General features: G+C 44.9%; 4 protein-coding genes across 8 annotated transcripts; 1 reads left to right on the top strand and 3 right to left on the bottom strand.

The window, feature by feature from the left end:
• Window positions 1-1,791: 1,791 nt before the first annotated feature.
• pigk (phosphatidylinositol glycan anchor biosynthesis, class K) lies at window positions 1,792-25,269 on the bottom strand. Its single transcript, XM_035635081.2, has 11 exons — window positions 25,117-25,269; window positions 24,857-24,910; window positions 24,680-24,771; window positions 23,418-23,553; window positions 21,830-21,941; window positions 21,609-21,705; window positions 19,998-20,115; window positions 19,454-19,564; window positions 17,768-17,940; window positions 12,375-12,450; window positions 1,792-3,051 (listed from the first exon to the last, which is right to left on the bottom strand). Exons 1-11 carry the CDS (start codon window positions 25,180-25,182, stop codon window positions 2,935-2,937), a joined length of 1,152 nt encoding a protein of 383 aa, XP_035490974.1. The 5' UTR covers window positions 25,183-25,269; the 3' UTR covers window positions 1,792-2,934.
• A 3,213-nt stretch (window positions 25,270-28,482) lies between these two features.
• On the top strand, window positions 28,483-73,630 carry ak5 (adenylate kinase 5). 2 transcript variants are annotated; one of them, XM_035632996.2, is made up of 15 exons: window positions 28,483-28,793; window positions 29,180-29,196; window positions 30,261-30,447; window positions 32,005-32,172; window positions 34,489-34,661; window positions 36,710-36,823; window positions 45,327-45,518; window positions 51,465-51,555; window positions 55,935-56,008; window positions 59,354-59,426; window positions 60,407-60,451; window positions 67,414-67,577; window positions 70,399-70,515; window positions 70,893-71,090; window positions 72,828-73,630. In XM_035632996.2, exons 3-15 carry the CDS (start codon window positions 30,279-30,281, stop codon window positions 72,900-72,902), a joined length of 1,653 nt encoding a protein of 550 aa, XP_035488889.2. In that variant the 5' UTR covers window positions 28,483-28,793; window positions 29,180-29,196; window positions 30,261-30,278; the 3' UTR covers window positions 72,903-73,630. The 2 variants fall into 2 exon arrangements, with proteins under 2 accessions (XP_035488889.2, XP_035488888.2); XM_035632995.2 differs by lacking the exon at window positions 29,180-29,196 and having other exon boundaries at window positions 28,486-28,793.
• Window positions 73,631-75,362: 1,732 nt separating this feature from the next.
• On the bottom strand, window positions 75,363-95,191 carry zzz3 (zinc finger, ZZ-type containing 3). Of its 3 annotated transcripts, XM_047332275.1 has the most exons (13): window positions 95,037-95,191; window positions 87,890-88,188; window positions 86,337-87,841; window positions 83,468-83,606; window positions 82,659-82,806; window positions 82,331-82,443; window positions 81,695-81,766; window positions 81,090-81,191; window positions 80,656-80,751; window positions 79,829-79,978; window positions 77,959-78,093; window positions 77,389-77,489; window positions 75,363-77,031 (listed from the first exon to the last, which is right to left on the bottom strand). In XM_047332275.1, the coding sequence occupies exons 2-13, from the start codon at window positions 88,121-88,123 to the stop codon at window positions 76,887-76,889; spliced, it is 2,940 nt and encodes a 979-aa protein (XP_047188231.1). In that variant the 5' UTR covers window positions 88,124-88,188; window positions 95,037-95,191; the 3' UTR covers window positions 75,363-76,886. The 3 variants fall into 3 exon arrangements, with proteins under 3 accessions (XP_047188231.1, XP_035488883.2, XP_035488884.2); XM_035632990.2 differs by having other exon boundaries at window positions 86,337-88,188; XM_035632991.2 differs by lacking the exon at window positions 95,037-95,191 and adding an exon at window positions 93,851-93,995 and having other exon boundaries at window positions 86,337-88,188.
• A 248-nt stretch (window positions 95,192-95,439) lies between these two features.
• On the bottom strand, window positions 95,440-115,198 carry usp33 (ubiquitin specific peptidase 33). Of its 2 annotated transcripts, none has more exons than XM_035632994.2 (24): window positions 114,994-115,198; window positions 111,744-111,842; window positions 111,496-111,549; window positions 111,328-111,390; window positions 108,169-108,318; window positions 107,701-107,809; window positions 105,697-105,766; window positions 104,397-104,510; window positions 104,131-104,209; window positions 102,296-102,740; window positions 102,055-102,195; window positions 101,761-101,873; window positions 101,342-101,514; window positions 100,822-100,892; window positions 100,700-100,733; window positions 100,554-100,599; window positions 100,271-100,451; window positions 99,976-100,102; window positions 99,685-99,854; window positions 98,439-98,520; window positions 98,214-98,322; window positions 97,598-97,700; window positions 96,807-96,875; window positions 95,440-96,697 (listed from the first exon to the last, which is right to left on the bottom strand). In XM_035632994.2, exons 2-24 carry the CDS (start codon window positions 111,825-111,827, stop codon window positions 96,540-96,542), a joined length of 2,745 nt encoding a protein of 914 aa, XP_035488887.1. In that variant the 5' UTR covers window positions 111,828-111,842; window positions 114,994-115,198; the 3' UTR covers window positions 95,440-96,539. The 2 variants fall into 2 exon arrangements, with proteins under 2 accessions (XP_035488887.1, XP_035488885.1); XM_035632992.2 differs by having other exon boundaries at window positions 101,761-101,876; window positions 114,994-115,197.
• Between the last annotated feature and the right edge of the window lie 971 nt (window positions 115,199-116,169).

Here is a 116,169-nt window from a genome sequence, read left to right as displayed (position 1 = left end):
CTCCCCACAGACACATCACCAATAACATTTACTGTCTGAGTCAAGCAAGATAAAACACTTAAACTAAAGACTTTCTAATACACTCTAAAGTTGTTCTTTTTCTTCCTATAAGCTACTTGAAAACATCTTGTTCGGACTGAAAGTTGATTCTTGACCTTGAAGGCAGCAGCTTACACAAAGATCAACTATCACTCAAACGCAAAAGAACTTAAAGAACTCAAATCTCATCTCGAGTATTTGTCAGAGGATCTAACATAAATAATCTTTTCCAATACGAATGTCATTCAGCGGTCCTTCCCTTGACGCCTCCTTAGTTTACACTCGACTTCATATTAATGATTGGATGAATCTCAAACAAAGTGATCTGATCAGAGACGAGAGGGTTGTTCATATTTATTTCGGGGCTTTGTGCCTATGGAACCGTTAAAGAGTGTGAGCTCCGCCTTTATTTCTTTTCTCACTCAAGGTTAGAGAAAAACGTCGCACTTTGAATTTAAAAAAAAAAATATTTAAAAACCCGCGTAGAAGACCTTGTTGAGCGTGATTTATGCCAGAGCTTGTGTTGCAAGAGGAGAAAGAAAATCTGTGACTGCTAAAATTACTGTCATCATTCCAGGGAATGATTGACATTAGAAAAAGGCCCCACCGACAGGAGGCAGTGGGAAGTTTCCATGGAAATTGGACGACCTGTCGAACCAGCGTGTGTGTTCTTGTTTGTGGGTATATCATTAAATTTAGCAAGCTGCCCAAATGTCCATGTTCCACTTCTGTCTGTCTGTGTCTGTGTGTGTGTTTGTGTGTGTGTGTGCGTGTGTCTGTGTGTGTGTGTGTGTGTGTGTGTGTGTGTGTGTGTCTGTCTGTGTCTGTGTGTGTGTCTGTGTGTGTGTTTGTGTGTGTGTGTGTGTCTGTGTCTGTGTGTGTGTGTGTGTGTTTGTGTGTGTGTGTGTGTTTGTGTGTGTGTGTGCGTGTGTGTGTGTGTGTGTGTGTGTGTGTGTCTGTCTGTGTCTGTGTGTGTGTGTGTGTGTTTGTGTGTGTCTGTGTGCGTGTCTGTGTGTGTGTGTGTGTGTGTGTGTGTGTGTGTGTGCCTGTATTCACCGGAGACGAGCGACAACCTGTGTGTGACACACTCACGACTCTTCAGCCTCCTCAGTCTTTCTCCTCCTCTCTGGAGATGGCAGCTCTCATATTGTCCCGTCACTGGGGTTTTCTTCTCTTTCCCAGCAGGTCAGGTGCGAAGGATGACAGACGCTGATCTGCATTAGCATAAAAGAAGGAAGCCACACGCGACGGAGGAGAGTGTACCACCACACTGAGCGGGGGCCGAGTGTGTTCAATTCCATCTGCGGCTGCTGAAGTGGAAATGAGAGGCTCAGAGGAGATGGAGTCGAGTTTGATGTGGGTTGAGGAACAAACAAAAACCATCTGCGGCAACATCCGCATCACTGTAAAGGACAGGCTGTCTTTTAATTTCTATTGCGTCCAAGGCATCAACCTGGTACACACCGATTGTTTACGGAGCCTTAGAATCATTGGCTGCTCTGTCTATTTTGAAATATAAGACTAGAAAAAGAAAGGAAACTGCTTTTGAAAAATCTCCCTGGACTGTTTGAAATGTTTCCAGTAAGACAACAAATGAATAAAAATAAAGTAAGATCAGATCCGCCAGGCAAACCTTCAAGGATGCAACAGTAAAGGCTGATCTTACCTTTAAACAGCACAACAGAGTAATTAAAGGAGTTGATTATATCAGTAAAGGAAAAGGGAAACAACACATTGAAGGCAAATGCGTTCCACGTTTTTTTTTTTTAATCTTTAATCCGAGCATGAAAGAAGAGAATAAAATGTTCTTACAGTTTCTGAGAGCAGAGCAGGAGAAAAGAAACCAGCACCGGTTCGATCCATACGCTTTGAGCATCGGTCTGATGCCGTGGTTACACATGGAGAGAAAAGGCAGGGGAGGGAGGGGGGGGGGGGGATAAACAAAAAAAAAAGAAAAAGAAGGAAAACATGTCCAGGCATAGAGGAGATTCATTTGGGACGACCGGCGGGCTTTACTAGGTTATCACTCACTTATCGCCGCTGTAGTGCGAGGCACAGAATGGCCGGGGAAATAGCCGTCCATTACCCGGAATACAATCAGCGGAGTGCGAGGCCGGGGCGGCTAATGGATGTTTCCACGGGGAGGGCAATTTGGTGAATGGGGGGGGGGGGGGGGGGGGGGGGGGAGTGGACGGGTCCCATCGCGCGAGATGGGATTACGTGCGATTGTTATCCTTCACGTACGTGATATGACCGTCAAGGGGTGTAATGTATATGGACAGGGGAGACGTTCAAGTGTAATCCGTCATCAGCCCACTCGCAGCCAATCGCCCCCCCCCCCCCCTCGTCCCGCCCTCCTCCTCGTTCCCAACATTTTCCTTTTTCTGACCAAGCAGACGCTCTGAGTAGCACTTAGACAAAAAGGCAGGAGCCGCCACTGATGTATGCAGAGCGGCGCACTCTTGAAAATAAATTAAATTCTTATCTGCAGACTCAATTCAGTGCATTAATAACCAAATCAATGCAATTATAGAACGGCTTAACAAAATATAAATAAGTTAGCAAGTCCTTTTTTTTTCCCGTAAACAGACATGGTGGTGTGCACATGCACAGCAGGATTTTCACATTTTTGATGCACCACTTTTAATTATTTCTCTTCTTCTTCTTCAAATCTGAAATAATATAAAAAAAACTTATTGCATGTATATTTACATCAGTAGAGAGCAATCATCCACCAGTAGCGTCACACAGCACAGGTTGTGGTGTTCGTTCATCTTCTCTTTCCATTTTTCTGGGGGAAGAACAAGCCCCGTCACAAAACTGCACCTTCCCCCTCCAACAGCCCCCTCGGCAGCAGCTCCACGTCGCCTTCGGGTGTCCAGCAGCGCCGGCGCCTCAGAAGATGTGTTTGAGGTGTTTGATGCCGTACGTCTTGAAGAACACCAGGAGGATTAGAGTCCACAGGCCCAGGATGAAGCCATCAGGAGGATGCCAGTCTTTCTGCTTTGGCTTCTAAAGGGGTAGGGGGTGAGGTGAGGTGAGCAGAGGTGGCAGGTTAGTAATAGTGTGTATATTTCTCCTGTTGAGGCCGGCGCTGATTGTTCTGTCGTTCACGCAGGCAGGCAGGCAGGCGCAGAATCTCACACACACGCCACAACGTTATCTCCACAAACACTTTATGCACACTATCGGTTGTCGCACACAAAGGTTCCCACACAACGCGGGGGGCCGAGCTCATCAGTACACCTCCCCCGTCTCGTGTTTGTCCCGTTCACTGCCACATCATCACTTTGTGTACGATTATACTTTTAAATCTCGCCCGTATTAAACATGCATCTCGCAAGGAAGCGCATTTATATGCTAATGCGGCTGCAGTATTCTGCGGAGAGATGAGATTTAACCTCTAAGAAAATCTTTCCCAACTCCGCGGCTTGGGCGACAGGAGCCGTGGGTAGGTTGTGAGGACGCACTTAAGAGATTTCTGTTATCCCCTTCGCAATACAAGCCGTCATTATCCAGTCGGGGAAATCACCAGACAAGACAAGAGGCATCTCCCCCCTAAAGCCAAAAACCACAGGCTTTGGCGGAGGGGATGAACACAGAGCACACACGCCAAATCTGCCAGAGTCACAAACTAATACACACAACGGGAGGAAGACGTACGGAACAGTGAAGCTGCCGCACAAGTGCCTGAGTGATCGGTCTCTCTCCAGCTCTCTCTACAGCGCCCAATGTACATTTACTCCATCTCAAGTACACACACACACACACACACACACACACACACACACACACACACACACACACACACACACACACACACACACACACACACACACACACACACACACACACACACACACACACACACACACACACACACACACACACACACACACACACACACACACTGCAGTAGGAGCTGGAGTGGACTGACAGGCCCTGGAGGTTGAATCTGGTGTCCTAGTAGTCGAGTGTCAAAGTCTCACTACGACCAAAATACAAGATACAATGTTACCTGCATTATCTATTATCTCTATCAATTATGGTTTATTCATTTGTATCAGTAATTGTGAACGGAGAAGGCTTCCTGCAGAATTAACAACATACAGTACTGACGTCAGACGCACGGCCGTCTACACACCAATCAAGCTGATAGCTGATGAACACAGTTGTTTTTCCATAAGTTGGCCGAGAACCGAACAAAGCTAAAGGATATGGACAGACAATATTTATTGGTTTGAAATTTATCAGTTTCAAATTGAAATCCCGAATTTCTATTAACATTTAAGCGCAGCTATTTACATTTAGACAAACGTTCTTATAGAAAAACGTGTTGATATTCCTCACAACACAGGAATTTCCATCACCCCAGGGTGCACAGAAATACTATATAATATTTATAATATTATCAACTAGAAAATCAGAGGTCAGGAGAGTCAGTTGTGCGTCTGTTGGCCAGTTTCAGTCTCTGGTTTAACAACCCAAGCACATGGTCTAAATTGCACAGAGCAAATCCATTTAAGCATGTGTCCAAATCCATCTTTTGCAAGTTGAACGGCAGAAAGAAAAGGTCACTGCCCCCGGCACATGGTTCTTAATCGCTTAATTAATCATGCGTGAATTTCTGGTGCCATCTCCCATTACCTGGAGAAGCCAGGTGCGCTCGCACATCGGCAGACGGCCGATATAACGGAGGATTTGGCCAAGTAGCAAAGACAGAGCACTCTGAAAACATTCAATACCAGTCTGATCCCTTTATTGGGTCGGACACTCTCAAGCTGACACCTGTGTGTGTGTGTGTGTGTGTGTGTGTGTGTGTGTGTGTGTGTGTGTGTGTGTGTGTGTGTGTGTGTGTGTGTGTGTGTGTGTGTGTGTGTGTGTGTATTAGAGCCCGACCGATATGGATATTAGGGAGTACAAGATTTCTACTGATATACAGTATATTTATATATATATATTGGAATTATAAACACTTTTCAATAACCAAGGAATGTACCTTTTAGTGGTGTTCACTGCGGTGCAGGTAGAGTAATTTTCATCTAATCCTCATGACTCGTGGCATTTCAGGTCTAATTGCCAAAGTGTCTGATTCATTTATAATACGCCTAGTAATTTAAAGATAAAATTGATTAGTACAGCTCAAGCCGACATCTAATATTTTGCTGGATTTCCCTTTTAGAGGGTGATAACTGCAGAAATGTCTAACACATTTGCTTTAGAAGAGAAGTGTCTTCCGCTAAAGCTCTCTACTGGTCGACACAGAGCCACTTAAACACCTCGGTAATAGTCCCAGCGTTCTCTCTGTCCTGCAGCCAATCAAAGCAAAGCAAAACAATGGCTCTTTCTCACTAAGTGTTTTCACTGCAACACTATCCTGAGAGTCTCAAAATAACACACTGCACCAATTCATGAACCGGCACGATTACATGATGTCCCTTAGAATAATGAATATTAATCGTACAAATAAATCCTGTTATTTGTCATTAGTTCAACTGCTGTTGGTAACCGAGGCAAAGTTAATTTCAGGGACTGTGTGTGTCTGTGCACTCACACAACCTCTGTGCGGAGGTTACATTCCTCTCAATCCAAACTCCAGGTCACTTGACGTCGCTGCCAATTTTCTAATGCAGGAAGACTGAGGAGAGCGACTAGAATCGGTTAACGTCTTACTCTGAATGTATTTAACAGCTCAATCAAGTCAAATCAATAGCGCACCGTTGCCGCTCAGAATGCTAAAGCAGAGACGGCCGACATCGGCCCCGAGCACCGGGCTGGGCACAGAGTGAGACCTGAAGGGGCCACGGCAAAGAGCGTAGATTGAAGTTTCTTTTTTTTATTGGCTAACAAATTCAGACAATTACAACAGCATAGAGAATGAAACAGTGAAACTGACTTAAACAAAAACACTGTCAAGTTCAAAAAGCACATTCTGCATTTCGTGGCTGCAGGTTGGCTTTCAGGCTCTTGATTTTGTATTTTTTTTGCTGACGGTGCGAAGAGAATCCCCTCGTGGTTTCAAACACTTAGTCAATTTTGAACTGGTCCGTTCCTGTGTGCTGTTGAAACAGAAGTTTCGCCCCCAAATCCCAAATTAAATTTGCGCGGCACGCTCAAGTTGTCGTCCTCCATGCTTTCCAGTCAAACGGCCACAGAGCTGTGACAACAGAAATCCGTCCCATCGGAGACGCTGACATAATCGCATGAATACAGATCCGAGAGCCGGGGGCAGCCGTGACACGGCCGCTGATTTTTCAAACTGCACACAAATGTGGTCCAAATCATTCAAATTCAGTGTTTGTTCTTCTCGCTCCCACTACTAACTCAACGTCCCTCAGATCTGTGGTACATAATAAAATCTGGGCAGTTGGGGACACTTTCAGCTGAGGCCACGGTGATGAAGTGGCCCACAGGAAGAGGAAATGAGAGGAGCAGAGGGTGAAACACTTGGAGGTCGAGGCGGAGCACTGGGGCGGGGATGTTCATAAGAGGCAACTGTGAGCGTGAGGCCATCAGGGGCATTTGACCTCTGTGACAATGGCAGGCAGAGGTGTGCGTGACTGGGACGTGTGTGTGTGTGTGTGTGTTTGTGTGTGTGTGTGTGTGTTCGTGTGTGTGTGTGTGTGTGTGTGTGTGTGTTCGTGTGTGTGTGTGTGTGTGTGCGTGCGTGTGTAAATACAAGCCCCCTGGGTAAGAAAGAGCTGAGGGAGATGGATCGACTGTGACAGGGAGCCACATCAGCACAGCTGGCAGAGAGAGGAGATAAAGTCAGGAGGGAAGAGAAACAGACGCAGGCGGCACAAAGTCAGAGAAAACCGGCGCCGTTTTCAGACATGAACTTCGGAAAAAACGTCGGGGAAACCGGGTCCGGACATTCTCCGGGGTTTGAATAATACTTTGATTTTGTAAAATGCACCCGGACTGATGCCATTCTTTCGGTTTGGTGGAAATCTGTTGTTTTTGCGCAACTCCCAAAATGTCCACCGAATTGCGTCCAGACATTCTCCAGGAGACTGTGCGAGTCAGCGGCGTTCACGACAGCAAGATAATCATAAAAATGTGCTGCATTTGTGGCGTACCTCCCGTCACCGGTAGAGGCGCTGATTTAGGAAACGGTGGATTAGGTCGTAATTCTGCAGATACGACATAGTTCGTCGTATCAGCTGGAGGACTTGCTGGACGATTCATGTATTTTTTTTTAACCTCTGGACTGCAGACTCTGTTCCACTGTTTAGCATTTCTGTGGCATTTCTTGTCAAAATAAATACAAGTACTGTGTATGATTCGTTCCTCTGGATCTATTTAGCTCAAGGCTGCTCGACCAAGAGTCACATTTCACCAATGAGCCATTATCAGCTTGTGTAGTCTAAAACAGTGTGAAATATGCAAAGGGCATGTTTCACTTCAAAGGCACTGCTTGTTTTGTCCGACCAACAATCCAATCACATGAAATAGAGAAAAGCACATTTCAGAAGCTGGAGCATGCAAATGTTTGAAATGTTCTGTTTGATAAATGACGTCGGAGATCAATATCATAATTGTTGAAAATGTATTCTGTTATCAACTTACTGATTATGTGGTCCACAATTTAACCACATTGATACTTTGAACATAAAGCTTGAAAAGGCTTGGACAGGAATCAAATCGAGGCCACAACATTTTTTTTTAACCTGCAGGAAATGTCTGCTTCAAACATGAAAGTTTTTGATTTCTCAAAGAGAAAAAAAGACATGGGGGAGGAAGAGGGAGATAAAAAAACATATTAGGCACAGAAATGAGTGAGATGGGAGAGACAGCTGAGGGAGTGGAGTAGGAAAGAGGCGAGCGATTGCCGACCTTCGCTGACGGAACCGTTCGCATGCCACAGCCAAGGACACGGACCCGCAGACTCGAGCAGCCTGCCTCCATTACACACGCTTTGTGTTGCGTATTCAATTCCCCCAGTATAATCGATTAACGGCCAACCCATCTAATTGATCGGAGCTAATTAACATGCCCATGCAGGATGCTAATGGTCGTTGAGGGAGGTTCTGAAACGCCCTGGCAAACACTCATACTCCCAAGGTCAAAACTGCAGAAAGAAAAAATGATGTTGTGCAGAGCCACATGACAGAAGAGCGGCCGCTGTACGTGCCAGGACACTCGCCTGTTCTCCTCTTCACATTCTAGCCCATTGGCGAGCGCGGGACGCCGCTCTCTCATAACGTACGTTTTGCTTTTCTGGAGGATATTATTTGTAATTATTGAGCGGCAACGCAAATTCTAATTTGACATTTGATTAAACGGAGGGAGGCTGCAGAAGTCAGTGAGGGGAAGGGGAAGGGGGGGGGGTTGGCAAACGGGTGGGAGGAAGGCAGCAAAGCATTCATTTTCCCACTGTTTCCATTTTCAATTCTCTGGAGTCGTGCGGTGTGGCGTCAAGCTGGCTAAAGAACAAATAATAATTTGACGCCAGGAGACCAGGACTCACAGCAGCGATGGAGGGGGGAAAGAAAGAAGACACAAAGATAGTTAGAAGAAAGAGAGAGAGAGAGAGAGAGAGAGAGAGAGAGAGAGAGAGAGAGAGAGCGCTCCTCCAAGTTACTACCATAACTGAACATATTGTGATTAGGCGACGTGGAGAGACATGTGAGGTTGAGGAGAGAAGGTGGCGGGAAGAAGGGGACTCGCCCTGTCACCACTCACAAGACGACTGCTAACGGTGACGGGGCATTAATCAACTGTTCACAGACACACATCCACATGCACAATGAGGGGGAATCTGTGTACACACACCGCAGAGCACTGCCTTATATACCCACTGTCAGACACTCTGATGACGTTTCTTTTCTTTTTTATTTTGCAATGCGTCGCCTGGTCTTCCAGCAAATGGAGAAATCGTTTTTTTCTTGAAGATTTGTTTTCCGTCAGTGGCACAACTGAAATCAGCTCCGTGGCCACTTGGGAGCGAATATTCTCAGACATCACAATGTTATGAGATATGAATCACATCTTGTTCTTGAAGATGAGTGTATCTGATCCGCGACAACAAAAGGAAGGGGTTGCCAATACAGACCAAAAGAAATCTCAGGCAGCCATGCACTCCAATATGACAGCTAATCAAAAGGAAGCAGGACAGCCGTCAATAGGCTTGATGGACATTGGTCATTCTGCTGCAGTGCAGATGGACTATGGAGAGGAGGGGGCGAGGTGACTCAGTCCATCAGGACTCCCATCTTCAGCCCAGCAGGAGTGCGATCCGATAATCGAAATCTCTGGCAGGGGTCGTCGGGTTGACGAGTGTGTTTGTGCGTGGTACGTGCGGGTGCATTTAGGGAAAAAAAAAAGGAAAAAAGAGGGGAGAGAAATACAAGGAAGGAAGAAAAAAAAAAGGATGTATAAAAGATGAGCTGACAGAGAGGGAAAGGAGAGACAGTATATGAAGCCAAGTAGCAGACTGCAAGACGCCGTAATGGTGTTTGTGGCGAGCGAGTGTCGGGAGCTTCCAGTCTTCTCGTGTGATTCGCTTCTACACATTGAGGATTACGGACACAGTTTTACGCGGAGCGCTCTCGTGTGGCAACAGATCTGAAATTGGGCCTGTGTTGTTGTAGTAGTAGCCGGGGCTTTTTGAGGCTAGTCCTCAGCTAATTTCCCAGAGTGCCGCTGGGTGCGGGGGGGACCCCTCCTGTTTCCCATCACGATTACTCAATAAGCATCTGACATGGTTCAGACCCGCGGTCAGCTTCATTTCTCCGGGCCAAATGACTGCGACGCCTTTCTTCACACCCAAGTCGATATCAGCCCGTGATGTTTCCAGCAACGGGGCCAAAGGATTTTTCTCTCTCTTTTTTGTTGTTGTTGTTTTTGTTTTGCTGTCATTTCATTTTTTTTTTACCACTTACTCAGTTCAGCGGGACCTGAACTTTGCTTATCAACACAAATAGTTCAGTGTCCAATGACAGAGGAGACAAACGTCCTCTCCAGTCTACTGTAGTCACTATAATGAGCCTTTCTAACGGATTTGAACAAATAACCGACTCTTGGTTTTTGTTTTTGGCAGGTTCATTTGATGCCTCTGTGTTTGCTTACTAATCAGAAACAGCAAAGGAATTACTTTACCTTTGAGGGAGGTGTTGTGGGATTGTTCTGGAAATCCCAGGAAGCAGCTCTTTGATCCTCTGCTTTGGCTTCAAATTTGAAAGGCCAGACTTGACTCTTTGCATTAGTTCTGCTACTGGAATTACTTGGCATCTGTTTCAGCAATACAGAGTGAGACAACTGCCAAATTGTCACATTTTCCTCGGCAAAAATATCATATTAAATATTCCGCCCTCGTTTTTTTTTAAATTTGCAAATGTGCGGTTAAGACCAATAAACTGTATGAATAACGTTTGAATGTCCAATGTTCTTTTGATCTACAGTACAGTACGATGGAATCAGCTCTGTAGTTTCCTTTTCTAAACTGGCTTAAAAACAGTAAAACATTTGAAATCAAATCGCCACATTTACTACTACTGACGTGTTATCATGGGTTAGAAAGTTGATTGTGTGAATGTTATTTAAACATTCAGCTATGATGGAGCATATCTATCATAACTACTTGGCATCGCTGGGGCTGCAGAAAGGAAAGCCATAAACAGTCCACCGTGGAGTTAGCGAGGATCGTCACTTGATATGTCCCAGCAAAAACTGACTACGGTAAGCTTCACACACATGGTAGTAATTGCAGGGATAATGGATACTACTGTGTCGATTTTCATATTAACGTGCCCCCTCTCTGTATTTTTAAGTATAGATTTCTTGGGGGCTTCTGATACCGAAATGTAAAAAGGAGTAATGTCTGCTCTTGCCTGTGGCAAAGATAAAAGTGACTTTGTCACATTCCTGAGGCACAAGGAGAAGTGGGAGTACAGAAATGGTGGGGGTTTTTTTATAGGCTTATAATAGAAAATCTCAGAAGGAATGATACAGGTACGGAGACCAGCTATTCTGAATGCGGAGCACAGAGTTGCATAGGTGGAATGAGGAAGAATGGGTGTTCATTTGTGAAGGTCGGCCGACTGAAAGCCACAATCCATTCGAGAATGAGGTGAATGCACAATTCCTTCGCCACAATGCTGCCGATCCATTCTGCTGAATTTCACAGTGGCCCCTCCACGCCCAGACCAGGAGGCACTTGCATTTCACACCTAGAGCCGTCGCCATGGCAACGGCACAAAGACATCTGTTGGTGGCTGTCGTACATAACTTTCTGTTCCGGGTCCAAATTAAGGGGGGCGAGCCCGGACACATTTCAAATAGTAGTGAAAAGAATCTGAAGGGTGATGCATACCTCGCATATGCACAGTTCATACCCCAATCAGGCAATGTTAACTATTTTATATTGTAATAATCCCATTTCATAATGACATCATCATGATGGCATTTATTCCAATATGATGACAAATGATTGGTTAATCTAAATAAGATGTAGATTCTGTCTCTGATCTTAATTTGCTAAAATGAATGCATTACTTAACTAAGTGAGATCATTTTCTGACTTCACAGTAATACGACTCTTTGTCATTGTAGATATACAACCAATTTTTTTTTTAAATATAAGCGATGAGGTTAGGGTCCTACAAAATTATCAGACATTTTTCATTTCAATTCATTTGATTAAATCTATATGAGCTTTAGGCCGTGTCTATATTCCTTAAGGATTGTGAGTTACCTCGGAAAATTCATTTTTGAACTGTGACATAATTTTTGGTCTTCTTTGTCACTTCTTCATGACGTCACTTATTGTATCTATTTTCTGGTCAATACAAGCTTCAGATTGTCTTGTTTTTGGGCCATATTTTTGTTGACCTTGACCTTTGACCTATCAGCTCCAGAAGTTTATCATCTGGAGAACCCTCCCGAGTAATATATTCCGATCCCATCGAGTTCGGTGAAAATTCGTCCATGTGTTGTTGAGTAATCTCACACACACACACACACACACACACACACACACACACACACACACACACACACACACACACACACACACACACACACACACACACACACACACACACACACACACACACACACACACACACACACACACACACACACACACACACACACACACACACACACACACAGATACACAGATACAGGTGAAATCAATACCCTGCTCGTGCAGCTAAGCCGCCATGCGCGGTGAGAAAGCGCCGGAGCCCCATTACAGCTGCCAACACACGACATAAAACATGACAAAAAATAAAACTCAATGTTCTACAGTGAATCTAAATTGTCTGGATCATATCAATCGGGGTCCGTTTGTCCTCGACTGACTCTTCTCTTTGTTTTTATGGCCCTCTCACCTGATGGATGATCTCCGACACCGGCAGCTGGTCGGAGTACGAGTACGTCTCTTTCCGCGGCTCTCCGTCCGCAGCACTGAAAGATTAAAGACACACAAAAACAGCAGGCTTTTAGCATTAATCTGACTAAAGTGAATTGCACTTTGGAAACGTTAGGCCTTTTGTTATGTGGAGACACTGTTACTCAGTGATGAAGAAAAGCTGTCAGGCAGAGGAACAGACTCCGGTGTCTGTGTTGGCAGCGTGTGTGTGTAGCAGAGGTGTGTCTGATTGTCAGGTCATTTCAGAGGCCCAGTCCATGATGTGCAGTGCAAATTGATGTAAATGAACCCATTTTTCCTCTTAATGAAGGAAAAAAAAAGAAAATCCTCTGCAGTGCATCACTACAGGACATAACAGATGACAAAAAAAGAAAACATCCGAAACACCATTTTTAAGTAATCCACTGCCTACAATCTATTTTTCTGAAAGGCTCACCTAAAAGCTTTCTTCATTTTTTTAAATTTTAGAGGTGTTAGGAGAACTCCAAACTCGCCGGCTTCCTGCACTGCCAACGGTGCACTCAATTTTGGTTCGTTTTTCTAAAAACCAGAGTGAGCGAGCATCAATGCAGCAATCACTGAAAGCTAGAAGGGGTTTTGGAGTCAACTTCAACACCCATACGAGGCCGGCGTTACGTTTCTTGTGCGGACAAACATCCTCTAATAAAGCTAAAGTTTGCCGTTGATGCTACATCAACTCTCCCACTTGCAGCTGCTTTCTATATACATGCTTAAGTCTCTCATGAAAGTATATATTTCCAGAGGGCAACAGACAGTCTGGGTTTTATTGGGTTTCATTGACAACAACACATTATCATGTATTGCCAGCCCTTTCCCCTTAAAGCCATATTGGCAATGTTTTTCCTCATCAGCATAAATCACAATTGAAAAATACAATAAAGAAACATTTCGCAGTTCTGGCCTCTACAGGCGGATTTACTTTCTGGTGTCAGCTTCTGGTGTTTGCCACTAAGTGATGAATTAAAACTTAACGACAACACAGGGAAATACTAGAATCGACTTCAGTGCAGCATTAACTCAACGTCTTACCGCTCATTCTACCTCGAAGGAATCAGATTTGCTCTGAAGGACAAAACGGGAGGATTTTAGGAAAACGTGGTCCCAGTTCTGGATCAAGTATATTCCAGGTAGATTTTTGGTTTATGCATTTTTCCTTAAATGTTTTATTTGTTTGTCAGATTGCGCTTCAACCGAAATACATGACCAAAAGACAAAGGATGACGGTAGAGTTCAAACACAGCTTCTGAAGCCCATTTACAGCTGTTTGGAACCACCACCTTGCCACAAATGCCATGGGCACTTTTGAAATGCTTGTGTGCTTCCCATGGTGTATATCTTTTTTTCTTCTTTCTGAAAAAAAGTGTGTCTTCAACATCACAGTCTGATTCGGAATTCAGAGGAAGACTCTCAGCTAAAGGTCACAGTCGAGCGGAGGCTGTTTTTGGATAATCAAAGTTCAGGTCAGACAGCTGCCGACAAAGTGGGCCACGTCCCCCAGTGAGTCTCCCCCCAGCCACTTGTTAGGTAAAGCAACGGTTCGTCCTTTTTCTTTTTTGTCTTTTTCTTCTCTCTCAAGTTACTTTTGCTAAACACTCACTCTCGCTGGATTTTGCTCTTTTGCTCTCCTTTCTTTAGTTTCTCGTTGCTCTGACCGACAGAAACACAGACTAAGGAAACAGGCTGGGCTAGTAATCGACTACTAAATCAATCCCCCAATATTTTGATAATCGATTAATCGGTTCTAGCAGTTTTTATTTGAGAAAAAAAGTCAAGATTCTCTGATTTCAGCTTCTAAAATGTGAATATTTGCTGGTCTCTTTGCTCCTCTATGACAGTAAACTAAATATCCTTGGTGTGTGGACGAAACAAAACCTCTTTTTGGGGGTTTGGGAAACGCGGTCGACAACTAATCGGTTAATCGAGAAAATGAACGAGAGATTAATTGATAAAGAAAACAATCATTAGTTGCAGCCCTGCTCTTGCTGAGCCCCTCATGCTCTTACTAAGGGCACCAACACGTCTCAACACCCCCCCCCCCTCCCCCGTCTTCTCACTTAGCACAACAGATGAGCACTAATAGAATTCAAACCACTTTACACATTATTTTTCATGAAGAGATTTTTGGAGAGGATTTTTCAGTCCACTTCCCCACTTCCACTGGTACCGCTGCCGTCTCCAGCTGTCATCTTTAGGTCAAACAATTTCCTTTTCACATTCTAGCACTACTAATGGCTAAAGTAGTTTTTTGGAGACTCCATCCTGCCCTCCAGGACGCAAATTAGATTACTATGTCTTAATAAGCAACTGGCTCTGAACTCGGCGTGAATTTGGTACTTGTAATTATCCCGGGAGTCGCGTGACCCGCAGGGAGATGTGTTTTGGTCAATAACCACCTAATGCTGCAAGTATGTAACTGCACAATGCCATTACACCGTTAAGCCCATGTATAATGAAGAGGATTGAGGGGGTCCATTAAAATGTCCTCTCCATCAAGTGCAATCCACTTAATGGAGAAGCCTTTTTCGGTAGAAAAACGGCCATTTAGAAATGGGTGAGTGGAGAAGAGAGAAAAACGAGAGGAATTAGTACAAAAGAGGACGGAGGACCAGAGAATCAAGAGACGCTCGCACACAAATGTACCTATCTCCTCTAAATAATGCATCCTCCAGCACTTGTCTAGGTGGCTGAATAAACAAGGAAAAGTGGGATTAAGCAGCCCTTTATTTAATAAACGCTTGTTTCAGAGGACATCTGTGATCTCTTCCCTGTGGGAACACAAAGCTCACTACAACCCACTTTCAGCTGTTATGAAATGCTATTATTTAACTTTGTGAGTGTCAACCAAGCAGAGGTTTCTGCCGTCTCTCAGCCATTGTTTTTCCGAGATGCTCCAGATGGACTGGCAAGGGGATTAGCCGAGATCAGTCTTGATTTTGTAGACAAAAGCTAAAGCTTTTGTCCTCTTATGCTTAAAAGAAATTAGGCAGCAACAATTATTATTTCATGGAATAATCTGCTGAATATTTTAATGATTTTTTTTCTTCTTCAAAATGTAAAAAAAAAAACTTGAAATCAGCAGATAGAAAGGAACAAACCAGTTTCATTCAATTCTTGTGTCATACTTACTTAACCATTAGTGAAATAATAGGAAAGACAAGCAAATGTGCCACACAAAAAAACAGAAGGTAATTGGGGCTGTAATAATTACTTCCAGAGGGCCAGAGAGACACTTTGCTTTTAAATAAATGTATCTCTGTGATCTTGTACAAAAAGTCGAATTTTCTGTTGCTGAATTTCATCAGAGTAAAGAAGATGCTACATTGTTGACAACATTAAAATCTATTTTAATTTGTCACGGATAATCTGTCATTGTACAGTTTCAACTACTGTGACGGTGTTGCGCTGTAAAGCTGCAACAATATTGCCTTGCAAACACCAGTTCTTACATTCAGAAACAGCAGTTTGAGTAATTTGCAATCAAATTACCAATTCATTTTTAAATAATGCTAATTTGAATTAAACAATAATGATATCATTTGATTGGACTAGTAATGTTTTAGGTTATTGCTTTTCCTCCAGAATATTCTCGCATACCACACGTCGCAATTTGCCCGTGGTTAACAAGTCGACCTTAACTATGAACAGCACATTAGTTCAATCTGAATGGGGCTAAAGAAAACACCAGCGTCACATAAAATATGATAGAATGTGTCATTAGTCCCCCTAATGCTTTTGAACTTTCAAAATAGCTTTTTTTTTTTAAATCATTCTTAAAAGAAGAGAGGTCCTACTACTGCTTTGCTCCATCGCTAAACTTAGCCGCCATTAAACATCAGATGAATTAAGGGGATTGCTGGTCACTTGCATCAGAATTGGGAGATAAAACGTGCGTCTCTCTCTAGGACTTAAATGGGGCAACGTGCAACTCGATAAGTCTAGTGCTGTGTTTTTGTGTTGCATACAGGATCAGCGAGCCTAATGTGTTGGCCCTAATCAATAATAAAGTAATAGGGGAAGTTGTGTGCAATGACTGCAACTAGCCCGAGGCCAAAACAGCCGGTGACTAAAATCGGTGTGGCAATTGCCTCTAATTACTAATTAGCAGCCGAGCACATTAGATTCTTTTGACTGTAATACCTCCCAGTGGTTCAATTAAAGCCGATCTTAATGAAATTAACAAGAGTGAAGGGAGGGTAATCGTGAATAAAGTTTAAATTTCTACCACATCTGTTTATGGAGCGCTTCAATCTATTCCTAGAGGTTGTATTTATAATATTCTCTACCACTAGGTGTCACAATAGCTAGCAACAGCATCTCGGGCCATAACAAATGTTTCGTCGGCGACACCTCTAGGCCACGATTCCCCTCGCCCTTCCTGTTCTCAGCGAGGTGCTGCAAAGACAAATGAAAGCAGCCCCATGAAAACACAACCAGACGCACAACTGAATGAAGTTACCCCATGTACAGACATACAACAAAATACAACAATTCAGCTAGCCGCTATGCAAACTGGTAAAAAGCGACCCGTCGCTTCAAAATGTGGTCAGTAAATGTGTGTTTTTAAAATCCTTTATCTGGCCTCCCCTCGTTCTTATCATTGGGCCTGCATGGCAGCTTAACAGTCTTCATTATGTGTCAATGTGTCTTTCTAAGAAAGCAGACAGTATGTCAGCAGGCAAAGAGGATGTGCAGAAGTCGACAAAGAGTTTGATGCTACAACCATCTAGTGGTCGAGTCCACTCATCACACAAGAGATGAAAAAAACCCATGGATGCAATGTTGTCCTGTTCGTCACAAGGTGGCGCCAGAGATACTCAACCAGAAACACTGAAGACTGAACGAATTATAGCCTCACACTGGTACAGATTGTAGATCTCAGTAAACACAATCTGAATGCGCTGTATTATCACATCGAACAGTAATTCCACCCACTAAGTCGCCATGGTGACATGCACTGGAGAGTTTCCTCATTGGGTAAAAAGGTCACTCAAGACATCATTAGTCCCAAAAAAATCTATATCACTGACGTGACCTCAATTAGGGCTTTTACCTCAGAGTTTTCCCCAATCCGACTAACAAATTATTTAGAGTTAAAGGTACCACAGGTTTTCCCCTTCCTCTCAGATATAGAATATTCTGTATTTGAACATTTAAAAATATCAAAATAGTTAAAACCCTTTCAAAAGGAAGATATTTTTTACTTAAACCTGGCGGCAGATTGTTGCAGACGGCTGTACCTGACAACATTGGTCTCCCTTAAAATTTCTAAGACGTTTGACTGAGTGAAGTTGGGTGAGATTCTGCAAATTAAAAACCCCCCATTCAACATACCTCTCCTCCCATTGCTTGATATGACCTGTCAAGTTGATGGTTTCCATGGTGAGCTCCACTTTGCGAACGCTACCGAAGAAATCGGTGACGAGGACACTTCCTGGGTCCCTCAGGAACAGGTCAGTGCGGTGGCCCGGAGTGGACACACAGTGACTCTTGGGACACACTTTGAACTGGAAGAGCAAAAAAAAACACAATGGTGCATTAGGAACATGCAGCTTATTGGAATCAATTATTTACGGGCTCCATTCTCATTAGAACTAGCCATGTAAATACAATATTTGTATTATATGCAATACTGAAGGTATTGTTGACATTAGCAGACTCCATTTCTAAGCTAACGTTAGCCCATGTTGTACACCGTTAGTGCTGTAGGGAAGCGGCAGAGCGGCACCGAGACGAGACGCGTGGATGCAAGAATGAAGGTCACATCCTTTGGATTATCCCGGAAAATGAGTGCTTTACGTAGAAATCAGTCTTCAGGGAGGAAGGATTTACGTCAATTTTTATAAACAGCTATATTACTTTCCTACTCTTACATGTAGTACCTTTAATCACAGTGTTTACCACTCAGACAGTAGTAAAGAGTTTGTGTCTCCTGCTCCTCATATCACTGACCGACTTGAGCCGTGACCTGTGGCCAGCTGCATCCAACTGTGGAGCTGCAGCGGGGGCGCGTCCAAATAGGTGACAGTGCGAGGAGAAGATTGTGCATGTCATCATCAATTACAAATTTTGATGCCTGCTGCGTCACCACTTGTGGGTTAATCCTCTCTAAGTGTGTGATTCATCAGTGTTTTGTCCGACTGGGTTCTAAATCTGAAGAGAGAAATTAAATCGTTAAACTGAGGTGAACATTATCTTTATCATCAGCCGAACAGACTTGGGTGAAAAAACACACGGTTGCTAGAGGATTTTGTAGGGAAGGTCAATTTCTGTTTCATCAAACGACGGCTCTGCAGACAGAGAAGGCTCTGGTCCTTAATATGACAAAATCCAGTAGAACAAAGAGTGCACCTTCAGAAACAGGAAAATAAGAAAGAATAATATGTTTTAATAATAATAATAATAATAATAAATATCATTTATATCCATGCACATTGATTGAAGTTGGACTCCCTGAGTGCCTGACTGAGGATTTGAGGTGTTTTGATTTTAAGTCCTTGTGAGGTAAGGCGGGGTGGGGGGGAGGGGATGACGAGCACCTCCCCCCGGGGGCCGGTGGATCTCTGCAGGAGTGTAAAAGATTAAAAGGGAGGTGCTGCGGAGATCGAGCCTTGGCCCGGAGCAGTGTGTGCACTCAACATCTCTGCCATCATGTGTCACTGGCAGAACAACCTCAACACAGTATCATCAGACATTCTGTTTTAAGTGCAGAGTCCTGTGTGACTTTCATCTGGTCCCTTTGGCACCAAAAACCTTACAATACGAAGAGGGACAGTGCAGTGCAGGACACATAATGTCTCGCTTCTGTTGACATCAAACCCAAATTGACTGCTTTATGTAACAAATTTTCATTGCACACACACAAACACACACACGATCAATACATAAATAGATGTAGATGGGTGGTGAAAAGGGATATTTGTGAATTTCTTCATCTGTTTATTTATGGATTCCTACGTGTTTATTCAATTGTATATCGCCGAGTTATTTTTTCCTTAATTCTGACAGTTTCATGCTCACCAGGTCATTCATGTTGGTCTTGCTCGCAGGATGGATGTCTTCCAGGAACTCCAGCAGGTAGAAGGTGTAACGGTCCATCAGGTGGACTCCGATTGCCAAATCTGGCTGATGCTACAAAGAGACAGGGTTAATAAAAAAAAAATTTTAATAACAATATTAAATATATAACATATTAGATATAGATTGGTGTCGCTTGAGTGTAAACGTCTTGAAAAAAAATAAAGAGAAGGTTGAGAAACCACTGTTCATTCCGGATTGCAAAAAAATATGACACTTGATGCTTGGAGATACAGTTTGTCTGAGGGCGGCATGTGCTGTATGAGCATAGAATGTTCTTAAATGAAGTGCGATTTAAAACCACACTTGCTGGAGGGACTACAAATACCATCTGGCCTTAAACGCCTCGGGATCCCCCAGGGTCTGGGGGCTTAGCCGGCTGCCTCCGCGACCCGATTCCGGATACGCAGAAGAAGACGGACGGACGGAGACAAAGTGATGGGTGATTTTTCATTTCATCTCGTTCATGTGAGGACGGGTAACTCACCGACAGGGAGTCTTCTCCGACTTGACTGCTGGCCAAAGCCATGAGGTTTGGGGAGTAGAACCTCTCGTACATGGAGGCCCCCTGACAAGTGTCGATGATGAAGAGAAGCTCGTTGTACCTGGAGACACGCACACAAACAGGATCATACACATTCTCAAACAAGGCTGACGAGAGGGCACACAGCTGGCATTACATTTGTCCATTTGTTCCAATAAATTCACACAAACCTTCACACCATCTTTCATGCTGCGGTTGCCATGGCGACCGAGAAAAAACCAACAGCTCCATTCAGTCCCTCTCACGCACGCACCCACGCAGGCACCACCATTCCTTCCACTATTAAAGAGAATTTTCACTACAAACTTATTTCACCGTCTTAACCAAACATAATAAGACTTTTATATCCAGTTGACTGAATCAAGGTGGTTGGGGAACGACGAGGGGAGGTCGCAAAGGCTCTAAGGTGGCTGTAATTTGACAGATCAAGCTGGCAATTATCTCATCAGCATCGAGGCGGGCGTCGATAAGCGTTAAGCCAGCAGCCCGGGGCCCGACTGTAACTACAGACACTCCACTGATGATGTTTGAGAGGTGTACACAGTAGCTGGTAGCAGAGAGCTGCTTTAGCTCACACAGAGTCTTTCAGTTCACACTGCAGCACCATGAAAAGCAACATGATTCAGTTTACAAAACTTCCAACGGCTTCTCTTTCGTAAGAGGATGTGTTTATACTGTATATGTATAATAGTCAATCCCTAACGGTTATAGGAGGTACATGATGTCAAATTTAACACCGACAGCGTTTATAATTCTCAGATTCAGATGCAGACAACTTTATTGATCCCAAGAAGAACACACAAACAACATCCAAAATTTCAGACAAACAGAGGTCAGTGTAGGACAATAATACAATAATAATAAATTGGCATTGTAACATGCTTCTCGTGTAAAAGAGCTGTTGTTAGGGATCCTATTTCAAGTCACTACTGTCTGGATTTAATAACCTGACAGCAGAAGGAATAAAAAGATTTGTTATTAGCACCATTTTTATTTACCAATAGATCAAATAAAACGGAGTAATTTAAAAGGGCTCACTCGTAGTAATGAGCCGCCAGAGAATCATCACTAGACTCTATCGCTTCCCTAAGCTCTGCGGAGCTTCTCAGGTACTTTCAGCTCACTGCGTTGTTTCACAGGCTGCAGCTGAACTGTTATGGTTCACTGTTTCTCTCACGCCGCTTCCATCAGCTGCATTTCAAGCCATGTCGTTCGCATTTAACACTACTTTTTGCTATTTACTGCAAAAATCCACTGTCAAGGCCAAATAGGGCCCAGTGAGTGAGTGAGTGAGTTACCCTGTGTGGAATCACTGTTGGGAGTGCACACACATCTGATCACATCCAACCACACTCCTCAGAGATGCTGGATGTTTAGAGATGCAACACACTTCCCCACAGTGAAACTCCAGTTTTCAGTGTGGTGACAAATTGCTTCTTGAGCAGCCCCGAATACAGAATAATCAGTCTGCACTCATATTATTATATTTGTTGTTTGTGTTACTTTGTGAAGCCTTTTCCTTCCTTCACGTTAAGTTCCAGTGTTTTTATTTACCTTCTTTTCTGCCACATCTGCTCAAAAGCATCGGCCAGTTCCACATTACTAATCTCCTCAGAGTCCTGGAACTTCAGAAATCCATTCCCGCCGTGGCCTGATGAACAAACACATTATTTACGATTAACTCTTCTCGTCAGCAGCCAGATGCACTTTATGTAAGAAACAACAGTATAAGAGTGTAATGGGAGAATCCAACAGTGGATTTGTTCATTAATTACCTGTCAAGTATATTAGGATGTTGCTGCGGTCATCAGAGAGCAGGCGCTTGGAGCGCGGAGTGCTGGGTGGAAGTCTTCCAGTTAAAACTCGCAGGAAGTTCTCCACTGTTACCTGAAGCCACAGGGAGGAAACAAAATGCCAGTGATTTTAATAACCCAGCAGGGATGGGAAGTGATCATTTGTGAAATACACATCTTCTAATTCAATTTGATTACTTTGATTACAAAAAGATAATACATCATTTAACTTTTCATCTGCAGCAGATGGAGTCACTATAGGATTAACAGACAGATACCTTTGTTCTGCTTCACTTATCTTTTAATCGAACTGTGAAAATCAGACACAAATCTTTTTTTTTTTTCATTTTTCCTCTCTCTCTCGTCTTAATCAGCTTTTCTTGCCAACGATGACCGTGCGACGGCAAACACAGAATAGAAAAAGCAGTCTGTGTTTATTCGTTTTTAAACAAGCAGCACAAAGAGGGTAAATAATCAGAAACACGCTGTGATGAAAAGAGGAGAAGGCAGCGTGGCTCTGTCTTGGTCCATAACAAACAGAACACCTCAGGATTAATATGATAACAAGTAATTTCCTGGTCAACAGACAGAGCAAACACTGGACACACAGTGTTGACCACAAACCCCATCCGATTCCATGCAACACCTGCATATGATGTCTATCTCTGGGAGTTATGTACGTTTTTATAAAGAATTTGAAACTACAGTATATATTGCTACAGTATACAGTTACACATTTCAGATTTAAACTAAAACAGGTCCACACTCCTTTATGAACTATAATTCAGACATGCAAACAATTGAACACATTTCTGTACTAGAATATTGTAAATGAGAAGTGCTGGGTCCCTCTCTTGCCAATGGTGAATTAATTTATCAACATTCTATCTGACGTTCCTTTCGAAGATTATTGAAACAGCAAGGCCTTTGTTTTGTTGAAAACATTTGAGTTTAAATTCAAAAGACGAATTTGAAAAAAGAGTTTAAAATGTCAGCTTTCATTTCCTGCTGTTTAAGCCTAGATGTGTTAAACAACTTTAGAAATACCATCATACTTTTTTATTTCAATGAAACAAGCAACTTCTTTCAGTCTTCAAGATACAGACACTAAGAATTTTTTTTATATTTATTTAAACCAGGGGAGAAGACAAAGAGGAAAAAGAATAAAGGTTTCTCATTAAATAAGAACTGATTGTAATTGGGACTGAACAGTTAATCAGAGTGTTATCAAAATTGTGACATGGCCAGGTGCAATTTTCAAACTGCAGAAGCTTTAAAAAAAGGTCAAATGTGTCACAATACGCATATAATTAATAATTTATTAATTGTTGTGCAACAGTGACAACCCAGTCTACAAATAATCCTCCAGAAATAAAGGAACATGCTTGTTTGGTACAGCAACCAGCAAAAATCAGATCTTTTTCTCAGAGAAAATGAAATGCAGTAATTACTATCCCCACCCTGACCAATTGAAATCGCAATATCTGTCAAAAATAAATCTGGCATATCGAACTGACTAACCACCACGAACATGGACAGTTTTTCAGAATGAGTGTAAAGAGATACCGACCTCGTATCCTCGGTAGTCCACCTCCACGTCGTCTCCATACACATTCAGCTCCATGTTCTTGTGGCTAAAAACTGTGGCGGGTTTGGGATTTCTGTGGTTACAAGCCATGTCATCAGCCAGCATCAGAACTATGTGGCTGAGGAAAAAAACAAGTCAGAAAACAAGTTTAAGTTATGGAGCGGTGTATAATTAGCCTGATAAGTTACATTACGTTACAATGACTTGACAGACTTGACAGAGCCACCACACCCATACTGTACATACTCCTCCTGAGCTACAGCCGCTGTCAATGTGACACTGTGTAACTTTGCAGAAATATGATTAATATAATGAAGCTTCTTGATGATTATGAGTCATCTAACCGTAACATAAATAAAGCTGTAACGTCATAATGGAGTTTTTGGGGGTGCACTCTTCTGAACATTAATTAACAATGTTGACACTACAGGACAGTTTCATTAGACACAATAAAAAGTATTGGCGTCTGGCTTTGAAAGCAATAACAACTGCAATATTTCCCATGAGAAGCTCCTGATCGTGCCATTTCAACAGTAATATTGCCAGGGGCACCCGTAGCACAATTAAGTCCAATATAAGACAATAAAGTTTACCACTATAAATCTGTTTGTTTTTTTTGTGATGACAGCCACTGGAGACACATGAACCCACCGCAATTTAACTCACTCCATGGCAGGAGAAACTTTATTTTAAGTTATATTAGGGCCTTCGATGAAGACAGAAAAGACAAACGGAGGCATCATAGAGGCACAACAGTTTGAGGTGCATATTGTAAACTAGTTCATAGCAGCACAGCTGGAAACCTTAGGTATATATATATGTACATACATAATCAATTTTTAATTTACTCCAAATGTTTCCTTCAGATAGTGCTGTCTTCAAATGTCTTGTGTTGTTCAACCAATATCTAAAATGCCCCCAAAAATATGTAGTTTACAGTGACGATGACAAAGAAAACAGTAAATCCTTGCAACTAGGAGAATATCTGTTATTGTTTCATGATTTCTGCTTGATAAAATGACAATAATAATAAAATAGTTATGGATTAATCATTTCTGCTTTAGTCTACTGTCAAAAACAGTCAGATAACTAGTTACTTATCAAACTGTGTACTGTGTGTACACACTGATGTTTACCAGCCTCCAACACATCAGCAACATATATCAATATACTAAACATAAACACCTGATAAATAAAGACTATTAAACACATAATCTAATAAAAAAGGGTTTGATCCCAGTTACCTGTCAGGGATGCCCAGCCGCTTAACGCTTCTGTACACAGACAGAGTGTTGGCCACATGGCGGTAGTTGAACCAGAATCTGGACGTACACACCTGAGAATGAAACACAGAGGGAAAACAATGAATTATTTTAATAATTAGCATGTCTCGCAACGATGTAACATCCATTAATATTCACCAGAACAGCCCAGTTGTTAGTGTGACCGCTGCTGAAGAATTGTCCAGCGTTCTCCTGAGAAAAGAGAAAGAAGATTAATACATTTGCATGTTTTATTGTGGTTTTTCGACTTGGAATTAGCAAACAGGGCTCATCACCAAAACAGACACCTGCTAGCATAGAATGCTAACAGGGGCAACGGCATTTCCGGTGAAATCCAACGTAAAACGCAGGATTTTTTAGGATATTCAGAGCTGCGTGAACGATCAGCATACACTCACCTCGATGTTAATGCTGCTCGCTAACAGGTACGTGGAAAATAAGCAGAGTAACGTGAGCATTTCCATTGTGGTAGCAGTGCTACCGAGACACGACCAGGAAGTGCGAGACCGGTGGCTCCGCCCAGGAAGCGCTTCCGGTAACCGACATTTCAAAATAAAGGTTTCGTCGGCGTGGAGAATAAAAGATGAGAGATTCATTCATTTTAGACTGAAGGGAAAAGGGTGGGGTCTTGTCATGACCTCACAAGGCTGCTCCTCCTCAGGGTCACACGCAAAGACATTTTAAGGACGATTCAGTAAATCATGCCTATTCAAAGATATTAGGTGTATGAATCATAAAACACACAGCCAGTCCTCTGTCTCTGACTTATGACAAAATGGCTCAGTAGAATATTTGGTCTACTTGTAGTTATACCAATGATAAAGTGCCCATACATGATTTAAGTCTGCTCCAACCTTGAGCAAGTGAAATAAAACCCACAGATTCCCATACATGATATGCAAAACACAATTACATACATACATTATAGTTTTGGATGAAAGGAAAACATAAGTGAATATATAAAGATGCAAAAATCTTTCAGGTACATGACAGCATAAATGCTTATATATAGAGAAGGGGACATGTATTACCTTAAGCAATAGTATTGACATAAACTTCTAATGCTTAATATGCACTTCTATTTGTTCTTTGGATTGTTTTCTGGATTGTTTTTTTGTCCTAAAATGTGATTGTTAAAATCTCAAAACACCATACACCTGCAGGGGGCCACTCTTAATCTGACCACACCCTTAAAACTATAGAAGCCGCCCCTGAAGGCCTGCCAACCCTTTTTTCCCTCCAGAACAATTCCAGAAGAACAAAGGGATCAACGGATGTGAGTTCAGATGGACTTTTTTTCAAATTTGAAATGTTTATTTACTAATATATGGCATCTATTGTTTGAATGTTGACATGAATTTGTTTTTAATTATGCTACATTCCAGAGTTTAACCGTGAGAATTGAGGAGAAAATGTGCAATGCCATGTTGTGGATGCATTAGTGATGTAAGTCTAATACAACTTACTTTACTATTGTTATTTGCTTGAGAGGATTTGGATTTGTAATCTTTTCCTTTTTATTATTCCTTTTGTATAGAAAAAAATCTTCCATCCAATCACCCGTTACCATCTCAACCTACCTTTTGAGCAAATAAACAATTGGAACGGCTTCTGGATCCTGTGTTTAAATGTGCACCACATTAGATGTTCCCTGAACCAACACCACCAACAACAATATAGTTTTTCAGTGATACTTTTTTGTGGAAAGTATGGGACAATAATATTAAGGTTTTTCAATTAAACTGATATTGGCGGATCTCTGTGGATTAGATATCAGAGAGTGAGTATTATATGCCCTCCGTGGTTATCCTATTCTGATTTTTTTTTTTCTTTGCGACTGACATTAAAGGGAAAGATAATGACTTTTTCCTTAATGTTTCACAGCGGCAACACAACAGACGCATTTTACAGCTGTGTGATTTCACATTATGTGGCAATTAATTTGTAATTATGATTCCTCAAGACCCACAGTATATTCTGTTGAGTGCCTGTCTTATTAAGCAAATCATCATTCGGTCAGATGTGTCCGACACACTAGAGACGAGGGGAAGAAGAAGAAAAAAAAATACAGATTGGATATGAAATGACAGCTTCATATTCAAATTCCCTCTCCAGCTAATTGGTAAAGGCCTCGCTAATGACAAGTGACATGGATATCACAGGCAGCAGATGTCAAAATGCATGTTCTGTTATACTGCAGTATCCTAAGTGCCTCAGAGCCCTGTCTGTCTGTCATGTGGTGAAGCAATGAAGAAAAAAACATATCCCTCATGCGTTCCTAATGGAACATTGCAGCACAGCGAGCAGACGGACAAGAGAGGCAGTTCCCGTATCAGGTTTGACACACCGCAGGGCGCTCTGACGGGTCTGCCAGCCACTTTAATCCTGAGGACGTCTCCCGCTTCTGCTGCTTTTTGACCTGCAGCATCACTCTCTCCCTCGCTCTGCCTGCTGCACCGAGCCCATCCAAGTAATGTCCTCCTCCAAAATGCATCGCGATAGAAAATGAAAAAGCAAGGATGGTGCTCCAACGATACAGTCCCCAGTTGCATGAATTCAATCATCTTTCCATTTTCAAAGTAGCATTTTACTGTCAGGCTGTTCTATCCTCAGGCAGCAGCGACTGACACTTGGTCATGCATGAAATGTTACACGGATACGACGAGCGTCACTCTCTTACACATGTCTCCCAACTAATCTAGTGTCGTTCTGTGCTGTAACCAACAAGGAGAGTCAAAGTCAGCTGTCGAGAGGATTAGGGGCCCAGGAACTAAAAAATTAGCCTATTCCTGGGTTGCCTGGGAATCTTGACTGTGCGACCTTCAGAAGTCAGCTTTAGCTGAACTATATTTTTTCCATGAACGACGCAAAAATAAAACATATACATTGTTATTCAAGTTAAGTGATGACCTGCAGCCAAGAACACATATGCACTACAGGTGCGCTGTCTATATTACTCGCAATACAATCTGATATTTATTCAAATATCTACGGGGCCCTTTTAGGTTGCATGGGTTTTAATCTATCATATCTATGATAAAACTTTATACTAAACTTTATAACTAACCTTTATATCAATTATATAAGGTTTGTTTTGAGCTTGGAAAGGCGGAACATGTTTATCATTCCAGAGAAGTGAGTATTCAGACCATTGAATCAGATAAAACGTATGAAATACCACAACATAAAAAATACCAAGTAACAGTATAGAGGCCAACATATATTTAAAAAGCCATTTACCAAAAGTAAAGAAAATTTAGCAACAAAATGTACACGTGAAAGTGCCCATGATGCAGAACGGCCCGTGTCAGTATCAATATTATTGATTCAAGAATACAATAATATACTGTTGGACAGTTTAATCCATAAAATGCATCATTTTGGAAGAACTGATCACTGCCTTTTCTATGTTAAATAAAAAAGTGAGATAATTACATAGCGGAATAAAAAGTACATTATTTCCCTCTGAACTGAAATAAAGTAGCACTGAATAGAAATACTCCAGCACAATAAAAGTACAGTGCGCATGAGTAAATGTACTTAGTTACTTTCTCTACTGTATCAGTGCAGTCGTCCTCGTGAGCGTTTTTAAATCATAAATCAGGTTCCAAGTTGTCAGTGCACGAGCCGAACGCGCAAAGTAGAGAGGAGGTGCGTGCGTTGTCTCCCTTCATCTGATCTCCTTTGACACGACGGCGCGCAACCTCCGTGCCAACGTCAAGGCGCGCACAGGACGCACGGCGCTGCGGGAGGGCGCACGGACGGAGCCGCGCATCCGCAACGCCGAGGAGGAGGAGGAGGAGGAGGAGGAAGAGGCTGGCAGCAGCCAGTGCCTGCAGGAATCCAGTTGGAAAGTCCACACACGAGGCAACAATGCGCTGAGGGGGGGGGGGGGGAAATCTGCGCGGAGCTCCGTTTGTTCAAACCAAAAGGTTGCGTTTCTACGATCGATAGCAGGGGGAAAACCCCGCTGCGGACAAGTTGTGGTGTTTCAGAGGATAAATCCGATCTGGAGATGAATACCAACGATGCCAAGGAGTACCTGGCGCGGCGGGAGATACCTCAACTGTTTGAGGTGAGAGATGTGTGGATGAGGTGACAGAACACTGTGTGCACACTTGACTGTGTGCTGTTTTTGTTCACGTTTACATTGATGGATTGCACAGTGCATTCCAGTCATGGTGAAGATTTTTTGTGCGTGACATATGGTCCATCTTTAGGCGCGAATGGCATCTCATCAAAGTCTATCTCTTCATCATCAATGGTAGTGGGTTAAATAAGAGCAGACTTTTTTCCTTTTAACACACTGCCTCCTGAAATAGTTTTTAAGACTCACATAGTCATAATTGTGGTCAAACTGCAGCGGTAATAAAAACCAAAGTGACCTCATCTCACCCTTTGCGTCATTTGCATTTAATTGAGGTGAGGAGGCGTTCACAGCTGGAACTGTTCTTTCAACAGGAGGAACAGGAAAACTGGTAAGTGCTGTTATACACAGAACAAAGAGAACATTATTAAAATTCATAATATATAATTCATTTTAGAGTTATTGTGTAAAAATGTGATAATATGACTCTTCACTCAAAGAACGTCAGTGCTATATTTGTGCCAGGCGGAAATGACATATGTCAGAGGTTGTGTAAGAATTAATATTGCTTTTAAGCATCTCATTATAGTTGCAGGAATGTCAAACCATATTTGCTATAAAGTACAATTCTCACTTAAACCACCACAGACAGACACGGTGCGAGAACCTAGAGGAATATTATGATGAAAAATAATATTCACTCTCCTGAGGGGATATAGTGAATTGGCTCATCCACTTAATTAGTCCCAGCTCATGGCAGGCGATGGCTGCTTGTTTGTTTTGTTTACAGCCAGTTCAAATTACACATTTAGCCGTGGAGGGGGAACATTAGCATCATAACTGCAGCGTCATTTAACCGCTTACACGATTGCTGCTTTTTTAAAAGGATCAATCGGCTTAAAGTACGCACATGCGATTGATTCCAGCGGGGAGATGCTTTTTATGTCCATCCTGCTGCTGCTGCTGGGAGGAGGAGGAGGAAGAGGAGGAGGAGGAGGAGGAGGAGGAGTGAGCAGGGTGGAGACCAAGTCCCAGAGGAAGGTATTGTTTTAAAACATCCTGGGTCACCGGGACCAATGTCACACAAACATACTCCCGGCTGGTCATTTTGGCGAGGAGCACGTTCTCAGCATTCATCACAGCCACTGCCCCCCCCCCCCCCCCCCCCCCCCCCCCCCCCGACCCCCACCACAATAATGACAGGTCATCGTCGCTCCGTGTTTATTTGCCAGGCCTCGAGTCCCATTTCTCGGGCTTCTGACAGAGTGAGATGTTTTTCCCTCCCCGTTTGGAGTCCGAGCCGAGGCAACCAGCCCCGCACTGCCAAACACTTCACCTCATTAAGGCGCGATGTTCTACCACCACCCTCGCAACACCTCCCTCCCTCTCTCCCTCTCTCCCTCTCTCCCTCTCTCGTGTCTCACCGAGTCCACCTCCGTTGTGTTTTTCCTTTAGAGCCTGCTGACAGGTTTGATGTACTACCGGCCCGATGACCCCATCGACTACCTGGAGGTCTGTCTGAGGAAAGTCCGGGAGCTCGGCGGACCGGACAAGGTGCGGTGGGACACCTTCGTGGGCCAGGACAAGAAGTCCCTACCGCCTCTCAACGGGGGCCAGTCGCGCAGGTCCCTCTTCAGAAACGGTGAGCGCGCGGCGACTGCCAATCACACGGTTTAGGGCATCAACACCAAACGAGCTCATTGTTTTTCGACGGGAGAGGGAGTCCACGAGTCCTCTCCCCTCACCAGGCCCCCCCCCCCTGCACTGTGGGGACCGCTGTGCTGCTCTTGAGGGGAGTTTGAGAGCAAGATGAGATAAGACGAGGCCTTTTTTTTTCTTCTTCTTTCTTCTTCCTGGTACAGCCGTGTCATTTAGTTTCCAAAACAGTGCCAGGAGGGAGTCAGAACACCATGTCCAAAAAAAACCACCAGCTCCAAAGGTCTGGCGGTGACCCCGCTCTGCTTCCAAACCGTCCAGGTCACAATGTTTTTTCGAAGAAATCCAGTGTGCCGATCGCGACCGCAGACATTCCCGTGCTTACTCTTCAGTCAAAGAAAGAAATGGGTGAATCTAAGACATGAATTATGAATCCGAGTTGGGACAGCCGGCGAGAGGCCCCCCCATTCATCGCTATGGGTTCCAGCTGTCGCCTTACAGGAGCTCATAGCCGATACCGGAGGAGGCGCCGCAGATGCAAAAAGCGTGTTCCTACATTGCAAAGTTCTCAACTCGTACAACGAGGACAGTTTCTCATTTGCACTGTTTCATCGTGTCTATTTTTGCATTCAAAGATTTGTTTGCCGGTTCATCGAACAACCTTGTGTTGTAGGATTTTGTGTTTGCCGGCCTAACGGTGTCTCTCGCCCATGATTATCAAACAGGAGCCTTCTCAGTCAGGAAGAATATCCAAAACACGGACTCGTGCTTCACAGATTTGTCTCGCTTCTTGTGATACACGGGGCAAAGAGGCCTCTAAACTTTGCCAGCTGCGGGGTTTAGCTGCTGGGGACTGCAGCCCAATCAGGATCGAACATGTCCACGCGCTGTGATTCCTCTCGTCGGCTGAGGACGCGCATCTCTCTGAATTCATTTTCCCGTCGGCCCGATTTAAAGCGTAAGGAATGGGGCGAAAGTCGTCGGCGAGATTCACACAGGTGGCGCCGGCGTTGGCTGCACTCGGCAGCGTTCTGTGCTTTTTTTTCTAAGTCGTTTGCGTCGGATAGCTCCTGCGTTCCCTTCGGATTCAACAAAACCCCAATTTCCACGTCAGACGCGGGTATTTGTCATTGCTGAAATAGTACGATCAATGCCGTCCTCCAGCATAATGATCAGAACATAAAGAGACCATTTCTTCTCCCTGGGAATGGCGGCGATGACTTCTGTATTTGGTGAATGTGTTTTAAATCAATGATTACATCACAAGAGGCGGCTGAATGAAACTGTAATGAATTCATCCCACTGGCGAAATTATTATTATTATTAATTAATAAAACCATTATTGGTTTTGTTCAGAAAAATGGGATTGACGGCATTTGAAATAATGTGACAGCTGCACTTTAAAAGTGACTGACAGCACAATTTGATCTAATTCGTACCTTGTGTGTGTGTGTGTGCGTGTGTGTGTGTGCGTGCACGTGTGTGCGTGCGCATTTGTGCGTGTGTGTGTGTGTGTGTGCGTGTGTGTGTGTGCGTGTGACAGTGTTGCCCGACAGTCCCAATTTTCCCTACAGACGGTATGACCGCCTCCCCCCCATCAGCCAGTTCTCCATCGAAAGCGACTCGGACCTGTCGGAGACGGCGGAGCTCATAGAGGAGTACGAGGTGTTTGATCCGTCAAGGCCGCGGCCGAGGATCATCCTCGTCATCGGTAAAGCACCAGCACAGCCGACAGAAACACAAACACTGCACATTATGAACACGTGCACCCTTACATGACACAAAAAATGAGGAGACGCCGAGACAGAGAAAAACCAAGGCCGCTGTGTCTTCAACTGATGTTTGTGATTTGAAGCACTCATCTGGATTCCTTAAATGTTTTGCATTAGATAAGACGGAGCAGTGAAGACTCTTTCGTGTGTAAACACGCAGCCAGTGTCTCCCTCGGCGCTTCTGATGAGTTTCATCCATGTGTATGAAAAGGTCAACCAAAACACAGAGCAGAGGTTTATGTTTGCCTTAACTGGTCATCTAAAAATTGTCCTGCATGGGAATTTACAGCTGGTGTGTGTGTGTGTGTGTGTGGTATTTCCAACGTAACCCCACCTCTCTCTGTTTGTATCAGCGGGGAAGATCTTGTTGCATGTCACTCACTCTGGTACACACACTCACGCGCCCCTAATCTGATTTCCCTGATGGGCCTGCATCAACCTGTCGAACACATTCACTAAACGCACAGATTTATCTCGGCAGCTGCACAGCAAGAGGTTGCTATTTATAAACCTTCTTTAAAATAGTTCCTTTAACAGTGTCTCCCCTACCATTGAACAGGGAGGGCGCCCGACAGCCCCAACGGGAGCCCTCCGGACGGCGGCCCGCCTCCCATCAGTCACCCCCTGGTCTACAGTGTGGATGACGATGATGTATATTTCCTCTCAGCACAAAGCCACTTCCAATCTTGTCTTTCGTGAGCACACTGTGGCCTCTTTTTTAAAGGGAAAACATGGAGGTGGCAGCAGCTGTCATCTCTCGGAGGATCATGGTGAATGTTTTGTCTGTCAGGTTTCGCACAGAGAGAGAGAGAGAGAGAGAGAGAGAGAGACACACGTGGTCAGAGGGAATATTGGGAGGAGGCCGGGACGAACGTTGCAAAACACTAAGCTTTAAATTGCACTTTGCTTTAAAATACACATAAGGGCATCTCTCCTACTTCCAAACCCCGTATCACCTATTGCAAAACTTTCATGTACGTCGTCTCTCCATGGCTCCGCAGCGGCGACCTCCCGGGCCAGAGGCTTTATGTTATTTGGTCGTTCGTCCATCTGTCTGTGCGTCCGTCCATCTGTCCGCCCCCGCTCTCGGGAGGGAGATGTCTCCGTAATACCTTGGGGCAATTTCTTCAAATTTGGTACAAACAAGGATTGAACTGATTGGATTTGGTGGTCAAAGGGTCACATGTCAAGGGGTCAAGGTCACGCAATTGTTAATCCCACTTGTGAGCCAAACGCCGTACGCCAGCAGGATACTCTTTACACAATGACAAGCATCACTTGGAACTCATTACTGTCACTTCGCTGAAACTCGGCTCTGAGAATTGGACCGTCTCATTTAAATCCGAACGGATGATATATTAGCAATCACTGATTTGTAATGATTTTCTTCACTTGGATGCACCACTCTGCTTCTCACCCACTGGAAAAAAAAAACGGCAGCGCGATGGAATGAATTACCATCGGCACAGCTCGTCCCTCCGACTAATCTCACCTCCCTCTGGCCGCGCTGTAAACGAGGAGCGGCTCTGTAAGCGGTCGGCATTTCTACTGTACGTCGCAGTCGCACATAGAAATCTAGGCGTTGGAACGCAGCTGTCAATCAGCAGAGCGGCATTCCGGGGTTCGTCAGCCGACTTTTACAGGCACTCGGTGCACACAGGCCATTCGCAAAGGGACGGCCTCACACAGCAAGTCCCGACGCGAGCCTTCAAGGTATTAATGTTCATAATTCGGCTCCCTGTGCTTCGTTTAGTTCCAAAACATGAACTTTGTTCGTTCGGATCTTTTGAATTTTTTTAACGGATCGACAAGTCGTATTAATATTTATCAAACAATGCGGCTTTACGCATCTGTAAGAGCTGTCGTCTCTTTGTCATCACTCCTCTGCACATCCTTTTCTCCCCGCTGAAATATGGAGGATTTTTAATAGCAATTGTCGGAGGTTCACACATACCTGTTTCTTTCATCTGCCCCCCCCCCTCACTCACACACACACACACACACACACACACACACACACACATGCCCTTCTCCCCCTCACTCCCTGTCGCAAAAACACCACATTCTAATACACACATTCGCCCACGCTTACACACCCACGCGCATAATGTTTCACACTGACACATTCACACACACACACACACACACACACACACACACACACACACACACACACACACACACACACGCACACACAAACACACAATCGCACAATCGCTCCCAAAACATCAACAGCTCTCCCTCTGTGCCCACAGGGGGCCCTGGCAGCGGCAAAGGGACGCAGAGCCTGAAGATCGCCGAGCGCTACGGCTTCCAGTACGTGTCCGTGGGCGAGCTGCTAAGGAAGAAGATGATCCACAACGCCACCAGCAACAGAAAGTGGAGCCTGATTGCAAAAATCATCACCAACGGAGAGCTGGCACCGCAGGTAGCACAGAAAACAGGAGCGAAGAAGGAGAGAGAGAGGGGGTGTGTGTGTGTGTGTGTGTGTGTGTGTGTGTGTGTGTGTGTGTGTGTGTGTGTGTGTGTGTGTGTGAAACGAGGGGGAACAAGGATGAGTGTCGAGTGCGTCCAGCCACTCGCAGGTCATTATCACTGCGTTCATGTAATAAGGGACTAATAAGCAGCATCAACATCACAGGCGTGCCGGGGAGACGGACGCTGTTTCGTCTTATTAGCGCCCCGCTCTGCAAGACAATGGTGGCGGTTGTTTTGCGCTCCACTCCTTCGGCACAAGCCTCACATTTCTCAGTCTTATGTGTATCAAATTAAGATCACTACCTTGATTAAAAACATATTATAGGCATACACAATTTTTTTTTTTTGCATATACAAAGGGGACTACGACGGAGTATTAGGGCCACATTGAGAGGGATCAAATTGGCGACTTTGATAATAAAGTCTTAATATTACGAGAATAAAGTCGTCCTATTACAAGAACAAAAAGTCAAAATATTACAAGAAAAAAAAGTCATAATTTGCAAGAGAAAATTGTATTATTGTACAAGAATAAAGTCAAAATATTTTGAGAATAAAATTGTAATTTCACGAGAATAAAGTCATAATATTATGAGATTAAAGTCACAATATTCAGTCTGGGTCCACGAGCAAAAGCGTTTATTAAACATTCAACGTGGATAACATGATATTAACGTACCTTACCAGGGCTCACGCCTGTTTCCTGGGTAATATAATATAATATAATATTGAATACAATTTACATTTAGGAAACGACCAAACGACAACTAATACTGTAAAAAAATGTATGTTAAGGCCCATTTCACATCCTATGCCTTCATTTCTTTACTTTGCTCACTGACTTGTGACTGCACTGTGCAGACTCCTCCAGAGGCTGGAGCCTCGTCTGAGTCGCCACACAGGTACTCTGTGTGGCGTATTCTACAGGGAGACAAGAACAAGGGAGAGATGTTGGGATACGGCTTCAATGAGGATTCTCTCTCGCCGCTCGTCTGCCGCGCGACCGCCGGTTTACTGGCGCCGACAAACTGTCTCCATTGTAGTCAGAGGCGATTGTGCGAGCTCCGACAGTCGAGCCCGCGCAGGAGCGTCGGAGGGGTTCCGCTTAGATTAGCTCTTTCTCATTTTGTGTCCACCTGCACACATTAATCTGTCTGATGGAACTGAGACAATGTCTCCGTGTCCGCCGCGTCGCCCCGCCGGGGGACTGCCGCCCGCTCTCGCTCTGCGGTGGGAGGGGAAATGAAATGTCTGCGTTGGGCAGTTTTTTGGGCCGCGGCCACGGAGGCTATTTTTAGAGCGGCGCATCGCTTGCGTATCTCTGCCATATCGCGTGATGCATTCTGCCCGGAAGGAAGACCTCCTGCAGCCATGAGGAAGTAAACGATGCTGAAAGATGCTGGCACAGGCCTGCCCTTGAGTGCACTTGAGACCACCGCTCCGCTGCGTTCAGACAATTGGACAAACACACAAATGATATTAGTTTTGTATAATTAAGTACGATTCTCCAGTGTGCGTCCGGTTTATTCCTCTACATCAGCTACTCTTTGTCCATTTTCTAAGGGGGTCTTAACTGTTGCGCAAGCTTGATGAATCTACTGCGGGAGCTGCGGCGATGGAAACAAAGCTACTAACCTCTTTTCGTGCTCTTGCCGGAAAGCAAATTATTATAAAAGTATATATATATATATATATATATATATATATATATATATATATATATATATATATATTGTATTGTAGCTGACATGCCTTTCTGACACCAGCTCTTCACTGAGAAATGTCAAACGTGAGATTGGAGGTCAACCGTTAGCCATAACAACAGTTAACATCATTGTGATGATCAGCAATCTGACGAACCCCCGCTACAGAAATGGTATTTAGTCGTTATCGAGAAGCAGAACAACCTTGAATTGCTCTTTTGGACAAGTTGAGACGCAAGTTGTGACGATGAATCGCGAATCATGTCCCCGTTTTGTTTCGTTTGCTAACCCCCAGGAGACCACGATCACCGAGATCAAGCAGAAGATCATGAAGATCCCAGATGCCAACGGCATCGTCATCGATGGGTTCCCCCGGGATGTCGGACAGGCCCTGTCCTTCGAGGACCAGGTGAGCTTCACCTCACGTCCATTTTAAAGTGCAGAAGATTTTTGAAATATTTGTTCCAGATTGGAAAAAACATATGTGCAAATATGTCGGGGTTGTTTTCACACACACACACTTCAAAAACAAACAAAAAAAAGGCTGTGAATCAATTATGTAACTTGGAGGGAGTCTTTCTCCTGCTCATTGTTATTCTTTAATATATAACACGTTTATTCGATACGTTCTTCAGTCCGAGAGCACAACACTCCCCCCTACCCACTATATTCTCCTTGCTGTATAATGACAGTCACCGTCTATGTATCATTGGGCCAAACACTGTGCTTGAGAGCACGCGGAGCGTTTCGCCTTTGCGTGGCTGAACACATTCATCCCACGTAGGAACGAACGCGAGATGTTTCTCTGTTGGCAGCCGGACAGTTTCTCAGAGTCACTGTTGTCACTTTGTGACGTAGACGCAGGCGAAAAAAGTCCTCGCGTGTGTGTTGGACGCACACACGAGAACTTTTTCAAGCGGCACCTGCAACGAGCCAAATATGTAAATGGCTTGTTTGCACACCTCGCCCCGGCGCCGCCGTCTCTCGGGCTGTGACTCCAGCGGTGTGAGATCCGAGGACGGCAGCTCTCCGCTGGCTCAGCGGTCTGACGTCGCCGGGGGGGGGGGGGGGGGGGGGGGGGGGGGGGGGGGCGGGGTTGTGATGCACAGTGTGTGAAAATCGGACGCTGATATCGAATCCCGAGGTCACTGTCAGATATCTACATTTTTACAAGTTTATCCGAAACACTTTGTCCCCCTGTGATCGTAGACTTACCGTGCATTGTAACTTGGAAGCAGTAAAGCTTGCACGTATGAAATTATATGAAAATGATATTGGAGAAATGAGAAAATTGGAAAAGAAAAGCTCCCCCCCCCCCCAAATGAGCAACCTCCCAACTTATTTCTGCACCAAACATCTGTGAGTTGCATTGTAGTCCAACTGAAATGTGAATTCTCGGGTGTGGATATGAACTATGATGTTGCCCTGTTGTGCACACTATAATTTTTTTCTAAGTTTGGATTTGTGGTATCTGTGGAAACGGCGTCCGAGCTGAAAGCTTCTGTGTGGGTGTCTTTTCCATGACTGGCGTTTTTTAGAATCGAAGTTGCAGAGTCAGCCTTTGTGCGAAGGCCATTTTCATCCAGCCCACATAGAGTTGCTCCTGTACAGTCCCTTTACTACTGTTCACATTAGCTGTGTACAAGGAAAATTAGCTGGAACCTGCCTATGATCACATTACTCCATACATACAGGACATATTACCAACTATTATTAGTGCTGGCCACAAAGGTATCGCTCCAATGACATATTACCAGCAACTGAAGGATGAGTCTGAATGGAAAACCCGTGCCCCCTGGAGAACACTGATGTAAGAGCTGCTCTCACTGCAGAACATTAGATCAAATTTGAATTTTCTTCTTTTTTTTGTCACATTTTGGAAAAAATAAGTCAAAAAAATCTAAGCAAATACAGAGGAGATACTTTATGTAATATCTCTTCTGATTTCTTAGCAAAAAAAAAATAACTGTATAACATGCTCATTGACCCCTGGGGTGTTTATATCTTCAAATCTTTCTTAAGGTTTTGCAAGTTTTTCTTATAATATATATATATAATATATATATAAAAGTCTAATATATATAAAAGTTATACTATAACAGACATTACCCAGAAGAAGAGATCTTACTTCAGTTCTTAATAATCCATTTCGTCCCATGGGTCCATGAGGACATGATGGATTTTGGATAGTGTTATGGTCCAGACAGTTTTACTTGCACCTGAAATATGGGCTGCGAACCAATTGGTGCGCTCGCGGCGTCAGGTTGTGGAGTGTGATATTTCATGGCAACACTGACCCCCGTGTTCACGCGCGCACGATTCAGCCGCAGCTCCGGGGCCGATCAGCTACTCAACGGTGAAACTCTTTGTTTTCCGTTTCCCTGCCAGGTCAGTGCTCAGTGCAGAACGGTTGGGCCCCCCTTTTGTTGTGAGGCTTCTGGCCAACTACACCAAAGAAACCACCCGAGCAGCGGCCGGCGTCGCCGGGGATGTTTTGTACCTGTCCGCTCAGGGTCAACTAGTATCCGCCAGTTTTCGCCAGACCGGAAGAGACCGCATAATAATCCACGAGGGGCCACAGGAGCCACAGAGGACCTCGGCGATAATGTGGCGTAAGCAAAGCGGGGGAGATGAATGATAAAAGATGAACGCTGGCGTATAGGCAGAGCCCCCTGATGGAAACAAATCCCTCACGCCCGAGTGGCCATTTCCGCGACACGTCTGTCGATCGCTTTTAGGGAAATTGATTCTACTTCGGCACATTTAAACTCACTTAACACTAATCAACTGGTAAATGAGCACTCAATGACTTTTAGAGTGGTGGAGAAAATGGGCCGGGGGTCTTTCCGGGGTCAGCGCGAGAAAGGAGCGACTTTGTAATATGGTCGCTTTAGCCGCTTCACAAAGGGCGAGAGGAACGTTCAGTGCTGCTGTCCGCCATTATTAAACTGGTGTTTGCGGGCCGCTGCCGAGGAAACCGGATGGAAAGACGGTGCAGCTGTGCTTTATCTCGCCGTCTTCCTACTTAGCTCGTGCGAAAGGGCTTGTCCATGGAGGCAGCCGCCGCCAATCAGCTGTAGCTGGGTGGGGCCCGGCTGCTCCGGTCGTCCTCAGCATTCATTCTCTCAATGTCTGCTTTTCCTGAAAAAAATTGTTTTCTCCTCGAATCCTCCGGGCATACTTGATCTTTTCGCTGTGCACGGATTGTCATCACGCCGGCCGCCGCGGACGACCACTCCCATCTCAAGTCCTCGTTAGATCTCTCCCCGTCTCCTCGATAATTGCGCATTGGGCCCTCGGGGCCGAGTCTCTCGCAGTGCTGCCGGCCGCCGTCTCGTGGTTCCAGCCTCGCCTGACGGCAGAATCCCCCCCCCCCTGTACAGTGGCACGGTGCCACGTCGGAGAGCTGCGCGGGCAAAAACAAAAGGAGGAAGCCCGATCATATTTGCGTCCGTCTGGCGGACACAGAGAGGAGGATTTCGATGCCACACAGTCAACACACAATCGCACACCGCTCCCGTCTTTGATCAGGCTCGCCGTGGAGCTATTGCTATGGTAATAATCAGCACCTCCAGCTGTTTAACGCACCAAGCAGATTAGATCAAACGTACCTTCCCCTCGTCGGCTGACGGCAGAATAAAAATAAACATACATTCATTGATTAACTCACATTTGTCGCTGAGCGTTTGACAGCGAACCAGCATTTTCCCCCCAGAAGTCGTCTCATCTCTCGTCCTAGAATTTGTTGAGTTACATTGCAATTTAAATTGTTGCATGAAAGGATCGCTAAAAGGGTCGGTGACAGTTTTGCAAATGGGGGGGGGGGGGGGTCAGATAAGGGCCAACGGGAAGTTCACTGGAGACGAAACCACATAGATAACACGCGTAAACATTTGTGTTTATGATCGTGTCCCAGCAACCGCTGGGAGAAAGGGAGAAAGCCCAGGCGGTCGCTGATGTGCGCTCGGCCACAGGGATGCACAGACGCCGCGGCCCCGGGGACCGTGCAATCGAGTTAAGTGACAACTGGCTATCAAAGGGCCGGGGCTTTGTTTGTCTCTGCTCGGGAGCAAATATAGAAGAAAAATAACGGTTTGACGAATTAAGTCGCAGAGAGCCTGGTGTTGTTGAGGACGAGGCCGCTCGTGGCACGTGCATGTTCACACTCATTCGTTCGGTATTTCTTCAACATGGTCAAACGATTACAATGTACATAGAAAAGAAGGTTAAACATGGAAACTGCAAGACTGCAAGTGGCCAAGTTCAGGTTTCATTTGAGTGAAATATTTAGATTTGACAGATTATTTAAACTAAACATGTAGTCATATCTGCAACTATTCATTAATTTACCCAATATTTTGCAGATTAATCGCCGAATCATCAAGTTAAAAATTGCAGACAAAAGTTCCCAAAGTCCAAGGGGGCGGATTTTTGAATTGCTTGTTTTGTCCTAGCAGCTATTTCCAAACCAACAGATTTGGTTAGTAAAGCTGGCAAACTCCTATTTTAATCAACTGATTGGTCATCAAAAGAGTCTGCTGATGAATCCTTCACTTATCTCATCATCTAGGTCTGCGGAGTTATCTCAACTGCACAGGCACTAAAACGACCGCACATGAATATGAATATAATGTAAACGAACCCAGGGAAGACCCAAGAACGCATACACCACTCAGGAGGAGAGATCAGGGACAACAGTCTTTAATCGGGCAATGGTCGGCACACGGAGAATCAGCCCACTCCGGCAGAAGTACGGAAATCCGACGGGCAAAGCCAAGGTCAAATTACAAAAACTGGTCAAAACCTATTCGGGAAAAAAGCACGAGGGATTGCTGGAACTCTGACGCAGAGGACAAGACCAACTGGCAACAAGAGGACGAGAAAACTGGACAACGTGTGAGTATCCAACTAAAACCGGAGACACACCAGGCCGGGGCGGGACATCAAACGCTGTACGCTGCTTTTTTCAAAGTCCAACCCAGCGGTCAACCGCCCCAGCCGGGGGGGGCTGCTGCCGCAGACGTGACTCAACGCCGCTCTCTCCATCGTCAGCCGCAGTGCACCGCTCAGGACTCGTGGCCGGAGACGAGCGCAAGGAGGAAGAAGGCGGAGGCGGCGCGAGAGGGGGCCGCTGTGGACGAAGGCGAAGGCCGGACACGGATGGAGAGGGACGGACAGTGACACACTCGGCTACCGAGTCTGAGTCCCCGACGGAGGCCGACAGGGCAGTTGTGTTGTGATGGACATTACAAAGAAGGTTTGATTTCCCCTGATCTACAGGGCAAGCGCCTTTTGTACGCACTATAATTTTTGCGTGTCTCTGTCTCTAGCGTTTATACTTATCCATCAGACCGAGGCGCGCGGAGCTGGCAGTAGCCGACGTCCTGTGTTCCTGCCACATGGGCTGATTTGCGAAAACCCTAAATTAGCCTCACGACAGCCTGGATCACAGTTTCTCAGAGGCTCCGTCGTGTGCACGAGAGTGGTCAAGCTGGAATATTCCTGAGTTTTAAAATCTCAACCCTCCAGAGGACTCTCAGACCGACTGCGCGCTGCTCTATATTGCTCTATATATTCTGAGGAGCTCGGTACTTCATAGCCGCCCCCCAGGGAGGGACCGTCTCCCCCAACATCCATCACTCCCCTCGAGCCATTTTACTAACACTCCTATTAACTACGGAGGTGTCAGTCTATCTGTTAGTTATATTTGTCCGTATTTTTACACATTTATCCCTGTCAATAAAACTGTGTGGTTGTCTAAAGCCACCACACACACACACACACACACACACACACACACACGCACACACTGGACGAGTCACCTATCAAGCGTATCGACTGCCTCTCAAATGTGACGACTTGATGCTTTTCTCTGCAAATTTTTAAAATATCTTTTCACTATTTTGTTACATTTCATCAACTAAATGACGAACTGGTCAAACAAAAACAAAAACAAAAAAAAGAGACACTGCCAGGTGGTCATTGGTCAGTTTGCTGGATGAAACTGTCATCTGCTCTTGTAACTTATCATCCACCACAATGGAACAATCCTATTTTGTCATAGTTCTCCCTGCTCTGAAACATGAGCGATAACAGTAAACATCAGGCTTTGAGAATAATGAATTAATGAAAAGTGCCCGTGGCTTCATCCATCTTGTCCTGTGAGATTTCTGCAGGGAAATTTCCAAAGACAGTTTAATAATGAATCTTCGTTTGTTTGTTTGCTCGTCACTCCTTTCATTTTCTGCGAGGTGTCATCCACATACATCACGTTCACTATGAACTAGAAACAGAAGAGCGAAGAAGGATTGGTTGAGCCAAGAGAAAATGAATCAGCAAAGACTATTTTGTGTTTTCATTTGCAGCGCCTCTTGCTCTTACAACAGGCCCGGAGGCTCCAGGTATGTGGTGAAAGAAGGCCGACAGAACAAGGACGCGGTTCATGGAAACAGATCGAGCCGTCTGATAGTCAGCAGCCTCCGCATGCTCCGAGAGCCGCACGGAACCAAACGGACCAAACGGCAGCTCTCTGGATTGATGCCCATATTTAGCTCTTTCTTCATGTTGCAGCCTCAACCTTCTGGAGCTCCAGAGACGGTCAATTCCCTGAAGTCCATAGTCATAAGCTCCACTGGCATCGGGCCTCTTGTCTTATACGAGGTCAACGCGTTTGGCACAGCGATCAGGTCAACATCTGCCTGCTTATGCACCTTATTTAAGACCCTCTCTCAGTGTGTGTGTGTGTGTGTGTGTGTGTGTGTGTGTGTATGAGGCGGCCCACCACATGCTTCCTGGCCTTTAAGCGAGCGACGATAGCATCACTGACGTAACTGTCGGCGTTAGAAGCAGTTTTGAATAGACGCCTTTCCACTGTGACGTGCAGCGAGCGCGATGGAACGTTCTCCCGACGCCCCCTCGCTCCAAATAACTCCAAATAACACTCGACTAGGTGACTGACTGCTGCTCCACATTCATAGTTAAAAAAAAAAACAGCAACAAAAAAAAAACCTGGAGAACAACAAGGGACGCAAGCGTGGTCACTATGGCAACAGGAAGCGGCTCGCAAAGACTGAGAGACGCAAGTCCCGCTGTCGGGTGTGGCATGTGCGTTTCACCCGCCGCGCTATATTTGGCTCCAGCAGCGTTCGTCGTGTGGATGTGCAGGAGGGAAAACAAACGGCAGAGTATTTGAATAGTGATGAATCGCCCCCTTGACCCTTCTTGCAGAGGGAGGTTCCCCCCCCCCGCTGGTGGATGAGGTGTGAGCGGCTGCGAGATTCAAGACGAGGAGAGTTATTCCCTCTCCGACTTCTTTTCTTTAAACCGTGGCAACCGAGTTATTTCACTCTAATGTTTGCATCAGCTGCTCGACGATAACGGCCGGTTCAGTTCACACACTCGTCCGAGGAATGTCTTTGTGTGCTGGTCTTTGTAAAAAAATAAAAAAAATAAAAACAGAAGCGGTCGAGCTCATCGGAGTGTCGCCAACTAGATCTGCACCTTCTCACGTCTGGGTCGGTGCGGTCGCTGTTGCCCGTGACAATAGTTGGGGTTTATTTGCGCTCGCACTAAAGCACCTCTCTGTATTATGCAATGCAAAGGAATCATAAACTACTGCACGTCCTCCATGGAGATCATGAACTTCAATCAGCACCACTTAAAAAGGACAAAATATTAACCTTGTGACCTTCACGAAGGTGGGATTAGTGAGTGTGTTAGTTTTAGTGGAGTGCACCTAATAACCTGGCAACTGATCACAGTTACATCCTTTTTCACTGGTTTATTGTTGAGTCTGTACATTCATTTATCTTTATTATATATGCTGGTTTCAATGGGGAATTTATACTGCTAATATCTCTTTCCCAGAATCCCCAGTGCAGTGCAGGCCTTACATTGGTCATTTTGTCACATCTTATTACTGTACTTCTCAACAAGCTTTTGTCAGTTATGATAGATCTTTAACTAGCCCACATAAATACAATGCTTTGAATGCATATAAGCGTCTGAAAATAAACTGCAGCCGCACCAATCAGTATTCTTATTTTACTGTCCCAATAGGTATGATGAAGTGTCAATGAGGTGTCACACAAAAAAACGGCTCATAACTTTGGTTTTACGCTTCACATCACTGTTTCCAGTAACGATAGGCAGCTGCTAAAAGGAGATGATTATGAGATCTTATATTTTTGAGGTTATTAGAAAAAAATCAATGCTGATATTGCTCCGATTTAACCGGACGTGGCAATAGGAAAGAGTTCACTAACATGTTCACTATATCCATGTTTCTAAGATGAAGTGTTTTTGTCTATTTGTCTGCTTTAACTGTTTTGTGAACAGTTTTAAGTAAATTGGTTTATTAATATTTGTGCAGCAGAACAAACTATTATTTACATGACAAGTAATCATCGGCTAAAGGTTTTCAGGCTGCGACAACCGTAGCAACAGAGAGTACCTGAGGAATCACAGCATTGTTCACGCACATGGACGGGCACGGATGTCTGGCGCTGTCGAATTACGCTCACGCTTGATCTCTAAATAGAAAAGTGTCCGATTGCCAAACGTAGTACGTCGGCTGAAAGCCTGCACGGCTGAAACAGAGGGGAGCTGTCTGCTGTGGCAGGTGATGATGTTCCCAGTCAAGGTGTCATCCTCCTCCTCCTCCTCCTCCACTCACAGTCCCACCTGCATCACCATCATCAGAGGAGGAGCAGCTGCAGGCGCGTTTCAAGGCGACGATCTTGAATGTTTGTGGCGCTGATTCAATCCCGTGAGATCTCGGGTGGCTGGAGTTCCCTGGTTTCCTCTGGGTCAGATCGGAGAGTTCCCATATGAATGGAGGTCAAGCTGAGCGGTCGCCTGGCGCACTGGCCCTCCTGCAAAGTTCTAACACGTCTTCTTCTCTCCGCCTTTAGATATGCACTCCCGACCTGGTGGTGTTCCTGGCCTGCACCAACCACCGCTTGAAGGAGCGGCTGCAGAAGCGCGCCGAGCAGCAGGGCCGACCCGACGACAACCCCAAGGCCATCGACCGCCGCCTGACCAACTTCAAGCAGAACACCATTCCTCTGGTCAAATACTTCCAGGAGAGGGGCCTCATTGTCACGGTAAGTGTTACTGTAAATGTTGCTGTTTTCCCGACATGAACTCCGGAAAAATGTCCGGAAAATTGGGTCTGGACAGTTTCGCCTCTCGCACACGTCGAAGCGCTGCGAGTCAGACGCACGTTCACCCTTGAAAGGGAAAATCTGTGGAGCATTCTGTCGCGTCTATGGAGAGCACAACCTTCTTGCGTTGAGGCGACACCACCGCAATCATGCTGGCATGACCAACTATTAACGCGCGTACAAAAGTCAGCAGAATGAGTGTCCATCCATCCATCCATCCATCCATCCATCCATCCATCCATCCATCCATCCATCCATCCATCCATCCATTCATCCATCCATCCATCCATCCATCCATCCATCCATTCATCCATCCATCCATCCATCCATCCATCCATCAAAAAAACGGTATTATCTGCTACGCTTGCTGGTTGTTTTCCGAGGTGGATGTTCTCATCGTTGCTGTTGGAATAGAGGACTCGGTGTTAATTATAGACCGGCGGGATCTTCTTCACTGCGGTTTAGTTGCGGAGGCGCGTCGAGTTACCCCGCGGCACGTGTGTGTGTGTGTGTGTGTGTGTGTGTGTGTGTGTGTGTGTGTGTGTGTGTGTGTGTGTGTGTGAGAGTCAGGAAGCGGCTGCCCACTCTGCCACGGGAGTCGTATTGATCCGTCTGAGTCTCAGAGCTGCGTCATCGTCCCTCACCTCGGAGGGAATGCTGGATGGCTGCCCTATTGTTCGACTGTCAAAAGGCAGATTTGGTTTGGGTGGTTTTTTCGATTGTCGTCGCGGGACGTCTGGAAAATCAGGCGCAGAGAATACCCTCCCGTGTGTCTCGTGTAATCGAAGTTTACTGTTGCCCTTTCGCAGCTCTGCACTTTAGCAGCAACTGAAATTTGTCATAGTGTCATAAACCCCTGATTTGTACTTTCCTCATAGATTTTGTCACATTTCAGACATCAGGGCTGGAAGTAACAATTATATTTCATCGGCAGCTATTATGACTTGCATTTTCTCAGTAAATCGACCTGCTTCATCAAACTGTTCAGTCTATGAAATGTCATCAAATAGCAAAAACATTACAATTTCACAAACTGATTGAACATTATCTCTAAGTGTCTCTCTTTGTCCGAGCAATAAGCCCCAAAATCCAAAGATATAAAACGTCTGCCCTTTTGCTGAGCGTGTATTACATAAGTTGCACGAGTGTATTACCACATCTGTGTGGTAATACCGCCTGCGTTATTCATGTCGCAAAAATAATATCTATTCCCTTGTGGCGGAGTCATGAGGATTACAATGTGCCCTTTTTGTTTGTTGCCGACGGAGGCCGCCGCTGCTTCGCGGCCTCCATCTCTATTCACGCTCGGGTTGTTAGTATTTCGTCACGTTACCCGGCAGCCCTCTGTGTCCGACCACTCAAAACGTTCCGCCTCAGCATGACGCGGCAATAAAACCTCTGTGAAGTCAGCGGAGGCAGAGATGGAGCCGCAGACGGTCGTCCCGATTACTTGAATCAAAGCACTCTGCAGCGGGACAAATGGAGGGAACAAGATCCGTCCCTCGACCCATCCGCCCATCGTGCGTCTATTTTCGGACGCTTACCCGAGGTCCGGTTGCGTCGGCAGCAGGTAAAGCCAAGTAGTTGAAACGTCCCTCTTCCCCCGGCAGGCTTTTCCAGCCCCTCCTCGGGGATCCTAAATGCGTTCTACCCGGTGAACTCCTACCGGTGGGGAGTTCCCAGAAGACGTTCAAAAAAAGCAGCAGCTCTATTTTGAACTCCCCCCAGAGGAAAATAAACCACAAGGAAGAAAATAAGACCAGCTGCTAAAATAGAATCGGACGAAGGCAACGACAGGCAGCACTGGCAGATCAAAGTACACGTTCTTTGCTTCTAGAGAAAAGAGAAATGTTTCCTTTTACTTGTTCTGATAGTCTCAGGTTCACCGAGGGAAGTTTATCCGCCGTTAATTTGCATCCACCACAGACACTGGAGATGAATGCTGCAAGAATCCAAAGTCGGAGAGATCTGTCAAGTAGCTGTGAGTCATCGGCGTACGTTAAAAAAAATGAAGACGAATAACAGTGCCATGAGATTAAAAGAGGAGCTGCCAAAGCAGATTTGTAAAGCAGTAGTTTCCTGCGCCGAGTTCATGTCTGAAAAACAGCTTCAGAGGCAAAATGAAGGAGTCTCCTGAAAAACACTACAAGTCAGAGACCAGGAAACAACACGGACACGGGACTTACTGGACCACGTCACTGAGACGTGAGAGCTCAATTTGAAAAATTGCTGGTTAATACTCTTTTTCTTTGGAGTGTCTGATTATGTGACTTGATCTTCAATTGTAATTTTCTCTTTCCAAAAACCAAAGATATTCACTTTAAGGTGATAAATGATGAGAAATGATTAATTCCCTCCATCATGATGAACTGATTATCAGAATAATTAATTCGCTGTCGGCCTATTAAGGGATTACTCGTGCAACTGCACATGTGCAGACTGATTCTGATGATTCAAGGAAAAAGATTGAAAAAAAAACATACATATGTTTGTATGTATTTATGTTTATATTAATTGTCAGAAACACTATCACTGCAACTAAATACGGCGAAATCGAGGGTTTTGCTTCAGGTGTTAAATGACCAGATTTCACACAGACAATGTGGATACGTACCATTATACTGGATTAATACTTGTTTCTACTTTCTTTCAGCTATATTGCTCTGTTGTCTCCACACCAACCGTTCTCCAGTCAACTGAGACAAAACACAAACAGCGGTTGTAAAACTCGTGAGCAGTGTATAGCGCGCGTGAAGTTTTTCGAGGATCAGATTCAATTGGGATTGGACGAGTTTCCTCCTCCCGTCCTTCAGTAATTATCCCAAGAGGAAGGACTCAATACTTCCCTGACGACTAGTGAATCCGGTTGAACTCGGAGGAGTAGTCGCTCTGGCGAAAAAAGGATTTCGTGAGACAGTAGCCGTTTGGTTTTAAATGTCAGGTCCAATGTGGGAAGGCAATGACTCCACAGAAGAACAATCACAATGAATCACTGCTGCGCATGAATTGGACCGACTGAGTTGTCAGCGCACACGTCTGCAAGTCTATTTTAATTCCTGATGTTTCGTCGAATCAACTCGAGCCACTTCTGTCACCGCTCAGCGTTTTACATTTTTCAGACGCCGTCACGTTTCTGCAGTCTACCACGTGCAACGTGTAGCAAGTAGTGACATTTAGAATTTTGCGTATAAAGTGACGGCGACGTACAAAGGGAGGCCTGATTTATGTTTTTTTTATATTTCATGTAGGCTCACTCAGCTTATCAAAAACACACACACACACACGCACACATATGCACTTGCACAATGAAGCCCTAACCGGATATTGCAGTGAGGAGGGATAATTGTTTGTTGTGGCCACGACTGAAGCCGCGTTGTCGTTCCAAGAAAAAAAAAAAAAGGGAGCAAATCTAATTAAGTAATTCCCAGAGTGAGCTCAGCTCCGGCTTCCTTCCCAACATGAGACTTGATGCCACACAGGTGCAAACAAACATCACACACACACACACACACACACACACACACACACACACCTCTGCATCGTCCTTCTGGGTCTCTTATCTCTCCAGGGACGATTCCAAGATATTTGTTCATTATTCCTGGAATATAAATGAGGTGTAGGCGGCGCAGCTGATCAGCGGAGAGCATGAGCAAATGTCTTCATGTTAAGAAACTGACTAACCTGATCTGAATTCATGATATCTCCTAATATGGAGATAAGGCGAGTAGGGCTGCAACTAACGGTTATCCTCATCATCGATTCATCTGTCGGTTATTTTCTTCATTAACCGTTTTTTGTCCATAAAACGTCATGAAATGGTGAAAAATATTGATCGCGATTCCCCAAACCCCAGGACGGTGTTTTGTTTTGTCCACACACCAATTATATTCAGTTTACTGTAACAGAGGAGCAAAGAAACCTGAAAATATTCATATTTAAGAAGCCGAAATCAGAGACTTTTTTTCTAAACAAAAACTGCTTGTACCTATTCATCGATTATCAAAATAATTGGCGATTCATTTAGTAGTTGATTACTAAACGATGAATCGTTTAACTGTTGCAGCTGAGCCAATGATGAGATAACGTCAACTTGAGTTCATCCATTTCTTTTTTTCTTCTTCTTTTATTCATGTACACATGACATCACATATATACACACACAATTTGTATAATATGAACAAATCCATTTCAAAGGCAATAATAAAATAAAATAGATAGATAGATAGAAAGATGGATGATGGATGGATGGATGGATAGATAGATAGATAGATAGATAGATAGATAGATAGATAGATAGAAGATAGATAGATAGATAGATACATAGATAGACAGATAGATAGATAGAAAGAAAGAAAGAAAGAAAGACAGAAAGAAAGAAGGATGGATAGATGATAGAAAGATGGATGGATGGATAGATAGATAGATAGAAGGATAGATAGACGGATGGATGGATGAATAGATGGATAGATAGATAGATAGAAGGATAGATAGACGGATGGATGGATGAATAGATGGATAGATAGATAGATAGATAGATAGAAGGATAGATATATAGATAGATAGATAGATAGATAGATAGCTGGATGGATGGATGGATGAATAGATGGATAGATAGAAAGATAGAAAGAAAGAAGGATGGATAGATGGATGAATAGATAGATAGATAGAAAGAAAGAAAGAAAGAAAAAAAGGATGGATAGACAGACAGACAGACAGAAAAAGTAATTGTCGTCAGGAGGCTTTTGTTTTGTTTTGAGTTTTTTTCACATTAGTGTCGCCTTGCATGTAAAAGTCTTCTACGCATTCTTATCGTGAGAAGTTTGTTCTTTGAAGGTGAAAGAATATCTGCGACAGCAGGACAAATGCCTGCAGGTCATCGACGCGACCCCGGCCATGATTACAGTGGTTCTCTTCAAAACTGGTGGAAGCGTTCGATGTTCTCCTGACGGCAGCAAAGTACAAATAAGCCAGAACGGAAAAACCCGGTTGACGGACCAGCTCCCTGTTCGTGGACAGGGTCTTCGTGAGGGTCAGAGAAGTCATCTGGGGTCACCTGGGGTCACGAAGCGCTGGGACTCATGCCAACATGACCTTTCCAACTGTCCGCTCATTTTCTATTAAAATGCTTCTGAATCCCGACTCTCTTGCTACAGACGTATGAAATGTTCCCCCCCTTTTTGCTCCTTCCCCGCTGAGCACAACGCAAGACGACACCAGTCAGAAGCACGAGGGAGCGCCAACAAAAAAACTGATCGTGCGGCAATCAACTTGAGAAAATAGCGTGTTCGTGTGGGAACTCGTAGCTCTTGGTCTTGGCTCGGGGGACTCTCTCCATACTGTCGACATCAGACGCCGAAGTCTACGTGTCGAGCGAGGAACCCCTGCCGAAAGGCCGAGAGCAATTACGTTCCGAGTCGGTTAATTCATGCCCGATTATTTTTCCGTACGCACGATGTCGCCTTGTCAGCTGCTGGCTGGAACAGAAGGAGGACAAAGAGCAGTCGGGCTTCAATCCGCTTCTTCAACTTCCTTCAGCGGAGCAGATTCTTCGCCCCCAAATTTGCGACTATGCACTGTCCGTGCAGAGGACGGCTCATTCATGTGGTGGTGTTTTCAAGGCCTCTGGTGTGTGTTGAATACAAAGTGACCCCAGTGCGGAGCTCGCTCCTCGTGTTTGAGCTGGTGATGAGTCACATTGCGGATGTCACGGCAGCTCAACTCACCTTGGAGGTTAAGGTCATGACACTTCTAATCTTATTTTATTCCCAGTCGACGCTACAGCCTGTATGATTTTAAGCTACGAGGATCGTTCCATAACGACGCATTGTCTTTGGGAATTGTCGACGTCGTCATGTTTGACTTTTTTTTGTTCCCGTTTCCTTCCAGTTGGACGCCGACCGGGACGAGGAGGAAGTCTTCTGTGACATCAGCGTGAGCGTGGACAACAAGGTGTTTCCCTCCGACGAGCCCGCAGCCGGTGAGATATTGCACGGCAGGACATATTTAAAAACCGCCTCACTATGATTTAGCTAGGACGATACAAAAACATAATTGAATGATGGAGGAAATCCTCGTCAGATTAAAAATTCATGAAATGAAATTCATCATTAGTTGCAAACCCACTGGAGGAAAATGGGGGAAAAAGAAGAAGATAGAAGTAAACAATTTGCAAATGTGTTTCTTGTTATGCGAATGAATTAAGTTTCTATTACCTTTGCAGATCTACTATAGGTTAAGATAAGATATTGTTGATCCATGGAGATTCACAAAGGAAACATCAGTACATAGAGAGATTGGAATTCGTCAAACTTACAATTTCAATTCTTTTTTTCTAATTTAGGTAGTTTAAGTATATTTTGATGCCAATAATTTTGCACTTTTACGAGAGAGAGAGAGAGAGAGATTTTTTTTGATTTTGAAAACACAATGTTTATTAAGAATTACCAGAGAACATCACGGTCCTCCACAAATGAAATGAAAAAAACACACACAACAACAAAATAACTGAAAAACAGAATAAATCAGGTCATAAAACCTCCTGTCTGTCGTCCATCAGAGAGTGGAACCTGAAGTCCACTCTCACCAGAGACACGTACATGTGTGTCAGCTCGTGTCCGGACACATTTCCTATCTTGTCTTTCCTGCTTTTATAAATCGACAATTTGGCCTGAGCAACCACAAAATTCAGCAACTGCCACTTTTTAGCATCTTCTTTTCTGTAGCCAGAGAGAGAGAGAGAGAGAGAGAGGACTGTCTTCGCAGTGGCCACAGTATACGAGCCAAATAATGATGAAACCTGACGCAATGAGATCCAATGAAGAAGAACGTCAGGGGATTTATTTATCTTTAACCGCCACTTAATGCGTGTGTGCAGTGTGAGGAGGGGGTTTCTCCAATAAAGTCCGCACACACACACACACGCACACACACACACACACACACACACACAGACGCACGCACGCACGCACAAGACGCGAAAACAAACCAAACACACGCGCCCACCAGCTCCCTGGTTACCACAAGGTGTCGGCATGGCAACCAGCGAAGCAGGGTTAACCACGCTTGGTGAGCAACACGGACTCAGAATCGGCCTTCGGCCCCTCCGATGGCGAGACCTCGGCGGCAGACCACCCGCTCGCGTTGCGTAAGGCCTGATCCTCCCGCGCCGCCAGAAGATGATGACCCGTTTACAAGTGGCGCAGACTAGCGAGGGTCTAGTTAAAGAAAGCATATTGCCGTGACTGGCTAATTGAGCTGGCTGTGCACTCATACATATCTCACGAGTATTTCAGCTTTGTGTAAGGCACTCAAAGTTATTTCATATTTTGATATTTCTTGCATGTCAGTGTGTCCAGTGAAATAAGTTACTTTGAATGAGTGTTTGAGTTTTTTTTACATCTTTTTATTATTTATATGAGGTCAAACATATCTTAGCGATACGCCTGCTTATTGTTCGGGGAGGAAAGATTGTCCTGTAGGACGAGAGCACTTCCCCTGTCAGAAAGAATGAGTGTTCAGCCCAGCAGATTTATCTCAAGTCTGTTTCTGCACGTTGTGTATCGGCAGCGTTTGTCAAACTCTGTTTGGCCCACACAGATTTGCCTTCGCGACAAGTCGGCGGTGGTCAAAGCACCCCATGCTCTGTCAGATGTCGTGCCTGTCCTTATTGGCCGTGTAGCTGACAGTTGTGTGTGTGTGTACTGGAGATGAGTAACCTCATCAGGTTCCAGACTGTGTTGAGTGTCCAAGGACAAAGGGCACGATATGCTGTGTGGATTGTAAAAAAAAAGAAAAAAGAAAAGCAAAACTTCTTTAGATCTTTTCGGTCCAAATTGCCTGTGTTCCTTCAGTTGAAAGGCGGCGCAATCTGTAGCAAACCGCTTTGGTGCTGGCCTTGTTGTTGTTGTTGTTGTTGTTGTTGTGACGAAGGGACAAAAGGGAAGTCTGGAGCAGCCACAAAAGACTCGCCCGGGTGGAAACTGAGGTTTGGTGTCAGCGGGTGCAGGAATCGCGACGAGAGAACATACGGCGCCTCGAAATAGTTCCGGAGGTGAAAACAACATGTTTGGATATAGTGTTGTTTTGATCAGGAGAGCTGCTTCCCAGTGATACAGCCACTTCTTTAATATTACACAAACTGCTGGTCGGTTGTAAGAATCAAACGCTGCATATTTTTGCTGCTTCGAGCGGCGGATGCCGAAGTCAAATTGGATCATCCGTTGCAAACGCAAGTGATCCTTCACCTTGAAAGGGACTGGCGCTGCTCGACAGCTACATCCCTGCAGCTCCTCGCCTGGCGGTTCAGAGCAGCCCGCGTCACGGCGAGACACCGAAACGCCAAACCGCCGCAGAGGAGGAGAAACACGAGGTGCACTTGTACCGCTTGAGCAGCAACATGTATCCTGCAGAAATGTAGATGCTCGAGAACAGGCGCGAAACGCTCAGGCTCTCATTAGGCCAGAGACGGATCACTCAGTGGCAGCGAAGGGCCGCAGTTCTACTGGAGGATCATGCTGGAAAATCTCATTATACTGTTCTTGAAATAAAATATTACTCTTGCAGGAATTAGAAACGTTATGGAGTATTGATTTCCCCCCCCCGTGTAGGGGAATAATTGGCCGAGAGAGCTTCCTGTAAGAGAATTCAGTTAGACATCTACGTCTTGTCCCTGCACTGTGAGATGCGTTTAAGAGCCCTGTACATATCTCAAGATGTTCCTTCCACATATGTTTTCCACAATGGAGCCTCACAAAAACGAGTTTTCCACACAGGGTTGAAAAGAAAAGAAAACGCAAAGCATCTTGAACGGAGTGCATTTTGAAAGTGCGACCACTAAAAGGTCTATTTTTGCAAGGTGGAACTCTCACATCCTCTCAGAGATCAGGTGACGTCTTTGAATGGCGAAATAAAGAAGAAAACGATAAGGAAAAAGGCTGCGGTAGGCGAAAGAAAATGATGGAGAATGTAGAAATAGATTGGCAGCTTTTACACCAAACTCTTTGAGAGAAAGTGCAATTTGAGTCCGCCTGCTGATGCTGAAGCTGATGCTGCTGATGCTGATGCTGATTCTGATGCTGATGCTGCTGATGCTGATGCTGATGCTGATGCTGATGCTGATGCTGATGCTGATGCTGATGCTGATGCTGATGCTGATGCTGCTGCTGCTGATGCGTCTCTCCTCCGGCCTCGTCCACCCTCGGGCTGTGATCATCGCAGCATCACACGTGGGCCAAAGTGAAGCGCCTGCTGACGAAGGCAAACCTCCACCACCTGACATCCGCGACCTCAACGGCGAAACAAACCGTCTCCACACAAGTCATACCCCCCCCCCCCTCCCCTCACGTACAAAAAAGACCAGACACGTTCTGACATGCCGCCGACTCTTTAAGTTGTGAACTGTGGAGCAGGCATGCTCCGTTTTCGTGCTGCTTCCCTCGGTGCATTCTGGGGCTTTCTTTTAAGCATAATGCATCTACGAAAAAAAAAAAAAAAAGAAAGCCAAAGCCACCGTCTCTCTCTGGAATCAGCCTGGATGTTTGAAGCCGCATCCTCACAGAATCTAACCCAGTTCTCTAATGAGGAGGCTCTGACGTGGGGGGGGGGGGGGGGGGGGGCAATCTGCCGACGGGAAAGTGTTATTCACGACCCGTTTCCACCGAGGAGGGGGATGAAGATGCAGTGTGTCAGAATTGAATCACAGCATCACCATCGGCAGGATTTCAGACAGGGTGAAGTTCGGGTGCAGGTGTTTACGGAGTAAAAAAAAAAATAATGAACCTCGATTTGTAGTTTTTCGTCACTTTGCATGAATCATGCGCGTCTGTACGTCTCACATCGGGAAATGAGGTGCGACTCTACCTGCTGCTGGCACTGGGACAGAATTAGCTCCTTGCATGCGGAGAGATCATGCATTTTACATGTGTACGGGCATTAACATCTCCTGGCGGTATATAGCAGCGTTAACAGCGATCACACCGGCATTACAGACAGCTCAGACACTAACATCTGTTTTGTTTTTCTATATTCCATCTTCCAGACATGGGATGTGATTTGATGTTATTTTTTTAAACGTCATTTGTGGAGCAAAATTTGGAGTCGGCGCTTTTCACGAGAGAAATAATAAGTGTGCTCATTTGCGTCGCGCTAAATGAAAAGATTGATTGGCACGCAAGCACCAGAGCATAATGCAAAAACAAAACGTCTAATATTCAGCACAAATATGCATATCGCACTTTGAGATTGCTTTTAGCAATGAAAAGTGCTCTATAAATGAAATGTATTATTATTATTATAATAATTCCTCGAAGCCTTTAACGTTGATGGTTGTCGTGGATTCCTTTTTCTTTCTGTCTCCAGGCCCCAGCGAGCTGGACCTCAGTCTCCTGGGTGAAACCGGCAGCCTGGCAGATGTTGCCTGCAAGTACAGCGAGGTAAGATGACGACTAAGTGTCACCTGTTGACTGTGAAGGGGATTGGGTTCTTCGGCCTCCGTGTGGGTCTGAACCGGACGGCAGAAAGCCTTCTTGTTTGTTGTACCCGGAATACGAACTGCTTCCGTCAGGTCCAGCAGGAGAGTGGACGCTACAGGGTTCTCATTAGATACAGGGAGAGACGCCTGAGCAGGTATAAAAACATGATTTCACTCGTCTGCCTCCGAAACTCAGGACTGAAGAGGGTTATTTCTGAAAGAGGGTTATTTCGATGCTCAAATTTCCCCTTGGGATAAACAAAGTAATCTTGAATCTTGAATCTTTAATGGCCTTGACAGCGAGAACCAGCAATGGATTGTGCTGATCGCGCGCTTTCACATTGTACCAGTGCAACTTGTGGCAACCCCGACTGTAAGTTGCATATTAATCCTCCATATATCCACGCCAAGCTTTTTCTCCTTTTCTGTTTGAAATTGTTTCTGTCCAACAGGACGCTTTAACAGGGCACCGTGCAGTTCCACGCAGATCTCTGGGAGAGGATTCCCTCCAGGGGATTTCACGACCCTGTGTGGTTTTCTGTTTTTAATTGGGGTTGAGTTTAAACCGAGGGCTTGAAGTTTTGGAGGACCGACTAAACCTTTCTGACCGCCGGCAGGAAACGGTGAAACCTCTTAAAACTGCACGACGCTGCGTCAAAGGCCGTCACCACAAACAAAAAATACAATATAAAAGACAAGAACTAGTGGAACTAAGTCATTTCTTAAAAGGGCAAAGAGGAAAACAGAAACCAAAAAAATGACGACTTGATATTACCAGTAGACTCACAGGTTCAATCCACGCACTAGTAACGATTCTGTTATGAATATTAATGCCGCCCTTTCACCTCGGTCATCGTCATAGCGACCTTGTTCAAGTTGTATTGTCACCAGCAGTAACTTAATAACGATCCTCTTGCCCTTTTCACGATGGCATTTCTATGCCATGACAGAAATCAAATTTTGAACCGGCACTAACGATGCGACGAAGTCCACATCCTCGGCTCTGACTCTCTCGCCCCAGTTTTTACAATCGAACAAACTTCCCTTCTCAAGGGATGTACGAAGGGTGAACCCCTGGGCCAGAACGTCCGGAGCCGGAGGATGCCGTCGCTGACGATGCAGACGAGCATCTTTCCCTCCACGTCATCCTGGAGCATAACTCCGACCTGTGACTCATTTTTCAAATGCTCCCATTGTCTCGAAACAAAATGCTCGGCTCTCTGCCTTTTTCCTCTTCGGTACATTCGTCGTCTCGGGAGTGTTGATGCCCGATAGAGGTTTTGCTGCTCTTCATAATTAAGTCTTTTCATTGTCGCTCTCCTCAGCAGGGGAGACGTTTGGATATTCTGGGGTTAGTTAGTATTCCAGTAAATAGTCTCTCTCTGTAGCTTTGACTGTCATTTTTCACCTTGTCTCTTAATACTTACTATAAAATCAATCAATCAGACTGTATACGTCTGTCACTTTTCACACCGACGCCGTGACACAAAGTGCTCTAGAGAATAAAAACAATCGATTTCGTGGATTTCTATAGAAACCGACTTGTTTTTTACGCAACCAGTGGAGTGGCCCCCCCTGCTGGTCATTCCGGAGAATACGGCCTTCGGGGGAATTTCCCCCCGTTGGCTTCATACGGCGATTAGTAATAGGATTTGTGCATATCGCAAGAGACTCTTTGACACGTGAGTCTGCAGATCTGAGCCCCTTCGCGCTCAGGATCTGTGAAGACCCACCGACAACAGGTGTTGTGTGGGGACGGGTTTTTTTGTAGAAGTGTGTGTGTGTGTGTCTATGACACATACATGCGTTGCATGATCACTTATGTCACCGACATGCCGCATCGACGTCCTTCCTTCGCTCTTATATTTCCGAGTGCACGCGTGTGCGTGCGTGTGTGTGTGTGTGTGTGTGTGTGTGTGTGTGTGTGCGTGTGTGTGTGTGTGATTGTGTGTGTGTGTGTGTGCGTCCGTGTGTTTGTGTGTGTGTGCATGTGTGTGTGTGTGTGTGTGTGCGTGTGCGTGTGTGTTTGTGTGTGCGTGTGTGTGTGTGTGCGTGTGCGTGTGAGTGTGTTTGTGTGTGTGTGTGTGTGTGTGTGTGTGCGTGTGTGTGTGTGTGTGTGTGTGTTTACAACGTCTTGTCTCCGTCATGTCATGTTGTTTCTCTCTCTGAGTCACCCGACCAGTTGGCGGCCCCGCATGCCGAGGCGTCCACGTTGGCGCCCGGCCCTCCCCCCGCGCCGCCTCCATTTGTTCAACACGGACAGAGGCCGCACTCGACCCCCCTCGTCCGCCGACGGCCATTAGGAGTCGGTGCCAGGGCGACGCGAGGGGAAGCGGCGGCGAGAGATACAAATGTCAAGGGAGGTCGTCATTTTCTCCGCCGTCCACTTCTTCTCGTCCTTCGCCGACCGCCGGCGTCTGCCGCCGCACCCCCGCATGCACGAGGACTCGTGTTCCCTGGCTGCGTCGCTTCAGCCGTGGCTCTGAATATTATTCTCCTCGTCACAACGATCCCAGCGGGAATCGGTCGGTTTTTTTTTCCCCTTTCAAATCCTTTTCTTTTCAGCACGAGTCACGCAGCCACGCTTTTACGTGCTGCTCCCCCGCTGCGACCAGACCTAAATCATGAAACTCTTAATGCCGCAACTCCGGTCATTAGCAGGTCATTTGTGCCAGAGGGGCACCGGCGCCCTTGTCAACTCCGAGGAGGATAACCATGGAAACCTGCCGCAAATGCGACCTATTTTTAGAAAAGTGGCCTCGGAGTGAAATCTCAATCAGATTTTCTTCTTATAGCAGATAAGAACCAAACAGGAAACGGCCCCTCCGGTCATCTTTCTGCCCCACTTGGACTCTGACGTGTCTGCGAGTGCAGCTGAGTTCCGGTCGTCCTTCCGGGCTCAGACCGTATGTTTGCTCCGGGGAGGCCGAGGGTTTATTCGGCACTCGCTCTTGTTTTCTTTCAGTGGTCTCTTCGTCTTCTTTTCCTTTTTTTCCCGTCCTCTGTCGCCAAATACTTTCTCAATGTGTGTGTAAGCTCTGTAGATTTTCCTTTGTCTCGTTTTCCCATCGCTCTTCGCCCACAAGTGTGTGGACACCCGATGATCCCGCCTGCCCGCTCGTCTCTGATGATCCGTCCATACATCTGTGGCGTTGGTATAGTCCCAATTTTTGCTCTTAGATTAATCAAATGCAAACACAACGGTTTCAGGAAAACAAAGGCAGGTGTATTATAAACCCCACTATTGCCACCATGCACCCTATCCCACCGGTTGGTACGTTGATGTGGATCTCTGTCGTCTCTCCAGGTTGAAGAGGAGGAGGAGGAGGAGGAGGAGGAGGAGGAGGAAGACGTTGGTTACGCTGAAGGAGCCGCAGAGAGTGAGTGGATGAAATAACGGATTCCGAGCGATTGTCTGCATGAACAGTCTTCTGTGACAACGCAGAATCGTGTCTTATCACCAGAACTTTTATCAGCTGTTATGTAATGATGTAAGGTACTTATTCCCTTCTGCCTTCTTTCATAAACTAGCAGCAGGCGACTGCATTCAATTTCGTCGCGCGCGCTCGCGCACACACACGCACACACACACACACACAGACACACACACACACACACACACATACACACACACACGCACACATACACACACACACACACACACACACAGACGAACACACACGCACACACACACACACACACACACACACACACAGACGAACACAAACACACACACACACAAACACACATACACACACACACTAACACTAACACACATACACACACACACACACACACACACACACACAGCAGGGAGCGGCTCATTCAAGCGTCTGGTGGATAACAGTTACATGGCCTTTACTGTGTATGTGTGTGTGTGTGTGTGTGTGTGTGTGTGTGTGTGTGTGTGTGTGCGTTCTCATCAGCCTCCCTGTGAATCAACAATATTGATTGTGCAATGGAGGGGGAGGAGGGGAGGAGGACTCGTCTGTAGATTCGCCGTCGTCAGTTTGATTGGATGTTTCTCGCGTCGGCTAACTGCAGACGACAGAGAGGAGGAGGAGGAGGAGGAGGAAGATGAAGAGCATGTCTGTGTGATTGCATGAGAGAAAAACCCTTGCATTAAGTCGCCATGCAGGCCCGCGAATTTGCATAAGCTGCGTTTATGACGTGAGATACAGTAAAAACACTGCACGCTCTCCTCATTGGTCCAAATTAAAGTCCGATGTCACACGTGGTGATGCATCACGTTAAAACCAGCTGAATGTGAATTATTTGTAATTATTCATGTGTATGTGTGCGTCTTCATGTACAGTACATGTGCTGATCTGCGCCGTGTGATTTTTCTTTCCTTTGACAGGTTATAGCACAGAACACAGGAAACCAAAGGTCGTCTTCATGATTGGTACGTACATGTGGTGGAACTCAACACACACACACACACACACACACACGATGATTGAATGATAATGAGCATGCTGCTGACTGTTGGTTAAACCCGCCTCGTTCTGACACACACGCCGACAGACACAGCGTTGCAGAAAGTGCCAGAATCGTGGCGGATCGGTCGATCAGCTGCGCCGACATTTCTCTCGTAAAACCTCAAAGCCCGTGGCTCTGATGGAAAAGCTGCGTTCAGCTGCTTCGCTCAAAGTGGATCGACAGACTCGTGACGGGGTCTCGCGGATATCAGTCGTGAGCAGGGGAAGTTAATGAGGTGATTCAAAAGTTTCTCAGCTCCCGTGGAGTCACCCTGACTTGTTTTAAAACACCGTCCGTCAGCAGAAGACAAAGACATTGGGGTTTTTTTTTTTATATATGAGCAGAACAGAAGATCCAAGTTCAACTCAAGTCAAAAACTTCCATCACAAAAGCCGTCAAAATGAGAGCGCGGAGCTGACGGCATTTCTTCATCGCCGAAGAAAGGGAAAATCGCATTTATTGATTTATCCCGCAGGTTTTAAAAGTGATATTTCACTTTCCGTCAGTAAATGTATGTTTATATTAATCATGCTCTATCTGCGAAAGAAGTACGTATTTGCTGTAATGTTGGGGAGATAACCAGTTTTGAGATAATTGCTGCGTCACCTTTGTCAGGTTTGATGAGCCAGTTTGAATAAATTCATAAAGAGAGTGTGCAGTTATTCATTTTTCATGTAATGCTGTCTGGAGGTCCTGTTTTCAAAATGTCTGCTGTGTTTGATGCCACCCTCATTACAACCGACCACATCCATGGATTGATATTGATATTCATATGCTGAACGCAGATCGCTCTTTGGCTGACTGCTGTGTAACACTCTCATGACCCTACTAATGTGGTCAGTCCGTGTGTTCGGTTATTGTTGACTCATATTAGTAAGTCGAATCAAATAGCTGTTACGGTTGTGGACGAATGCAGCATATATGTATTTATGAAAAAATCTGGAAGAATAGAGGATGTGCCAAATGCGTAAAGGGCTGAACTGGAATCGCAGAAGTGTTGCTGACAACTTAATCCCACTCGGGTGCAGAGTTTTGCAGGAGGAGTGAGGCAGCGCGGCCAGAACCGCTCAGGGCAGCGGGGCGCCGGAGACGGGCGAGGCACCGATGGAGCGCGGCAGGCACAACAGAGGCGGGTTCACTTCCGACTGTACAGGGTTTCGAGTTTGGCCGACGCAAGGATGGAACCACGATCTGCCGGAGAAGTGGTGATACAGTACATGGTGGGATGATGGATGGATGGACGGATCACAGCGGAGCGGTTGCGGACTTGAATGTTAACCAGAAGCAACAAGCAATAACCAAAAAGTCCTGACAGCAGCCGCAGTCCATCTCTGATTAATATGCCGTGACAGTAGAGCGAGGCAGTCGCCGCTCAGATGAAGGTTAATGAGATATTGTCTCCGTCAGCCACTATTCGCTCTGCTACCAGGGAAAACACTGAAGACGCAGTTATTAAAAAGATTATTCAGCCGGGTTTGTGTGACCTCCCTTTGCGCGCCCATGCTGATTATAGACCGCTGGTGTGTATCAGTGTTCCAAATCCCCTTTGCTGGGAAAGGAACGTGACAAATCCCCCGTTGATCTGCGCTCTGCGCCGGTTTGTCTTGTTATTTTCAGAAAACAGACGTCTGGAGGAGCCGGCAGCTTTTTTCTCGGCACGAGCGGATAACTGGAGAAAAAATGCCACGCGCATAAAAATTCCTATTCATGACTTTATTATGTTTCATAGTAACCATCAGTGTGGGTGGCGGGTGTATTGTTCAGTCACAGAGATGACTAAGGAAGTGTTGATCCAGTTTGGATGAGATTTATCCTCAAGGTCACGTCATGGGATCCTAGTCTGAGCCAAAAGCAAACACGTTAAATGAATAGATTTTTGGATTTAACATTTAGCTGTTGCATCACTCCCAGTGCATTTTCCAGTTTTGGACTACTGGTCTTCATCGGCAGAAATCTTTCGCCGGCCTCCTCAGATCGCTCTCGAACCTCTCGCCGCCCGCCGCTCTGCCTGCAGGTTGCTGGTGGCAACTGAGATATGAAACTATCTAGATCCCCATTTTACTTTACTCTCTACGAATATTGTTTCCCATTTTATCTCACCTGAAAACCCAGTCTGCAAAGTGTCTCACGCCGAGGAATAACGCAACGGTCCAAATGATGTTGTGCGAGTAGAACAAAACTGGGAACCCATGTGATACTGAAGGGTGTGAACGGGCGGGCGTACCTGCTGCTGCGGTGATAAGGTCTGCGTTACCTCACAGGACACATTTTCTTTCTTGCCACGTCAAGACATCACGCTGACACTGAAAACACTGTCGACTCTCCCTGTCGCAGCGAGACTCCTCGCTCCTGCGTAGACGAGCTCATGGCCACGTCTCCTCCTGTCCGCTCGTTCCCAACGCTGCTGATGCTGATGATGCTGATTCTGCTGATGCTGATGATGCTGATAATGCTGATGATGCTGATAATGCTGATGCTGCTGATGCTGATGCTGCTGATGATGCTGATGCTGATGCTGATGCTGCTGATGCTGATGCTGCTGATGATGCTGATGCTGATGATGCTGATGATGCTGCTGCTCTGGGGGGGGGGGGCAGGTCACCTGTCAGACTCTCTTATCAGGTGGAGATGGGCTCAGAGTCACTTGGCGTGAATGGATTTTTTTGAGCAAAATTTTTTGTTGATAATTAATTTGAAAATCCATTTCAATTAGGTCTTGGATTCCTTCTCGTGTAGAACTCTTGTAGAAGCGTTTTAGTTCATGATAAAAAAAGGTGGTGCAGTCCTTGTTAAACAGCACAACGTGCCACTTTATGAAAAATACTTTACATACAACACGTAGAGAAAGAGCTGATGAACTGTGATTCGTTCAATAGACGTTTAGGTTCCCGGCGACACTTGTGGTTCCAACTGATGAACAGGTAGAACAAGTCAAAACGCTGATGCCTGTTTTAGTTTTGCTTTAATTATCGGTCGGGAGAGAGGAGCTCTCCTGTTCACCTCCGTCACTAAAAAAAAAAATAACTGGAGGAAAAAGTCGAGGCGGTGAGAGAGGCAGGGAGGGAAATGATGACGGAGGGAAATGCTAAATGTGAGGTTTCACTGGTGTCTAGTCCCCTCTTCTCTCTGTTCGCATCTTCCCCTTCAACTTCTCATCCCGCCGCTCCCCCCTCTCTCTCTCTCTCGCTCTCATCCACCCTTCCACTCTTTCTATTTCCATCCTCTCTGCGGTACAACATTACCATTTCCACCCTTGCAATGAGAACGACAGAGGTAATGTCACTCGTTTGGAAATGACGCATTGGCAATTTGGCACTTCAGGGAAATTGTGTGTGTGTTAAGGAATTATTAACAAGCAAAACCCATTTCAAACCAGCGTGGGATTTTTCCAATGAAAGGACTTGATGTCGTCTCAATGTTATTGCATTTTATCATCTTGTGATTTTGATTTAATTTCTGCTGCCCTGTTAAAGCACATTGTTACTTCAGTTTGGAAAAGTACAAATAAAGCTATTGTTCATAGTAGTAGTAGTAGTAGTAGTAGTAGTAGTAGTGCACCGAGTATAAGTTCAGTAATCAAATACCAATAATATTAACTGGTTAAATAATAATTTTATTGAATAATAATCAGTTCATGTAGTTTGTCATACTATTGTGCTCTTTAACGTTTGCATTGGATTTGCAGCATTTATTTCACATATACTCTGTATAAAGTATTTAAATATCTTTTTTATATATATTTTCTGTTATATTTTGTAAATACCTATTGCTTTTTTTAAAATTTCTTTCTATATTCTTCAGTCCACATTGCTGCTGTAATGTCCAAATGTCCCCACTGTGGGACGAATAAAGGTTTATCTTATCTGATCTTATCTGATCTATCTTATCTGATCTTATAGAACTTAACTTTCTGTGTTTTTAAACTGAGTTAAGACACAAAAAGCAACTTGAAAGGCCGTTGTTTTTCTGGACTTCATGGAGTAAATGAGAATTAGTCACTTATAATATGTGAATTGTCCACATAGAAATGTCTCAAAGACTAGACCCATGTTGTATATTATATTGAGTTGTGTACTTGCATTATCTACCAAATGCTTCCAGCGAATTTCAAAGCAAAAGTTAAAAAATGAACTCTTTATCCAGTTTAAAACCTCATTTTGATGGTACACTTTTACGATCTCTGTAGTTTTTGAAACTATAAATGTTACGGATTTTAATGTTAAGTATTTATACTCTATAAATCTGTAGAAATACAAAGCTCTGATGTCCGACACAGAGAGTCTCCGTCGGTGGAGCCTATTTTCCACCGCAGCCCATTTGTCATTCAGGCCGATTTTATTTCTCGATATGAAAGTATTACCTGCTGAAAACCTCCCGGGAGAATCGAGTTATGCAGCAGGCGGCTGCATATGCACAAATTCCATTACTGGAGAGAGTTTTTCCAGCCTCTCTTTGTGGTCCTCTGCCCTCTTTGCCATGGTTTTCCATCTTCATCTCCATCCATCTGGGCTCTTTCTCATACATTACCTCTGCCACAGCGCCGCGACCTGACGGAGTTCTTCATCTTGTCCAATCCGAACCACCACCTGAAACTGCAAAGTGCTCAAGCCCGGTGCGAACATCTTCCACATGAGCAGCTGAGTTTGAGATTTTTTTATTGCAAAAGGTACATAACATTGCCACGTTCACATTAATTAAATAGCATAAAACACAGCATTTGCACGCCAGGCGACAAAATACAGATTATGGCACCATCATCATCTCATGTACTCTTTCAAGTTGCATGTGATCGAATTTGAAAAAAGTGTTTTACACTTTCGGTGGAAGAGTTTCGTATCGACGAAAGCAAAATGACCTCTTCGTCGCACGAAAACTCATAATTATAACTGCGTTATGATTCAGTTCTATCAAATTTGATTAAATTATAGGGAGATGCTTCCCAACCTCCACCTTAGTTGAAAATGTACAAAGGAAACCTGAAAAAATGTAAGAAATTAGACATTTTTATTGAGGTGGGTGTAATTTTTGATTCATATAAAGTAAATAAACAACAGAATCAAACATTACCCAAATTAATATTGTGTTTATTTCATGTTTATTTCAACTGTACACAGGAATCTGTTTGTCTTCCTTCTTGTTTTACGGAGATGTTTCTCTGGCCCTCGATTGCCCTACAATGATATGTCGTGTTATGTTTTGTCTTTTGAGAAAAACTCATGGAAAAAAACATTGAATTGCACAAAAAAACTAAACCCTGAGATCAGCAACACAGACGCGAGGAGAGTTGTAGTAGAATGAAGAGCTCCGAGGCCTCATACATATTCCTCGTGGATGCCTCTCAAGGTCCGGTCATCTAAATTTCTCATGGTCTCGGGGAGGAAAAAGCCACAGAGCTGATTTCTGTGGAGGTTGATTCCACTGACAACAAGTGTCTCTAACAAGCTCCTCGGCGTTTCGGCCATCCGGGCTCTGCCGGGTCATTATCTCGCTCGCTGGCAGAAGTGCTCGGCGGCGCAGGGATGCTTGGAGTGAGAAGGTGTGGGCTGCGAAGAGCCTTTCATAAGAAAAAGCTGTTGAAATAAATGAGCGGAGCCCCGCTCATATCTGTCCGTGCTCTCTGAGGAAATGGTGATGAGGACGCTTGTGATCCGAAGGCGGGTCGGAGGCCGGCGACTCACCGAGCAGCATGCTGATGAATATGGAGCACGCGTCCGAGCTTTATTACCGGGGCTGGAGGCTGCTGGGTGACGATGGACCGCAGCTTCGCGGCCGTGTAATGAAGTTAGCGTACAATAAAACACCTGCAGGCCTCCAGTGGAAACACCTGAAGGACTTCTGCTCATGAGGACAAATCTGCCCGAATGGGAATTTGATTAATTGGCAGGTGAATGGTTTGGACGGTGTGTGTGTGTGTGTGTGTGTGTGTGTGTGTGTGTGTGGACCAACATGGGGTGAACATTGTGGCGTGAGGGCTGCTTGGGGATATTGTAGATTTTCAATTTGACCAACTGTAGAAGTGTCGGTCTTTTTTTTTAAAGCATTGTTCTTTTGCTCATTAAGTATTTAATCAGTGTTCAATCAATTTAATAAAAATCATTTCATAGACCAATATTTTCAGTTCGTTTAGGGTTTTTTATGCTATGCTATGCTTTTTATAAGATAAAGGTTCCTATAAGTGGTTTGTGAATTCTGTTGTGGGCCATTCGGAGTTTTTGTGATTTCTATTTAACCAAAGGGCAAGACACGAATTTAATTAAAAACTGAATTAATCTATTCGGTTATTTATTCATTCATCGACTGTGCTTCACGCTTTGTGGCAGCACTTTGAGTCCTTCGTTGTTTCAACAAGATGTTGTCTCTGTACACAAAGTATTAGAGTTAACTGCTTAACTCTAATACTTCTATCACATGAGAGTTTATTGTATATTGCGCTCAAACACACACACACACACGCTGATGCCTTGCTGTGTGTGTGTGTGTGTGTCTACTCTACATTGCTCTTAAGCTATTATTTGATATTTTTATTTTAATCCATGTGTCTGATCTTCATATTTATTTATAGTCTGTCATAAGTAATCACTATTTACTCTGTGAATGTTCAGTCAATGCTAAAAAGAAAGAAAAAAGATATTTGGTTTTGTCTACACTTTTACCATTTTAAGGATTGAAACGTTTTTTCTCGATTTTTGTGAGAACGTTTACTGCGGTTCTCACAATTTCAAAGGGCTGATTGATTGTTAACACTCTGTTCTTTTTAAAGGTTTAGCTTAGAAATAGGGAATATATTATATCAGAGAGTGAATTTGCAACTATAGCGAGACCCGTGTGTGTGTGTGTGTGTGTGTGTGTGTGTGTGTGTGTGTGTGTGTGTGTGTGTGTCCTCAGGTGGTCCAGGCTCAGGGAAGGCTGTCCAGTGCCAGCGGATGGAGGAGAGGTTCGGCCTGCGTCACGTGACCCTGGGTGACCTGCTGTGCCACGAGCTGCAGTCTCACAGCGGCCGAGGCCGCCGCCTGCGGGACGTCCTGGAGCGAGGGGAGCAGCTGCCCAAGGTCAGTGTGGAAGTCTTGCTTTGTAACGCTGCACAGCCACGATGTGTAAAGTGGAACCAGGACTCGTTTATCGACTCATTAAATCTGCTAACGAAGAGCAAAACCACGGGAGCACGTTCCTTTTTCCATAAAGACCAGTGAAATGAGGCTGAGTTGAGGCGTCTTGGCACTGAGCAGGTTTGGGCTGAGATATCAATCTTCCGCCAGGAGATGAAAGTGGTCAAGTCTTTGGTGGAGACACACGTCCACCGTGACTCGCACGTTCAGAAGTTTAAAATGCTGCTTTCCTCAGCTTTCTTACAGATGGTGAAAGGTTTTCAACATCTTGGAATATCTCAATATAGATTTATTAATTGACCTGTTGAGTTGCAAGTTTCTTTAAGAATCGCAGTCCATTGGAAAAATGTCTTTGGCCCGTGAGATACAACTTCAGGTCAAGCTATAATCTCAGACCTACAGCACTATGAGAACACGATGTCAAATAGATATTACATCATTTTTATACATTTACTTAGAAAAACCAAAAAGAGACTGCAAAAATAAATGAAGAGAAAATGAAAGAACAGAGATGTTACAGCACCACCACCCACACTTTTTTTTGATTGACAGGCGATGTCTGGGCAGAGCGGTGAGCACTGAGCAGTGAACCGAGGCCAACAGAATAATCTTTTCTTTTTTTTTTTGAACAAGATCTGACACATTATCATTTGATGGAGACGGACAGCCGAGGGTAGAAGAATGAATATCGGTGTTATTTCCGCGGATTATTAAAAAAAAAAAAGAATAAAAAAAAAGACCAGCTGATAAACTATCTAACAGGTTTTTCCTGCCAGTGAATAATCTAATGAAGAATGAAAGAGGAGCGGGGGGCAGGGTTGAACTGTTATGCATTCAAGTGTGTTCAAAAATGGTTTTCACAAAGATTACACACTTAAACACATCGTACCAGACGAAGGCTCTACAACTCCGTGGGGTCTCGGCGGGAAAATCACATTCACTGAGAAGACATGAGCACGTTCGTCAGGGGGCAGCGAGTCGACCTGAGCCACAGGCCAGAAGCAGCTTCACAGAATTCATGAAGCGGGAAATATCCTTTCAATGAATAAATCATGTTTATTCATCAAAAAATTGCTCCCGTATGATTTTTTTTTTTTGGGGGGGGATCGACAAAACTACATTCAAAGGTTAATGCGACGAGCACTTCCTCTTCTACCTCTTCACCAGATGCATCTGCTGCGTTTCTACTTTCCACTGTGTCTGATGGGAGGTTTGCGTCGGTGCTACTGTGTACGCACGGCGCGTCCGCCCATCCATGGCCTCAGTGTGCAGGAGGCAGACTGGCGTAACGTTCAGTCTGAGGACCTCTCGGCGACAACTGGGGATTATCGGGCTCCGTTGCGGCGGGAATGGAGCCAACCCCGGCTGACATTGGGCGAAGAGGCGGGGTTCACCCTGGACAGGTCGCCAGCCTATCACAGGGCCACATACAGAGACGGACGACCGTTCGCTCTCACATTCACACCTACGGTCAATTCAGAGTCTCCAATGAACCTAACCCCATTCTGCATGTCTTTGGACTGTGGGAGGAAGCCGGAGAACCCGGAGAGAACCCACGCATACACGGGGAGAAACATGCAAACTCCACACAGAAAGGCCCTGGTTGGTTTGAAACGAGACTCGAACCCAGAACCTTCTTGCTGTGAGGGGACAGTGCCGACCGCTACGCCACCGGCGATCAATTTAGAAGTCGATTGCAAACCGCTCCGTCGATTTTAACCGTTGCGGCTCTCGTGTTTTCCACTCCCGAGCATGTCCACTTGTCAGACCTGAGCTCGCGTGAGCAACGCAAGCAATCGATGCGACGGCAAAGGGCCGCCCGTCGATCTCAAGATCAGAAAGTGGTGGATCGTCGTGGAACCAAAGTACAAAAAGACACATGAAGACGCCCACGCACAGATTTACTTTTCTGGAGAGAAAGCCAGTGGCTCAGCTGTCTAAGCTTCTTACGGCGCATTAAGGTCATGCCCCATGTGTTCACCGCTAAATGCTTATTTCATTTTTATGTGTGTGTGTGTGTGTGTGAGCGCGAGATAGTTATGGAGAGAGAGAGTGCACGATGAGTAATCCCACGCCAGGATTACTGAAGTGCACCTCACCAGGTTTACAACAGGACACGGAAAAAAGCTACTGTACTAATAATAATAAAAACACTGAAGGGTTTTATCTCAGAGTGTTATCCGAGCCTCGCTGTCGAATGTAAAAAAAATTGATGAAATCATCACGGTGACAGAAAACTGTTACCGTTCGGTTGCCTGGCAACACAAGACAGTGCATTTCAATATTCTCCGTCAACTGTAATCACATTAGCTTCCTGCGCGGCCACCTGTGTGCTACTTGCATGTCTACACACACACACACACACACACACACACACACAGAGTCACAGACACGCAAGCACTTTAAAAACAGACAGAGGCAGACCCATTACTCTCAGCCGCCTGGGCCGAGGCCCAACTTCCAAGAAATCCTTAATATTTCATGTGTTTTGAAAAAAAGAAGTCGTGGAGTGCTCGCCATCTCCCATGGGTGTGCGAGCTGCACGTGCGGCCCGGTGCTGGAAGAGACGAAGAAATACTGAATGTACAGTGAAAAGCATCTCCGGCTTTGGAGAAGGTCAAGACAATGAAATTGACAAAATGCCCCCCCCCCCCAAAAAAACACCGTGCTGCCCTTTTGAATTGTATAAGGAAGTGATAGCGGTTCAGTCAACTAACCCCTCTGTGTGCGTGTGTGTGTGCGTGTGTGTGTGTGTGACCTCCAGGACACACTGCTGGAGCTGCTGTGTGAGGCGGTGGCGTCGCCGGGACGACAGGGGAGAGGTCTCGTGATCAGCAGCTTTCCCAGGGACGTGAGGCAGGCGGAGGAGTACGAGGCCAAGGTCAGAGGGCAGCCCTGTCGCGGCGTCGGCCACATGAGTAGAAAGACAAAAGACCAGCAGACACAAAGTTCGGAGTGCAAAAGTGAAGAGAGGAGTCAGAAGGAGAGAAGAGTGCCGTTAGTGCGGGAGAAACAAAGAGCGGTCAAAAAACTAATGGTAGCCAATAGGAGTGCGTGGCAAACAGAAACGATGTGTTCAGAATGACCAAGGCTTTGGGGGGGGGGGTCAGTGTGGAAGAATGTCAGAGAGAACACGCACACACATCGTCACGGGGTCGTGACGCTCGTGAAGACGTAGCCCGGGGGTTCACTGCCTTAACCGCCCTTTGCCCTTTTGCTTCTTTTTTTGTTGCCTGTGCCTCCGTCGGTGTGCGTCAGATGGGCGAACCCGGCGCCGTTGTTCTGCTGCGCTGCTCGCCCGACACCATGTCCGGTCGCCTGCGGTGCCGCGGCGGGCCCGGCCCCGGCCCCCGTCCCGCCGCCGTGGACGGAGACGGAGACGACGGGAGCCACTGCAGCGACGGCCGCCGGGCTGCGCTGGCGGCACACTACGAACACAAGAGGCTCCTGCACACGGTAACGACCGCTCTGCCCCTCTCCATCAACTGTCTGACTCACTGTGGTTGCACCGTGCCTACAGTTCAATATGCCTCGGGCCCGGGGGGGGGGGGGGGGCCCCCGGGGTTCGATTCCCTCGGAGCCGTATTTTGAAGTGATTATGTTATTTGGGAAAAATTGTCTGCGGGAATATTTCCCTCCACAACAAGATTTGCGTGGCAGAGCAGTGAGACTGCGGCTCCAGTAGTCTGCGGTTCTCCTCCTCATTATTTCCCATATTTCCCGTGCGTGACCTTCAGGCAGAGTTGTACTTGTGCGTTGCCATGACCGGATTATCGAGTATTTAACACACAAGACATAATGATGAACGGTACTCGTACCAGGCTCCGTGGGCTGACTGGAGGAATATGAGACAAGTAATCGAATGACGCTGCGACAAACAAACCCCGAAGAGACTTTTGACATAGACAAATACTCGGGCCTTCACGTCTGCAGCAAAGTCCACGTGACAAATGCGGCACAGGCACAAAGCTGACACGCTGTAATGGATGAACCTGCTTTTGTTGTGGGGTTTTTTCTTTCCCATTTATTTATTCCGATTTTTTTCTTTCATTTGTTACCCGGCTGTTCACATGAAACATCTGGTCATCTACTCCTCTAAGCTTTGGACATTTTTTTTTCTGTCATCCTGCGTGATACTGGCCACGCACAGAGGCCCCTCCTCCTTCCAGTGTGAGTGATGGGGGGAGGGGGGGGGGGGCTCCGCTCGGTCTCCTCCTGTGCAAAAATGAATTTCAAACTTTATTTGACACTGTTATGAGGCAACTCGGAACTCAAACACGAATGCACGCACGCACACTCACTCACACACACACACACACAAAAGAGGGACTGTTGTGCTAAAAAAAAAGACTAACTTTTTGTGATCACCCTTTTGATTCGACAGCTTCAAAGAACCTGCTGTTACGTTTCTGCAGAGAACACAGACTCTGGATTTTGGCCGATATAAATAGGAGGTTTAAATTGCAGCAAGAAAGTTTCAGTGTCAACATGAGCAACTGGTCACAGTTTCAAAACTAAATATGAAAACCCATTCTTAAAGCTACAGCACGATAAATCCCCGCGTGTTTTGGTCTTTGCACCAGATTTTTGGCATCGAATGTCAGTTATGTGTAGAAAAGGCTGCAGCGTGTTTAGCACTGAGGCTAAAGTCCCACTGTGCCTTTTTTGGCTTCCACTGACACGAGGGTCAGTAGATGATCACACAAATATATGGTCGGGTGGGGGGTGGGCGACCGTCCCTTTGAAACGAGCTGTTTGAACGTTTAAATGCCACGTCGGGTGCTGGAGAAAGAGTGTGTGTGTGTGTGTGTGTGTGTGTGTGTGTGTCTGCGTGTGTGTGTGTGTGTGTGTGTGTGTGTCTGCATGTGTGTGTGTGTGTCTGCGTGTGTGTGTGTCTGCGTGTGTGTGCGTGTGTGTGTCTGCGTGTGTGTGTGTGTGTGTGTGTGTGTGTGTCTGCGTGTGTGTGTGTGTGTCTGCGTGTGTGTGTCTGCGTGTGTGTGTGTGTGTGTGTGTGTGTGTGTGTGTGTGTGTGTGTCTGCGTGTGTGTTTAAATGCCACAACAGGTTCTGTCAGGTCCTCAGTCTGTGCAGCAGTCCTCTGTCCTCGGCCACATGTGAAGACATTGATGTTTTGTGTTTTTTTACGGAAGGGGAGAGAAGCCTCGTCTCATCCGTTTCTTGTCTCCGTCTGCAGATCGACGCCGAGAGGTCGCCGGATGAGGTGTTCGCCCAGATCTGCCAGGCGATGGAGTCCAGCTCCACCTTCTGAATTTTCTATAATTTCCCCTCCAACAACCACCACTCCCCCCCCCCACTTCAACTGGGCCCCCCCACTTCAACTGGTTCCACCTGCGGAGACCGTCCCTCTCCCTCCCCCTCCCCCCCCTGCCACGTCATCCCCAGAGGGGCCTCCCCTCGCCTCCCCTCACACCTCCACCAGACATACGCTCGTCGACGACCAGTGGTCTGCATGTCCCACCTGATGTTGTGAAATCTCTCTCTCCCTGTCCCTGTCCCTCTGCGCTTCTTGGACACTGACAGAGCACTTGGTTGTCACCTTCTTGCATCGTTTCTCTCTCTCTCTCTCTCTCTCTCTCCCTCAATATATGCTGCCAACTGCCAGATTGGGGCTGATACATGTACTGAGAAAAACAAATTGCATTCCCTGCTGCGGCTGAGAGCGCATTTCCTGTCGAACGTTCCCCCCCGAAGGATCTCAGAGAGGCTTGTGGAAACTGTCAGCGTGCGTGCGTGCGTGTGTGTGTGTGTGTGTGTGTGTTTCACGCCCTCATGCACAGCAACATGCTGTACGTCGTAAAATCAAGCATGCAAGAATTACAATCAAGCTCAACTGCCTTCTGTGCATTAAAAATGACATACAAAGCATACACAATGAGTATTGAACGATGTCGCGTTTGTATGTTTCCAAGCTCATCGTACAAAGTGCTTGTTCGAGTCTGGTGATTTGACATTCAATAAAGACACTGCATTTGCTGAGTGGAGGATTCCTGTGTGTGTGTGTGTGTGTGTGTGTGTGTGTGTGTGTGTGTGGAGGAGAGTTGATCCCAGCTGATCTCATAGCCCCATCTGCTGGTGGCAAGCTGGCAACAGAGGTAATGAAATTATTACCAAGTAGAAAAGTGAAGCATTTCATTTGAATTGCAAAAGAAAAACAGAAATTAACGACCTCACAGCCGATACCATCCAGCATCAGTGAACGACTCGGGCGTGTCCGGGAGCGTCTGAAGAGCCCGTCGATGGTCACGGGGGACATGTCTGAAGTATTCATGTTGAATGAGATTTTTTTTAAAAAAGGAACAATTTCACATCTTCTTGACAACACCTGGAAGTTTATCAATTTCCCTCATTGGAGAAAAATAAAAAATAAAAGATATTTCATACCACAGAGGGATAGAGGGAGGGGGAAGCACAAGAGGCAGAGGAGGTGATGAACGAGCTGTCGCTCATCACCTCCTCTGCTGATGACGACATTGTTTCTGGGACGCAACAGTTGTGAAGATTCAGGGAACGACAGACCCTTTTTTCACCCAGCCGCCATTTTAACACGGAACAGTCTGTAAACAGGCGACTGCTGCTGGTCACATTGATAAAGACTCAGAACCTGCATGAACCTCATCAACACCTACTATTACAAAACTCACGAGAGTCTGCCTGTCAATACTTTTTCAGACATTAAATTGACATTAGTATATGATATATTTTTTTAGATCAGTGGCAGGTCTGTATTACTCCTCACGAGTCTGTCTGTTTTCTGGCTATTGTTAAAATGTCTGTGAAACAAACTACCATGTGATCAATCTCCATAATCAATGTACAACCTGTTCGCTTCACTGCACTTTCAATGGAGGGTATCGATTTACCTGGTACTTGTCTGGGTTAGAACGAGAGAGGCTGAAATATTTACCAGTTAGTTGAGCAACCAAAAAAATACTTTAAAATGTGTGGTTATTAATAAGTCACTTATGAAACAAATGAGCTAAATAATTGACGGTTCCAGCAACTTAAATGTGAGGATTTGCCGGTTTACTATCGTTGTAAGGTGAGAATACTTCGATATTTTGCAACTAGTCTGATGATCGATTTATCGTTTTGAGTCATAGAAGAGAATATTTGTGTTCTTTGAAAGCAGAACACTAAATTTCTTCTTTAGTTTTCTTTTACAATGTCAACTTACATTTTTCTGACCTGACAACTAATCAAGTGTTCAAGAAAATAATCAACGCATTAATTGATAATAAAAATAATAATTGTTGGTTGCAGCCTCATTCTGTAGTATTAAATGATTATTTTAAATATCTTCAATTGATATTCTCAAGGGAAAATAATACTGGGATACCTACAAATATAAAAAGGTAAAAGAAAAAGGGGATTAGTCAGAATTACTCTTGACTGTAACTTCTGATTATTCATTAACAGAATATCAGCAAACACTTAGAATAACCATATAAAAATCCCAGGTTACTTATTAAAATGTTTTGTTGGACCAACAATCTTGAACCCAAAGATATTGAGGTTAAAATAATAGAAAATGCCGAAAATAATCAAATGTTGGAACCAGAGAATTTCTTTTTTCTTAACTAATTGAGTCAATTATTGATCAACTTCACAAATATCTGCAGCTCTGAACGGCTCAACCATACATCAAACTTGAGAGAATCTGAAGAGGAATAAAACAAATCATATAATAATAATACAGGAACCACATATGTAGAAACACTATTTTCACATACTTTTATTTCCACGGTTCTCCTCTAGCAATTTTTTTTACATAAGAACAGACTGTTATACACAGATACTGAAGCAGGGGAGGGGGGGAGGGAAAGGAGACGAAAACCATACAAAATGGTGTCTACTCAAGCACAACAAAATCTATGTGTATAAAATTGTGTGGGTTGTTCCACTGTGGAGGCACCAACCACTACCTCAATTCTTTTTTTCTTTTCGTTTTTTTAAATAGATTAATAAAAATACAATCTTTTCAATGGACCTTTTGAAGTGGACCGCAAAAATTAAAGATCTAGAGGCATGATGACTGGATCCATAACGTGGGGATAATGTGGGTCGATGGCGCCACGCAAGAAGGGAGAAGTTCGCGTGCCCCCCCTGCGAAAAAAAAAAAGTTTGAATTCTTTTTTTCCCCCTTAAAAATGGCACACAGCAACTAGCACTGGCTACTCTTCACCGTATACTTGTACACTCAACATAACCGACGACGGCATACATCAGGGGGGGGGGGGGGAGTGGAAAAGAAAAGAAAAAAGAAAAACATCTTTCCGTACGTTCCCATTCGCCTGCCTTGAAAAACGCTCGCTCTCCGTGCTGTAGTGCTTCCTTGTTAGACAATGTTTTAGTGAGGAGATTAAAGAGAAAAAGGAAATAAGAGATGAAAGTGTGTATCTGTGTGTGTGTTTGGGAGGGGAGGGGGTGGGGGGGGGGTGGAGAGCAACGTTGTGTGACAGTGGTAGTGACGGTTAGTGACGGCTCCATGTCGGGAACCTGTTGCGCGATCCGTTAGCGCCTGCGGGTCCGTCTGCAGGAGGAGCGGCAGAACTTCCTTCAGGCCGACCTCAGCGTCCGTCCGTCCACCCCCCCGCCCCCCCCCCCTCGCTCCCACAACTCATAAATACTCAACTCTACGGATGCCTACCTAAAACATTTTTTCACTCTTGCATTACACGGAGACCACATACACACACACACACACACATGAACCATCTTGCGTGAATCTCAGCCGACGCCTTCGCGGTCCGCTACGACGCGCGTCGACGTTCACCAGACTGATCCGTCGATTCTCCAGTTTTTTCGAAGCAGCACGGGGGGAGGTATCTGGAGGAGCGATGATGGGACGAGGGAACAGCCCTCCTGGAGTCACAGAGCTCGGGAATGTCGGTGTGTCTTCGGTTTGTTTTTTTTCTCTCTCTCCTTTTGTTTGTTTTTAAAAATAGCGTATCGTTTTTCAAATCACAGATCCGTTGATTAACCTGGCCGAGGTGGTGGAGCGAGGCCCCTTTATTCTAAGGAACCAACATGGCCGCCCCTGTGCTCGAGTTAGGGAGGCCAGTTTACCAACAGCCCCCACTCTGAGGCCCCCCCCGGCTGTTTGCCTGCCTGCTGGCCTTCCTGCCTGGCGGCGGGTTAAGCGGTTGTCTTGGACTTGGAGGATGGAGCCATGCACAGAGTGGCCTGTGGGATATGTGGAGAGAGCCTGGGGCTAGCGGCGCCTGGGACCCTGTCATCTGTTGGCTGGGAAGTAGTTGGGGTCCAGGTAGTTGTAGCCCGTGCTCTGCGGCAGGCAGTAGTCCCTGTCCAGGAAGGACTGCGCCTGGTACACCGGCTCCAGGTGGTGGTTCGGCTTGTGGGTCTCGGTCTTGAACAAGCTGGAAGATGAGAGAAACATTAGTCGTATATGGCAGAGAGAATGAGAAGAAAAAAATCAAGTGATACACGTCAAAAAAGCAGCTAAGCTTAACTAAGACTACCACTTTGGGTTGTGCAATTCAAAGTCAATAGCTACGTATCTTTTTTCTATCAACGCCACTTTAACAAAGTTATCACAGAGCAAATGCTGGATTATGATGCTGCTAATAAATGAAGGAATCTGAGTATGTCTTTCTCTAGTCCTACGATTGTCTTGACAGCTGCTCATCTGATCATTTTTGACTAGAAATATGAACAGAGGAACATTAAACGATATGTAGTTCCTGTCGTTCCTGACAGAGGTGGAGTGATCTCACCAGTCGGAGCAGTTGGAGCAGAAATCGACCGAGTTGTCTTGTGGACAGTCCTGACAGTGCCACCGCACGCCCTGGATCGGATCCATGCCACAGACGTCGCACTGCACAAAACACACACACACACACACACACACACACACACACACACACACACACACACACACACACACACACACACACACACACACACACACACACACACACACACACACACACACACACACACACACACCCCCCTTCAGAACACAATGCAGGAACGGGTCTAATAAACTGAAAGAGCTGAATAATGCAGACGAGATGTGGAAAGAGATCATTTCCGAGCCGTCATTCGGCCCCTGAGTCTTTTTTTAATTCACAATCAAAAATCATTTTGAATAGGCACGTAATAATTTTTAAAAATGTGCTTTGTTCTCTCTTTGTTGTGTGAACACGCTGAACAAAACAGTCTTGGTCCCTGTTGAGCAGCTTAGTCCTTTTTTCACTCAGGGTGTGATCATCACTCCTCCTACATTGAGGAAGTACTGTACATGTGGAAGCCTGGCGTTAATGTCGTCATTGAGAAGTGTTCACCTTGAAGCCCACGTGCCGCACCCCGACCTTATCCTCCTGGATCTCCTGGAGCTTCTGCTTTTTCAATCGCTTCAACTCCAAGAGCTCTTTGTACTCGGGCAAATTTCTCAACTCCACCGGTACACTCTCCTCGTCCTGGGGCACACACACACACACACACACACACACACACACACACACACACACACACACACACACACACACACACACACACACACACACACACACACACACACACACACACACACACACACACACACACACACACACACACACACACACACACACACACACCAAAAGAAAGACACAAGAGGACATGACTTATCAGGATGCAGACAAAACATCTCCAAGTGAGGTAATTCGTCTAATTTTAGTCGAACGAGAACAGCGTATCCATGAGCATCAGAATAGATTTTCCTTCTGAGCAGCAATGTCGTGTGTCTCTGTAGTGAGAGATTGTCTTTCTGCTGAAAGCACACGAGCGGGAACATCGGCGTCCTTCACAAAGACGCAGAGTGTCTGCGGCCTATAAGATCCTCCACCTGAAAAAACTTTCAGCAACATTTTATATCCAACAAAACTGTAACCAGCACTCCCAGGGCCAGATAAGAAATGGCTCTGTGAACGTCCTGCTAAGCTGCTGACACGCTTGCCGTCAGCAGACTTTTCAGTGCGACCTGCAAAAACACGGTCTAAGTAAAGGACAAGCTGGTGAAGTGAGAAATTGCTGCGGCCCAGGCTGGCAACGTCTTTGCGACGGTGGTGTCAAAAGGGTTTTTTGTAAATGCGCTGGTGGCGCCGGGGGCCTGTGTTCCTCAGCAGGACACAGCAACCTGGTTTTCCTTAAAGGTTACTGCCTTCAAAAGGGTGAGAAACAAAGCGCCAGGCGGCCGGTTAATGGGCAAACTTCACAAGTTGCGCAGTTCAAATGGAAAAAGAGGAACAAGAGCTGGCCAAGATTCCCTGCTCTGATTTAGATTTACTTTTTTTCTCTCTCCGACGGCAAACGGGGACCGGATAGGAGCGAAGACAGTTCAGACGAGAATTATCAAGGGGGCCGAATGCTTCATTGCATCCGAGAGGTGTTAAAGCGGAGTTAAGTCATATGACAGCAGACGAAAGTGACATGGCAGAGGGAATATCGCCTTGTCTGAACTGAATTTAAACGAAATAGTCGGGTTTAAAACAAACTCCCACAGGAACATGACATGCAGGCTTTACCTTACAGGTCACTCTTTATATCAGGAGAAGAGGCATGAGACTGTGAGCGTTGACTGTGACGACATAAAAGGGTCGTGGGAATGAGATAAATAACATGATAACAAGATTATTATATAATCTTATAAGGTATAAATAAAGAGAAAAACTTTGATGTTTGGTGATGTGGCCACAGACTGTTTATAAAAATGGACCTAGTCACCGGGTCCGAGAAATGAAGGCAATGCAGAAGTGCCTGAGGCCTGTTTTGTCTGGAATCACCAGCAAAGGGTTGCAAAGAGAAAGTCTGTTTCTATAGGATTTTATGAGGAAAATGACTCTCACTTGATTTATAAAGTCAGTAAACATTTTCCTGAGGAGTTTATGGTTTCAATCTCTAGTTTCAAGTTTCAGTATGATGTTCATTTTGCAAATCATGGTCTCATATAGAGAAAATAGACAATAAAGCACAGTAGCATGGATACAGAGTGATTGACAGCTGGTCCGTCCAATCAGTTTACCGGTGTTGGTGGGCTCTCAGTCAGACCCGGCCCCCAATTCTACATCCGGTTTCAAAAAAAGCGAACATGGCGCTCGTCGAAATGCAAAATTCAAGGCTTCAAAACAGGTGAAGTCACGGTGGGCTGCCACTCGGATGTGACGGAGTACTCACCGAGTCGTCAGCGGAGGGGTCCTGCACGCTGCCGTAATACGCAGAACGCTCGTCGTCTTCGTCCATGTAGACCGGAGGCTCGTAGGAGGTGAGGAAGGTGGACGGCCGGTACAGGTGCTTGTTAAGATGGTGCTGTCGCTTATTCGAGGCCTGGAGAAGAGAGAAAAAACAGGCAGTTGTTTTAAATACATGCCCGGAGTTTACATGTACGGTAATAGGGCTGGGGCAGAATAGGTGTAATCAGTATCATGATATGAAACAGTATTCCGATATTGGGATGTGGCGAATGCATGAAAATACCTGCATTCTACAGTTAAATACAACAAAATTGTTCACATGAACAAAAAGAACACTGACAACTAAAATTAAAACGACAGATTTTGTTGAAATAGCTGTTGAAAATTCACAATTTGCCAGGGATCATAATTTTGCGAACTGATAACATAGTATTGGAGCCTAATAAACACAAGGCCTGGTCGATATCATTATCTGTTTCCATCTCATCACACCATCCATCATGGTGTGATGAGCATATGTCGGCTACGAAGTGATGACAGTTTGTCCACCAGAGAGCGCTGACAAGTCTATGATTCAAACATTTTTGGTTTAGTGCTCATAATTGGCTAAATTCCTTAATAACCAAATTTTAATAAATGTGTTTATGTAAAAAAAAAAAAAAACAGTATGTTTTTTGATGATTTTTTTCAAATATCCAGTATTGCAACACCACTCGGTTGAAAGTCGATATAATTAAATACAACTTATATCCACTAAGACAACGTTTTGTTGGAGTTAGTCACTTCTTTAGTAAATGAGTTGAGAGTTACCTTTTTAGTGTACATGCACAGGTTGGGGGTTCTTCCAGGCACAGGGATACCAGCTTTGGTCAGTTTGATGAAGTACTTCTGAACCCTGCTGGCAACCTGGAATGTTTCAACAGGAAAGTGGCTGCGTTAACAATCTCCAGCGGAGGAGTGGCTGCTTGAAGTAACCAAGGTCACAGTTACCATACAAGAGGGTCTTTGCCTTTTAGCACTCACACAGATTGTTCAGTGTCATGACAGGATAATATAAAAACAAGTAAACTGGTTCAGAGACGACGGGCAGCAAACGATTAGCAAAGCCAGAAATGCAATGCTGCGTTTCTAATCATTTATCAATAAGTAACTGAAGCAAATATTCTGAACTTGGCGAGTATTAAGTAGGGATCACACAAGCACACGTTGTTTTCTTCTTGTTAATCCCGACTCTGTCTCGTCACCTGTTTGGCTGTTCGATTGCCGAGCTCATCGGCGATCTTCTGCCACCTCCTGGACTCCACTTCCTCCGGCGGGAACTTGACGAGAAGCTGCTCCAGTTTTTTCTAGAAAATACAAACGAGATCAAGTGTAAACAAAAGACAAACTTCCTCACTGCATTAAAAAGATAATATTCCACTAGGCTGCAATAGTATTAAATGTGTAAAAAATTTTCATAAGGCCAATGTGAGAAATCCATATCTTCAAAAAACCTAAAATTATTAATTTACTAGAGTTACCACAAGTTCACCTTTTATTCATTCCATTTTGTATTTTTGTATTGAATCATCGAATCAGTTTTTCTTTGCATGAAGTCCAACCTTTGACTTATGAAGTGTAACGATTAAGACTAATAGTTTTATATATTATTAGACCTTTTCAGTTACATTTTTAACCCTATCAATGTTTTTAACCATATTTAAAGACTATCTACATTATACATTTATATCCAGATGTCTGCATTTATTTCAGCCAGGGCTAAACTTAATTTGTAGAAGCACCGAACCATTCCCTGGTGAAATGGCGTCAACCTGATGAAACACAGCGCAACGTCTCACATGCTGCCTACCTGTTCCTCCACAGTCCACAGCTGGTTAAATGTGTCAGACTTGTTTGGGTGACAAATCCTCCCCCTGATCATCTGTCAAGAAGAACATGAGTGACAGCAGTGTTAAAGGCTCACTCTGAAATAATGGGAAAATGTTACTATTTGAAGAGGTCGGTGCATTTGAAATGCACAGCGCAGTGAATCCGTCGTCGTGATGAGAGATATAGCCAGGCTGTCAGATGAGAGTCGACGTGTCATCGGGAAGATGCAGTAAAAACAAGCGACTCTTGACTGACAACGAAAAAAATCTAGTAAGGATTCAGACGGTGATAGTGCGGGAGAATGCAAATGTCGCTTTGGCAATTTAAACTGAGAGGGGAAACAATCAGGGAGTTGTTTGCACTGTGCGAACGGTCGGCGTGGTCTAATCACGAGGATCGATGAAAAGTTAAACCGTACTGCCCATACAATGTGGAAACACACAACAGAGCCAAGAATAAGACAACGATGGGGTGGGAGAGGCGATCAACTAACGTTCCCATAGATACCATCTTCTGTGCTCAGACTTATAATATATTGGGAGACAATCATCACCGTGATGACGGCGTGCGTGCGTGCGTGCGTACAGATTGTCTCATTAAGGAGGCAGAGTTATACCTGTGTTTGTCTTCCGTTGTCTGGGGCATCACTCGTAGGAAGAGACGAGTACATGGTGGACGACTCGCCCTCCTTCTTGGGCTCTACCGGACTTTTTGGTCGAACGGGCAAACCTTCAGGGAGGAGATTGGAGGAATTAGTATCTTGGCGTTTGACGTGTCGTACACTCTCCAAAACACACACACACACACACACACACACACACACACAGACAGACAGACAGACAGACAGACAGACAGACAGACAGACAGACAGACACACACACACACACACAGACACAGACACAGACACACACACATATATATATAAAATGAAAATTCATATGTGCCTTTGTCAAAGATCAGCTGCAGCTGCCTGGTTTTGCGCTTCTTGTCACAGAACTCTCTCTCGAAGTCGCCCAGTCCTGAGGTGTACTGTTCCCATGCCACATCCGGGAGCTGGACGACTCGCTGAGGACACGGCAAGCCCAAGTTGGCCTGAGGATCAGACAAGAGTGGAGGCCACACGGTCCATTAACATGATGAACTCATAACTCTCACTACAGAAATAACATAAAAGAGACCTAAAGACACTGCAGAATAAACTTTGATCATTTATGATATACTGATTTGTTTGGGAAACTCAGGTTTTGACGTCTTTGTAAAAATGTAAATCGACTTCAGTCTTTGCTTTGAATAAGTCGGCAGATACCAAGAGGTTTTCCGAACACACAAGAAAGGAACCTGTGCACATTACAGCACAGTGGATCTGCACGTGCAGGGGAAAAAAGGCGAGAGTCATTCAGTGGAAAAGGAAAAGCGGTGTGCAAACCTGATTTTAACAAGCTGCCTGATATTTATTCTAGCGATGTTCCAACAAGTGAGGTATTCCTGAGGCGATAGCCAAGAACAAGAACAAGAGGTGTATCTCAAAGTAAAAAGGTTGATGCAGACTTGTGCCCCTGACCCCGTGTCAGTGTTCAAGAATATATCAGTATCTTGGGACGAGCTCTTGTTGTACACATTGAAACACAAGACATTTGTCAGGCTTTATGTTTTGCAGTGTATCAAGGACACAAGATGTTTTGTTTTGGGTGGGTGTGTGTATATATATATATATATATATATATATATATATATATATATTTATTTTTTTTACCCGTTTCTGCAGCTGCTCCACAAAGTTGATGGGATCGCCAAGCGCCTCTCGCTGGTGACGCGCCAACGTCTCCAGGTCCAGGATGGCCTGCGTGCGCTGGGCCTCGAGCACGCCGATGGTCTGCAGCAGCCTCTGGTAACTGACACGAAGGGTAGAGGGGTTTAGACGGGGGGGAGGGGGGTTGGGGGTGGTAGGAGTGGACTCGCTTACATTATTTAACGCGACGCTCGGAATGTTGCGGCGCATCAAACTTTTAGATCCGAGTCGATGCATAATTCAAGCGCGGGGCCCGAGAACCTAAACAGTCAATAGTTTCTCCTTTCCAACTACTTCGCCAGTAATGTTTTTACAAATCGTAAACAAACACACACCTTTGCAGAAACTTTTTCTCATACAGCCCCATCAAGAGTTGCAGCAGGTAAACAACACGCTGTATCACGGGTCTGTAAACTGGACATCGCTCACAAAGCAAACCTTATCATGATGACTAACACTCTGGGTTTGCAGTCGCTCGAGGAGCCGTCAGCGCGGTGGAAAGTCTGACCTTTCCACTCACTCTCGTCCCGGGGCATCGGCAGAACTGCGAACTGAGCTGTCAATGACTAAGTGTGGCACTGACTCAGGCGCCTTTGTATTGTGAGCAGAGCCGGAGGAAATCAACAGCAAAACGTGGCCGTGGCCTACACGGCTAAAAAAACCTAATGCAGGTGCTCAGCGGAGCAGAATGGATCAATCTTCCCCCTAACGCGACATGAATGAAAATCAATGCGCGGGACACAATTTATTCAACTGCGGCCGGCGGTTTGAAAACCCTACAAGTAAAAAAACCCCATTCAGACGAGTCGACGGTGTTTACACCTCGAATCCCTACATTGGTTACAGACAATGTTTTACTCTACGTGAAGAGCAGTTGACCTGGTGCAGCTGTAAATCTGTCTCTGCAGCAGTGACACCAAGACATACAGCACAGACGTCCTCAGATGGAACAGATGATCTGTGCATTCATCTGTTTTGGGGAAATGAGGAGGACGTTGGAACACGCAGGACTCCCCCCGACAGGTGTCCAGGGACATGTCTGGTGTTTGATTGCCACCTACTGGGCCTGAGGTTCCCTGTCAAACATCTGTCGAACCCAAATGCTGGCTAGGGAAAAAAATGTCGCTATGTTAACGCCTGATAATTAAGGATCACGTGCACATATCTTTTTTTTTTATATTTACACGCAATAGGTAGGGTCGGAATCCTCAAAATTATTAAAGGTGCGAATACAATGTGTTCTGTGCACAGATCATCAATCAAGTCAGAGTCAATTCTCCATATTCAGCAGCAACCCCTAAAATGCCAAGTCACGCTTCGCCTCAAAATTACTCTCTGCTGCATCGATCCGAGCTTCGAAAAAAATCTCCTCACTCAGCACAACGAAAAGCATGACACGTCACAGAAACTCGATTGAATTGCTTTGCAACACGAGCGCAGTGGAATCCAATCCTCGAGCCGCTATGCAAATATGAAACATTCACCCTATACTGGTGTCAAAGACAAAAGGAGGACCTCAGCGTTCTCTCCGAAGATGAAATCAGACATCGGCCGACCTGCCAACGGCGCAGAAAAGCAAAGCCTGCATGAGGCATGAGAACCGTCCGCTGACACAAACATCCAGTCCTGCGTGACATCTGACAACAGAGCCAGGGGCGGAGCCGAGCACTTTTCTCTAACAACAACTTTTCCGAGGAGGAAAGAGAATAGAGGCAATCAGAGCAGTGATTTTAACATCCAATCTCCCGAGGCCTTTAGGAAAAATGTGACAGTTGGCGACGAATTCGCACAATGGCAGCAACCACGGCTGAAGGTGGGAATTAAAACACAAGAACATGTAAAAAAAAAAAAAAACGTTAACAATGAGAAAGGAGCTTTAGTTAGACGCTCGCCAATGTTCCCATGATGACCTGAGAGAAAAGACTCCAAAAATAAGGGGGATAATAAAAGAAGTCGGCGTGTTGGTGGTGGAAATACCCCAGATATTCACACTCATATACACATTCAATTTGTTTTCAGAGGTAAAGCAACAAAAAAGTCTGATGATATTTGTTTCCCCCCTCGTATTTACTTCAAACTCATAAACACTGACAGTGTCAGAATTTTCCCACAGGGTTGCAAGTAGAACAAGAATTTGGTAAATTAGTTATCAATTCTTCTGATTGATTAATCATTTCGGTCATCTCTTACGTAAAACTGTCACATTTTCTATGGTTGCAGCATCTGTTCTTCGTGAATGAGAGAGAGCTCATTGTATTTAAGGTTATAAATAAACCAAGCGATCAAAAATACGTGAACAATAGCGAGCATTTTAGCACATTAACTGAGACTACAAATGACAGATTAATCGATAATGACAATAATTGTCAGCTGCAGCTCTGGTTGCAACATAAATTCGAGGGGTCGACAGAAGACTGACACAAGGAGAGAATATTGTTCGGCTACGTCGATGTTACTACCTCTTCAAAACCAGTGATTATCTCAGAGGTTTGTAAAACTCACACATGCAGCCTGCAAGCAGCAACAGACACTGCTTCGTTTTAAAGAGAATCACTGATGATTCAGACACAATAAGACAGACTGTCATACGTATTAAACACTGAACTAAGAGTTAACTGAATAATACTATTAACACCATTCAGCAATTCCTAAAATATCAAATACTCTTTGCACAGAAATCCACATTAACTGAAGAGCAACTCTGATTCATTCAAAACCAGAGACCAGAAATAACACAATGATCACGGCATATAGTGATCGACACGTGTGAGAGCCACATCCACAAAAGATGGAGGAGAAACCAAAAAAAAATCCCTGTGGAGCTGCCACATACTCTTTATTGTGTTTAAGAGCCAGGTGGTCCGACTCGAAATAATACACGTCTGGCTCCTCCTCCTCCTCTTCCTCCTCCTCCTCCTCCACAGCCTGGCTCCGCGCAAGATCCTTGCTGCTCTCCGCCTCTCTGTGATCCACAGAGCCACCTGCCCTGTCGCCAGGATCCACAGACGCCAGCTCCTCACTCGAGGGGCCGACAGAGTCCGAGGGAAGGGGGTCCTCCACCACAGGGTAGCACTCCTCCAGCCCGACCTCCACCTCCCCCTCTTCCCTCAGGGGACCATTGTCTCTGGGAGGAGAGCTGGGCTTGGAGGAGGAGGAGGTGGCTTTACCACCGGTGGCAGCCCTCCTGGGTGAAGTCCGTAGGGTGTATCTGTGTTCATAGAGCTCTGTGAAAGAGGGGGCCATGCTGGATAGTGAGGGGTTGCACCCTGGCTCTGTGGGGGAGGGGGTTGTTGCAAGTGGGGGTGTTGTTTCTCCTGAGTTGCCATTGTTGATTGGACAAGTGTTTGTGTTGGGTGTGGTGGTGGTGGAGGAGGTGGAGGCAGCAGGTTCTTGCACCGGTGTTAGTGGTCGGCCGTTGGTGTCGCTCGACGTCACCTGCTCCTCGTAGGCCAGACACAAGGTGTCGCCCACCACGTCGACCTCCACCTCCTCCACCTCCTGCTCCTTGGCCACCATCAACTCGGGGAGAGGGTCCTCTGGAACGGCCTCGAGTGTCGGGGCAGGAGAGGCTGGCGATTCCCCTGAGCCAGAGACCTCCATCTGCCCCGGCTCAGAGTTTCTACAAGGCACAGCAGGGTCGGGGGAGGAGGGAGCCCCCGTCTGGCTTCCGTTGAGCAGCGACGGGCAGTTGGCGACAGAGGTGGGACTTGCACTCGGCTCTTCGGTGAGCGCTCCAGGTTCCTCTGCCTTATTCTCTGCGAGTCCATTAGAAGCTTTGTGAGCATTCGGGGCCTGGGGGGCCCCGTAACACTCGACATGACCGTCCTCTGCCTTTGCCCCCGTCAGCTCACCTTCCTCTTTACGGAGGACAGGTGAGGCGGGAGCCGTGTCCGCAGAGTTTTGGCCGGGAAATTCTTCACAACTGTTGTCCTTGCTCGGCTCTGCGAGGGATGCTGGACTTTCAGGTTTCGGGGGCTCAGGATGCTCCTCGTGTCCCTGAGACTCTCCGGAGCGGGAGCACCGCTTGGCCCTTTTGATTTGAGGAGAGGCATCCCGCGCCCCTTTACCTCTGTCACAGTTCTCAGGCTTCTCAGGGGTAATGTCTTTTTCTAAACAGGATACCCCCCGCTTCCTGGAGCCGGTCCATTGCTCCACCTCGGCCGGGGACGCGTTTGAGTCAGTTTCCTTTCCCTGCAATGAGGCGTGTTGCTGGCCATCATGCCGAGTGTCCTGCTTGGTGTCCTGCTTTGTATCGTGTTTAGCGTCCTGCTTCGACTCCTGCTTAACATCTTGTCTTGACTCCTGCTTGTTGTCCTGCTTCGAGTCCTGCCTGGCGTCCTGTTTCGCGTCCTGTTTCGACTCCTGTTTCGACTCCTGTTTCGACTCCTGTTTCGACTCCTGTTTCGTGTCCTGCCTGGCGTCCTTCGACTCGTGCTTCGTTTCCTGCTGCTTGGCGTCCTGCTTCTTCTTGGGCGAGCGGGCCCTCGGCAGAGGAGACACCGAGGTCTCCTCTGGCTGGGCGATGCTACGGTTCCTGAGGGTTCGACCACAAAAGTTCTCATCCAATCCATTGAGCCCCACTGATGACCTTGTGACACGCGAGGAACGGGACGCGGCCATACTACGGCGGGTGCCTACAGTCTCCTCATCCTGGTGCTCTCTCCTCTGCAGCAGAACGTGGGCACCTGGGAAACACACAGACAGAAAACACGCACTTCATTAAGACATTATAGTGACTGGACGCAGCTTCAGGTTGCTGCTAAACGTTCAAGCTAAACGTTCATGCATGAACAGAGCTATTTCAAACAAAAGCATGACGCAAAACCACCTTTGTTAAATTACCGCTCGGGTCATTTCGCAGCTCACACCGGAGGAGTATTGATTCCTCTTCTCATTGTAGCAAACCATTGCCTTCTGTCCACAAACCAGACGTCTCGTCTCAAATCTCCCCGAACAAAGTACTTTTTTTTTTTTTAAAGATCGGACATCAACACAGGAAATATTAACACCTAATCTCGCGACTTTGCCAAAAGACCAATGACTCCCTCCGTCTCCTTTGACACTTCATAAATGTCAGAGCTCGGAGGCTCATCTGTGTGTGCTTGGTTAACTCAAAGAGACAAAGGTGTGTGTGCAGCGCAGTGAGAATTGAAATGGACAGAAAAGCCCCAAAGCAGGCGAGCTGGTGAATTCCACAAAGGGTGATATACCTCAAAACAGAAAAAAGAATGGAACGAAGAAAGTCATCACACAGTCAGTGTATGTATTCTTGTGTTCCTCCCTGCAGAGATCACTGCTTACTCTGTCACACGTAGAATAAATACGTTTTACTGCTCGACTTGGTTTTTGACGGAGGATCAACGCTGTGATTCGTACTTCCAGTTCAGCGGAGATAACGCTGCGGCTGTACATGTGTCATCACACACTGTAGATGGTTTATCTCGTCATAACAGGTGTGCCAGAGGACCAGCACGATGCAATCCTTCCACAATTTACTAGAACATATAAAAAGATGTAATTAAATGAAATCCTACACAAGGCGTACAGGCTTTAAGCGCAGACAACCACAGAGGCTTAGGACGTGACAATCGACTTCCTGAAACGTTTCCAGGTACAACAAAGCCTCCCGAGACTCGGCGTGTCGCCGAGGTACATTACAAGAAATCATCCTGGCACCGAATCAAAACACAACCAGTCACAAGCAAATCGTGGCTCCAAGAAATAATCAATTTCCCTGATAAAAGCCTATAAAAGTAATTTAAATGTCATCTAAATCACGTCGGCATGTTGTCTTACTCAAATTAAGGCTGTAATTGAGGAAAATGTAACTTGACTAACAATGCAGGTTTTACTCGTCAACACGTGCGCAAAAAATACATATTTACAGCAAACTCATTCTGGTTTCTCTCAGGGTTTTGATTCATTACAGAGAATAAAGGTAATCGATTGAATAACATCCACAATCTTGTGTCGCTAAACAGCACAACAGCCCCACGACACCCCAACCTGCTGCCACTGCTGCAGGTGCAGCCTGTTCATCTCAAAACTCATTTTTCATTTCACAATAACAGTATAATGTGAACATCACAAGACGTTTATTCTATTTTAAGTTAGGGCACGCTGTATATTTTCATTACTTTACACAAACTTTATTGTTCTCCGACTACGTGTCATCGTGTGACTATTTTGGTCCTACTATGACTGCGTGATTTCCCCCGTCTAGAGATGCAACAGTTCATCGATTAGTAAATGACTACTAAATTAATTGCTAAACTATTTTGATAGTTTTTTAATGAGAAAAAAAGTCAAAAATTCTGGTTTCGGCTTCTTAAATGTGAAACATTTCCTGGTTTCTTTGCACCTATATGACAGTAAAATAAATATCTCTGTGTAAGGAGGACAAAACCAATCAGCATCTTGCGGTTTGGGAAACACAATCAACAATTTTCTGACATTTTATGGACCAAACAACTGCTCAACTACACAATCGGGAAAATAATTGACAAGATTAATCGATAATGAAGATAATCGTTAGTTGCAGCCCTAATTGTGAATTAGAGACTTGTCACACTGCTGATCAATAGACACCATCGCTGCCAGTCATGCAAGACGCAAAGCAGCTTTCTTATTACAAACAACAATCCAGTTTATTGCAAAAGCTTAATCTTGAAAAAAAAAAAAAATTTTGTGGGCGAGTCTATGAATATAAACCCCACACACACACACACACACACACACACACACACACACACACACACACACACACACACACACACACACACACACACACACACACACAGAGAGAGAGAGAGAGAGAGAGAGAGAGAGAGAGAGAGAGAGAGAGAGAGAGAGAGAGAGAGAGAGAGAGAGAGAGAGAGAGAGAGAGAGAGAGAGAGAGAGAGAGAGAGAGAGAGAGAGAGAGAGAGAGAGAGAGAGAGAGAGAGAGAGAGAGAGAGAGAGAGAGAGAGAGAGAGAGAGAGAGAGAGAGAGAGAGAGAGAGAGAGAGAGAGAGAGAGAGAGAGAGAGAGGAATCTTGCCACTCTCTAGACCACGGCTGCCGCTAATAACTCAAACAACAGCAGACAATAAAAGCGTGATGTAGTAAAGGTGATATCAAAGTGACATTCGGGGGGGAAATGATCTCACTGGGCGGTGATGAGACATAGTCGTCGACTCGTCGTCTTCCAGCGTAGAGGAGAGACATGACTTGCTTCAATTAGCATCGTGGCCCCGGTGTTCTTTTACATTAATTTCTTGTACATCAATCTGTGGCAGTGACCTTCTGTCAACACTGACTTTAGAAGCTCATTGTTGCCCTCCCTGGGACGACCCCCCCCCTCCTGAACGGTCCTAACGCAGCAACATCAACACTTGGCCACAAATACAATTTGATAATATTCCTTCAGGGGAGATAAGAGAATTGTCATCTGGAACAAGCACTAACCACATATGCACATATTTCTCACACTCGGCTAAAGACTCAAGCTGAGGAGGCTAATGTGATTTGTCCATGCATATCATAAGAGAGAGAAAGGAGAGCAATGGGGCGAGCAGGGGAGAGGTTATTCAGACGGAGCATTCAACCTTAGACTCAACATGACAAAAATAATTAAGCTGGTTCACGTGACCTGCTCCCAAAAAAAAACAAACTAGTTAACTAATCACTTCTCGGTCAGGGTTACACCTCAGCAGCAGCAGGAGCTATATGAAAAAATTTGCTCACGTTTTCTCGTACCAATGATGAACGTGTTATTCGCACAGCTGGCAAGGTCTCAACTAATAAACTCACAAATGAAAGTCTAATGTTGCATTCAGATGCCTGCTGGAAATATAATATGTTTTGTATCCATGAAACGATAAAGGGCAAGCTGTGATTACATGTCCAACGTGACTATCCAATCTGAGACTACATCCACATTGAACTGGTGGCAGCTTTGTATCTTCCTTTCCATTTTTCTCGCCAAAAAAGGAGCTTTTCCAAAAAACAGCATCCAGTCCACTGTGACAAGGAAGAACTTGTCTTTGTGTGGTGCTTATCATTAACAGAAACCTCCTTGGTCGCGGAGTTGGCTGGTGACGATGAGGCCTCTACAGAACTGTGCAAAAGATTTAGGCACTTGAGGTGTTTGGATACTTTGCCATCGCGCATTAGCGTCAGGGAGGAGATTTCCACCCACAACAGGTATGAACAATCATGAGATATGCTGGTCGGACTTCACACGCTGTTAAAATCACAGTGAAAACAGGCACGAATACATCAACTCTCAGCTGCTAATCTGTGTCCACACAGGTAATTACACACACACTTAGCACCTTTTTTTTTATCCCTATCTCCGCCTCATCTCCCCCTCGTAATGATAATCTTAATACTGGTGCATGAACAAAGACGCATTAAAATGACCATGAAGACACTAAATGACTGGTCAGCTCAAGAGGGAAAAGTCTTTGCTTTTTGCTAAGTGAAGCAGTGGCACATCTAAAAACCTTATGGGATTATTTTGCATACATTCAACATATTCCACTGATATTACTACTGTGTTGTTATTGTGCTTTACATTATATTATATGCTGTATCACTATCATAATAGTATTGCATTATTTGGCTACGTGTATAGTGCATACACAGCCTTTATACATAAAAATAATATACTATATTTGTTGGAATGAACATGCTTGGTGGTTTTCCCTGCCTCATCCTCACTCCTTTAATTGTCATTTCCTTCATTCCTGCTCCTCCAATAATGGAAACTTAAAGAAAAAGTTATACACAACTGTACAAAGATCCCCACCTGGATTTGATCCCACTGATTTCATCTAAATGTTAAAAAAACAAAACATCAAGGAAGTCTGATTTGATCGTTCCCAAATCTATTCTGCAGCAAAACGAGGAGCCCAGACATAGGACATAGAGCCAGAGTCGTGAAGAACTATCACCAGCGACGATGAGGAACAAGGAGTCCTGCAACAGATGGTCTGGCCCCCAGAGAGGCCTGATCAACATCACAGAGTCAGTCTGGGATTACACAAAAAGAGACAGAAGACATTACAGACAGCCTAAGTCAACAGAACAACTGTGGCAACTTATCCAAGATGCCTGGAACAACCTGCCGGCCAAGTACCTGGAAAACCAATCTGAGCACGGATGTACGGAGAGCTGTTTTAAAAGGTAAAGGGTGCTGACACCAAATATTGATTGTAGTTTTGTCCGTTCACTGCACTTTGTGTGACCTTAATTGATTGGGGGGAAAAAATAGTCATGTCTGTTTTGGAGAGCATCCTCAGATTACTTTAAGCGGCTAAAACTATTGCACAGCACTATTGCACAGCACTGTATGACAGACTTCCCCCTAAGTATACACACTATGAACGTGAAAATAGATTTAAGGCTTATATTTCCAAACCGGGGGATAACACAATTTCATTTTGTGACTTTTTTCTTCTTCTTCTTGTGAAAGATTGGACGCGTTCATCTCTTCGGGGCCTCCAAAAACAAGCTTCAAGCGTTAAAGTAAACCCCGTACAGATGAATGACTCTTCGGTTGAACTGAAGTGTAACTCGTGTCAACACTGAGGTCACGCAGCCCGATGAGGGGTCGCTAACTCAACAGGGCTTTGTTTTATGGGGTTATAACATATCCACAAAGGCTGTGAACCACGGCTTTCGAACCACCGACCACCAATCTGTTTGTTTCCCTTTCTCTACTGTTGGCGGGTAAATGACAGCGGACACTTCTGTGGTATGGAGACAACGAAGCATAATGTCATTTTTTTAAGGGTAAATAGACGGTGGACACTTCCATTGAATAAAATGCATCGCTTCCTTTCTCGGAGGAACATCTTGGCACAACAGGTCTGGGGTTTTTTTCTGTGTTGCAGTAGTGGTGCTTGAACTCAGTACACTGCAGCGTGTGGCCAGAGATGATCCCGAGAGAGCTGCAGGAGAAGAGCCACTTCTGCACACATGCATGCTGCAAGTTCCAACCCCCGCATTGTTGAAACCACCGAAGCCAGGAGACGTTTTCAGTCGGTGCTGCTCACTGCACACAACACACGTGTGGACTTCACTCTCAAATCAAAGCCACTTCCTGTTCTTCTTCTTCTTCTTCTTCTTCTTCTTATGGGACTTGAAGTTGTGTCAAACACGTGCCCGCTTGCATTACAACAAACGGCGCTCTACGGTTCATCTGCACTTGGTTTCATTGACAATCCAAGGCTGCAAACCAGAGATAAACAAACACAAAGTGTACATGCTAGCAAAGCAGCTAGGCTACCTGCGCCTTTCTTTTCTCTTTTGAGGAGTCCGACATTAGCTAGAAGATAAACAAGCGAGGCGCTGGGTTGTTTTACCGTCGTGTGGGTCTGTTCTGGTTCCCTCTCTCTGCCCGCTGACCCGTGCGTGCCGCACTTCCACGAGGCCCAGTGGCAACAACACGATCCACGAAGTGCTGCTGGTGCACACACGCCGAGGGGGGAAATCGCTCAGACCCCAAACATCCCGCTGCTAGAAACAGCTGCAGCTCCGAGAAAGTTGGCAGTGGCACGAGGGGAGATTTAAAACCGCCGACAGTTGCGGACAACGACGGTGCCGCCGCCGCCCGGTTCCGCCAACGCCGGGTGTTCGCGGGCAGGTCGGGCTCTTTTAAAAAGTTCACGCCGCTGGAAAACGCTCACGGTCGCACACGTTTGAGGGGCAAGAACAACACAGGTGGTTCGCGGGCGCCTGGCCAGCATGCTAACCCGCTAGCATGCTAACCCGCTAGCATGGCACCAACTTCCAGGCGAACGCTACTCGACCTAGCTTGCCGTGTGTTGTGCGAGCTAACACTCGGCAAACTCTCTCTCCCCGTTAGCTCGCTGAGCTAAATAGAAAAAAACATAATAATAATAATAACAATAATAATAATAACAATAATAATGATAATAGTTATTTTACACGCTCATATTGACACTGACAGAAGAAGAAGTACACTATCAATCTAATTGTTTCTGTTTTTCTTGTGAACGACTAGTTAGCCGAGTTGGCTAACGTTACCGTCGGCTAATTTCCCCCCCGTTAACCGCAGCACCGCGCAGGGAAAGAATCGGGGCGATTTCCCAAGAAGTACCAACGTCGGCTACATGCTAGTTAGCTCGACCACCGACACCGACGTGGAGCCCACCGACAACACATTATGCAAAAAAAAAAAACGGGGGGGGGGGGGTAAATTCACCACTAACGTCGGGTTCGCAGTTCCAACGGTAGCACGGTGTTAGCATGTCAAGTAGTCCTAACGACAGTTGCTAACCAGTTAGCAGCTACGGCTAGCCGCTATGAGCTAGCCAAGCTAGCCGATTGTTCGGCGCATAACTTTGCCCGATGTGTTCGTGTGTTGCTCCAACACGGCGCCCCGGTCGACAGGCGTTTCTTTCCGGCGGCATCGTGAATCCGAGTTTCGCCCCGTTCGCGGCGCCGCGCCACGCGCACCGAAGTCGGAGATACACTTGTTAAAATAGCTTCTTTTTTTTTTTCTTCTCCCCCGACAATTACACATACCTCACTTCCGTACATTCGCTGCTGCACGTTCGGCCGCAGCCATGTTTTCAGTCCAGTCCGCTCCGTCGGGGTGTGTGAGTCGATCCAGCCGCCGCCGCCGCTGCGTCCAAGCGCAACAATATACTGTACATGTCCTCGCTCCATGCCAGGAGCTCACCTCGCCTTATTGATGGCTGTTTATTTACACTTTAAAATAAAATTAAAAATGAATACACATTATTATTGACTTATCTCGTCTTCATTCACCCATTGATTCGCACCAAACAATCCACTCAGCCCCGGCAGGAATCTGCTTAAGGGGATGGACACAAAATAATAATAATAAAAATAATACTACATTTCATTTATAGAGCACTTTTCATTGCTAAAAGCAACCTCAAATAAGGTGAGCACAATGTTAAACGAGGTTTTCATCAAGTTTTTTTAATATAGTGCCAGCAGGCAAAAAAAAAAATCAGGGTGGATCTCTTTACTCAAGTGACATGTGCACATACTTTAACAGTACAGCGTTCTGTTTGCACCCTGTCAGCCAGCACATGAAGCAACGCCATGCCCATACACAAAGAGAAATAATGCCTTTTAATGACTGAGATTGATTATGATGATGATGATGATGTACTGCTATATGCTTCCTCCAGCTGTAGTTTAGTGAAGATAGATCCAGATCGTGCACATTTCATGAGCAGCTTCTTGCATTTTACATGTGACGTTAAACTGGGTGTTAAAGCATGCATTCTTAACAGACTTTGCCTGCCACTTATTATTATTCTTATATTACGGGAAAAAATATCTATCAATATTATATTGAATAAGTCCCTTCTGTGATAAATAAACCAAGTGCTGAATCCTGACCGAACCCACTGTCGTTTATCAGTACTGGTACATTCAAATACAAACCAGACGTATGCGTGTGCATGCCAATTTGTACGTATACAGAGCAGTGCAAAACACAAAATTCATACCTGAGACTAGTCAATAATTAGTCCCTTCATAACCTCAGGATTTTCATCACTGTCAAAGTGTCACACTTTGCTCTAATTGCCATTCATTGAACATTATTCTCTTACAACAGGAAAAATGTGATATATCTACAGCAAAAAAAGAAAAGTATTGTGATTCATTGATATCAGCAACACAAGACACTTGGACAAACAATATGTGCTCATTTGGTCAAGGAAAGAAGAAAAAGAAGGAAATATGGCATTCAGTGGAAATTCTTTTTTTAGCTGCACATACGTTAAATGCTTGGTTCTGAAAACAACATGACACATGAATACTACAGTGAAATAGAAATTGAAGAGCTCTTTATACATATTTGTACAAAATGACAAACCTTTCTTTTTAGACATGTTATTTTTCCATCTGTCAGCTGTCAAAGGCTTTCGTGTTGCCGTAAAAAGATGAGGTCCTTTGCTCGAATGCTTTTGAAATAAAAGTCAAGTGCAAAATAAAAAATTATAATTTCTCAAATGTTATTCCACGGTTTTGATCTCAAGTGCTTGTTTAAACAGAGCGCGTCTCCATCTCGATCTTTTCCTCGGACTGTGACGACTCGGCTTCCTGGTGGGTGACGTTTGGCCGCACCGTCACCAGCGGACCGCCTCCGTAGATGGAGTGGAGGAAGTTCCACGTCTCTTCGGAGATCTGCCCCGAGTCAGCTCCTGCAGGGTCAGTACAGGAAAACACTCAGACATCAGAAATATCTGCAATAGTTCAAAGTGCTACTACAATCGAAAAAAAACAATATGAGAATGATAATAAAAAAAGTACCTTGTTTGAGTGTTAAATGGCCGTTCTTGTTTACTGTTATCTTGGAATTATCAATGGCTCCTGGGGGATCTTGAAGATGAAGAAAGACAGTTGGTTGTCATAATTATACACAGCAGTAATAATACATGTGCCAATTTTTCCAGACATATTCTGTTGTAATTGTTTCAAAGGGCAATGATGTTAAAATATCAAATGTTTTCTGTCACACTGTGCAAAGCAGTTTCTGCAACCCCCACCTGCTACAGCAAGAAAACAAATATTAGAGGAGCAAGAAGTCAGGAGGAAAAGAGACTTTTGCCGACGTGCCAGATGGAGGCGGTTATAAATAGATGTGACATTACAAAGCAACGAAAGAAAAGAAGAAAAAAAATATGAGTGCAAGTGGAGTGAATATGAAATAAAACTGTAAAGCTTCTTTCTGCTGTAGCAGGAGGGAATTTTGACTCAGGGGGAGACTGACGCAAACTCTTTGAAGATAAATCGAGACAAGAAATGGGACTTCGCGGTTTCTTTTGAACATGAGCCGCTTTTGGTAACAAGAGGATGTCCCATATAAAAAAAATATTTGCCCTATTTAGCTGTCCATAAATAGTGTATAGATGTGACCTGTGCTATAAGATACATTTACATTGAACAAAAATCACAGCAGCCATGTTAATCATACCTTGTCACCAGAAATCAAATTCAATATTTTTTTTAAATGCAACTGTCAAAGAAGAACAGATGTGTTTTTTTTAATGAGACATTTAAACCAGACAGGGGGTGGAAAGGCAAGAGTTCTGTCCAATCACCGTTGTCTTTTCCTTTGACAAAGCCCTCCCACTCCCGGAACCACTGCATGCTGATGCAGTATATGACCACCGGAGACTCCTCCTCCTGGAACGCCTTGTTCAACTACATAGAGGGAGGAGAGGGAGAGAGGAAATGGGGGAGGAGTGAGCAGTAGAGAGACAAGAGGCAGGAGAAAGGATGAAAAGGGATGGGGAGGGGAGAAACAGTGGGGGAGCAAAAAAAATAAAAAATTAGTTGAGATTTAAAGGATTTACAGGAGAGGAGATGGGAAACCTAATCAATTCTCTCCGGCTACTTATTCCAATTAAAGACAGCCTGAACACCACACTGCACCAATTTCATCTTTCTTGGAAATGACACAAATCCCGGCTCTTCTCCTTTAGCTCACTGAAGCTAATAACGCGTGCATCTGTCCCTAAGCATTAATGATGAGGCTCTCATCGGGCTCACACCTCTCGTCTCCTGCCGGGGCGAGGAGCACCAACACATGCAGCCTATCAACTGGTTAAATAGACTGGAGAATAGGCCTACGACTTGTACAGAACCACGAGTAATGGGCTGCACACAACACATAGTTTTTTCACTGCATCAATCTGCCTGAAAGCTTTCTCTTACCCGGACGAACATGTCCAGCTCCGACTTCCGCCGTTTCTCCAGTTTTTCTATCTCGACCTGGCACGTGTGGCAAACGTACAGGTGGTTGACGGCTGGTCCCCCTCCATACCTGCGGGGGATCGGTCACAAAGATGGAAATTATTAACACCACAAAGGAAACGATGGCGCACTTTGTGAGAAAAATGAGAATGATGGAAGATCTGAAAACATTTTAAAGGTGGGTACCTGCTATAAAGGTGATCCCACACGTTCTGTGGCAGCATTATCACCAGGTCATCGATGAACGTTGCTTTGTTGGGTGGCACACCTGACGAAACACATTGAAAAATCCGTCTGACATTAACAGTGTGATGACTGTGTGTAGAGACGTCACATAGAATTCGATTTGGATCAGTATTGGAAATATTCTTCCTAGCATTACGTTTAATGGGCCAAGAAGCTGAACTGTTTTGCTCCACAAAGCGGTTAATACGATCGATAATTATTTTTATTTTTTTTCTTCATTTACACCAGGCCTCTAAAGCCTGGAATCATGAGAGCGAAAAGAAGAAACTGAAAGTATGACACATCAACGCAGCTAAACACATGCATGGAGAAAAGCAGTGACACTCAATGACCAGCTTAATAAAAAGTAATTCTTAAATGCTGAATTAACAAATAATTCTTAACATTAATATCAGTGTACTACTCAGTGTACTCAGTATAGTGTTTTTTTTCTAGAATTCTCAAAATTTTAATTATTTAACATACATCATGTAATATTTGTAAAATTTTTAAATGTAAAACAAAATGTTTTTTTTGTCATATTTACTTTTGAAAAAATAAAGACTTTAAATTCCTAAATATGTATCTATCATAACATCCTAGGAACGTAATAGGAAAGTAAGAAAATGAGCAGCAATTTGAGTGGAAACTTAAACAACTTAGCACACAGCTGCAAAAAAAAATCATGGGTTCACTGAACTGATATAATCTTCAGTTGTTATGTGCTAGTAGCTGCAAAGAAGAAAACAACCTGTAGGCGCTTATTAACCACCATGATCAAATTCTCTACAGCTACTGTAGCCAAACGCCTTATCATAAACTTACAAATTCCTACCTGATTTTCATCCCATAATTTCTAGAATGAATAGAATAGACAGAAAAGCACTGAGCTTGATTGGCACGAACCCATTTCAAGGATCCTTCTCTCCTCACGACTAAAAGGAGAGAGAGAAGGATCATCTGCACAAAGAGGAGTAAAAGCCGCCTTTTGAAGTCTGCTATGTTGTCAAGGGAATATTCGGCAGTCTTTGTCAAAGTGGAAAAAATCCCTGGCCAAGATGAAAGCAAACGCTGTGATAAGAGGGGGCAGAGCATCCTTTTTTTTCCAGTAACTGCTTGGACACAGGGCAAGTAGAAGGATTCCTGTTCTGAGACACTTGGGGAGAGGTTGGTTTCAGTATAAGTTAATGATTAGCGTCACACGTACCTCCATGCGAACACAGGAAGTCGTCATTGGAAATGGGCCCCGGCTCAGCGAAGGTCTTGAACTTGTTAAGCCACTGGCGGGAGATGTAGAACTGCAGAAGGCTGGGCTCCATCATGCTGAATAAACCCGACACCCTCCTACGTTCCTTCAGCGCTTCCTCGTTGCTCTTTCTGTGATGGGAACAGATCACAGATGAATCACTATCACAGCGTAGTGAAACTTAAAAAGTTAAAGGTCTGTTTACAATTGTCTAGGTGAGTGTAAATATTCAAATCTAGGGCAATGGCTTACTTATAGAAGAGCACATAAGCTTCAGCATTCTGGACGCAGGATTCTGACACCTCGGTCACACTTTGGTCATCGAATTCATACCACAGATTGTTGGCATCGTTCCTGCAGTAGGCTATGTAGTGGCCACCTGGGATAAGACAGGGAGGAGGATGGCTTTAGAGCAGCATTCATAAACCTAGCAAGTACATGTGAAATTCTTTCCTGCGGGCTAATGAATGCAGGACACTGCTACGTGCTAACTGGTGGCAGATGCCTCCGTCTTTATGCAAATAGGGGAGCGACTGTGCCCACTCACTGCTGGCAGTGCCGTGGTGACAGATGACTGACAGCAGGTCGTAGTTGGTGGTCTGTGCAGAACTGTCTTTGGCCAGGAAGGGCTGCAGATCCAGGCCCTCGAGCGGGAAGGAGACGTGGGTGCCTATCTTGGTGGAGAACATCAGCTCGTGTCTGAAGCGCTTCAAGTGGATACACAGGATCTGGTGTGAAATGAACCCACAGAGGCGTTTTTATTTTAGAAGCCGGGTGTGTGTGAAAACACAGAGGAATAAGATGATGTGGAATATTTGAGTCGTCTGTACCTCTGGCATACTTTGCATTTTACAAAACTTGACTCCGTTTCGTAATCTAAGAGAAGAGACAAAAAGTGGGCGATTATTACAGTTCTTTTATTATGAGAAAGTTCAGTTCAGTATTCAGCAAAGGCACCAAATAAACCTGTACTCACTTCTTGCATTTTTCACAGCTGTACATGTTGTCTCCTGGAAAACAACAAACACGGTTATTGAGGCATTGGTCTTTGTTGTATGTGTTAGCAGAACAGATTTCTTTTAACACCCACTCACTCACCCTTGAGTTCATCTCTGGCAAAGAAAGCTGCAAGACAATCTTGTAGCGTGACCACCGGACCCCAGAACCAACTAAACACACACACACACACACACACACACACACACACACACACACACACACACACACACACACACACACACACACACACACACACACACACACACACACACACACACACACACACACACACACACACACACACACACACACACACACACACACACACACACACACACACACACACACACACACACACACACACACACAGACAGACAGACAGACAGACAGACAGACAGACAGACAGACAGACAGACAGACAGACAGACAGACAGACAGACAGACAGACAGACAGACAGACAGACAGACAGACAGACAGACAGACAGACAGACAGACAGACAGACAGACAGACAGACAGACAGAGTAGATTTTGAACAAAAAGAGCAAAGAGCTACAAATGGCCTGGTGCGAAAATGTAAATAAATATAGCCTTTATATTATATACACACACACACACACCTCTTGATATATTCCATGACGAAAGCGATCCAGCCCTGTGGTGCATAAGCTTCCCCGCAGGAGCCTGCTTTTACCATGGAGGTCTGGTGGGTGGAGGAGTGGAGCTTGGCCAGGTCTTCCTTCCCTGGAATGGGCAACGAGATATCCTGGAAGTTCTCCAGGGTCACGGACACCTGCCGGACACACAAGAGCACACACACACAGATATGAGTAAATAACCACATTTCACAAACGGCCTTTATTTGGTTTAAGGGGATTGTAATTTTGTAACTACAGCACATAGTTGTGACACAAAAGAGGGTAAATGAGGAATATCAGGACTGAGCAAAAAATTTACTTTCCATAATTGTCCTTTCTTTAGGACTTTTCTACTTCTTCTCAGCCTCTTATCAATCCTGTTGTCTCTACAGAGAACTCACTCGATCGCAGGTGAGGCACTGAACTGAGCTGACAATGGTCCCATCGAACACATCCGAGATGACACTGCGGTATTTCTTCTGACGCTTGTTCTTTGGTGGGGAGAATGTGGTCACTGCTGCGGGAGGGCAAAGAGAGAAAGAGAGGCAGAAATGTGAGAAGAAAACTCTACTCAAAATAGAAAGTGCTAGTGTGGAATAATGCGAATTGAGACATAAATATCGGCAAAGACAGACAAACCATGACATATTATGCTTTCAATGCAGATACGACTGCCTCCGATTATCCTCAAGTACCTTTCTTGTGTGCAGGGTTCAGGCTGGGCCAGCCGGAGGCAGCTTTGGGGGGGCTGCTGGAGATTTTGGAAATGTGTCCCTCCATTGGGACTGGGCTCTGCTGCCTTGTGGTGCTAGACATCTGGATATCGGGGAACGAATCTATGGGGGAGCAGGGAAAATATTACTTTTAATACTTTAATATTAAAAAGTTAGGTGCAGAATCAATTAAATTACCAAAAAATATATAATTTGTAATCACCTGATGTTCTGCCCTGAACCTTGATGGCCCCCTGGCTGCTGATGATGGGTGTGTTCTCAGTGGTGGTGTCAACGTCTTTGTCCACGTCCCCTCCGGAGCTCCCGCCCATAACACCGTGAACTCCGGCACGATAAAGATCATTGATCATGTTCTTCTCCTTCTGCCACTCCCTGTTGGTCTGTATCTCGTCCTGCTCGGGAATCAGCATCTCGGCCTCGTTGGTGTCGTCCACGCGCACGTTCCCGACCTGCGCCTCGTTGTCAGCTCGCTCGCTGCTGCCACAGGACTCGCACGACTGGAAGTCGTTGTCCGACTGACTGCGGTTGTCCTCCTCGGGGCCGTCGTCCACCGTGACGCCGCTGGACTGGTCGTAAGGCTCGGGCAGCGACTCCTTCAGCTCCTCGTGGAGTTGATCCATCAAGCAGCGCAAAAACTCCTGGGAGTCCTGGAGATCGTAAAAAGTCACTCACATTTTACTCACCTTTTTTTAACTCTCAGGGTTTTTTTGCATTTATTTTGGTCACAGTAAAATGTGTAAAATGTGTATACGATAAATTATAACACAGCACTAATTCTTCCTAAACATAATTAAGTTTGACAGACACAACAGAGCTTTCCCAAAGCTATTTTATGTCCTCGAATTACAATTAACAACCACTTTTCCTTGTTTATTCCAATTCTGCATCACAGAATCTAAAACACAAAAAAACCCGAATGCTCAAACTTAATGAACCTGGGAAACCCAATCTCCCACTCTAGCCAGACGAACTCCCCTCTCCCAGGGCCTGGAATGTTAACTTCATTCAGAGTGATGCTAATTCCAAGGCTGTGAAGCCCAACACGGTGTGACAAATGAATATTCCTCAGATCACTCCTCTGAACAAACACTGGCAAGCCGAGAGGAAACGGGCTCTTTTATCGTTTCGCCATTCAGGCATATAAATCCCTTATTTACAGACACTGGACAAAGATGAGACGCGCTTCAGTGAAACGTCTATTTGACATCCTTTATATGTACAAGGCATGAATTTTTCCACCATCAACTGGAATCAACTCAAGCCTGCTTACGTTTAGGGGTTTAATGTGAGAATTTGTGTGTGAAGGAAAAAAGTCTGAAGCTCTGAGTAAGCGATCGCGAGGCAGAGGAAAATTTTTCTGGCTGAGTGGTTTGAGCTGGAGCTAATGTGATTCCAGTAAAGGAATGAGCATTGAGGGTTATGGAGTGGAAAAGAAAAAACGAGGGACTGTATCAAATCTGGGACAATTTTATCGTCTTGACATTAGACCAATGATAAACCCAGCTCAGCACAAAGTCATTCTGAAACTAGAGAAGATTTTTTTTTTTTTGACAGGCCTGTTCTTTTTGTTGCTAGGCCTAGTGTATAATCAGCGCAAATGAAAGTCAATGCATTAGCCCCCAAACATCACTACAGATAAGACAACAATGCACAAACTGTGCAGTAAAATCAATTCAAAACTCATTTCCTATCTAACCTCCGTATTGACTTATTTTTTAAGCGGCAGAAACAGAAGTAAAAGTTCTGCTTTGCCTGCATCATAACGTCTGCAATCCAATCAATGCCTAGTAAAGGTAGACGCAGCCCACATAGGCGTATGACAACAGGACGTATGGACAGTTTGTCATACAAAAATTCTTTAGTGCGCTCCCCAAATTGCAATTTGAAACCAAAACTAGTGGTCTAGTGGTCTTTTGTGACAAAATAATGTCACAAAAGACTTGGACAAATTTGGATTCGGACCTTGGTACAGACCTTCAGGTGTGAAAACGCTTTAAGTTGCTTTCTGTATTTATTTCACCGTCTGCGACGACTCACCTGCTGAGAATATCCTCTGAACATGGGGTTTATGGATTTTATCCCCTGGAACAAGTTGGTTGGGACGACGTAGGAGGGCCTGCAGGTGGGAGAAAACAGCCTGGTTAACAAAGTAGTCATAAACAATAAAAGTCATCGAGCTTCTATTGAAATATGTCAAACTGTAAACATCACATAATTTCTGAAGTGATCTGTGGCTTGTGGGAAAAAAAACCTATATATGTTCTTTTAAGTCAAACAAAAAATCAAAAAAGTGAAACACCAACCTGTTCTTGTGCCACAGGTCTGAAACAAGCTTCTGGTAGCTTTTGCAGAGTGCAGGCTTCTTGTCAGTCCTCACCAGGCCACCGCATTCAAGAAAGAACTGTGTCAACGGCGGGCTGCAGATGAAAAGAGGGAGAAATTGATCACATGTGGGGCCTGAACAAGCTTTTGCTGAATATATGTATTTAACAGAAGAGTTCTTTTTTTTGTTACCAAAAAGCCCTGCAACGAGGTAGCTAATCCCTAAAAAGCCTAGAGAGAACTAAATATAATTTGGTGGCGTAGAAGATTGTAATAGATTATCATAATCTTCATTGAAAATGTCTGTTTTCAATACCATAAAATGTGCCAATCCTATTAGGTTTAGTGTGTTTTTAGTTCACACTAAGAAGAAACACACTGAAAAGTAAAGGAGATAAGAGTTCATCAATTTGACATAATGCTGTCCTCTGCCTCCATACAACGCTGAGACAAGGAAAAGAGCTGAAAAGAAAAACAGCTGGGGAGATTTTATTTGATGGAGACGGAGCGGTCAGGAATTTGTGAGAAAGAGACAAAACTACAGGATGGATAAGTGGTCGAGTGTTCCCTTGCTTTGGCAAGAGAAGATTCCTTCGAATTTATTAATGACCCAACAGAAACTCAGAAAGAAGCAGCGTTCACACAGACAGACATCAAAGGAAAGTGTCTAAAAGAAGGTTCCTCCTTCTGCAGCTGCGTGACTCTGTTTCTCCCTAATTCTGGAATATGATTAAGATTGCAAATTTTGACCCACATCCTCTCCCCTTTCGGCTCGTATCAAGATGAAGCATTACCGGTTTAATTCGAAAATAAAGCAGCCTCAAGTAGAAAGACGAGGTTAAAAAAAAATAAGTGAAAAACACACTGACTATATGACACAGAGTCCTAACTTAAGTGACAACACAAACAAATCCAATCGTAAAGAACAAATCGCAGGAATTGGCAACTCAATAAGCAATAAAAATAAAAAAAATGAGGCGGACTGGGAGAGAAAGGAAAAGACACGGTGGGAAAGAGAAAAAGCAAAGAGGAGGAGAAGGGGCAGAGCAGATGGGGGAAGAGTTAGTGCTCATTTGTAACAGAAGACCCTACAGGGATCCACAAAAGGCCATTTCTGCCATCTCAAATGGTGCACTGCAGCAATTTTCACTCAGCCGTCACTCTCCCAAATGAGCACAGCCGTGGTCGTTTCTCACGGTCAACAAGAAGCAGGCAAGCAGGGAATTAAAAAAAAGAAAAGCAAATGAGGGGTGGACAGAGGACAGAGGGGCGAGGTCTCACCAGTTGGACAGAGCCTGGAGGGCAGCGTTCATGTAGCAGGTGTTGCCTATGTTCTTCAGCCCGGTCAGGCCTGGGGGGAGACACAACACACCAGGGAAATTAAAAACAAGACACTCATCGTAAAGTTTGACGACAGCCAGAGAGTCAGCTCCTACATCCGTGAGAAGACGCACTCCATTTGTAAATTAATATTTCACAGAGAGAGTGGCGTATTTAAATCAGCTACTGCTAATGTGAAGCAGAGAAAACGTATCCATCATTTCACACGGGTTCGTCAGAGTCCGACTCTGTGGGCACACCTCAGACGAGACACAGCTGCCACACACCAAAAAAGTTCATATAAAAAATGGGTTTTCCGTCTTCTACTGTGACATTAAAAGGACGTATAATGTTGCCAAGGAGTCAGTTAGTTAGTTAAAGGGGCAGTAAGGGATTCAGGAGAAAGATTGTTTCTGTCTTTTGTAGCTCGCAGTGTTGTGTGGTGCGATAAACCCAGAGCTGGGTTGAGCTGGAAACACAGATTTTTTTCAGCGGACCGTGAGGAAATATTCGCAGATTTTTACAAAACGTGTTCTGCTTTAGAATCGCTTACTGCCCCTTAAACTGTGGCCACGCCCTGTTATATTTACATTTTGGTAACATTGACTGTAATAAAAGTATGTGTGAAGTAGAGTATACGGACGACGATCCCCTGATTTCCTCTGAAAAAACAACAACTTTAAATTGTGCTGGTTCTCAGTCAAGTTCGGGAGTAAGAAGGAGTAACTCTTTTTCTATGACACTTGAGCGGATTTATTCCAATATAGACCTCCGGGGGATAATGGTTTCATTGGGAAAGTGACGGTCACACTGAACCTGAAAAAACGTATATCACGTCTGCTGTGAGCGATCAAATTTGACCGAGCTGTGACAAAAGCCGCAATCAGACTGAAAAACCGTGATTGCCCCTCTGTGATGTGTGTGTGTGTGTGTCACGGCCGCAGCGGCCAAACAACAATAACTACCGTAGACTGACATTGCAGCGAGGGACACACCTGTCCTCCTTCCACTCTCTCACTCGAGGAGGCGCTGCTCACAGTTTGAAAACTAATCAACCCGCCCCCATGATCATGTGATCCGTGTGACAGAAATAACCAGAGCGGAGATCGCTGCCAAAGCGTGTTGCTGCACCACATGAGGTGCAACATAACATATGGAGCCTGTGTGTGTCTCACTGAGTGAAAAACATTATTTGCATCGGTGGGACTGAAGTGTGAGCTGCACAGAGGTGCACTAGTTCTGCTTGGCGGGGGGGGGGGGGCATTTAAACCTTTTTTATAATTTTTTTGGTGAAGGCCTCGTCAGCCTTCATCAGCGGCTCTGTGGGGCAAATTTCAATCACAGTTTTGCTTGTGTTCCCGATAACGTTTCAGGGTGTTGGTCTGTGTTGTGTTCGAGTGCAGCGTTTAACAGAAGACTAGAGGCGGACTGAGGCGACGCGTCAGTCTGTGCTTTGAAGTCTGTGCTCGGTGCGTCACCGTCTCTTTTAGAATCGCTCACCTTGATGCACCCGTTTATTGCTCTTATTAAACCCAACCACAAGCTTCTCTTTGAACTATGCCAGCCACTGATTACCGAGCTCCTGCGTTTGAGGTTTTCAATTTCAATTTCGCCAAGCTCGGATGAGGAGGTGATCAGATTTGGTAAAATTTTAGTCACCTCATGTACTTCTGCAGCAATGTAACAGTAGATGTTTGCAAAAACTGCTTTATTTACAACATTTAGACGTTTATATTCTAATCAATTTGTTGATATGCAGCTGATAACATTGTTTTTGACGGCAAATATCAGTGTCTCCAGAGTTGATGTTCATTTTTGTCTGCAATTAATAAACAGAATGTGAGTGGGGGATATAAACCTTGATCTGGTAGTTGGATTCTTGTTGATAAATTGATCATTCATGTGGATGATATAATGGTCATTCCTGTTATTACGAGACAAACACTTCCTCTGTTTAAAGCTGACCTCTGGCCCGCACGTCGTCCTCTTCCTCGGTCTCCATGTCCAGGTCTTCACTGCCTCCATTAGGGGGCACTCTCAGAGAGGTGGGGCTCCCGGGGGCCCTGCTGCCATCCTGGATCAACAGCACAGTGCACACAGGCCCTCGTCATAAAAAAAGTCTTATCCCGTAAATGAATAACCAATCACACAATTTGACTGGACGCTCAAACTGTAACTCTGGAGCAATTTATCAATCAGCATGGCAAGAGAACACATGAGAACACCAAGTGTTAATGTAGTAAAGCATGCAATGTAAAGCGTCCTGTTCAAACAGCACAGGCAATGCAAATAGAAAACGTTTACAATGTTTTTTAAATCCCACTTGACTTTGCTGTTTATCATAAAACCTGCTTGTTGTCTCAGTAAATAAATCAATTGTAGCTAAAATCTATAAATATTAAAAATGATAAATAGGCGAGAGGCCGCTCTGACCTGCCCGGCGCTCTGCGGCGAGGGGAGGGGCTTGCTGTTGGCATGGGGCGAGTGCGGGCCGAGTTTGCGCTCCAGGAAAACCTCCTTGCCGCAGGCGTAGCACCACACTCGAAGCGTGGTCAGGTTCACCGTCAGGTTGTGCCGCGTCTCCTGCACACAGAGTTTTTATAGGAGAAGAAATAATAATATTGCGATTAGACATAATCTGACTGTATCAACAAAGTTAAAAACAAGAAGACTGTTAATATTTATTCAGGAAGGGCTGATAGAGCACATGTGCGCTTTGTTATCTACACAATGCTTTGTAATCTTCCAACATAATCTACCAATCAGCATCTCGTTAGCACATGTTGCTTCGGCTCTTATGTAACAGATATGGATCCGTCTGCCGGTCGCTCGGCGTGACTTAGTCTGTGGTGAACAAACTTAAGTGTTTGTGTTTAATTGTGGCACAGCCAACAGTCCAACTGAACCATTGTTTTCTCTCAAACATAATGCTAAGTTTTTAGCCCAAATACAGTGTTATTGACAATAAAGTAGCATAAAAGAAATATCTACTGTACAGAAAACTAAAACCTGTACAAAATCGAATGGATAAATCTGCAACACATATCAACACCACCTGCAATCAAACCAGTTGCACTGCCAACAAAAACTGACGACAAGTCGTGTAATTTTGCTCCCAACATATTACAGCAACAATTACCAAATATCTTAATGACAAATCTCCAGATTATAGTCAATCATAAAATGTTGAAAATGCTCAGCTCAATTTGCTGTTTTTTATATTTTTACATTGAAAAGAAACTCCAATAAATTACAGTGACCTATCACACCACTGAGATACTGGAACATATTTTTGAATTTGCGTGTGAAAAATCAATACATTTTCTGTCAAGGGAAAAATCAATATATTGCAACAATCAGCTCTAAAAGGTATTAAGAGAAAGCAACTCAAATTCAATCAATAATAAAACCAACCTTCTAACTCTCTCTCAAAAAAGATAAATATATGAATCAAAAAAAGACTAAACTTCAACCATTACATATGCAGATTTTTGGACACATTAAATATGTGTTTTGCACATGCAAATATTATCCCACAGCTGGATGTCTCTCCGGATACAGGCAGAGGTGGAGGTGGCTGCAGGGCAGCGTTTTTGCTGCTGCGGAGGAATGGCCGAGTTCTGCTGACCCACTGGTGCTGAGACAAACGCCGTCAGCCTGGCAGGTCGACAGGAAGCTGAACGTGAGCAGCTGCCGAAACCAGCAGAGACTGTACATTATCCATCAGGGCTGTGTTAGCCTTCACACTTCAAGAAGGGCACAGCGGCGGCCTGGAGCAGGTCTGGCACGGGGAAACACACCAGACCATGAAACTTCCCTGTTTAAATAGTTTATGAAGGGAAGTACACCAGGTATGGGCATTAATAACAAGCAGGATTTATGGGGCTTAGAGGATCTTTTGTCAGCCCACCTAATGCTTTGTATCACAACGATCTGTGTGTGGTCTTTTATAGTGATACTTTATGGCTATTATTTTTATGGTCAGATTTGATTAACTGCTTACTAACATCATACTTTAAACAATCACTATATTCATGCAGTACAGACACTCACTCGTGGAAGAAACTCAAAACCCTGCTGACAAATATTTTGGCCAAAATAAAAACGTTTATGTTGCTGGAGAGTAAAAACTAAATCCTGCATCTGCTTTAGGTAAAGAAGCAGGTTGGGTCTGGTTATGTCTGCAAAATAAAAATAAAAATCGTACCGCTGTCAAGTCTCTCCTCTGACCGTCACTAATATAAAAAAACACCAGTGGCCACGATTCGTCTCACAGTGACTGTGAACACTGAGTGTCAGTGGTTCTGCACTATTTGTACAGATGCAGGTAAAGGTGCAGGAGAAAAATGACCAAAAATGATTCGGTATTTCAAGAGGGATACAAGTAAATATAAGTCTGTGGAAACCTTCCAGTCCTGCAAATAAAGAAAATGACCTGCAAAGTGTGCCGTTAATTGTTTTTTGTTGCATGATGATGTTTGAAATACTAATAACGTATTCCTGTTTTGTACACACAGAAGCTTCGACTTACCCTCCACACTAATCACTCTTATTTACTCTTAACAAATCTCGTGTTCACAATTTGACTTGCAGTTGACCTGATTCCCATACACTCCTCCTGCATCTGTCCTGATCCTACCACACAGTCTTTTTTTCTCACAGCGCAGTCGAGAGATTAAAATGTTTCCCTTCCCTCGGGGCCTCCAGAGCACTAATTAAGCATGGCCTTCAATTCTTGGAAGATTTAAAGATGGCTGCCACTGGAAAAAAACTAAAAGAGGCGGTTGGCAAAGTTGCGCATGCAGCCAGGTGTCCCAGATAAGGGCAACAGATATGGATATCTGGTGATATCGTTTCAGAATCAGACATGCTAATGTTAAACGTCTTTACCAGCATGCTCCGTATCAGATATCTGCCTTTTTCATCTGGGTGGAGAGCGCCGCTTCTGAGAGGGTTTGCACTTAAACAAAGACTTTTCTGTTGAGCATTTACACAGATCCTAATAATACGCAGAGCAGATTACATGTTTGCTTTTCTAGTCCTCCTTCTCTCCTCCTAACCCCACTTGGCCGGAGGCAAAGCCTTAGTCAACACTGAGAACACTAGGGGCTGAGTAAAGCTCTAGAGCTGAGCAGCCAGGAGGGGAAGATACTGTAACCATGGAACTGACAGGACCAGTAAATCTCCCCCACTTCCCAGAGGAATGGCAATTAATAATGGATGATCCACCGCTGAAACTGCACTGAATGTGGAGTTGTAGGCAGATAGAGTTGGCTTGATGGCTTTTAACAATGCATGTACTGAAAAAGCTAAAAGATGTACGTGCAGGCTTTTTGATCATGAAGAGAATTATTAAAAAAATAAAGCAGTGCTGGAGGCAGTTTTATTTCAAGTCACAGCTCCTGGGACAGTGACGTGGTACTCCTTGTCCTGGACTGACTTCTGTGACTCCTCTTCTAATCTTTTTTTAATTCAGCATCACAGTCAGGACTTCTTTCCCCATTTCGGTCCCATCCATTCCTCTCTTTTCTACACACGACTGATCATTTTTTTCCAGCTGAAAGGCGATTGGTAAGTTCTGAGATCTCCTACCTGCGAGTGGACAGTGCTGTGGTCGGTGTGAGATTCTCCACATCCAACATATGCGCAGCCGTTCTAGAGGGGGAAAAAAAACAATACAGACACCACGGTGTTAAAAAAATTATGTTTCTGGTGAGAAAAAAAAGTGTTGGTTTTTTTTGCAGCCGAGCATTATCTTACCTCCAAACACGCCCACAAATTTGGTCCTCCAACTTTACAGTCTTGGCACTGGCCCTAGAAAAGTATGAAGACACTCCGGTAAGATCGGTGAGACAGCGTCGGAGTTCAAAAACCTCAGAACTCGGTGAAGTGACATCAATTAAATGAGATATTGAATTATTGATTATCAAAAGAGTGGGAAGGTTTGAGTTAGGCGGGGGCACAAGGGTTCGGGGGGGGGGGGGGGGGGGGGGGTCACTCTGACTCACATGGGATTTCTGGATGAGTTCCTCCTTGGTGATTTCCCCCACACAGTCCAGGTGGGGGCAGTCACAGCTGGACACCAGTGGCATCGCTCACCCACAGGTCTGTAGACGAAGACAGAGAGACAAAACAGTTAATTGGGCGACTTGCATTTTGTGTCAATCAGGTGACTTCCTGTTTTGTTACCATCAACCCCACATCTGATACCTGACGCGGCGATCGAAGATACTGCGTGTCCAATAGGAACAGCACAGACGACTAGGAAAACAGCCTGCTGGTAACCCGAGTCACCGCCACTCAACAAGTTTTTCCCGTGCCTGCATGACTGACAAATTCCTCTTATTATCTTGCCCCTGACATGCCCAGCAGCACATCACGCCACGGCTGTCAACGACTGGTGGACCCGGCGGTGTAAGAATAAGTAGCTAAGTGCTGAAGCGGCGTGGAAATGGAGCCAAAACAGATTATTACATTTTGAAACAAATTATAGTGCCAATATTCTGCAACGCAGCACCGACTGATGAAAATCTGCGAACTCAGAGGGCTCAGGCTGTGAATCTAGAAATGTGTCCATCTTAATAATGACAGTGAATTTATTCAAGTTGAAAGCAAGAAATCCCCAATCATTAAATTTAAATAATAATGAGCTGAAATGAAAGCGAAAGACAAACCAATAACGCAGAGAATAAACTTTACGTCACTCTCCATTTCCATCCCTGGTGGTCAACTGGGGACGGTTAATCCAGCAGAGTCCAGGCAGCCAAAAAAACTAACTCTGTTCATCCTTCGTTACTGTAACTCAGGCAGTAGAGTTGAGTGATAGATATGATTAGGAATTGGGGGAAAAAAACACCATTAAAACACAAAATCAGGATTCTAATGTGCTAATTAGCTCTCGATTTTAGCCCCATTTAAACTGAGAAATAAAAAAGTAGAGACGAATTGTCCCATTCCTCTGGAGCACTGCTGTCTACTTTGGTACAAACCCTTGTTGCACTTCTGTTTTTCAGTATGTATGAAAAAGGGAAGCCCTGTACATTAGGATCACAGTCGACCACAGGTGCCTTGTGACAAGGCCGCAGTCTGGGTTCCTCAGAAAGCTCTAAGGGGAGCAGGGGGTTTGCTTGCAGAGTGACAGAGGACGTGGTGAATTAATCGCAGGAGTCCGTTAATAATTCACTCTCTATTGATGATACCATCTTAAATGTGTAATAACACTCATTCTCTTTCCATAGCTGAAAGGCCTCGCCTTTTTCAGGCCCGAGACTTGACGCGATGTCAATGTCTCTCAGTCTGAACTAGATTATTAAATGTGTGATCACTTTTCCCAGGGCAAGGAAGGCTGAGTGTGGTCCTTGCTCAAGATTGCACAATGACTTTGTTGTTCAGGCGTGTGCAGCGTGATGACAGCAGATTGCAGCTCACGCACACGCCCCTCTCTCTGCTGTGCCGCACGTGAATCAGCACATTAAAACCACAACTAACAACATGGTAAAAAAACACTTTCCCCCGGTTTCACAAGCATACACCAACCTGTTTCAGACGACACCTCCGGCTTTGCAACAAGCATACACACGATAGTGGACCAGAGCAAGCGTATGAGGAACACAAAAAAGACATCACCTCACCTCAGGGATCCAGACATTAGGGCCGGGTGGCAGACACAAAGCACTGATGTACCCAGAGCTGCAATGACTATAAATGATCTTAAGTCATTTTTTTTCTTCATAAATGTCAAACATTTAATGACAAACTTGCTGTGATTCTTGTTCTTAGATTATAGGTAATTGAATGTTTTGGGATGTTGGTCGAACAAAAGGAGAAGTTAATTCACATCACCTTATGCTTTAGGATATGACGGACGTATCATCTGTTTTATTGAGCCCTAGATAAAAGTTCTACCATGCAACACATGCTGTACATCCGATACCCTAATGATTAGCACAGGAAGAAGTCGATCCTCTGTAACGTCCACGTTCAGTCTTGTTCAAGTCAATAAATCAGTCACCTATTAATCACGGCTGCTCTTTACGAGTCTAATAGTCAAACTACCTCTTATCAGACTGCGTTAATCTCACACACATGCAGGGGTTAAACCCAAACACACTGATGAGACTGACGAGACTCACGTAAGATCAGCTCCAGTTTTTTAACCTGTCCAAGTACAATTGGCCTGAACTGTTAGAGGCAGAAGTTCAACAAACCTCACAGCGAACAATCAGTAATAATATAATACAGTCACTCACAGACAAGTACTACTACGCACCAGGAAAATCAAATTAGCAGCCGGTGGTTTACACTGACAAGCCTCCAGCGATTACACAAAGCTAGTGGTGTGTGTGTGTGTGTGGGGGGGGCACCATTCCTTACGCCTTCATCATCAAACCATCCCTCACCCTTTCCCCGGTACAATAACAATAATCATAGTGATTATCATGATGCAGAAGATTGAGAGAGCTGCACAAAGAGGTGGGTACAGTCAGGGTGGGGCGTTGACCTGAAACCAGCCAATAATGCACATGAAAAACCGACGTCGCCATATATTTTGTGTTGTGCTAAGTTGACTAACAAGCTACACAATGCAAAAAATAAATAAACACAGGAAAACAACAACAAGATCTAAGGTATCCCAGTTGCACGGTTCAGCAAGAAGCCCATTAGCCATTGTGTCCACACACAAAACATCACCTTGCAGCTGCTACTAACAAATGTGACGTAGACACAAGTGAACCGTCTTGGACCTACTGTCATATCTTTTTTTTTTACAGATGAGCAGTCGGTTTATTGTGCGGGTACACGCCAGACGGGCGGTGTGTGTGTGTGTGTGTGTGTGTGTTTGTGTGTTACAGGTCAATGCGGCTTTGGCCTTGTCCGCTGCTGCTGCTGCTGCTTCAAAAAAAACGGAGCTGTCAGAAGCAGGCGAAGCGCCGCTGACAGCGTCACCGTCTGCGACTAGCAAACCTTCCGCTGCTTAGCATTAGCCCGCGGCGCAAAATGTATAACCGGGTCAACTAATTCAGCCTTGTCGTTCCTGCGAGCGAGCTGCGACGCCCGTACACGTCGCACAGAGCCAATTGTGAATGGATGAAGCCCCGTTAGACACCGAGGGGGGGTTAAGACGGTTGGTCTGTCGATAACCATCTCGTCAGTGACATGCTAGCTAACGTTAGCCAAGCTAACGCCGACCGCCGTCGACCCCACAGCGACCGCTCGGCTAGCTGCTAGCATGACAAATGAACGTTATCGTTAGCTTACCCGCGCTACAGTAGGACAAGAAAAAGGCTTCTCCGGTGGACCCGAATCGGACTCGGCGTCTGCAAGAGACTCGGATTCAGTGTGTGTTCGGACACATTTCTGTGAGGAGGAGAGAAAAAATCCTTCACGTTAACGAGAACCGTCGCCCGTCGCTCGGCGTGGTTGCTAACGTTACAACTGTCCCCGCCCCTTTCCGGTTAGAAAAAAAACAGAAGAAGAAGTCATGTAGGCCCAACCCTCCTCACGAGACTGCTGCAAACACGTCATCTGATATTTGTGTTCGCTCCTTTTTCATACTTGTATAGAATAATGTCAACATACTGTCGCAATCATCTCAATATTATCAAGTGGTAACTTATTAAATTGAAAAATTAACTAGGTAGTACGTGACCAAACATGCGTAGTAAATGTGTATCGTAGCAACAGGGCACAAATACGAAATTATCTAAATTAGTCTTTGCGAAATATAGTCTTCTTTGAATAGTGATTCGTGTCTTTTTATCTTTTTTTTCGATAAATCTTATACTGCCTGTTTTGAAAATGGCTGAAATGATTACTCCCACATTCCTTATTTAAAAATAAAAAAGCAATGATTGTGCAATAAAGTTTTTTTTTTCCAAGTAGGTCTCCTGTATGAAAAATGTCTGGTCGAGCTGTTTTGAATCAGGCAGAGGTATTCACTTTTTTCTGAAATGTTTGCATACTGCTTCCACCACTGCAAAAATAATATACAAATAAAATAATCCCTTGTTTTCCTGCAAACTTCAAGATGTGTTCATTCTGTGTTCAACAATATTCAATTTTAAGACAATTTGTTAATGTTTCGGTCTTGGAATTGTTATTTCCTCCATCCTCATCATTTATTGATAGTAAGATTTATTTTTGCGTGCCTATTTTGTAGTTAACAGTAAGGATGACTCAGTATTACAGTAAGACAGGCAGTATGACGAATTGTATCAACCTTGGAAATATAAAGTCAAGTAATTTAAATTATGTAATTAGTTAACATGTTGGCATTTTAACACTTTGAGTCACACAGATGAGATGATAAATCTGATTTTATTTTTTTAAGTACAATTTATGACATGAAATGAGAAAGATAAAATCTTTTTATATCAAAATGATAAATGAAAAGGCCATAGAGGTTTCTCGAACTGTTAAATGCTTAAAAGTACA

The sequence above is a fragment of the Scophthalmus maximus genome, chromosome 5, assembly GCF_022379125.1.
Source record: "Scophthalmus maximus strain ysfricsl-2021 chromosome 5, ASM2237912v1, whole genome shotgun sequence".
Classification (NCBI taxonomy): Eukaryota; Metazoa; Chordata; class Actinopteri; order Pleuronectiformes; family Scophthalmidae; genus Scophthalmus; species Scophthalmus maximus.
This window is presented reverse-complemented; position numbering and strand designations above follow the sequence as displayed.

Excerpts from the sequence above, each read along its gene's own strand:
- ak5 (XM_035632995.2), top strand. The coding sequence starts at position 28,734 with ATGAATACCAACGATGCCAAGGAGTACCTGGCGCGGCGGGAGATACCT. Across the intron at positions 36,824-45,326 it reads CCCTGTCCTTCGAGGACCAG|ATATGCACTCCCGACCTGGT; the intron begins GTGAGCTTCACC and ends CTCCGCCTTTAG. Across the intron at positions 60,452-67,413 it reads AAAGGTCGTCTTCATGATTG|GTGGTCCAGGCTCAGGGAAG; the intron begins GTACGTACATGT and ends GTGTGTCCTCAG.
- zzz3 (XM_035632990.2), bottom strand. The coding sequence starts at position 88,123 with ATGGCCGCGTCCCGTTCCTCGCGTGTCACAAGGTCATCAGTGGGGCTC. Across the intron at positions 83,607-86,336 it reads GCTCTTAAACACAATAAAGA|TTACCAGAGGCTGCTGCAGA; the intron begins GTATGTGGCAGC and ends CCTTCGTGTCAG. Across the intron at positions 79,979-80,655 it reads TGTGCATGTACACTAAAAAG|GCCTCGAATAAGCGACAGCA; the intron begins GTAACTCTCAAC and ends TCTCTTCTCCAG.
- pigk (XM_035635081.2), bottom strand. The coding sequence starts at position 25,182 with ATGGAAATGCTCACGTTACTCTGCTTATTTTCCACGTACCTGTTAGCG. Across the intron at positions 24,911-25,116 it reads CGAGCAGCATTAACATCGAG|GAGAACGCTGGACAATTCTT; the intron begins GTGAGTGTATGC and ends CTCTTTTCTCAG. Across the intron at positions 12,451-17,767 it reads ATCAAGCAATGGGAGGAGAG|TGCTGCGGACGGAGAGCCGC; the intron begins GTATGTTGAATG and ends TTAATCTTTCAG.
- usp33 (XM_035632992.2), bottom strand. The coding sequence starts at position 111,827 with ATGCCACTGGTGTCCAGCTGTGACTGCCCCCACCTGGACTGTGTGGGG. Across the intron at positions 107,810-108,168 it reads CGCCGCAGAGCGCCGGGCAG|GATGGCAGCAGGGCCCCCGG; the intron begins GTCAGAGCGGCC and ends CTGTTGATCCAG. Across the intron at positions 100,452-100,553 it reads AAATGCAAAGTATGCCAGAG|ATCCTGTGTATCCACTTGAA; the intron begins GTACAGACGACT and ends ATTTCACACCAG.